The 133,238-nt window shown below is 42.0% G+C and overlaps 2 protein-coding genes across 4 annotated transcripts; one reads left to right on the forward strand and one right to left on the reverse strand.

Moving 5' to 3' along the window:
* Positions 1-1,719: 1,719 nt before the first annotated feature.
* DRAM1 (DNA damage regulated autophagy modulator 1) lies at positions 1,720-21,916 on the forward strand (the record flags this gene model as incomplete). Its single annotated transcript, XM_084292761.1, has 7 exons — positions 1,720-1,880; positions 11,639-11,706; positions 12,943-13,085; positions 16,445-16,622; positions 17,693-17,751; positions 19,612-19,704; positions 21,872-21,916. 7 exons carry the CDS (start codon positions 1,720-1,722, stop codon positions 21,914-21,916), a joined length of 747 nt encoding a protein of 248 aa, XP_084148887.1.
* Positions 11,566-68,212, reverse strand: WASHC3 (WASH complex subunit 3). Of its 3 annotated transcripts, none has more exons than XM_084292736.1 (7): positions 68,083-68,212; positions 66,923-67,021; positions 64,575-64,640; positions 63,054-63,179; positions 61,318-61,428; positions 56,798-56,862; positions 11,566-11,934 (listed from the first exon to the last, which is right to left on the reverse strand). In XM_084292736.1, the coding sequence occupies exons 1-7, from the start codon at positions 68,131-68,133 to the stop codon at positions 11,898-11,900; spliced, it is 555 nt and encodes a 184-aa protein (XP_084148862.1). In that variant the 5' UTR covers positions 68,134-68,212; the 3' UTR covers positions 11,566-11,897. The 3 variants fall into 3 exon arrangements, with proteins under 3 accessions (XP_084148862.1, XP_084148861.1, XP_084148860.1); XM_084292735.1 differs by lacking the exon at positions 11,566-11,934 and adding an exon at positions 51,738-53,461 and having other exon boundaries at positions 61,318-61,425; XM_084292734.1 differs by lacking the exon at positions 11,566-11,934 and adding an exon at positions 51,738-53,461.
* Positions 68,213-133,238: the final 65,026 nt, after the last annotated feature.

Genomic DNA, 133,238 nt, shown 5'->3' on the forward strand with positions numbered 1-133,238 from the left:
AATAAATCAGAATACAATCCCTGAAATACCACACTGATTTTCTTTAACCCAGTAAATAAAATGACACCCCCATGTTTGTGAGTAACCTGTATCAATTACTCCTTGCAGCTCCTAATCTTCTGAAGAACAGTGTAAAAATACTGCTTGCAAAATAAATAAATAAATAAATAAAGATCATAATTCACAGGTTATGTGCTGATACTTCCTACAATAAATGTATAAAGAAACATCACATGAGCTGTAATAAATGTTTACATAGCAGCAAAGTGCCTTTGCTAGTGATCGTCATACAGCAAACTACCACCTGCTTGAGCCAAAGACGTGTCTTTTTCTTTCAGTCCAAATAATGTCCAGGTACTGCAAAAAGTCATGTGAAAAATTTAAATACTCAACTCTCACTCAAGAGTGAGTTATTTACTACTTACAAAACTATAGTTAGTATAACACGATTTTGCAAAACGTGATATTTTTCCAGTGCTAGCACCTAAATGTTGTTGAGGTAAAACAAAATGAATCTTATCCTTCTTCTACAAGGAAACAAAATGGAATAGTATGCTATTGATGAAAAAAAAAATCTTTCTATATGTACAGTGAACATTTCTGCAGTCCGTTTATTTACTGAAGAGGCTGGATACAGAGCCTGAATGGAATATTTTGTTCCAAGGAACAAAACAAAGATACCTGTCATTCTGTCGTTGAGGGTTTATTTCTTTTTTTTTTTTAATTTATTTTTCTAAGTCCTTGCTTTAAAGAGACGGGCTTTTTTTTTTTTTTTTTTTGAAAGTGCTCCAATGTAATCATGAAGTATCAGTAAATTATTAGACTCGAGTTACACATTAAGAATGTGAGCAACATGCTGCTGCCAAAAGGCGTTGGATATAGCACACCTCCACTATCAGCCTTAGAACAGTTTGTGATTACTTTCCTGTCTTTACACACCATCCTAAGTGCCTTTACTATATTTCTGGCGGTTCCTAGCATCTTCAAAGGCTTGGAGAGTACTCGGCTTCTAACTCGCGATGTTTTCAGCACAGGGAATGTCTGCTGAAGGCAGAACTCACAGGAAATTTTCAAGAAGAAACAGATTATGTGCACTTTGTTTTGGGACAGTGACCGTGCGTTCGGATGTTAGTCTGAAATGCAGACACATACGAAACGTCAAAGCAAACAGAAAGAAACTTGACAGGCTAAACCAAAGCGAAAGTGCAGAGCGGTGTGAGTTTGACTTAAAACTATTTCCCCAATGCGTGTGAAGACACAACCCCCAGGAACTTCGCAAGCCGAGGGGTGCTCGAAAGCCCAGGGCGGGCGGGTTTTGTACAGGGGGTCGGGGGAGCCCCCAACCGAGGCCGTTAAAACCCGGCACCCCCCGGCACCCCGCCGCCACCGCCGTTGGCCACCGCTGGCCGCCGTTGGTCGCCATTATCCGCCGTTAGCCGCCGTCAGGGCGGAGCTCCCGGCGCCCCCAAGGGCGCTGCCTCAGCGGGGCCGCGCTGAGGAGAAGCGAAAGCGAAGGGAAGGCGGCGGGAAACGGGGCGGGGGATCCCCGGCGCCGCTGGGGAAAGGCGGCAGCGCCGCGCCGCTGCCCGGCGGGGGAAAAACACGCGTGGGGCAGGACGCTGGGAAGCGGGCGGAGGTGTGTGAGGGTGCCCCGTGAGCCCTGGGGGTGCCCCCGTGTGTGTGTGCGTGTGTGTGAGGCTCCGCGGTGCTCTCGCCCCGATGCCCCCCCGGGCAGGGCAGCCGCGGGCGATGCTGTGCTTCATGCCCGGCGTGGCTTTCGTCCCCGCTTTGCTCGTCACCTGGTCCTCGGCCGCCTTCATCATCTCCTACGTGATCGCCGTGCTGGAGGGGCACGTCGAGCCCCTCGTCCCCTACATCAGGTGAGGAGGGACGGGGACAGCGGACCAGGAAGGGGCGGTGGGCTGTGGGCAGGTGCCGGGGGGCTCCCTCGGTGTTGGGGAGCAGCCAAGGGAAGGTGGGGAGGAAGAGCCGGGTGCCTCCGTGTGCTGCTGCCCACCAGCCCCCAGCACGCCTCAACACCCCCAGAGAACCCAGGGTCTCAACACATCTGGCACACGGGGCCTGAAGTTCGTGGCTGGAGCCAAGGTATGCTATGGGCGCACGGACATAAGCTGACCGCTCAGTTTTAAGGAGTGTACATGTAGGGTTTTGTTTGCGTAACTCCAGAATTGGGCCAAAGTGCAGCAGATGGTGGTGGGACTTGAAGAGCTCCAACAGGCTTTGTAGGAGACGCGCAGGCATGCATTTTTACAATTTCGGCATAGCAACAATGGGTGTAAAAGGCTACCCAAGAGATGACTGGCATGCTTTTTTCTAACATCAATTTTCCTGATACCGAGTCATACTAGATATTAGGAAAACTCTATTTTCCATGAGTGTGGTCAAACACTGGAGCAGGCTTCCTAGCAAGGTGGTTGATGCCCCAAGCCTGCCAGTGTCCAAGAGGCATTTGGAGAATGCCCTTGGTAATACGCTTTGACTTTTTGTTAGCCCTAAAGTCAGTTGGACTTTATGATCTTTGTAGGATGCTTCCAACAGGACTAAAGTGTTCTGTTCTGTTCTATTTTATCCTATAACTTTAGTCATTTAAGCACAGATTTGAATAAATCATTGTTTATATAGCTTTAGTTAACATTTAAATCTGAATAGTGAAATTGCTAGCATTTAGCTCTTAACAGATCAAAGTTGAGATAAAAATCCAAGAATGGTTTCAGATATATAAAGGATCTAAAGAAGCTTTTCAAATACATGTTTCAGATAATTCTAGACCTAATTCCTTGACAGAACCTATGAACATGCATAAACGTTTAAGACTGCTAACCTGAATTGTACGTACTGTTAAATTTGTTTGAAAGTTCAGGTCTGTGATCATAAGCAAGTAAGATGGTGCAAATAACATTGCAACCCACAAGATAGTTGAGCTTCATTCAAACTGAGCCAAAGAAAGCTGTACTTCATGCTTATGTCAGCAAAACTTGTTAAGATTATCTGCCCGTATCTGGACTGTGCTCTTAGAAAGCCTTGTTCTTGTATGTGCAAAAATATTCTACTGCCTTAGCAATAGTGGTTACAGTTCTGCTCTTCCATGATTACATACAGTTCTACTGACACAAAAGTGTTTGTAACCAGTGCAATTTATCCCCTGTTATCCAAGAAAAATAAACTGTTTGATGCAACTGTTCACGTTCAGTACATGGTTTGTGCTCTGAAGGACTTTGAGGTTTTGTAGTAAGAATTTTGATAAATGGTGTTTCTTATTGTTGCAGCTTATGCCAACTTGAATAAAACATGAATGAATATGACTTACTTTATGAATTACTGTACTTACAGTCAAGTTTTTGACAGCACACATATGTTACTTGTAAGGGTGACTTGAAAGTTGTAGACCAAACAGAGAAGTCACAGATGTAAAGCTCTGATGAAGGTGTCACCATTGCCATAGTTAAATCAATAAGAAGCTCCATGCAGGTAATATCTAATTGGAAAAAAAAAAAAAAAAAAAAAAAAAGGATGAAACTGTGTCAGCAATAAAATAACAAACAAAACAAACAACAACAAAAAACCGCATTTGCTAGTAAATTTTTTTTTTTTTTTTTAGAAGAAGAAGAAATCTTGTTTATTTTAAATTCTTTTACTAGTACATTTTTACTAGGGATATACATTGACTGCTGGTGAACAATTATTAATAGCCCTAAAGACATATGATCTAGGCATATGTTCTTCACAGAAGGTGCACTTGTACATAATATGATGATTTCTCTGGTGTACTCAGGCCAATATTCATAGTTTGTATTCTTATGTGGTAGTTTATTGCTTTAGCATAAGAAGATGAATCATGGGATTAAGAATGTGATTTAGTGAAACTTAGAGTGATAAAAAGAAAGAGGAAGAATGTTGCAAGATTTCAGTTGTGCAATGTCTTAAATGAAATGAAATAGAATTTGTGTGGGGAAATTCCTGTTGGAGAAAGAAGAACAATATAGACAAATTTTAGTTCAGCATTTGTCTAATTCTTATTCAGATTATTCAAGTGACCTATGTATGCCTTGAGGCAACTTGTTAATTATATTCGTTTACCATGTGACAGTTTTTACAGTGAGAGAAAGACCACATCAACATTTGCCATTGAAACTGGGCTGATGTCAGAATATAATCTTCCTACCTTCAGTTTGGTGTTAAATAGTTTATGATGTCTATGCAGAAAATTTGATGATGATGATGATGAGTCTTTTGGCCCCAAATATTTGTTCCCCATCTGCTTTACTTTCTCCTCTTTCAACTCTTCAGAAGACTATTGGACCTAGAAGAATTCTGCCACATGATAGTGACACAAATGATGTAATTTTCATACTGGGTTCCTCATCTTGTCCATGATGTGCTCACCTATGCATCATTGCAGATAAATGAGCATAAGTATTTGTTTCATATCGTAGAATCATAGAATTAAAGAAAGCACGCACTGTTTGCTCATGTCAAACTTTTCATCCATCAGAACCCCCAGGTCCTTCCCTGCTGGGCTGCTCTCAGTGAGTTCTTCTCCCAGTCTGTACTCACATCTGGGATTGCCCTTACCCAGGTGCAGCACCTTGCACTTGGACTTGTTGAACCTCATTAGGTTCACATGGGCCCACTTCTCAAGCTTGTCCAGGTCCCTTTGGATGGCACCCCTTCCTTCTTGATTATGGACTGCACCACTCAACTTGGTGTCATCTGCAAACTTGCTGAGGGTGCACTTGATCCAACAGTCTATGTCATTGATAAAGATATTAAACAGCACTAGTCCCAAGATGAATGCCTGAGGAACACCACTTGTTACCAGCCTCCACCTAGGCACAGAGCCATTGACCACCGCTCTCTGAGTGCGGCCTTCAAGCCAATTCCTTATCCACTGAATGGTCCACCCTTCAAATCCGTATCTGTCCAATCTGGAGACCAGGATGTCATGTGGGACTATGTCAAAGGCCTTGCAGAAGTCCATGGGTTGGTCTTCCCTTGTCAACTGATGCAGTCACTCCATTGTAGAAGGCCACCAGATTGATCAGGCACAATTTGCCCTTTGTGAAGCCCTGCTGGCTGTTTCAGATCACCTTCGTGTCTTGCATGTGCCTTAACATTGCTTCCAGGAGGATCCATTCCAAGATCTTCCCAGGCACACATGTAAGGCTCACTGGTCTGTAGTTCACTGGGTCCTCCTTTCTACTCTTTTTAAAAATGGGAGTGATGTTTCCCTTTTTCCAGTCACCAGGGACTTCACCTGACTGCCAGGACTTTTCAAATAAGATAGAGAGAGGTTTGGCAACTCCATCAGCCAGTTGGAGCACTGTCGCTCTACCATCCCAGGTCTGCTGTGTCTTTGGTGTTGTGCAGTTAGTGACCCTGAACCAAAACAGGATACACGAAGACATCAATCATGCAAGAAAAATAATATTGGAAACATGAAAACAATTTCTGCCTGAACACACTTCTACTGAAAACCAGCAATTTAACAGAACATAAATCTTTTTATGAACACACCAATCCCATTGAAACAGTATATCAAAATGGCTTTCTACCATCCAAGGCTCCTGAAAACTCAGAAAACTATTTCCTGTACTATGAGCTGCCTGCCAGGTTTCAAGCTGAAGGATGGTAGAGTAAATATTTGCACTGTATACAGGGAGATGACACCAGTTTCACCCACAAGAGCAAGTTCAGGGTAATAGTTCAGTTCAGTTCACTAATAGTTCAGTTCATAGCACTGTGTTTTTCTCATACTAGTTTTTTTCTCATACCACTTTTCAAACCAGGATGCTTTCTTATGCTAAACAGTTATCAGGTGTGCTAGTTAGGCAAGAACTACCAAGCTATCCCTAGCAAATAGAATGTAGATTCACTCAAAGAACAGCTTACACATCCAAAAGCTTGTCTACTTTTTACAGTAATACTAGATATTAAGATAAATTAGCTCTACCTAAAGTCTTACATTGTCAAGTCCTGAAGGCGCATGCTGAATATAAATTAAAACAAACCAAAAAAAAAAAAAAAAAAAAAACACAAAAAACAACAACAACAAAAAACCACCAACAACAAAAAACCAACAACAATCTTGTAAACAATAGTTGCAGCCCAATACTGGGGACCAGTAACAGTAGGCAGAGTGTCAGTGGGAACAGAAATAACATCCTTTGGCTGATGGGTCAGGCCAAGAGGGTTCTGGTAAGCAGGGTTACTTCAGGATGGCAACCTGTCCCTAGTGGGGTTCCCCAGGGCTCCATTTTAGAACCAGTTTTCTTCAATGTTTGCATAAATGCTTTGGATGAAGGACTTGAAGGTTTTCTGAGCAAGTTTGCAGACAATACCAAATTGGATGGAGCTGTTGACTTCGTTGAGGGTGAGGAGGCCTTGCAGAGAGGTCTAGACAAATAAGAGAGCTGGGCAATCACCAACAATATGAAGTGTAATAAGAGCAAGTGCTGGATTCTGCACATAGGAAGAAATCCTAGCTATACATACAGGCTGGAGGGGGGGGGGGGCAAGATGCTGGAGATCTGCCACACAGAAAGGGATCTGAGGGCTTTGGTTGATAGCAAGCTGTACATGAGCCATCAGGGTGCCATGGTGACCAGGAGCACCAACCATACTGTGGGGTGCATCAAGCACAGCACCGCTAGCTTGTTGAGGGGAGGGATTGTCCTGCTCTGCTCTGCGCTGGTGCAGCCTCACCTCAAGTACTGTGTGCAGTTCTGGGCACCACTGTATAAGAAACATGTAAAACTGTTATTGTCCAAAGGAGGGCAACAAATGTGGTAAAGGGTCTAGAGGGGAAGACATATGAGGAGCAGCTGAAGTCACTTGTATTGTTCAGACTGGAGAAGAGGAGACTGAGGGGAGGCCTCATGGCGGCCTGCAGCTCCCTGACAAGGGGAGCAGAGAGGCAGGCGCTGAGCGCTGCTCTCTGGGGACAGCGACAGGACCTGAGGGAACTGTTTGAAGCTGCTGCAACAGGGGTGCTTCAGGCTGGATATCAGGAAAAGGTTCTTCACCAGAAGGGTGGTCAGGCACTGGGACAGGCTCCCCAGGGCAGTGGTCACGGCACCGAGCCTGCCGGAGTTCAAGAAGTGTTTGGACAATGCTCTCCGACACATGATCTGATCTATTTATTTATTTATTTTATTTTTTGGGTGGTCCTTTGGGGACCCAGGAGTTGGACTTGATGATCCTTGTGGGTGCCTTCCAACTTGGGATATTCTATATTTCCATGATTCCCTCGGGACCCTGGGATGCATGGCATAAGGCCCCGCAGACTTGTAACTGTTCAGTTTCATCAGGTGGTCTCAAACCTGCTCTTCACTTATGGTGGGAGAGACTTTGCTCCCCCAGCCCCTGCACAGAGGTTCAGGGACAGCAGAGACCTGGGAAGACTGAATGTCTGTGAAGACTGAAGCAAAGAACTTGTTGAGTACCTCAGCCTTCTCCATGTCTGTCATTACCAGTTCTCCCTTCTCATTTATCAGAGGGGGCACACACTTCTTGGCCTTTCTTTTCTGGCCAATGTACTTGTAGAATCCCTGTCTGTTATTCTTTGCATCCCTTGCCAAGCTCAGTTCCATCTGTGCCTTGGCTTTCCTGATTGCATCCCTGCATATCTGGATGCCATCCCTGTACTCTTCCCAGGCCACATGTCCCTGCTTCCACTGCCAGCGCATTTCTTTCTTGCACCTCAGTTTGACCATCAGACCCTTGCTCAGCCTTCCTGGTTTTCTGCCCTCCTTGCTCGCTTTCTTACGCAGGGAGATGAAGAGTTCTTGTGTTCTAACACAAGATGACACCAAGTTAGGTGCGTGTGTTGATCTGCTCGAGGGTAGGAAAGCTCTGCAGGAGGATCTGGATAGGCTGCACCGATGGGCTGAGGTCAACTGCATGAAGTTCAACAAAGCCAAGTGCTGGGTCCTGCACCTGGGGCGCAATAACCCCAAGCAGAGCTACAGACTGGGAGAGGAATGGTTGGAGAGCTGCCAGGCAGAGAAGGACCTGGGAGTGATGGTGGATAGTCAGCTGAATATGAGCCAGCAGTGTGCTCAGGTGGCCAAGAAGGCCAACGGCATCCTGGCTTGTATCAGGAACAGCGTGACCAGCAGGGCGAGGGAGGTGATCGTGCCCCTGTACTCAGCTCTGGTGAGGCCGCACCTCGAGTACTGTGTTCAGTTTTGGGCCCCTCGCTACAAGAAGGACATGGAGGTGCTTGAGCGGGTGCAGAGAAGGGCGACGAAGCTGGTGAGGGGCCTGGAGAACAAGTCCTACGAGGAGCGGCTGAGGGAGCTGGGCTTGTTCAGCCTGGAGAAGAGGAGGCTCAGGGGTGACCTTATCGCTCTTTATAGGTACCTCAAGGGAGGCTGTAGCGAGGTGGGGGTTGGCCTGTTCTCCCACGTGCCTGGTGACAGGACGAGGGGGAATGGGCTTAAGTTGAGCCAGGGGAGTTTTAGGTTAGATGTTAGGAAGAATTTCTTCACTGAAAGGGTTGTTAGACATTGGAACAGGCTGCCCAGGGAAGTGGTGGAGTCACCATCCCTGGAAGTCTTCAAAAGACGTTTAGATGTAGAGCTTAGGGATATGGTTTAGTGGAGGGCTGTTAGCGTTAGGTTGGAGGTTGGACTCGATGACCTTGAGGTCTCTTCCAACCTAGAAATTCTGTGATTCTGTGATTCTGTAACAAAAACGACTTTAAAGAGTTGCCAGTTCTGTCAGCAACTTTGTGCCTAAGGACAGTATTTCAGGGGATCTTGTCTACTAGGTCTTTGAACAGCTGGAAGTTCACTCTTCAGAAGTCCAAGGCCCTGACTTTGCCCTTTGCCTGGCCCATGTTCCTTGAGATCACAAACTGAACCAGAGCATGGCCACTGCAGCCTAAAGATTGCCTCCAGTTTTAATCTCTATAATGAGTTTGTCTGCACTAGGGAGCACCAGGTCCAGTATGCGCCTTTTTTTCATTAAAAAACAGTAATTGCTACATGATACCTTCCTTCCTTCCTTCCTTCCTTCCTTCCTTCCTTCCTTCCTTCCTTCCTTCCTTCCTTCCTTCCTTCCTTCCTTCCTTCCTTCCTTCCTTCCTTCCTTCCTTCCTTCCTTCCTTCCTTTTCTTCTTTTTTCTCCAAAGCAGTACGCCAGAAGTGAACTAAAAATGTATCTAAGTTTTCCTTTATCCTTAGGGATATTTTTAGTAGAAAATATGGCATTAGAAAGATTGTGTCCTTCAAAATCCTGTACAGTACTTTGTAAATACATCACAGATATGACATAATATTCTTGGTATGAAATTACTTGGAAGTAAATGTCAAAGGTTATTGAGTTTAAAAATCAACAATAGCAAAATTCACCTGTAAAACTTTAGCTTGAGAAAAGCTTTAATTAAAAAAATGACTGGAGTTCAGTGCAATTTCAGGCTATTTGGATTGCTCTTATGATGTGAAGTGTTCCAAGAACTTCAAATGGCTGCTTTCTTTGCATGTGCTGATTCCATTCTCTTCTCACCTAAAGCCCTTCAAAAGCTTTGAAGTGATCACAATCCTGTACTTAGCATAGAGTAGTCTCTTGATTTGCAAAAGTCCTTCAAGATTGTCACAAGTAGCCCACTGTTTAAATGAAGCCCTTACTGGTATTTGTGAAAACACTCCAGAAAGATGAGGAAAAGATGTGAAGTTCAAGGTTAAAAAATCAGCTAAATTAAGTGAGGATTAAGACGATTTTCAGAAATGTCAAACAAAAAAAAAAAAAAAAAGAGAGTCACTCTATTGTTTTCATCAGTTCTACTATCAAAGAAAAATGACTAACACTAAGTACAAGCTATAACAAGACTTCAGAAAGCATTACAACAGGAAAATAGATGTCAGTAGGGATTCTTAATGTTTGAGAAGTTGTAAAAACTTGTACAAAAGCCTAGGCATCCCAAGTCTTTGTTGTCTGAGGATTTGGAACCAGTCACATCAAAAGGAAATACAAGATTTCATTTTTTTCATTTTACTTCGGTTTGTCATAGAAAATGATTCTCCTTGCACTCTAAGCTTCCTCCCATTCTTGATAAATCACCTTAGCAACTGATTACACAAATGTTTCTGTGACAGATTAGGGGATTGAGAGAGAACATGAGTTTGTAAAAAAATAATAATAAAAAAATGATATGGTTGTAGTTTTCTGGCTTGAAGTTAACAAAATTGTCATAATCTTTAAAAACATTTGTTTATGTAGAGAGAACTTTCTCTTTCGGGTACTAAAGCTCCAGCATTCAGGATGAGTACCTGTCGTGTTGACTGCACACTGTCATGTTGACTGCACACAGTGGTATGTTCAGTTTGGCACTAAAATCTAATCCAGCCTCACTGTTGGGATGAAGAGGATTTATCTTCTTGAATCATGTGAAAAATCTCTGGCTAGTACCTACTTGTCTCATCATATAGCTAAGATAAAGTTTCATTCTCAGAGTCTTTGTTCAGTTTCCACTGAACTTTGGCAAGGGCTAAAATCCTTACCTGTTTGCGTTTCTGACAGTAAAGTTCCTTGGGTGCCTCTGTTTACATGGACAACCATCTTAGTTCTGGTGAGTGTGTTACCCCACAGCCTCTTAGTACTGGTGAGTAACTAAAAACTCAGCTCACAGCCAAGTTGTATAAGACTTTGAGCTACATGCTTTCCATCGGCTTGACAAACAGCCTGATGTTCTCAGATATTCTCATCTGGCTGTGCCGTAGAAAAGAAAAGGTAACACAAAGATGTGATGGTATTGCAGCGTTCTTTCCACAGTTCTCTCTCTTGGCATAAAGGGATCCTGCTTGAGGAGACTTGAACTCACATCCTCTCAGGAGTACACCCTTCCTGCTAGGCAAGGGCATTCTCTGCTATGGCTGTTTGTGCAGGTGTTTGCAAATAGGTAGGGAAAAAAGAGGGAAAAGGATTCTGTGATGAAGGTATTCCATTTTGTAAATAACATACATCTTTTATATGTGACATTTTTCACCTATATGTATTTATGTAAGCTCCATTTGTCTAGCCCAGTGAACTCCTAATTATCCCCTATGAGGGCAATTTGCTTCAGCGAAAGACGACACCTTGGGCTGAAAGTCCTCTTATGCTGGAAATTAGAAAATTAGAAAATTAAACACTGCCTGGGTATGTTCCCAGGCATTGGAACACAATTGTTCTCCTGGCGTAAAGTCTTTTCAGTGAAATCAGGAAAGTAAGTGTAAATTCTCTAACATTTTAGGATACTGAATGCCATTAGATATATATTTCACAGTGTTAGTTTAGTGGATAAAACAAATGTCATTTCTAAAATACCATTTATATAATCATTTATGTAATTCACAACCACAGTATTGTAATCTATCACATCTTTGCATACTGCATAGAGAAAATGAAGGAATACAATTCAAATACTGTGCTCTAAAATTGTGTTTACTTTCTAAAACAAAGATTCGGTACTACAAATAGAGCTTAAGCACACAGCGGGTGACATTCCAATTTATACATTTAAATGTAACAGCAGTTCACACAAGTTACATTACTCTTGAGGTTTCATGTATATGTCTCATTTATGTTTCACAGATCACAATTAACTTTTAATTTCTTCTTTCCCATCTTGTTTTAGTGACACTGGAACTAAACCTCCTGAGAGTGGTATCTTTGGTTTTATGATTAATATTTCAGCACTTTTAGGTAGGTATACATTACTTGGCCTAACACAGAAAAGAAATGTAAACTAACAATTATTGTCTTCTCTATTGGAGTCCACACAATGCTCTGCAGAAAAAGTACTCCACACTTAAGTGGTAATACAAGCTAGATGGAATTCATATCCAGAGGACCAGGTGCTTGGGGAAGCATAATCTTAGAGGCTCTTCTGTCTCTCAAGAGCATCTCATCAGTGCAAAGTAGTCAACGTAACTGGAAATAAAAAGAGGAAGAAAGATGGCATAATTAGTGTGCTCCAACTTTATCTTTGATATAGAGAGACATTTGGTTAAATAATGCTGCAGCAAGGTAAAACAGTATTGAAGCAAAACTTGGCTTCCTCTGTGAAGATGCCTACTCCACTAAATTTTTGCTGACCTTGAATGAGAAGGTTTGGGACTTCCTGTTCGCTTCTAGGGGATGGAAGATGAAAAACTGTGTAATGGTATACATGTATATAGAGGCTGTGAAGGCCTTCATGCAATTTAAAATTCCATATTTTTTTCAAAGAATCTATTTAATTCACACTGTGTGGTTGCATTGCATGTAACATCTCAGTACCTGAACAAAGTTACATGATTTATTTTTCCAGCTGTAGATAGAATGAAACCATGTTTTTTGTTATCAGTCTGAATTACAGTATTGTTTTTTTTTTTCATGGAATCCAGTTTACTACTTGTTCTATCCCAATGAACTATGATCTTCTAATTCACTAGAGGTTTTTGTCAGGAGTGAGCTGCATATTGGGGTCATGTGGGCTGCAATGAAATCTATGAGTAGTGGTTTGGGGCCTCTGTTATACTAAAGAATAGCCAGAATGCCAAAAGCTTTCTGAATATTTTCTGAATACACAGCTAGTTACATTTTTTTCTGTTTACACACTGCAGAAATATATTAATTCTTCAGGATGTCCATTATTAAAGAGATGTAGTTCTGGTACAAGAGTGTATATCAGAGCAGATTGAATTCTCCCACTTCTGCCTGTAACAGCTGTTCCTGATGTGGAATGCCAGTGCCTGGTATTTAATATGGTATTTAAATTAGTTTTTTCTTGAACTGATTTGCAGCAATGTGGAGTTTAAGATGTGAAGATCCAAAATTAAGGTAGTATTATTTATTGCATGATGCTTATAATTTCATTCTGTATGTAAATGTGTTATAATGCAAGGTATTGAAATGTAAGTGATATGTGAACATTGAAAAAATACTTTTTTTTTTCAGGTGTAATTACAATGTATATCAGATATTTAATAATAAAGAAGCAAAATGAGTCATCGCACTTCATTAGGTCTTCGTGCAACATGTTCTCATTATGCATTGGATTGATGGGTTGTACTGGAATGGGCATAGTTGCAACTTTCCAGGTATGATTATAAATCTCATATCATAAATAAAACTAAAATTGTTTTATCAGTTAAAAAATCAAATAGATCAGAATGGTTAACGTTATCTCAGTGTGAATACTTGGTAAATGTGTTTCTTAGTTCTTACATTTTCAATAGCTTTAAAATGACAGATTTGATTTATCCCTGTAAATTAGATTGTTAATTAATTTTTATTTTTTTTTTGCTTGTATAGCTATGTCAGTAAGGGATTTTGCTTATTTTGTAACATGTCTGTACTAGAAAACAGCTTAATATCATAAATTCTTCATCTGAGAATCAAATGGTAGCAGGTAGTTTGAGATACTATCTTGAAATCTGCGGAAAGAGATGAATTATTTCTTTTGAAGAATAGCCTACTTTGGGGAACATTTTGGTAAAGACTGTTCTGTCATATAGTGACTTGACAATATACAGAGAAATTGAAAATAAAGATTGTCAGGGCTTCAGCAGTCAATACAATTTTGAAGGTCATTTGCATAGTATTTTCAGAAAAAAAACTCTCTATCTTAGACTGGTATCTTGCTGTTTCTAGTTTTACCTCCAAGCACTGTGTGTGTATAGCAAACTCTACAGGCATTGCATACTATTCTACTTTTAAATATCTGTACTCTTACTGGTTAGATTTATATGTGGCACAAAAGAATTCAGATGACAATGGACAGTGTTGCTTGACTAAAATACACTCAGCTTCAATTAGTAAAAGACAAATACAGCACACAAAATAATTTGAGAGGGTCAAGAAAGTAGAGATCTCAATGCTAAAGTTTCAAATGAGGTTCACTGAGAGTAATAGCATTACTTATCTAATCTTTATTGTCTCTCATTGCCTGTTTGTAGGTTCCTTCCTCTCTTAAATTCTCCTTCTCTTGCTTTGACCTTACTTTGAGTGTTAGGTATAGTTTGTAGGATAGGTTCAGAACACAGTAAGGATCCTATCTAGCTAAGGATTTCATCTAGCAAATATCTGAGCATGATTAATTGCCCATGAAGATAGAAATGGTGGCTTGCAAGTCTTAGGTCTTCTAACTGTATAGTGAACAGTACACTCAACCCACTTACCAGCACAAGAACTGAGACATGAATAGGCTGTGAGACTTGCTCAAGGTCAGACGGTTGATTCAGGTCAAGAGATAAAAGAAAAGTTGGAATTTGAAGTTTTCTTTACCATTCAGCCTAGTCTCTCTAGCAGTGCATCATGCAGGAAATTCATATCCCTGTTTACAATTTGGTGGTTTCTTAATGCTTATTTTTCCCCAGCAGGTGAACTAGCTTCATACCTGAGTGTTTTAGTAAAGCTGACTGACTGACTGGGCATCACTTTATTTTCTCTCTCACCTAGCAAAATATCTAGGTTGTTGAAAAGACTCCAGTGTGAAATATTACTGGAAATATTTAAGGTTTGCATTTACTAACACTAATATAACGCTACTTGTGATTAATCTTTTAAGTAACATAATTAATTGTAAGGGAAATTTTTTCAAGCTTTTGCTTCAACGTGTAGTATGATAGGCAGTATGGGGTTTTGGTGGTATTGCTCTCTGAACGCTTTACAAAAATGAGAATATGGGTAGTAGAAAACTCTAGGAGTGGGTTCTTTAAAAGCAAAAGAGTTTCTAAGAAATTAAATAATGATCATGAATGAGGTGTTTGTTCTCTGGTTTCAATAATACAATGCCTGAAATGTAGGAATAAAAGACAGTGGAGGGACAGCTTTGAGAAGATAATTGGATATAGAAGGAAAAGCCCCGTGGGCCTTCATGAATAAGGCAAAGCATAAACCCAGGTCTCAGCAGGTTTGCTTTTGCCAGTTAGACATTACACATGATTAAGGAGATTTCCCCATCTTTGACTAGGAAGCTTTGGAGGCTTACCACACCAGAGGTAGCAAGATTTCCCATGGTTCTGTAGGTGTTACATGTAATTTTTTTTTTTATATATTTTTTTTTTATTTTTTGTTTTGTTTTGTTTTGTTTTGTTTTGTTTTGGCTTTGGCAGTTTGATAGGAGCAAGAGTGAGAGCTCTCTTAGAAAAATTCTCTATATTGTATACAGGGCTGAATGCAAAAGCCAGCAGCTAAGCTTACTTAATGCTTTCTGTACCAAATGCTGTCAGTTCTGCATAAAAGGCAAAAAATGGAACAGAAGAAAAGAAAATGCAAGTGTAGATGAGAGGCCACTGAAATACCTTTGTGAGAAACATGCTTTAAAATCTGTCAGAACTTAATACATCACAGAGAGATAGAGGGGAATAATGAGAAAGAAAAGCATAGGAAAAAATAAAATAGAGCATGTGAATATAATCACCATTAAAAGAAAAAGAAATCAGTGGCTTCCTGACAGAAAAAAAAAAATATTAAAATACATAATGAGAGAATATAGACATGTTTTCATGAATCATTAAAATAGAACTGCAGTAGGTCAGATCATAGCACGTATTTTGCTATGTTCTGGTGACAGAGTAGAGCTTAAAAGCTAATTTATCTGTCTGGTACTGGATTCCAAGGTGTCATAACTTAGAATTCATATTTTTTTGAAACATTTAGAATACAATTTCTTGGGAATCTTAATCTATTCTTTTGCCAGATATTTTAGCTGTGTGTGTTTTAAAGGAGAGAATCTTCCGTAGTTAGGGTTTTAAAAAAATATAGGCCACATGTAGTGATACTGGAATTTTAAACACTCTTTCACATGTTGTGGAAGTTAAATAAAAGTGACTGGTGATGTGGGAAAGAGTTGGAGGGCTGAATAATTCAAGTGACTGACAGTGGAAGACCTTCATATCAAGAATTTATTTTAGGTAACACTTTTTTTCCCCCTTAAATATATAACTAATTTTCTGCTGACTCATTTCCTTGAGTCTTGTGGCTGACCAGTGGAGGGTGGGGACAGAGCTGCAGTGGTCACACTTTACATCAGCTGCTATGAAAAGTCACCACTAGTTACTTATTGTATGGCCACACAAATGCAGATTCAACTTTCAACACAGAAGGATTAAAATCTTTGGCAGAGCAAAGGGAGAAAGGAAGTATAGGAACCTCTTAAGAAAAACACAAGCCTGGTCCTGCTTGTGAAAACAGTAGTTGATAATGACTGACTGTTGAAGAGCATTAAAATTGATCTATGCTTTCCTGTGTTTTAGTTTTTACCTGGTGGCTTTGGCCAAGGTTAATTTACCTCTCTGACCTACTCTTTCTCCTTTTTCTTTCATCTTCCCTGTGTAGACTGTTAGAAGGGACAGTTTCCTGCTGCTTCTACATGCTGAGCATCTTCTCAGGGCTCACTGACTCCTACCACTGTACGAATAGTAACAGCTAACCATTGTGTTGAATCTCTTTCCAGGAGCTGTCTGTTCCCAGCGTCCACGACATAGGAGCTTTGGTGGCATTTGGCTCTGGTGTTGTATACATAACACTTCAATCTATAATCTCTTACAAGTCCTGTCCACAATGGAACACTTACTTTGTGTGTCACATAAGGATGGCCATATCTGTAATATCATGCATTGCTTTCATTCCCAGTATCCTTTACAGTGCATCTCACGGTTTTCCCTTTATGGCTTCTTGATCTTCCTTTTAAGTTAAACCATTGTTAATAAAGGATGAAATGAGGTTTCAGTCTTTGCTTAGGACCCTCTAATATTTTTGCCATTATAATGCACATAGCATGTCAAAACAGTATTAATAGCATAAAGATGAGCTTTAGAGTCATTCTAAAAAGCTGTAGCTCTTCTTTCAGCAGTATATTTAAATCTGATGCCCTGGTGTTCTTTGTATTATTATATGATAATTCAGAAAGGAAGGAACATCAGAAAGTCAGCCAGACCAACTTCCCAACTTCCTTCATTTTAGGGAGGGTATGGAGAAGGCCTGCAAAAAGGGGGCACCACTTCTGAAGTGAACCTAATTCACAGAAATACAAAATACAGTTGACATATACAAGATTTCCTTTTAAGCCTAAGTAGACACTTTGGATCATGTTTGTTGGTGCTTGGCTTGATTAGATGCCTCCCCTTGATGAACACTCAATGCACTGGCTTTTGCCACATCTTGCTGAAATTAGGGTCATCCCACTGATTTTATTGGACTCCAGGTGATCAGCCAGTGTCAAAAAATGGTTGCAACAGATCATCATATAAGCCATTCAGCTACAGTCTGCTTTTGATTTCAGCAGCTGTGAAGAGGCTTTTAAAGAGGACTGCAGTTCTGAGAGAAAATTATACAAATATATCAAAGGACCTATTGTGGACAAATGGAAACCAATCTCATTCCCCTTCCAACAATGCAGGGCTCTGCTGCCATAGTCCTCGGTCATGAAAGTGATCTGATCTTTGGAATGTCTACCCTTACCCTCTGTACTTGGAAGAGCCCCCAGAAACCTTTATTCAGAAATATGTTTGGATTGCTATCACTTCCCTTTAAGTAATATATTTCATTTACTTGTCTTCTTAATACTTTGATGTGATATTCTGGTTGTTCTGGATCTTTTGTGTTAGAGAAGGGGGAAACTGAGACGTCTTTTAAAAGCAGACATTTTCATTATTACTCATTAAACTTTTGTAGTTTCCTTTACACTGTTTTTTTTCACCAGTGATTGTATTTGCTTCAAAAATTTCAATGACAAAAATTGATTGGACTCCAGGTGAAAAGGTAAAATCCCATTAGGTAGCCAACTTACCCGGTATTGTATTGTTTGGGGTTTGCTGTTATGCTTATCTAAATTGTATAGCATTACTAACACATCAGAGACTTTAAATAGTACATTATTGAGAACAGAAGGTCACTGATTTGCAGAAAACTAGTTTACAGTTATTTCTTCATTAGAAAACTGTCTGTGGCTTGTTAAATTCATGGATGGGTACATCTTAAGAGAGTTAGACTTTCATTTTAACGAGGCACGTGAAACTTACCAGTAGAACAAAGTGTAAAAAAAACAAACTTTCTGGAAATGAGTTGTTCTACTTCCTTTTGTGGTCACAATTCTTGAAGATGAACTTCACGCATGGAACAAAGGTGGAACAATTTAATTCTGAAGTTTCTGAGTTATTTTTGCTACACTGTTTTTCTCAGCTTTTTCCACTGTTCCTTATTAATTAATTTTTACTACTGCAGTAAACACTGGGGGTTTGCGCTAAAGCATACTAACGGGAGCATCAAATATTTTAATTAATTTCATTCTTCTCAGAATGATGGTTTTTAAAAGGCAAATTTTATTTTGGTACAAACTTTGCCACATGGAGGTTTCCAAAAATCAAGTTAAGTAACACAGAGCATTTAGTCTGCTTGAAGAATTTAATAAAAGCAAACTGGTAAATGAACTTCAATCAAAGAGTGGTAAGGCATCTGTGAGATAACTCTTCTCTCTCAAGTTAGATGATATTAGTAATATATACCTTGTGATTTTTTTTTTTTTCCTTGAGACACAAGGATTAAAAATTATTTTTACTGAAAAATTTGTCATATTTGTTGATGGCACATAAAGAAACACTTGTCATTCTGTTTTTGTCATGTTACATAGGTCTTTCTATGACGGTCTACTTAAAAACAAAAGTCTTGTCAGGAACTGTCATATCAGGTGGCCATCCATTTAAAAACATTGTGAGAATTTATTGTAAGGGATAGTATTACTGAACTCAGTGACTCTGAGTAAAAGTTTAAGAATATCGGCACTTTGATATCCTTCACATAAGAACGTAATATTTTTCAGATGAAGATTATATTCAAGTTATGCTTTGATCTAGTGCTAATTGTAGTTTCCTTGTAATGTTTTTCATAGTGGTGCACAAGACATTGCTTCATGGGATGTATACAGACTTGATAAATATATTTACCGTTCTGTTAAAACTGAATCTGTATTAACTTTAATACAACATGGTATTGTGATGATGAGTCATAAGTCTCAGTATGTTTGCTGAATTTATAGAAGGAAACTGTTCTCTGTTTACTCATTCCAAAAATAAATTAAAATAAATCCTTATAAAGACTTGACCTAACTACGAGTGATTTTACCTAAGAAATCATATTTAATTTCCCTTTGAAATACAACAGCATAGCATTTTGTGACAATGTTAGTTATTCATTTTGTAAAACAAATGCAATGAATTCTCTCAGGAAAAAACATACTTAATTTTACTGAGTATATGTTGCTTATAAGATTGTTAGCTTTGTTACTGCTTTTATTTTTTCCTTGACGTTCTAGTAATATAGGCTGTATATATTTTAATGTCTTTACATGTTTGAATTTTACTGTTAAATTATTGTAGAATTGGAACTTCTAAACAAGAGACCAGAATCCTATTATATAAGCTTGGCACACGTCTCCCCAAAACATTCATGATCTGAAGCATATGGATTCCTTTCTCAAATCATATGTTGTCTTTTAAGGATCAACTTTTTAAGAGCCTCAGAGCTCTTATGCCTATTCTTGTAGCATTACACAGTTATTTTGTTTAGCTGTTTTGTTTGTTTGTTTGTTTTCCTGAAAATTTATTTTATGTCTCATTCCATCAGGATTATACTTATCATTTCATGAGCGCAATCTGTGAATGGACAGTGGCCTTTGGTTTTATCTTCTTTTTTTTAACGTTCATTAGAGATTTTCAGGTTGGTATCTGCATATTTTAGCAGACTGAAAACTATGAATTCTGTAACAATAAATGCAGTATAAAATTATTATTCTTTATCTGAGCTAAAAATGCCAAAGGTATAAAAAAAAAAAAAAAATCAGTCAAAGAACTGACTTCTGTCTACCTAATGAATATTTTTTCCTCTAAGTTTTAAAACGTAAAAATCTGTGTTACAAATCAGTTTAATAGATGTTTGGTCTGGAAAATGATTCAATAAATGAGTATCTTTTATTTATTTAACACCATTTCTCTAGAAAGAGGCCCTTTAAGAATGTTATAATAACAAAATAAATGCTGCAGCTAAAACTGCGTTTCTTTCTACCCAAGAGATTTTATATGGTAATGCACTGTATTTCAACTACAGCTGTATCCTTTCTTTCAAAAAATTAACACATTTCGGTATGTGTTCCCTCACAATGTGAAGAATATCAAATTCTTTTTGAAAAGTATTAACATGAAAACCTTCTGGTTTGGGTAGCTGGAACAGTGTTACAAATAGTTTGATTTCTGGTGATGCATCAAATCTGACTTTAAGGAAGAGAAAATGTTAGATTAGTTAAAAAGAAAATACTTCTATACGACTTAAACTTAGTTCCTTAAGCTTTCCCTCTTCACATTTTTGTTTACCTACTACGTTCTAGCTGCAGATTTTCATGTTTTTTGGGGGTCAGTTCAGGGATACAAAATGCTAAAAATATAAATGTGTGAGACTTAACTTTGGCAAAAGAACTTGTAAAAATAATAAAAAAAAAAAAAGTTGCTCATAAGTGGCTTATGAGGATTTGAGGACAAAACCTCCTGGGTGTGTTAGGAAGATAAAGGCCTCTATACCCTTCTCAGACTTACGGATATTTGTTTTCTCCAAAACCTTGTTGCATCTTTGCAAGACTCAAGGAGAAGGCTTAAGGTAGCAAAGACTGAGAAATGCTGCTGAGTACCATAACTACAAAGATGAATTAACTCATTTGTAATCAGAGTGGGTATCATACCAATATGTAGGTCTTTCACAAATACCATTGCCTCACACAAGTCGCTGAAAGACAAAAACTATTGATCCAAGAATTTGCATAACTGTAGAACTAATTTGGATCACATATGTGAGCCAACTGGTGCTGTGATAAATTGCAGGAAACCGTAGCCAGAATTGATGGAGGTTGGGAGAGCCCCTTAAGTCCTCTGTCATAAAACTGAAACTTGACATGAGATCACATAAAACTTTGTAATTAGCATACTTGCTTCTTCTCAGAAGCAAGCACTCATATGCTTGCCCAGCACGGGAGTAGTTAATACATGTATGACCTGTATATAACTTTCATGAGCATATACAGGAATCAGTTTTCAACTCAGGACTTAGAGTTCACATATTTTGGTAGCTGATATCTAACATCTTTGCATGCATTTACTTTTGACTAATAATACTGAGTACACAGACCATGACTGAAGGTGTGACCAATATTAAAATGAAAGGTAGATTTTGCAGGAAAAAATAAAAAATGAATTCAAAATAGTACAGTGAATTACCTTAAAAGCCTATAATTGCCTTCCAAAACTAACACAAATATTCAACTACCCTTCAGACTTCCATGCATCATTGAATTTACTATTTGTCTTTTGATGTATTTATTGCCAGTCCTTCACACTTTGATGACTACATATCTGATGGTATCTGTTTTATCACAAAACTCTTACCTTGGAGATACATATTGGCAGACAATACTATAGTACTTAGAATAACTAAATTAGTTCATAGGTTTGCACACAACTCAAACTGTTCAACATTAAAAGTCAAGCTGTATATAAATACTATTAATGTAATAAATAAGAGAAAACAATAGAACTAAACTAAATAGGAAATGCATACATTTTAATTTACGTGATATGAAATAGCATGAAATCTTATCTCAGTTTTTCACTATGACAAAGATTTTTTAGATTCTATCATCTTTTTCATTTAATCAGTGCTAACAGAAAACCAAACACCTAATTTTAAAAGAAAAATAATCCTTTCTCATTTTTCAAAGTTTCTCACAGTATATATTTCACTTAGTTTTTTTTTTTGTTGTTGTTGTTTCATCTCTTTGTACTCCTTGTATATCTAAGAACTTAATTTATCTTAAGCTGATCTTGTTTTATTTTTGTTCTAGAGAGTTTCGTTAAGGATATCAACAGAAATACATGAAGACTCCTGATAGAGAAGAAAATTATATTTTATATTGAAGAATGTTCTAGGTTTCTTTTTACTTATGGAAAATGTTGCAGAGGGACAGAGATTTTAAATTTTATAAAGAAACCATGCCATTAATTCTGCAACACCTGTAACAGCATCTACCAAAATGTTTTAAGTACTAGCAGCAATATTCCTGCTCTTTTTTTTTTTTTTTTTCAAAATTTTGTAATTTTTATACTGTTCCATATATTAAAAATACTGCAATAGAGGTAATCTATAGCAGCACTTCAAGGTCATTAAAAAATGTGGACCTTCTCAGCTCTTCCCTTTTGGACATAGCCATATATAGATGTATATATTCATCTGTTATAGTCTGCTAAGTAACATTAGTTTTAAACTTGAGAAAGTATAATCTGCAAATAGTTTGGAATGTCTAAAGCATTAGACAACACTAAAACTGAATTTCGGTTCTTAAGTTGCAAGAACTGTGGAGGAAGATGTGAGCAGAAGCAAGCATCTTTGTTTCAAGACTTGAGATCTGCAGTTAGTGGGTTGGAATACTATGCTACAGGTTTGTGATTGTGGACACTATATAAATACAAATCCTAGAAGATTAAACTACTGCTTGAAAAACGTTTTCAAATCATCACTGCAATATATGTTGTAAAAGTCTACTCCCTTTTTTCCCTTTTATGCATTGCTGACCATGGGAAGCTTAATACTGTTGTGGAATAGAAAGGAAATTCATATTTATGCAGGATCTACTAAAGAGAAGTCTTATTGCCATCTGGTTAATACAGAGCAGAAGTTTTCAAGTCTGTGTTTTAACCCACAATGATGGAATGAAGAGGTCTCCGAAAAGTCACTGAGAGTGAATGGAAAACAAGAAGAGACACCAGTAGTTTTCAGGTATTCAGTTATACATGTATGAGTATTGTATATAGAAAAAAAAATAATAAAAATAATCCTGGACAGCTTCTGTGGTTAAGGTATAACATAGTTCTGTAATGAAACTGTAACTGAGAAGTCATATGTTACAAGTACCTGGAGGCAAAATGGTCTTTAATGGACTGATTCACTACCTCCATTTAATGCATTAATGACTTGCCTATCAATCAAGTTCTGTGAAAATCAAATTTGCCATGGTGTATTACAGTTTATACAGAAACGTTCATGATTGTGAGTTGCTAATTTTCCATGACATAAAATAAATGTTTCTTTTGGAAAGTGATGTCTTAAGACTAGTCTGCTGTTGGTATTTCATTTAATGTGTATTTTAAACTGTACTAAATTCAGCTGTTGCACAACTTATAAAGTCCATGTTTTCTTTATGTGTTCTCCAAATAAAAATAGTAAAAATGTTTTCTACTGGCAGATTTGCTTTCTGCATTATTCACATAATCCTGCTGAAGTTTATGGTTATGATCATGTTGAAAATAAAATCTATTGTAGACTAGATGTAAGACTTATGTCTTGCTGATTGTGTTCTGCAAGGAACACACATTCCTTACAGACTTGCTCACAAGAAAATGTATACCAGCCATAAAAACTGAGATTGTGTTATTTTTGAAGACCACATTAAGAAATACTTTAGTTTGAGAAAGCTAGGAATAAAGAGATGAAGAACAATACAATACAATACAATAAAAATGAAGTATAAGAAGATTGAAGTTGTTATTTCAAATTATATCAGTTTTCAGCTCATCAACTTAGAAAACTCTTTACATGCTAAATGAAATCATGTTAACCTGAAGTTCAGCCTTAACTAATATTTAGTGTGTTTTTACAGTGAATTGATGTACACTCACACAAGAAAACAATTATTTGTACTGTTCTGATTCAAGCAAGAATCACTACAATGTTTCACAAGTTTTTTACGGCACTGAGGGAGCAAACGCTGAAGAAAATATTAAATCATTCCCAAATCATGGCTTCTGAAATGAGTTCACACTTAATCTCTTAGTACCCTGTCCTCCTCAAAATAGTCTTACCCAGCCTGTCAGCTTCACAGTGCTTGCAGTATCCTAAAGATAAAACAAACAAACAAACCATTTTTTTCAGAGTAAGTGGATAAATAAAAATAATCTTGTTTGCTAAAATCAATCTGTTAATTAATAATCTGTTAATAAAGAACTAATGTAGCTTAAAGAAATCTTTCCCATTTTCCTGAGCTTTGTCATGCTACATCATTATGTGAGTTATAGTCATGACCAAAAGAATGCATCACCAAGAATTTGCTCATTTAATTCATTAGGCCAAAAAACATCAACATACATCAACATGCAGTTGCAGACTATGGACAGTCACCTTTTCATTTGTGCAGTGAACAGCTATTGAACATTCTTTGATTATCCTCCGGCTCCAGGCACCTTTTCATTCGAGATCTTAATATTTTTTCAGTTCTGGTGTAAGCAGACAGGTTGCAAGCAATTCAAAAAATTTTCTTCTACCAAGTTGTATCATTTTAGCTGTAGATGACTCTTGTTAAATAATGCTATTTAAATTGTTACAATCAAATGCTAATCATAGAAAGGTTTGGGTTGAAAGAGACCTTAAAGACCACCTAGTTTCACCCCCCCTTCCACAGGCAGGGACACCTCCCACCAGACCAGGTTGCCCAAAGCCCCATCCATTTTGGCCTTGAACACCTCCAGGGATGGGGCATCCACAGCTTCTCTGGGCATCCTGTTGCAGTGCCTCACCATCCTCTGAGTGAAGAATTTCTTCCTAATGTCTAATCTAAATCTTTAACCTCAGTTCTTTTCCAGAACTCTTCCCTGCTTAACACTCTGAATTAAAAGTGAGTCTTTTTCTCTTTCCACTTTTACCTTGCAGCTCTGAAAAGATATTTTTCACACAGTTCATATTATTTCCAGCTGGACAGCTGCCAAGGCTCTTCAAGGAGATTTGTGATCTCCTGTAAAAAAGTTTTCAGAGACTTTTGCTAAGGCTTCCACCAGCTTCCCTCAGATGGAACTGGTTTGTCACAGCAGTTCCCAGACATACACCTCACACAATGTATTGAACCTCTGCAACAAAATAAGCTGGTTCTCCTGTACGCCAAGTATGTGTTAATAAAAATTGCTCCATGCAAGCCCTTTCCTACCCTGGGTTACAATGAGAAAAAAAAAATGGAAGTAATACCATCTTGCACCAGGCAGAGTCTCAAGCATGAAATTTCAAGTGTGCATATTAGTACAGTTCAGAACAATTAGAAGAGAAGAGAAGAGAAGAGAAGAGAAGAGAAGAGAAGAGAAGAGAAGAGAAGAGAAGAGAAGAGAAGAGAAGAGAAGAGAAGAGAAGAGAAGAGAAGAGAAGAGAAGAGAAGAGAAGAGAAAGAAAAAGAAAGGAAAAGAAAAGAAAAGAAAAGAAAAGAAAAGAAAAGAAAAGAAAAGAAAAGAAAAGAAAAGAAAAGAAAAGAAAAGAAAAGAAAAGAAAAGAAAAGAAAAGAAAAGAAAAGAAAAGAAAAGAAAAGAAAAGAAAGGAAAAGAAAGGAAAAGAAAGGAAAAGGAGAAAACTTTTTTTTTTTTTTAAACTCCTCCTAAGTCTCTTCTAGCCAAATTATAGAGTAAAAGAAGTTTAATCAACAGCAGCATTGTTCCACATTGCCTGTAAAAATGTGGTTGCTTCTTCCATGTGTGCTTTACATGTGGCATATTAATAAAATAGGGAAAATTCCTTAAGAATTGTGACCACCTAAAAGAGATAAACCAGAGAAATAGAGGATAGTCTGTTTTGCATAGCACTCACATTCAACTTGTGTCTTATGTTCTCCACTGCTACATCACAGCCTGGCACAACAATCTTTGCCTTGGCCAGATCCAGCTGCTCAGCCTGTTTTCCCGAAGGAAGAGGACCTTTCCTTCCCAGGGAAAGCTGAACAGCCTGAGGCATGTCCCCCCACCGGGCAGATGAGCAACCCTTCCTCCACTCTCCTGTGCCCCCACAGCCCAGCAGTGGCTGTGGATCAGGAGGAGGTTGGCTCATACACCCTTTTCCTCAGGTCGAAGAGGTCTGCTTTTGCACTTAGAGAGAAGCAGAGGTGTCTGCCTTAATCTATCTCTTAACCTTAATCCATTGAATACTCTGGTCAGAGTTGTGGTGAAGAAATCTGCACATTAAAACAAAAAATACCTCATTTAGAGGAGAGTCTCAGCTGTATGAGAAGACCTCTTTTGATTCACAGGCAGGAAGAAAGGAGCCAAAGAATGCAGGAATGACAGGACCAAAGAAAAGCAACTGGACTCCAAGGCAGCTTTTGGGGAGCTGCTCTCAGTTGAAAACTGTAAGAAACGATCCAGCACCCAAGATCTTAGCAGGAAATAATATGATATTCACTTGGAAGACTGATCCCTGTGCGGGAAACAGGCCAACAGGGAATCTGTGAGGCAAGCTCCAGAGTCCTGTGGCAGGCACGAAGAGGGATTTTGGATGTGAGAAGACATATGGAGCGAGAAGAACTAACATTAAACTAGCCTGAAAGTGCTGAAGAGGAAAAAATATGCCAATATGTGAAAATTTTGATTGCAGCATGGATTACCTGAGCTCTCCAGAAAACACAGAAAATTAGAGAGTGAACAGAGTGAGAGTCTCACACTCATAGCTCAGATAGTGAAACTTCAGCAGCAGGGGCAGATAAAAAGGCTGGTGGAAAGAAAAAAAGCTTTGCTTTTTGTGCAATATGTTCAGAAAGATTAAGCCTTCACTCTCTGGAGTGCTTTATATTATACAGGGGTTACCTAGGTGCAATATAAGTCTAAATCCGTAAGAAAGGCAAATATGCAAGCAGCAGAAGGGAGGGCTGGATGAGCTTGGCGATGAGCTGAATGCAATCTAGCTAAGAAGTTTAGCTCTCCAAAATATATGTATGTGAGATCTTGGTCTGAGCATTGGAAAAGGAAGCTGGGAACTTTCCCTGAGTAATGTTTTCTCACCTGGCTCAGGGAAGCAAATTACAGTGCTCAATATCACTTTGTGTCGTTGGGATCTACTAACCTCTTGCCTTGTAGACATACCATGTTGGCAAGTGATAGGACATGAGGAAACGGTCTCAAGTTGCACCAGAGGAGGTTTAGAGTGGACTTTAGGAAGAAGTTACTTGTGGAGAGCGTGGTTAGGAATTGAAATGGGCTGCCCATGGGAGTGGTGGGGTCCCCACCCCTGAAGGTGTATAAGAGGTGTGTGGACGTGGCACTCAGGAACATGGTTTAGTGGTGGGACTCAGTAGGTGAAGCTGATGGTTGGACTTGGTGATTCTGACGGTCTTTTCCAACGTAGACGATTCTGTGATTCTACAATCATGCTGAAGAGAAGAAACACTCAGCAGGGCAGGGTTGCTTCTGGGACACAACATAAGCCAGCTGTAGTGTGTTTTCGTTTATAAGGTTTCCACAGTTTTGGCTACAACTATCACAGCCGGGTCTGCCTTTCACTGCATTTGTGTGTGTGTGTGTGCACGCACCCATGTGGTCCGCATACACACATGCACAGCCAGCATTAGCACAATGAAGCCTGACAGTGCTGAGAGTGCTGCATGTTGCTGCAAAGTACATAAATGACAACCATTTCTGTACTTTATAAAAAGAGAAAAAGCAGTTGAGGATATTTTAAATGAGATTTGGCTGTGTTTTCTGATTGGAAAGGTGATGAAGAAAGGGCTTGTCTTGCATTAAAAAAAGGAAAATAGGCAACTTCCACCTCTGGTATGTGCATATTTCCATGTACACAATAGATGGCAGTAGAAGACCACATGATCAGGGTTTGTTTTTTCCACGTTCACTGAGAAATTATCACTGTTGCTAGCAAGTACAATAGTTTTATAGGTAGCTCTAGTTGGTTTTAATAGTCATTGGAGAGCCAGTTAAATGATTTTTTATTACTCCTCTGTGGAAACAAAGTCAGATGCAAGTTCTCTTGTCATCCCTTTCTGCCTCAAAGTAAATGTATTTTTCACTGCAACATTTAGTTTCATAGCAACTTCAATATTCAGATTAATTTAGCTAAGCCAAAGGAGCCGCTTGATGTAGTTAACAGTGGCACGAGTTGCAATTTGGCTTTTGTTATGAAGCCACTTGCTTTGGGAAGTTTCTCTTATCCCATTACAAAAAGGTACATTTTACTCAACAGTTTTAACAGGTACCTATCATTTCTACTAGAGCATCAGAAAAAGAGATAGATTTTATTTTCATGACACAACAATATAGAAAGGACAAACTTTCAACATTTCAAAATTACAGCTATTCTGCACCTAGAAACAGTGACATACCAGCTTGGTTGTAAAACAAATAAACAAACAAACAAAAACAAAAAACAAAACACCAACAACACCAACAATAAAATAAAATAAAAATAAATACAGATAATAAAATAAAATAAAATTAAAATAATAAAATAAAATAAATTGAAGGCAGCTGCTGTGTTTTTCCAAAATCCACTTTTGTTTACACATAAAGTCTGTTTTCAGTTATTTCATTGAGTGAGTAAACAGTTGGGTAGCATTTTTTGCATGTCTTCTGTGAAGTGTAGCAATAATCCAGGCCTCTGAACATCTATCAATTTACTTGGAATTATACAAGTTCAGCATTCTTGGTCTTAAATAAGCTATATTGAGTGTAGGTATTCCTCTAAAAACCCTCATCAACAGTGTTGCATGGATTTTTAAAAATAAATATTAAAAGTACTTTAACAGAATGTACTTTATTATCGCTACATGTTTTTAACAAATGGAATCTTTTATTCAACAACATGATTCCTCTCCCCATACATGCTCATAAAATTAATTATTATGTGGAAGTTGTATTTGAAAGAAGGCTTCTCTGATGAACATCTGGACTTTCATCATGAGCTCTAATCTGGGGAACAATATCTCTGTAGTTCTACATTTATTAGAAAGATTAGCAGCTGACAGCTCCATGCAAAAAGGTCTCTTTCCTTCACTCGTACACTGCATTAAATAGTTGAAAAAAATTAGGTGATTTTCATGGACTTTTTTTTTTTTTCCTTTCAGTTTGAATTATTCAATAGTGTTTTGTCATGGCTATAGGGAGGGGGAGACAGCAGCATGGATTGACTTCAGCTGGTGAGAGGGTCAGAGCAGGTTGCTCAAATGTTCAATGTCACATACATGGGCATCTCTCTGCAACAGGGGGTTGTTTTGTGTCGTTTCATTTGGCAAAGGCAGAAACCACACAAAAGTCAATAGAAACAAGCTAATTTCAAAGATCTTGTATAAGGCTAAGGAAATTCTAACCAGGAAAAAAGGAAATCACACTGGTAATGAGATACGTGTCTTAGCTTCTGTCTTTGTGCATAAAGGTTCTGTTAGATATCTCTTCATGTTAGCTAGAATATGGAACTATTTATTTCCTATCTGTCTGTGGGTGACTGTGTGATACAATTCTAGAGCAGTACTACAATTCAGAGGAATTATTTTTGTTCAGTTCAACCAGATTTCCCCCCAAACATCCAATGTATAGATATTTCAAAAACCTTGACTACACTCCAATCATATGATCATAGAATCACAGAGTCTTTTGGGTTGGAAGGGACCTTACAGATCTCCTAGTTCCAGCCCCCCTGCCATGGGCAGGGACACCTCCCACTAGGTCAGGTTGCTCAAAGCCCCATCCAACCTGATTTTAAACACTTCCAGCGATGGGGCATCAAAACAAGGGTTTATGCTGCTAGGCATTGTCGTCCCAGCATTTCCAGGCTGGTTGTGTTTCTTTCTAGTAATCTGTGCTAGGTTTAATTTATATAGGTTACCTGGAAAAGTCAAAAATTGTTACTTCGGGAATACCATAAATATTGCTTTGTACAATTGCTTTTCTCTTCCCCAGGATAGTCCTTCATATTACAATAATTTCTTTTCTTTTTTCCTTAAAAAGTTGTAAGTTGAATTTAATATAGATTTGAAGTTGGACTACGTTTATGTGTAAAATCTTTACTGCTTAGAACTGATTTTCACCATTGCTCTTGATTGCAATGTGGAAATGTAATGTTCAGAAACTCCTCCTGATGAAATATCACTCTGGTCTTGTAGAGAGCTAGGTAATCTTTGAAGATTAAAATTCAGTAGGAGATATGAACCTTTGCCTAAAGGAAAAGCAATTTTCTTGCTTCTAATCAACCAAAATCACATTACAAGCCTTTTACTGGCTTTAATGGTTGGTATTTCTACTGCTCTGCAAGTGCATACATTTTGCAAGTGCAAAACACCCCCATGGGGCCTGGGGATGTTTTCTGGATAGCTTCTGGAGTCAGTAGGATAATCTCGGCATGGGTCTGGAAAAGAAATTATTTCTCTGTTAGGAGTTTGAAGGAGATGTCAAGTGCTAAAACTATTTGCTTGTTCCACTCTAGATTCTTAAGCCCAACACATTTTCATGTTGAAAAACTGGAAATGGACTGTTCAAAATGAAGTGTTCAAACCTGAGGTATACCAATACCACAGATTGCAAAAGGATGTTGTTTTGACTAAGTCTCTAATAAAATTTAATTCAAAATTCAGTGCAAAAGCTATTGTGTGTAGAGCTCATCACAGTGTGGCAAGATGTGAGAAGTCCCCAAGTAGCTGTAACAGCCTTTGAAGCAACTGAGGAAATGGGAGCCAGGGTTCAGAAAGCACTCATTTTCTCAGGAGTGTGGAAGCTTTCCATTGGCACGAGTTTGTGTTGGTTTTGGGGGCACAGAGATGGCGCCATTTCTTATTTCTCCCTTTGTCCTCTGTCATTCTGTGTTACATAATACTCAATTCACACAAATTGTATTGGCAAACAGCTCTCCGAGTATGTTAGTATTAGGATGTGGTTTCTATGATTCTGTTCCAGAAATCATCCTTCTTCATGACAGTCAACAAATTAGCCTTACTTTCCTCCATTTTGTGGTCTCCATGCAATGCCTGGGGAATTTAAACCTATGCAGGTAGTAAGTCATGGGGGCTCTCTGACCTGACTGCCTACCAAAATCAACTCTGAACCAAGATCCTGCCTACAGCTGGCATGGCTGCTTAGTTTAAAAGTGTTTACACCAAATATTCGGGGCAATAATAGTATTATAGCAGAGTTTAGAGGGTGATTGCCAGTGCTGTCAAAGGGCGAAACTGACATTTTTTCAGTACCTTTCCTTGCCAAACAGCTTTAAAATTTGAACGTTTTTATTGTATTAGTGTAGCTTCTTAGTCGTGAACTGAATTTTAAACATGCTTACTGTTTAGGGTAGACAATACAAAATCCCTATTGCTACTTTCCTGGAATTTCAACCAAAAGGAATGGTATAACATTATATAATCAGATTTTTTTTTAAATCAACTTGCAGTTTTACATGGCATCTTATGTCTGCTCATGGCAGCCAGAACTGAGCATTGCCATTGAAAACAGAGAGTCATGGCAGTATATTCACTCCAAAAATACCTTCTGGTTGCAAAAATATTTAACAATGTTAGGCCAAAAGAGGAGTGAAAGGAAACTAAACAAAGACAGGCTTGGAAACTCTTCGTTGCAATGTCAGATAAAATTCAACATGGACAAATGCACAAACAGATAAATAAAAGAATATATAAGAATGTGGAATAAAAATGCAGCCCTGCAGACTGCTGAGTCTTGCTGGATATGGGGATGGGATGAAAAGGCAATGACTCTCAAACCACCTGGTTAAATTCAGCAAACAGAAAGCGCTGTGCAGGCAGCAAGCATTCAGCTCAGGTCTGGTGATGGACTCATCCCTCCCGCCTTTCTAGAAAGAATAGACAGGCTGCCTCTGTGCGTATGTCTGGGTTCTGGAAAAACAGAGATCTCAGAAACCAAAATCCTAGCAGTACCATGGATGGGTTATTGAAAGCACCCCATAAATCATGGGAGCAGTTAAGTGGTGCGGCAAGATGAGAATTAGTGATCTTATTTTCTTGAAAGTCAGCTGGAGATGAATGATTTTCTCTTACAATAAGTTATGTAACTTTAAGAATCGGCAGTTCTGCATTTTTGTCACTTGCTCTAAGAACAGGAAAATTCAGACACAGAATTAATGTTCAGAAGCTGAGAGAACAGGTAAGAAAGAGGAGAGTCCCCACATAAGGAAATGGGGGAAGAAAAAGGTAGGACTAAGACAGTTTGACTCAAAGCTGATGGAAATGAACACCTCACTTCCCCTGGCCTCAGTAGAAAAAAATAAAGAACTCTGTATTATCACATAATGAATACACTATCAGGGATACTAAATGACAGCAAATTACTTAAAGGAAGCAGAAAGCACTTGTTCTCCAGTTATGTTTCCTGATACTAAAGATCAAGAGCTTGGTAGGTTTCACAGGAATGAAGTTATCCTGTAACTGCAGTCGAAGGACCTGGAGAGGAGATACCTGCTGTTGACATGCAGCAGATAGGTCAGAGCCAGGAAGATTTTGCCCATCTGTGGGTTTTCAGTAAAGATTTTGGGATATCAGATCATGCTTGCATGTAAAGGTCCCCATGTAGCTTCTGGAGGGGTGACACCAACTTGTTTGGCAGTTTCAAAAGTGTTTTTTTTTTTTTTTTTTTTTTTTTTTTTTTTTTTCTTCCAACAAAATGGAGGAACTGGAAGAGAAAGAGAGCTCTGAAATGAAACACTGAGGAGTCAGTTACACACAGTAAGATGTCTGGGGAGCTCTGCTCCTGTCCCCAGTGTCACATGGAAGCATCTGAAAAGGGTGTCACTGCAGGTGCAAGGAGGGTTTCTGGCCTGTGAGGTCTCCTCCACGCCCAGCAGCTAAGTGGTAGCTGAAATACATCTCAAGGAGTGCACAGGAGCCCCTCGCATGACAAGGTGGGAAAACAGAAACCTCAGTGGGATCATAACAACAACAACAACAACAATAAATTAAATGGGGATGGTGTGGAGGGATGGGTTAAACTGGACTTAAAGCAGATGCAAAGTTACAAACCTCAGCTGAGGACCAGTACTGATCTGGGGAGGAAAGGGGTAAGGACTATGCTGATGCAACTGGAAGAGCCACAAGGTAAATGACCACTGATCATAGCGTGTGTAATTAAGTCTTAAAACATCTGTCAACAGTCAGAAGGAGGATGGCAGCTCCAGCAGAAAAGGCAGGAGATGGCTCTTCTTATCTCAGTTTATCCTGGGCTGCATTAAGATCCAGCAAATGTGCTGTTGTACTTCATCCAACCAAACCTATGGAATTAATTCTCATCTCCTGGATATGCTGCACAGGCAGTAGCTCTGTCAGTCTGCAGCTAAACCACTGTTCGACGTAAAATACTGCTAATCTGAGCTCACCCCTTAGCATGTATTTGTTGGTGTCCCAACCGTTTATTTTTGGGTTATTGTGAATTGTCAGTGTTGTTTTCTTTATACAAGGGAACACATTATTCATAAGGTGCCAGACAACATCTTTATAATTATCATGAAGTCTCCTATAGAGAGTTTCCTGTTAACTTTCATACTGTTTTGAAGAAAATTCTTTTGAAGGCTTTTGTAGGCTCTTGTCCAACATATCTGGGGAGTCTGTATTTCAACATCTAGTTTTACTCTCCTTTAGAGTTTATTTATGGCCACTTTAGTGCCTTTAACTTCCTAGGATTTTAAAATATTTTTTTTAACCAGTTTACTCATTTGAGATTTGCACAAATTTGAACAGAGACTAGCTGAATCGCTGGTAATTAAAGCATAATCACAAAACCTGTTCTTAAAACAACCTTATTTGCAGCTTGTGTTCCTTCCAGTGCTGTGTATAACACACGCACAGAGCTTGCTTTGTTTCAGTTGCATACGGCTACACCAGAACTGTGCAGAATGTAAACAGGAAGCTATAGAGGCTGAAGTTTACAGCAGATTCTCTAAACAGGACATGAATTCCAGTGAAAGTTCCTTTCAGGAAACCTAGCCATTTTTGTCACTTTTTTTTTTCCTTTACTTTTTTATTTTTATTTTATGTTTTTATTTTTTATTTTTTTAAGGATACAGATTGGTGTCATCTTTCCCCCACCAACTTTCCTTCCACTCCTTATCAGAACTGCAATTTTAAAACAAACTGAAATGAATTAAGCTTATGCTATTTCCTGGCTGCTTATAAAGGTCAGAAGAGCTGACTACTTCTTGCATCTAAAGTTACAGTGAGAGAGCAAATGTTTCTGTAATGAATCCTCTTTAACATGAAATACAGATCCAGTCATGTTCTGAAATATCCATTCCCTTGCTATCATTTAGTGTTCAATGCTTTTTTGGATTTTCCTTATTGTTCACGGTAACTCTTGGGCAGATGCAGTGCAAACTGCAGTTTTCCTCTGCCACTCAACTCTCTGCATAACAAGCTGCTTAGCATACAGCTCATTATTTCCTAACATTTAAATAGGGATAGTGCTGTTTCAAGTAAGGCAGAAATGACTAATCCCATCATACTACTGCCCAGGTAGCCGTAAGACAGCTTGTCTTTCTGCGGATCATGCTGCAGCTGACATCTGGCATCCCACACAGAAAGAGGATTCTTTGCCTAATGGTTGAAATGTTCTCAATCAATAAATACTTAAACATAGCTGGAAATTGGCAGAATATGAGGGGTCTCCTGTTAAGTAGGACATCTGCCTGCATAATATTCCAAAATAAGGCCCTAGGAAGGAAAATTATGAAGTGAGAAATTGTTTGTGTTAAGGCTAAAATGTTCAAAAAACAACTATTGTTATTAGATCTGAATTAGCTCCTCTGATGTTACATCAAACCTTATTAGCCCTCTTTTAGCAAAGAGCTGAGGCTGTTGCTTAACTTTCTGGAACAAGCCTTGAATTCCATTGTTTTTCAGAGGCTGTGGTTTGGTTCCCAGAACCAAAATGAATCTGATTCTTGAGCTGGCATATACCCGTAAAGCATTCCTAGATCAGGGCTCTGAAAAGGGAGACTTTGGTTTCAAAACCTATTCCACATTAATGGGTTCCTTATGGGTGATAATGGTGCAATTAGGAGTGATGGAGAATTAGTCTGAGCTTAGCAGCCACCCTTTTCAGATTCGTTAGAGAGAAGGAGCAGAGACTGGGAGTCCTTCCTTTTGGCATCAGGAGGACATCGAGATCCAACCATGCTAACTGGTAATGACTGTGTTAAGAACGATGTTTACTCGAGGGCTTATTCAAAAACATCGACATCCTGTGGAATCTTTCCACTCCACTTGGATTTAAATCACATTCTGTTCCTGCCATGCTTATCTGCTCAGTGTTTACTACCTTGAAAAGGCCTTCGAGAGCCATTTGCAGGGGGAAAAAAAAATAAAAAATATATTTTTGGTTGACAGTTACTTATGAGGCAAGTAAACAGCAGTGTTTACAGACACCCTTTTTTAGGGTGCTACTTACTAGGTAAATTCGCCATGAATGCACATTGCTGATGGGGCTGGTCTGCATGATTGTTTTTTTATGTTTGTCAACACCTGTCCAGCAGTTGAATGCATTAACTAAATTTTCTCCTGTCCTGCAAATACATCCGTGTTTATAGTTGTGCCTAGGTTTGTAGGCCTGGCCATGAGTTCTATGCACTGATGTAAAATAATAAATAAACATGAGCTTCTTCTGGAAAGAATGAACTAGCTGTACCATACGATGGCATAACTTTCAGGCTGTCACAGAGATCAAGCTGGATGGCACCAAGAGACTTGGGCTATCTACCTTGTCACACGGAGTTCATTAGCTGATTACAGCTGGCATGTGATTTATCATTTTAAATCTCTTATCCAGAAATAGTGTTTCATGTGAAGCAAAACTGACAAAAACATATTAATTTGCAAGAGAACCCAGAGCCAAAGCTAGTTTTGTGCTCAATTGCAGTCTGCCAAGAACTTCACGGTTCACAAAAGAGCTTGCTGATACCTTTATGACAACAGTGTCAAAATGACTTGTTGGGAAAATTTTTTAGCATTTATAAAGCTGAAAATGTAGAAGTCTTAGACAGCTGTCTTCATCAGGCCAGTCAGCATAAGTGATCTCATCTTTGTCCTAGCTATTGGAATAACTTCAAAACTATGTCTTACCTCATTAGGTAGCAACCAGAACTATGCAAATATCACCTGGATCATGTATCCAGATTTATCAACAATGACTGGCGAGTGAAAAGTTTTGAAAGTATCCTTTGCATAACATCCTTTTGAATGACTTATGTTTCTGCATCTCATGTAAAATCAATTGATATTTGTCTTGGTTTTCTAAAAGGTTACTTTCTCCTTTCTTCTTTTTTTTTTTTTTTTTTTTTTTCTGTTTGTATCAGTCTAGTATTTTAAATTATTCTATGCTACATAGGAACAGAAAATTAGAGAGTAGATGGCCCAAAATCAAGCAAAATGGCAAAAACAAACTCCCCAGATTATGCTGTGATTGTATTAGATTAGGAAAAGTCTTTTGAGAGCATGGACCAAAGCATCTAAATCCCATCTTCTGGAGCTCTTAAGGACAGCAAGGTTTCAATATTCATGTAGATGAAGCCCTTGGAGGCTATTAAGAACATGGGCTTCAAAGCACTTTCATTTTTTTAGGAGATCATCCCAAAGAGTACAGTTTCCCTTCTCCATTACCCAGTCAATAAGCTTTCATAGGATCATAGAATCATTTAGGTTGGAAAAGACCCAGAACATCATCAAGTCCAACCGTAACCTAGAACTACCAAATCCACTGCTAAACCATGTCCATGTCATCCACACATCTCTTAAATACTTCCACAGACGGCAACTCCACGACTTCCCTGGGCAGCCTGTTCCAGTGCCTAACCACCCTTTACATGAAGAATTTTTTCCTGATATCTAATCTAAACTTTCACTGGCACAACCTGAGGCCATTTCCTCATGCCTGTCACTTTTCACCTGAGAAAAGAGACCGACACCTCCTTGCTGCAGCCTCCTTTCAGGTAGTTGGAGAGAGTGATGGGGCCTCCCCTCAGGCTCCTCTTCTCCAGACTAAACAGCCCTCGCTCCCCCAGGCACTCCTCATAACTCATTTTCTAGTCCCTTCACCAGCTAGTCCCTTCACCAGCTTCGTTGCTCTTCTTTGCACATTCTTGAGCAACCCAATACCCTTCTTGTGGTGAGGGGCCCAAAGCTGAAGACAATACCTGAGGTGCAATCCCTCCATGCCAAGCACAGAGGGACAGTCACCTCCCTCGTCCTGCTGGCCATGCTACAGCTGATGCAGGCCAGGACACCACTGGCCTTCCCGGCCACCTGAGCACACTGCTGGCTCGTGTTCAGCTGGCTGTTGACCAACACCTCCAGGTCCTTGTCTGCTGTGCAGCTTTATAACAACCCTTTTATGTACAACCTGAAGCTTGGGCTTGTTACAGGGGCAGCACCTGGCACTTGGTCTTGTTGAAGGCACAGCTGGATGTGGCCCATTGACCTCTCCCATCCAGACCTCTCCTACCCTCAGGTAGATCCATGTGTCCACCCACCTCAGTGTCATCTCCAAATTACTGAGGGTGCACTGCCTCCCCTCATCAAGACATTGATAAAAACATTAAACAAAATTGTCCCCAAGACTGAGCCTTGGGGAGTGCCACTTGTGACCAGCCACCGACTGGATCTGAGTCCTCTCACAAGGCCCCTTTGGGTCCAGCCCCCAGCTGTTTTTTACCCAGCCAACAGTACATCCACCAAGCCACCAGCAGCCACTTTCTCTGGGAGAAGTCTGAGGGGAATAGCATCAAACACTTTGCTGAAGTCCAAGTGAACAACACTCCCAGCCTTTTCCTCATCCACTAGGCATATCATCTTATCATAGAAGGAGCTCAGGTTAGTCAAGCAGGATCTGCCTTTCATAAACCTGTGCTGACTGGGTCTCACCACCTGGTTGTTCTCTGCATGCTTTGTGTTGGCACTCATGCTCCTGAGCTCTTAGAACAAAGTACATTTGCTGCTTATGTTCATGAGGTTTAAGTTGTCACCTGTGAAAGAAGTAACACCACCACACAGAAAACAGATCTTCTGGTCTTAGTATGGATGCATAATGGTGAAAGTAGCAATGAAGAAACTCCCTCCGGCTATGTTATATGCAACATGATACTGTTCAGTACTAAACCTTTGGTTCCTGCAGCAGTTCATAAGAAGGACAGGTGACAAGCTTTCCTCATGAAAATCTGCACCTTTGGTCAGCAGAATTCAACTAGAGTACACTAGAAAATCACTATACTAGACAAGGTTATTAAAGCAAAGGAAAGTCTTCTCAGGGAGTAAGGGAGTTTGGGGTGATCCCACTATCCTTAACTATCTGTACACCAGGCTACACCTCATCAGATGAAATAAAGCTGGTCTTTATAGGAATTACTCTTTTTTTTTTTTTTTTTCCAAACAAATGGCAACAGTCTGGGCAGCAAAGCCCATTCATTCTGAAAGAATACACCTAAACGCAAGAACTTAAAAGGATGTACTTAGTTCTTTTCTGGAGACAGGCCAAACAAATGAAGAAAATTAAACTGTAAACTCCATGAACCTTGTATGATGCTGAGATTTGTTTATAATAAAATGTTGAAAAAAGAGGCAGGAGCACCTATCTTCTAAGATGAACTTTAAAGTGTAAAATAAATACATAGCTAAGAAGCAGTCAGGCCCAGGAATCCAAAACAAAGTTTGTTCAAAACGTGAGCAGAAGCACAGCTGTCACAACGCTGACTTTGCATTCTTCAGGTTTCAAAGGAAAGTCAAGTCCAGTATTTCCCTATCCAAGTAAATCGATAACCAGCTGTAGCTGCAGACACTGCACTCATTCACAGCCGTTCATCAGGGAGACAACAAGAATGTCAGCTGTCCCTGTACAAAAAAATAACCCATGAAGAGTTGCAGTGATATTGCATTTCTGCCTTTCATATAGATGGCAAATTGGGGTTATAAATTGTCATAATTTCAGTTACAGTTTGGAAAAGTGATTCCCAAGAAGAGTTTGTGGGCAACCCTCAGAACCTCCAATACTCCAGGCTCCTGGCAGGCAAGGACAAAATTGTGAAGTTGACGGTAGTTCATTGCTTTAACTTTTAAAATTATCACTGATTCGGAATATTTTTTCTCTCAATTATTTTTCAGAAAAGCGAGTTATTTTTGTAGTGTTTTAGGTATTGCATTCAGTTTGGTTTACAGAATGTAGTTCAGGAAATGTATTTTTTGTCCTTACTATGTAATCAGCTACTGCAAATTGCCTGCAGAAAATGTGGAAATAATACGTTTTTCCAGGGGCACTAACACTTTACCTGGAGAATACAGGCTCTATTTCACACTGTCTGTATTTTAATTTAATTTATTTAAAATAATGGGCAAAACTTTACGTAGTGTATTTCCAAAACGTCAATATGCTGACAGATCAATAATTAAAAAAAAAAAAAAAAAAAAAAAAAAAGAATTTGAGTAATTCTCTCCATTTGACTGGAAAGCAAATTTGCTCTCTGAATATTTGCTTTTATAATGTAGAGGCTGGTGGTGTTATTTTTCAAAGTTTTGCAGGCACATGAAAGAGGACAGGTTTGCCCAGTGCAACAGTAGCAGGAAGGATGGAACCACGCTACATTTACTTTATCTGAATTCACTGAAACAGAGTTCCAGTTGCGGTTTTAAAGAAACTGCAGGCCTGGGCTCCAGCAATGGCTGGTGGGCACCAGAGGACAGGGCAGCTTGCTGCGAGGCAGTGGGAGGGCTGCATGGGTCTGTCCCCAGAGCAATCCTGGCAAGTGGTGCTTGGGGCAGGCACCTGCAGGCTCCAGTCTGGTATAAAGATTTGTGCCATTAGTCAGAGCCAAGCACAGCAGGATCAAAAGCCGAGTAGATGTCATTGTGGTACACTTTGGAGAGAAGCCAGTCTTCGCTGCTGTCCTCATCCTAACTTCCATTCTTCATTACTATAGATGTGGCGTGCAAGAGACCATTTCTCTTGTAAGCTCCTGTTCTTGTTCCTGCTTGCTTAGTTTTTGGTATATTGCTGATAACAGTTAGAGTGGCTAAGCAACATGACTCCTTTTCAAGTCTTGGGCATAGACCTGTTCTGGCACATGAGACCAAATTTCAGCTCAAGCTCTGGTGACCCTGAAGCCCTCACTCCATGAGGACTTGTACTTGTCCTGCCTCTGGTGTACCTAAATCAATGGGAGGCAATTGTTGCAAAATATAAAATTTAGTTTTGGAATTTTGTACTTTTAGCAGAAATTGAAGTCTGAGAACCATAAATTGTCTGGAAAGGTCTGAAATGTGGAAAACCAGAAATTCTGTAAGAGCTTGTCTTCAGTCCTCATTTATTAACATAAAGCAGCAAAATTTGGTTCTCCTCCTATCAGTAAAGCTTTTTTACTGACTAGTCTGACACATTGCTTGGTACCTTTAACCATAGGAGTCCTTGACCCAAGCTCTGTGTCTGTGATTGAAACAAAGGAATACAAAAATTTTAAACACTGAATTTGTTCTATTTGAATGTGATTTTTTAACACTTTTGTGCTGGTTGCCTTTAAAATAAGCAGTAAAGAAGCAAAAAGGAAAAAAAAATAATTGAAATTTAGACTTTTGCACTAAGGCAATTAACTCTCCTCTGTCCCACCCCCAGTCACCCTGTGCTTTTACTCTAGTGTTTATATTACCACTTGAGAATAAGTTCCTTATGATTTTGCTTTGAGGAAAACTATGTGCCAGCTTTTAAGCTTCTACCGTAAGATTTTATTCATGAGTCATTTGTACCAAAACCAGGCACTTTTGGAACTGAACATTGCCAAGTCAGGACATCTAACAAAAACACAACTGAAAATTTAACATTAAATCTTTTTAGAGCTCCTTACAGTGATTTGACAGCAGAAAAGCTCCTGTCTCTTGAGATATTCAGAATTTCGTATTTTGTCATATGTTTGCCGAACTGTACTGAAGCAGTCAGATGTGTTCATCTGTGTTTACGTAGCATGTCTGCACTTTTGCAACAATTTAAGTGTTATTATGCTTGTTATTTTAAAACAGGTGATGCCAAGAAAATTATTGGAGGAGTCACCATCTAGCCACATGTACATGTGCTGATGTGGGACAAAGTTTTTCCTCAGTGGGAGCTCACACTTTCTGCTGTACCCACACTTTCATGGGATCTTATAATGTTAATCATGCTGGCCTAAGCTGCCCTCTCTCTGCCTTGCCATGATGAGTGTATGATCAGAGCAAGTGATGTCAAAAAAGCAAAGCATTCATACCTGCAAGACACTGTTACGTAATCACACTTTTTCCTTGAACCTTTCTCATATACATAGAAATCATCTTCTATGTAGATGAGAAAAGGGAAGAACAGGATGATCTGTAGAACTTGGCAAATCTGTAATGTCTTCTCTGGTGCAATCTAATCCATCCTTTTGTAAGTACTGGTCCTTTTACTGCAAGGATGGTAGGAAAGATACTAAACAGATGGTACAAATATTATGTTGATGATCCTAATAAAAACTAGGAAGACTTTTTTTTTTTTAATAGGCAAAATCATGTAACATAATATTTTCTATTTCCGTGTTTTAAATATGAGATAAAATACAGATTCTCTTCACCATTGAGTCCTCTTTGGTAATAAACTGCTTCTGGATTAAGTATAAATTTATATAAAAAGCTACATATGTAAAATGAATACAAGTCTCTTGACTCCTATTTTCAATTTAAGACATTTGGGGTTAAAAAGAAAGCCAAAACATCTCACGGTGTAATATAAAAAGAGCAAAATACATCTTCATTAAAGCAATCTTAGCAGCTTTATGCTACTATTTCTGACTGACCATAAAAAAATCATAATATTTCAAAGGAAATGTGAAAAAATTACTCTTTTAAAGTTTCACGCAAATCAATTATACCTCCTTCCAAGTACTTTTAAGTCTTTCAAAACCAGAAAACTGGTTAAAAAAAAATGTTCTTTCTGGATCTTTCCATTAAATCTTTCAAACATTCATTTTGTCAGATAAATGGAACTCACTCACTGAACACAAAATATCTATACAAAGGCTAATATTTTTGCATTTGTGGAACTCAAGCCAGTGCCCCCATAAAGCTGAAATGAATGACACAAAGCCCTTCTGGCTGTCATTTGATTAGATTGCTTGTTTGTTTGTATGTTGTGATTTTAGGAAAAAAAACTTTTAGTATCTCTGTGTTTCCACCTAAATAATTACAGAAAATGTGCTACTGTATGAGACAAACATCACCACTCTGACTTTTATTACTTGCTAATATCTTATTTTCTTATTAAGAATTCAAGTCACTAACCATGCTAGATGGAAAAATACAAGTTTACTAAAGGCTGCAACTGAGTTTTGACGATGAGGAAATGCAGTTCTAACTCATTTCCTCAAGTGCCTGCCTATATATTTGGGGATGGCCAAGATACACAATTTATACCATTCACACATTCTCCAAACTTTCAAAGTGGGATACAATTTTCTTTAATCCTAGATTTTTATTTCTTTCCTTTTTTTTTTTCCACTTTGTCTGCCAAAAAATGTGTTTAGAGGATGCATTGTAGGTGCCTGTGGCAACTAGGTATGTTTATCAGGGCATCTGTTGTTGCACCTTTTTACTGCTCTGTCAGAAAACCATTTCCTTTTGTTACAATTGGAGTTTTCAGTTTTCTTTCAAGAAACCCCTCCAATACTCAGACAGCCTTTCGGTGTGTGCTATTAGTGCCAAAAAATAAAGCTTTACCAACCCTCTTCCCAACATCTAATTTATATGCACTGCTGCCCATTTTTTATTAGGTGTTATTCGGTATCTTTTCCACACTATCCTTCCCCACACAAGAAGAATGAGTCAATCCTTTTCTCTTAGTCTCTGCTGCTTATACGTATTAAAATTTCAAGCCAAAACTGGGCTTTGCAACCATCATGCGTTTTTTCCCATAAACGTCAAGCTGCAATTTGCCAGTTTTAAAGCTACCTGTGTGACAGTACAGCCTGAACCTCCTCTGCAAATAGACTGTGATTTGGGCCTTAAGTGTATGATTAAGCCCTATATGCCCATAGGGAACCTCACGGTTCATTCTCCTTTCTGGGCAATGGCATGGGGCACCCATTGCTTTTATGGCTTTTGTACACAGCACTCTGATGCTTTTAAGCTGAGGGGAACTGATCCTGACTTGCAGGCTCAGCTTGGCCTCAGACCTGTCTCATCTCTATAGGCTTGCCTGGTGTTTTGGACCCTTGGTCAATCTTGGCTGCTACCACCAGGCCCTCCCTGCTCTCCTCGCTGGGAGCTGTGGAACTGACCAGCCCTTGCTGGTGAGCTCCATGGCCTGCTCCTGCCTTGCCACCAGCCTCTGCTCCTGCTTGTCCTCCCTCAGGGGAAGTAGACCTGCTCCTACCGGTCCCCGACAAAGGCCTCCTCTCTGATCTAAACATGAGGACTCCATCTTGTCAAAAACATATATTTTTTAAAAATACAGATGAAAACAACTGACTTTTCCTCCTTAACTTAAGAAGTCGTTTTGAATGAAACTTGACAGAAACAAACTAACCCAAGAACATTTAACCCCAGGAGTTGAAGCATGGCAGCTCTAAAATTCTGCTTTAAGTGGCTCTGAAATTTTAATGAATCCTTTTGTGCCAATTTTCAAAAAATGGAACCAAGAATGAGGGGAAAAATGGAAAGGAGTGACCAGGAAAGGCAGTGAGGTTTTGTGAAAGATTCTGAGGAAACAAAAGGAGTCAGTTGGTCACTCTTTCCTTCCCTGGGAGACCCAGTCATACCTATCAAAGAAACGTGAGCTGAAAATTGACTCAGGTTGCATGTGTAAGTATGTCATCTTGGTAAGTAAAATGGCGCCAAGGGTGCATAAAGTGGCAGTAGCTCTCCCCTCCCCATCTACCAGAGGTCAAAAAGATGGAGCCCTCCCTCCTGGAAAATTAAATACATTCAGAAATATTTATTGCCTGCATTCTGTTCAGCAATTATTGTTCTTTTTTCCTTTCTTCCTTCATTTGCACAAAGCACAGAACATTTACAAAGGGAATTACAGGTGGCTTCCATGATCCAGGAGAAGAGGAAAGGGACAGCAGCCTTAGGATGTTTTCTATTTACAAATCCTAACCAAGTTTTCTGTTTCCTCTCATGCAACTTTACAAAACAGTCTTGAAAACAACCACCAAGCCACAAAATTATTCAGCTACTACTTTTCCAACATGACTATGTAATAATTCAGATATTGCATGCCCCACTGTTTTGGTTTGGGAAATATTTATTTATATACCTATTTACTTATTTGTTTATTTATTTATTTTCACATTTGTTTTGTTAAGGGATGATTTTTGCAAGGCTGAGCTAATATATTTGTGATTTCCCTCCAGGACCTTTGAATTGAAGTGCTACGATGGAGAAAAACTTTTATGTGGTTTACCCCTTCCCTGTTTCTTCTTTTCTGATCTAGACCCATCTGATCTTGGCTTGTGACTAAAGACAACTAGAGCAGAGCTGTAACTGTGGTGTAATGGTTTCAGTGATTTTACAGAAGGTTTCATCACAATGTTCCCCCGTTCTTCCCAAACTTGAGAAATAAAAAACCATAAACCAAAAAAAAACCAACACATTTCAGAGCAAGGTGAGGAGAAGCCAGGAAATGGTTTGTGATGGCAGGAATTAGGGGAAATTACTTGAAATTAGGAGTGGTAATGTGTATTGCTATCACCTCATGACTTAATGAACTTCAAAAACAAGCTTGGTTATTTTTAAAGGCCCTCAAGACAGCAGAAAAGAGAATTTCTGATCTCTGAAAACACCAAACAAATTTTACTGTTTTTTTTTTCTTCTTCTTTTTCCTCATCAAATTACCAGCTGCTATGGCTAAAAACAATCCCTGCCATCATCTATTTTGCTAATTCTTTGTTTTTGGAGAAGAAGAGTGTAACTTGTAGACCAAAACCTTATGTAGGTCACTAAGGTTGCATAAAACACTGTGTAAATGCTGTCATAAAACCAAACAAAGCAAAATTGCCGTAAATAACATGTGGTTACCATTTGTTTACAATTTAGTCCAGCTATCAAAACAAGTTAAACATTTTGATAAATGGTTCACAGTCATTTTGTTAAGAACACAGTTTAGGGGAGGTATATCCCACATCTGCTCTTTCAGCGTCAGCAGTTGTGTCAGCTCCCTCTGCTTGGGCAGTACGCAAGTCACCAGAGCTCTTTGGGGTGAGCCTGAGCAGGCCAATTGTACGTGTTGCTCACTGAGGCACTTTTCACTGAGGAGCTGATTCTGCTGCAGCCATCCTCATGTGTTAAAAGAAAAGGAAGTAATGCAATGAATTCTCTCTTCGTTTCACTTATTTTTCTCTGAAAGGATTTATAAAGAGTAGTGGGATTTGGGGTTGACAACACATCATTTTCTTAGTACACAAATGACTTAAGATCAGCAATTATAATTTGTCTGGAGGATAAACATGAAAATATTCTGCGCTAAATAGCTGTTGGAAGTGATGTGCAGAGGGGGAATGTCTGGTTGCCTGTGGAGGCTGAAGGGAGGATTGCTTCAAAGCCAAGTTTCAAATATCATCTGTTTTCACTATAACAGTATGTAACAAAACAAGCCTCAGTAAAATTTTCATTTAAGTGGGAGAGAATTTAATTGTTTTGCTTTTTTTTTTTTTTTTTTTTTTTTTTACTGTCATCTCTCCACTAATTCAGAAAGATGTTTGAAGGAATTTTGTTTGCTTGTGTCTTGGACATAAATAAAGAATGAGCACTGCTCAGGAACCGACAGAGTGTTGCAAACTGGAACTAAAAATGTAAACATGTTGGAAAGGCAGGAGTGTATATGTGAGATTGTGTATGTCTAGATGCATTTTTGTGAAGTGAAAGAGTTTACCTAATAAAAATTTTCAATCTATGGAAAAAGACTTTGTTCATAATCTTGTTAATGATCAATGAGTGTTTTTTTTTTCTCCCCATTTCACTGTTTTCATTTGTAGGCTACAAAAAATGAGATCAAGCCAAACTATTAAATGAAGGCTGGTACTAAAATGAATTTGTTATTCAAACTTAAAATCAGGAATCCTGTCTATTCCCTAGCTGTATGAAGTGCACGTACTATTGGAGAAAGGACATAAACTGGATGGGTGGACAACTGCATGCAACTGACAGCTGTGGAACCTGAAAGGGAAGAGCAAAATGACTGCTGATTGTAAATCTATTATGGCAGCATGATATTCTTGGCAGGTGACCCCTGTGTAATAAAGAGACTCATTCAATGAGGATGCATGCTGGAAAACAGCCAAAGTATGGCATTCAATGTTGTACATTTGATTGTGTGATACCAATAGTGGCTATAGCTTGATGCGTGCTCAGTATGTGAATAAAATGGTAGTTAAGATGCCCAACAGAGACATACTAAAATATAATAGCCAAAAATGTGTCAGAATATATTTTTTAAAAGGAAAAAGGAAGCCTCTCTGGGGAGAAGGTGTGGTTCATGGATCCTGGAGTTAGGTTATTGGGTCAGCAGAACCCCATTGTATATAATCTGACAAATCCCCCCAGACTGACAGTGCATCCATTACTTATCACACTGCCCTCACAAAGGCATCTGATGAAAGAATCCAGAGTCAAATACTTGGGCAAGATTGAGCAATTCAGTCCCTGGGAGAGGTGAGATTAGAAACACAGTGTGCAGTAGCCAGCTGGGGCCTGACTATGGGTAGCTGTACTTTGTGCTATTGGTGGCTGAGGCTCATTGTAATGCCTGGAAATCCTGTGGAGGGCAACAGCACGTCATGGAGCAAAGAGATGGATACCCAGGAGAGGCAGGTCCCGGAAAAAAACAGCTAGAGCAGTGTGTTGTTGTATGCATGACGATACAGAAACAATATAGAAATGGAAAAAAAAAAATCCAGAACAGGAGAAAGACAAGTTGTGTTTTGCAACCCGCTCTGTTTAAATGGCAAAATAAAAGTTTTCATTCCTGCTTGATTTTCTGAGGACTGCCTTACAAAACACTAGCACGGAGTGGTCCACTTGTGAGCACAGTATAAATAATTCCTGAAGAGAGCTGTCCTATTGTTTCTGTCCTCTCTGCCAAAGCTTCAGTCTCCACCAAAACATGTCATTTCTCTCCAGCCAAACTGATCAAATTTTGAAAAGTTTTCTGGTAACTATGCACTTGCTGAAAGACATTCAGGGAAATTAACACAAACAGATTTCCTATTGAGCTCTAACATGGGCCTGACTGGCTTTGAACTCTAAGGTGCAAACAAACTCTTCAGCGTTCATTTCCCATAGCAGGGCTACAGGCCATGGCCTCGTGCTCACAAAGCCTGTTGGATACAATGGAAACCCTGCTTAAAAACCTCATATTCTAGCTGCTGGACAGACTGGCTGCCACCAGTAATAATTCCCCTGGTAATGGATCAGTAGGGTGCTGTTCTGCTAATCGACAGAAAGTCCATGCCAGAAAGTCCATGAGGCCACTCTAGAACTGAGTTAGGGCTGCAACTAGAGAGGCCTTAGAGACCTGCAGAGGTCTAAAGGTTTGTGGCGGATGAGAGGGTCTGGCCTTAGAGGAGGCACATACATGGTGCTTTACAACACCTCTTTCTGATATAGACAAGTTAAGGCCCAAGATGGCTTAAGGATCGAGCCAGGAAAGCAGCCTTTATTGCTATTATGTTCTCTCTCACCTACCCACCTACTTATTTTCATCAAACCTTTAGGGATCTCAATTTTGATGTTCCACCAGAATAGGTCAGCTCAGCAATGTTTGAAAAGCAAGGATGGCAGAAGGATGGAATAACAATTACAAAGCTTAACATTTACAGCAGAAGGGGAGGTAGACACAAAAGCACAGTCAGAGTAAAGAGAAGTCACAGTAAAAAAAAAGCTAATAATCACTCCCCACCCATGGTATTTTAACTGTACTCAGCTGCTTTGTAATGGTCTTCTTGATAAATCAGATGCTTTTGTGCAGGCAAGCTTTTGACATCAGTTCTCTAAAATCCACCAAACACATCATAAAGCATTATGAACCATTCTTCACCCAATCAATTATTAAAAAAAAATATTGGCTGCCGCCTATTTCACCGTTTGCCTTTGATGATGCCAGGCATCACGCTGGGTAAACAAGACAATGTTGTTCAAGGTTTCTTGGAAAAAAATCTCCATTGTTATTATTTGGCAGTCACTAAATTCACTGTACTGAGGAAATAGCAAATGATAAAACTGAGACAAACAGACACTCCTCATTTTCTCTGTTCATCCCCCTCTCTACTTCTACTCTACTTTAAAACTGGACGTAGAAGATCAAAGGATCATGTCAGCATGCAAAACTTTTCAAAGGGCTGTTGGAAATCAGTATGGAGAAATCAACAATGTAAGACATTAATTGTGAACAGTTTAACTATCACTGGGGAGAGATTGTCCATACCCCTGAAAAATGGTGTAAAATGTGCTACAAGAAATCGTATGTGGATTATGAACTCTGTTGGAAGTGTAAAGTCAATGCAACATTAGAGGTCATGTGTTTAAAAGCAAAAAGGATAATCACCATTCTTAGGAGAGTTATCATTTTTAACAGGCCTTGTAATTTTTTTCCACTGTTCAACTCTTAAGAGCAGGGTAATTCAAGTGTACTCAGATTCTCACCACTACAGGTAACATGGATGGTAACGTTTGTTAAACTGGTGACAGCAAGCATCTCACATAAAGTACTGTTCATATTAATGTAAAAAAATACTCCCAGACCTCTTTCTTCTGATCCGTCCTTTCAAGCATTCAGACGCATGCTCTTTCCAGTAAATATTCCTCCCAAGCATAGCGTCCACTTCACTACAACTTCTGACTCCACAGATTAGGACAGAAAATGGCAACGAAACACCAAAAGGTATTTCTACATATCAATATACAGGGAACAACATACCCTCAGAGTAGCCAACTTTCAAGTACAAGCTCATATACTGGATCATACAAGAGCTTGATTAGCAAAAACTCTATTTCCTAAATCAGAGAATACTATTATTTACCATTTCATTCCTTTACAGACAATGTACGAGTTAGTCTGATGCAAAAAAAAAAAAAATCATCCATCTGCAAAGTGAATGTTTGTTCAGCTTCCTTTCTACAGATTTACTTGGAAATGGGAAACACTGAAATGAGAAAATAATCTGTTTGAGGTCAAGATATTGACTTAAACAAATATCTAAAAACCAAACAAGGATGGATAAGAGTGTCATGCTATATCTGTCCTTACCCCATGACCTGTGTTTTAATTTATGAATTTATGGCCGTTTAAACTCAAGTTGCCTCAAAATGAGAGTATGTGGAGATACTTCCTATGCTAAGCTTGTTTCTGTCACTCATTTTCATTATGGCATGGGATATTTAAGTTTAATTTTCTGCTTCATTTTGTTCACTATGAAACTGCCCTTGGGATTCGTTTAAAACATTGTATTAGCAAAGTTAGACAGTCAAACACAAGACAGGAATTTCCACAGCTTCCAGAATTAATGCAAACAGTTTGGAAGCAATCTTGCAATTTAGCACTTAACATCAATCTCTACTCACAGTTGGAGTAAAATCTTTGTGGCAAGAACAGGGACTACCAGAGCACCGCAGTACTTCTCATATCTCCTGTTAAAGTGCTCAGTATTGATTTGTACTGCAAGACTAAGTGAGTCACAGGCCTGAGCTGTGTGGTGGTTCCTATCTCGCCTCTGAAGTGTCCAAATGGAGGCACCATCACAAGAAGAATCAAGAGTAAAATATCTAGGGTACAAGTGCGTGCATTTGACTTGGAGTTGTCTCAGGGAACAGGCTGCCAAATTTTTTGAGGAGCAACAAAATACACGTTTTGTTTTGCAGACAAGTCCATCGTAACACTGTGTCCTTGTATCAGCTATTCAGGCATAAAGCAGTATTCCCTAAAGTCTGTGATGAAGATCAGTTTGTTTCTAAATACCATTATGGAAAGCAAAATTGACCTGATCACATGCAACTCAAAGTGCTGATCCTAGTGATATCCTTTTTCCAAGTACAGCTCATAGCTTCTTATGGCCTTTTTTTTCACAGAACGTCAAACTATATACTTAATCACCGGTGTAAGCAACACGCACTGGAAAGAAAAACAAGAAAGATGAAGAGATGCAGCCTGAAAAAAGGACATCAATATTCTTTTCCAAATGTAGCAGCAGAGCTAAGAGGAAATAGAGTAATGATTAGAAGTGCTAAACTGGGACCTCAGTGTAAAGTGTTATCATGTCCAGATGTTGTTTTTGCCTTTGACAGTAGTTTGAGGTACAGCACAAATATATATCTAGTGATACACTCAGGCACCCAAATGCATTTCAAATACCTGTATTATCTTTAAGAAACTGACCTTTACATATTCTGCATTCCAGTTCACCTGCAAAATGACAAAGATGGTGATGGGGTAAAAATAGCTTGTTTAAAAATGGAGTACATGATTTACTGATAGTCCATAATTTGTACTAGCTGGTGCATTCAATAGTTATTCCCGCAATGCGCTGAAGTAGTTCTCATGCCTCTACAAATTGCAATATTGTCCTGGATGATGATTTCAAATCCATGTAAATTTGGGGTATACTAGGTGTGTAGGACTGGTCCATTTCATTGTACACAGCATTTTTAACAGTTCATTGCTGTTAGAAGGTTTCTAAAAATAAAAGTCATTTAAAAATGGACTTCTTCCCTTGAACAGACTAAGCATATCTGAACACTATGCAGCCAAGTTGAAATACTCTGTCCATCTTCTATTCCAAAACAGATTGCAAATAATGAGCAAATTGGAATATTCTCTGCTTATAGTATTTAGCTTGTGGTTAAGGTCTTTCTGAATTTCTGGGTTAGCACCAGCTCACTAGAAAACTGCTGTAGATCAAGGACCAGCACAGCTCACAAAATTCAGTCTCAAATCAACCTTCCCATACTTAACAGATTCTTGTGTCAGCATGTGTCCCAAGCTGAAACATCTCAGCCTGAACTTGGCTACAACCTACAACGCAGGGATGCATTTAGCAGATGAGGCTGGTGGAAACAGTGGAGCTTACTGTGTTCAGAGGGTCCAAAAGCAGTAGAGGAAATAGGTTAGCTGATGCACTCAAGGTAAAAGGGAAGACTTTTTTTTTCCTCCCTCATTCACCAGGTTTCAAACACTCAGATTTTTACTGTGTAGGGTGCCACCACTTAAGTGGAAGAGGAGACAAAGTGGCAAGATTTTTCTTTAGGTTTCTGCAAGCCTACCAATACTGCATGATTCCACATCAAACAGCTACCCTGCAAAAAACATCTTGGGCAACAAAACTGAGCATGCTTACTGTTCTTTGATGTGTACATGTATATATACAATAGTATATATAAATTGGTAATTACCAATTAATTATCCCTCATTATAACAAGGGACAGCAGGCTAGAGGCCTCCTTTTTCACCCCACATAAAACACATCTAATTTCTTCAGACTAAAATTACTACATTACTTTACACAAGAAGCTTATTTAAAATGATAAACAATGGGAGCCATATCTCCTTAAATGTGTTTTGGTAACCTTTTTTTTTTTTTTTTAAAGAAAAGAAAGAAAGTAACTACTGTGTCTCAGGTTAACTCTCATATTGCTTTCTTACGTAATTTAACATGTACAAACATACAATTTGCATTAACTTCAGTCTTCCTTAAATCTTCTCTTTGGAATAGCAGCTATGGGATGTTCAGTTCTCTTGACGAAGTACTAACATGGCTTAGGTTAAACTCCGAATTCCTATTCTTAAAACATCCCCCTTCAGCTAGCAGACTGATGCAACTTCAGCATAGCTGGTTACAGAGAAACATGAATTACAGAGAATCCAGAACAATTTTCATAATCTTGTTTAAAACACCATAATACAGTGAAATAGAACCACAACTTTGTTTTACAAAACATATCTTTTATTATACAGATTATTTCAATAAGTTTTCAAATATAGATTTCAAAAAGTTTTCTGAAATAACATGATAACACTTACTTTTGAAATCCTTATTGCTAATATGTTAAGATTTGTCAAGTGTTAGCTATTGAATACTTGTGTTTAAGTGTTCAATAATAATTAACTCATAATTTTCTAGTGCATATATGCTATCCTCCTAGGGATTCAAATAGTACTCTGATTTACAGGTTGTGAAGAGCTTGAATGTGTCTGCTAGACTCAAATGGGACCCATGCCTAAGTTACAGAAAAAAAAAAAGCAGCTATTGAGGTGACAAATAACTAAGAGAGGAGATGATGACTCAGCTATAAGAGCTAACAAATTCATACATTTAGAGATTCAGCTCTAGTCTTTTCTTAGTCTCAGGATTAAACTGAAATACCAGAAACTAAGTGACTGCCTGGCCCACAGCATTCTGGTATAATCACAATAAACTGGGGAATTCAAATAGATTGTGAAGTGTTTCATGTGCAACAAATTATATTAAACAGGATTCTTTAATGAAATGTCATTTTTGACTCATGCAGTAGATCATGTACTTTGGAGGGAAGTCGTTAGGGCAAGTCAGGCTCCAAGTCGTTTTCTTCATATTGTTCCCCAATGCATCCTCAAAAAGCAGCAAGGTAGTTTCATCATTACGTAAACTGAATTTTGACTTCTTTGCTGGAACCATCAGCAAGGGCACCGACTTGGAGATGATTTCTTATCCTATGGAAATAACCTGAGCCTGTGCAGTTTGCAACAAGCCAAATAGCTGTCATTTTTTTTTTTTTTTAAATTATTGACCCATGTCAATAGGTCAGAAGAAAGAATTTGGTATTCCATTAATAAACGCTCAAGTCACTTGCTTCTCTCACACTATACTTTCAAAAACAATCTTGCAATAGTTGTAGCTTTCTACACCACTGTAACCTGAATTTGATAAATAACTACTACAGAGCAGAAATTTAACAATTTTGTTCAGATTCTGATGTGAAATCAAAGAGCAGTATATACTCTGAAAATAGATTAAGACAGTTCTTTATTTTTTACGCATATCAGTATCACTGATTTGCAATCACCATAAGGTAGCCGACTTCTGTCATTCTTATTATGCCACTTCAAAATATACTATATTAGAAAAAAAAAATACAGTTTATAAGTTTGCTATTATATTTTGATAAGTTACTCTACCTGATTGCTATGGGACAGAAGGGAGGCAACTTAGGTTAAAAGTCTTACTCAGAAAATCCAAGAATGACCAGAATGCACTCTTAGAGACCTGAAGATTTAGAGGCATGGATTTTTTTTTTTTTTTTTTTTTTTAAAGAGTTTTATAACGTAACTCCAGAAGAATCAGAAAGAATCTGAAACAACACAGGATAGAAATCACGAGGATATTGTGATCAATTTTCACAATGGAAACGTTCAGGTTGAACATGCCGCCTGTTCAAACTTTTGGGGAGAGAACATGAGAGATCTCAATGCTAAGAAAAGCTGCCAGATAAATCATGTCACGCATGTGACCCACACAAAATCATTATCTGCAAAAGCTCCAAAGACATTAGCACTTAAAAGAGGTTTCCAAAGGCTGAAATCAGTCTTTTTAGTCACTAAAGGAAGATTCACTATCAGAACTGTCTTCTGCATTCCCATCATCTCCCCAAGCAGGCACAGGGGCATCTGGAGTCCTGCAGGCAACAAAAAGGTTGTATGTTGTAAATCCTAGAAGGTTGCTGAGAACACAAGTAACTCAGTAGGATGTGCCTTTTACTACATCTGTATGCACTTTATATCCACAACATTTAACACATAAACTGTTGTGCTTTACAAACACACACCTCATTGGTATTGCTTCACCTAGAACTGAAAGATAAACACTAGAAACTGTAACTCACTGGACATCAAAACTCTGCAGACATCAGTATGAATGCACACCTTTAAGGTTATTGGAAATTATGATAGATCACTAAGAAGTAGCAAACACTTGAAGAGAAAGTTGAAAGCAGGCAATACTGATTAATTTTTTTTTTTAAATCTTCAGAGGTTCTAGGGCTGAAGGGAACATGCTGTACACCATTAAGCAGTGTAAATAGTACATGAAAAAAATAAGACAGGAAATGAACAATATTGTATCCAACTAAAACTGCAGGGATAATTTAGAGAAGCAAAAAAGAATTACTCAGAGTGGAATTTGGCGAGAACACTGGGTTAAATTTGACATGCAAGAGCAGCCATGGGATTTTTATTGACTATAAATGATCAGACCTCTGGTATTTAGTTTTGATGAGAATATTTAAGATGGATCTTAATACTGTGTCAAAACATTTGCTCAGGGAATCTAGTGGGAATGAAGGACAGAGAAGCAAACCATCTAAAGAATATTTAACACTACTGATTCTAGATGCTGGCTTTCCTTGGCGTCTCCCTTCTATGTAATGAATTTGACAATACAAGCAAGATTGAGACTAGTAAATTCTGAAACCAGGGTATAGAGTATACATACAATTATACTTCGGGAATGGAAAGAACAATCTTCACAGATGCCTCTTGTATAATAGTTAACTGCTCCTTTTGATTAAACATAAAATTTAAACTCATCTGATAATTATATTGTTTGTCCTGTTATTTATCTTTTGGTTACCTCTCTGTGTCATGCCAGAGAATTTCTTATCCAAGTTTAGTTGTTTATTTTAATTTCTCTGCTGGAAATCCCAAAGGCACATTTAAAGTGTTTATAAGCATTCTGGTACAAAAGTGAGAAGGGCATTAAAGAACTGTAAGAGAGCCTTCTCCCTGCCCCCTGCACACCTCCAAAATAAATTAAGAAAGGGTTTGCTCTCTCATGCAAATACCACTTCACAATATTATTCCTTGTTGCCATGGTAATGACAAAACAGAAGAGTTGTGCAAAGACATGTGATCTGGAGAGAGCAGCAAAAAAAACTCTCCTCTAGTAAGGAGACGAAGATGGCAGTGAATTCCTTTACTTCGGGTGGGCAGGACAAAATCTCCTGGAATTGTGGACCAGCAAGAGAGAGAGGATAAGAAAGAAAAGTTAAACATACATACACAGATGAACTGGGAGCTTAACAGAATAGGCTATTTTCAAAAAAATAAAAAAAAGAAAAAGCGTTTGTAAAAAGTCAGGAAAGGAGTGATAACAGAATTAGAGGTAAAACAGTCAAAGGGAGAGATTAAAAACAAATCTATTAGTAGTTAGCTTTTCTGCAGCCACAGAAAAACCACACTCAGTCACCAACAAGTAGCTGGGAGAGGCTGTAGTAACCGACTGAGCATATAGCAATATGTTAATTTTCCTAATTTTCATTGGGACTGAGCGAACAGGCCTAAACAGCCTGAAGACCCCAGAAATGTGGTGTGAATGGTAGAACATTAAAAAAAAACAAAACAAAACAAAACAAAAAAAAACAAACACTATGATATCAAGAGAAGAAAGCAAGAAGATGAAAAGAAAGGTTCCCTATGATTTCTTAAGATGTACTAAAATGAAATAATGTGAACAATGCTGGTTCTTCAAAGAGGCACCTTGCCAAAATAATTAGCTTTCTTTAATAAGGTAGATTGGCTGTGATGTTTTCAAATCAGTAACAACTTAAAGACATCCTGCGTGAACTTTTAGCGTTTCACAGAATCCTTGAAGATGGACTGAGACCAAACCCCAAACCTATTTCATGAGCCTCAATTCACAATAACGTTTCTGTCTCAGCTCTGTCTTAACCCAAACCAGACAATTTGAAAGCACTTTTTTTTTTAAGCAAACACTTGAAATTTTAGCTGATTATTATTACTATTTAATCTATCAAAATCCACCCAAACATGAAAAACATAGCAGCATTTACATAAAGCATTTACATAAGGACCACGAATGCAGAATGAGAAAATAAATTTAACACACGTAGTAAACCCGTTTGATAATTCTGTCTCAGACTTGCGCAGATGCTTATTTAAGTTCTTTGTCTAATTTCTCATTTGATCAGGTATGTTATCAAATGAGGAGTAACTACTTTAGGCTTACTAAGACACTGGGAAGCAGCTAGGAGATAAAGTGACTCAACGTATGACAGTACTTCTGGTTTACTATATTTTCATTATTTTATTATACAAATTGCTAGTTTCAGAAGAAGCCTTTCCAAAAGTTAAGAAGGCTTCACTGGAAAGGAGAAGAGAACTTTCTAATACAATGACAATTTCTGCAGAGGATACAAGTGTTTCAAACAGTATACTGACTTCAACGTAAGAATTAAATTTAATATTTAATGTAATCAATTAATATTTAATTGTAATCAATTAACAAATTTTGTGAAACAGTGCAGTAAAGCAAAACTACATCTCAAATGCAAGATAATATTAAAATCCATGCTTTAGACAAAGTAGCATTGAAAATGAGTATCTAATCTTAGTAGCCTTCACATCAGGTTTAATCTACAGTCACAACGGTGAACTGCTGACTTCAACTTACCCGGTCCACACTGAAGTCAAACTGTACATTTTATCTAGAGAAAGGGAATCTGGAAACAAGTGTGTTGTCCCTCACACATAAATAAAATAAAGCTTGTTCTTATTACACTACAATAATGACATTTGGTTACCAAAGTGGTGGAAGAAAATTTATAGGAAAAAACTCATACTCAATGTAGCACAGTCAAAATGGCTACTGACATGTTATTTGATTCCCCGTTGGTAGATGCATATTGTCAAATACTGCCTTGTCATTGCTATATTTGGTTCCTTGAACCTGTGCTAGGCTTGGAAGAAGTCCTGCATACTTCAATACTTCAAGTTGGACTGGTAAAGTCCTGCAACTTTCTGTCTGGAAGGGTGCAATATCTGACATTCCAAGCTCTGCATGTCCTGGGCCTTACCTTGGATTAGACAATACTGAAAAGACAGCTCACACTTGAGATTGCACCCCTCCTTCTGATGGCCCTCCTCAGACCCTCTTATTCTACAAATAGTTGATTTTCCCCCCCTACTCGAAGTTACAAATTTGAAATATTACTTACTCAAGAAGATCTGGATTTAGCCCCTCAGAAATCATTTTGTTTCGTATTGCCATTACAGGAACACCCTGTGTAGGAAGAATAATATAGAAGTACTGGACACAAATAGGTGAACTAAATTCCACAGATTCTTTCAGACACACTTTCATGTCACTCATTGAACAAGAGCATGGAATGATAATACCATTTGCCATCAGTAAGAACCTAGAAGTGAGTAATAACAGAGATAAAACACTTCTAATTCTTATATTCATGGTAAAATGCCTCAACAAAGTCGGGGGGGGGGGGGGTAGCAATAGACAGATATATTTGCAATTTATGCAGACAAAAATAGTGAGATGAAGCTAAGTCTATGGATGAGAATGTGAAAAAAGCACAAAGCAGCACAAAGACAGCAAAGAATAGCTGTGCTGGAAAGATGAAGAGGACTCAAGACACACAGAACGTATAGATGAAGTGGAGAAAAAGGCAGGAAAAATACATCTGCTATAGCTCTGGAAGGATACCCTACAGCAATGCTAAAAATTGGGAAAGTCTTTATAAAGCATGCAGGAAAAAGACAAACAGGACATTGGAACAACGGCACAATTTAAAAGGGACTCCTCTGAATACAAGTAATTGTACAGTCCGTGTTGAATCTTCTATGACTTGTGGACAGATTTTAGCCAGCTATGAACGTGTTAAAAAAAATAAATAAATCATTCACTGCAAGCCCTTCCACAGCTTCTGCACTTTATTTTAGTCAGCAACACCTAAACATCTCCTCATCTTGGATCGGATACTGAAGAACATGTCGATCCACGTCATCTTACAAGATACATTCCAGTAAAACTGCTCCTATGTTTCCACTGGAGTTGCTCAAAGACAACTTGTTGCTTCGCCATCCCCTGTAGCAGATGATCTGAAACACCAGCTGGCACATGGTGTGCAAAGAGGGCGGGAGGGGGGGGGGGTTAGAAGATTAAATTTCTGAGCTCCAATGGACAAAGCTCCTGGTTGTCTAGGAAAGACAGGAGATGCCTCAAAACCTAAATGAATGGTACTGCAGGATTCTTTTGGTAGAGGACAAACAATTTCTGTCCAAAATAAATAAAAAGTGATAAAATAATGAGCAGCCATGACTAATGTTCCAGAGAACTTTGGTACTAGTGACAGTTGCAGTAGCTAACCTGGCAAAGTGAGAGCTAAGCTAGTTGGTTCAGTGTGTCTTCTGTGTGCAGTTTTACATTAAGAATCCCAACATTTTTGTGTGAAGATTTTGGAATAGTGCACAGACAGATATAGTTAGCAATCTATTGGGAATATAGGCAAAAATCTGACTCAAACAGTTGTGAGGTATTATCTTATAATATGGAATTTCTCAGTAAGTTGCAACTAATGCACATTACAATAGTGAAATCAGTTGCATATTTCATGACTGCTTAAAATGTTCATTTACCCTAGCAGAGATTTGGACCCCACACAATCCTGTATTATCAAATGTTTTTCCCCAGGTTAGGATGAGTTCTTTACCCCTGCCAAGCATATTAAGCAAGCTGAGCTCAGATGCCACTGATGAAGTGTTTATGCATCAGTTCAAACCAAGTGAAAACAAGATACTCATATTTGCTGTCAGGGAAGGGGAGCTTAGTATATGAACTTCTAACAATGGACTGAAAACCGTTACGTGATTATATTCTCATTTGGACAAAAGTTTTATTCCAAAATTGTAGGCATCAAAATATGTAAGAATCACTTTAACACAGGGTCTATTATCTGCAATACTTTAAAATATATATATATGGCAATACGCAAAACACTAGATTTATAAATTAATGAGCTTGTTTCATAGCTACTGTGAAAGGCCTTCAAGATCACATCTATTTGAGAAAGCTCTTCAATATTTGCAGACTCAAAACTTAAAGAATTTGTAGAACACAGATTCTCTGAAGCTTTAATGGAAATAGATCTTTTATTAATTATAAAATAGAGGACTTTTGTGCAATACTAGCCTAACCTTACTGTTGTAGATTCTTAAGTATTGTGATCATCCATATACAAGTACATGCTAACTCATTAATATTAAAAGACAATTCTTGTGGGAATACACAGCCATCTTAACTTCCTAAACATCTTTTAAATCTTTTAAATCTTTTTTTTTTTTTTTAATCTTTTAATCTTTTTTTTTCTTGTGTTTATAAACAGGAATTCTGTGTTCCTCAAAACAATTATAAAATCTACATTACTACAGAGAATTAATACAAACATGGCTGTAGGACTAATGGGTAGCTCAGATGGCTAGGCTTCTCCTAACCTAAGTCATTGCTCTTCATAGCAATGACTTAAAACTTCTGGTTTCTGCCCTCCGAAAAGTATGATGAAAAATATATAATAAACTGATACTTTAGATAGCTGTAGGCAGATGTACAAAAGATAACAACAGAACCAAAAATCTTGCATGCTTCTTAAAAAGCGATGCATGCTGGTAGCCAGAAGAGCTATATTGCCAATAACTAAATTATGACTAGCCTGAAAAGAACTGCAGTTTTCGTAACTACACGTATCTGGAGCTCAATGGCACAGGTGTACTTTTCTAACATCAGAGCCAAACCTAAAGTCCCATCCCCTTCATCCAATTAACATTTGATGTAATCCAAAACACTACACATTCAACATATTGTACCCCAGCCCTACCAAGCTGGTCCTGCGGCTCAGCAAGTATGCAGGTCCTGGAGAAGACACAGTGCAAGTAGCAGTCCTGTTGCAAAACAAGTTTTGGCTATCCAAACTGTGCAGAAAGAGGTTAGGTATCATTAATGTTGGCAATTACTTGAGATCAGTGATGCAACCAACTTTGGTTTTATTTCAGTTCTTTAAAGCAGGGATCAATCTATATTAGGCCAATATTTGCCTCTATGTAGTCATGTTTAGAATCCAGTAAAATGTTTGTACTTTAATACACAACTTATCTGACATCCTAGACTGCTCCTCTCACTCTGTCAAAACAAAAGTTGTGAATATTTATTGCAGCAAATATGATAGAGCTTTTGTAAGGTTTGCTCAAATACTATTGCTGTACATCTTTAAAAAAAAAAAAAAAAAGAATTTATTATGGTAAACTGCACTCCATCAAAATGAGTTTGTTACTGTCCCCCAGAACAGCTATCCTCAGCACAAAAGAAATCCCCCTTTGCGGTGTTAATTCAATACTAAAAATATAGTGGGACATAAATAAACGATTAGATCAAACAAATTTTCAGCTAGAAACTTAATTCCGGCAAATAAATGACATTAACTGAACTGGGTGAGAAGACCAAGTTGGCAAATAAAAAAAACACACATTAATTTGTAGTATGGTAGTTTGACTTTCCTACCACACTGTTTACAACTGGCAGAGGAGTCACCAGGAACTGCCAGCATAAAGGATAAATGTGGAAAGTGAGATCTCACTCCTCGAGCAGCCACCAAAAAAAAAAAAAAAAAAAAAAAAGAGTCAAAGTAATTAGACCATCCAGCACTTTTGCATCCACTTTGAGATCTGGAATTAAATCAATACACTAACAAAGTGTTCAGCCCTCTGCCACTACCGCACTAGTAGGTTTTCCAAATGGTTTGTAATAAGCTACCCATAAACCGCGAACTTGTGATTCAAATGAAAAATAAGGTCTGGAACATCATTCAAAGTACTAAGTACAGCAACCATAATAATTACTCTGAAGAGAGAATGAAATCATGCAGTTAGTTCTAACATAAGCAACACTTTACTAATACTACAAGTTAGTAACATTTTCCAGAATTATCATATATTTTAGGGGAAATTTTCCAGTGATTGCTGGAAAACACAGATTTTTTTTTCTTTGTTTCCACTCTCATGTTTTTTCAGCTCTTTTTTTCACGCCCACAAAAACTAAGGAATGTCACCAAGAGTCTCTCACCAATCTTTACTCCCCTTCATTCATTTTCACGCAGGTAAATATTGAGATTTTACTCATTTATTTCCTAATGATCCACAGAAAAGACCACAGGTAAAGAGGGAAACAAAATGTGTATTGTGAAAAACAGGGAGCTGAAGTGGAACCAAGTAGTTAACCAATTTTTATCATTCTATTTTGAGCCCTATGGGAACATCCAACACTCTGGAGTATACAAGCAAAACTTTGTTTTGTACCCTACAGCAAAAATAAGCTGTAAGCACGTCTGCGTGTATGTAATGACACCAATTCTGTCAGAGTAACTACACTTTCAGTCAAATGTTCTATAACTCCAGCTAGCTTCACTCTGCATTTACACACCTTCACACCTTCAGTTCAGAATTACTCTGGCAGAATTTTGTAGGAAGATCTTGCCTGAGGCTGTCTGCAGGAATACACTACATTAAGTCATTCTTTAGAGAGGATGTGCTAGAAATGTGTCAATATTATCCTAGCTTAAAGATTATTAATGTAATATAGATCTTCTGGTAGTTAATGTTCACTTAGAGCTGTGTGTGAAGTTTCACCTAAAAATAACTGCGTACCCAAAGAATGATTAGAGAATTAACTTACCACTTGTACCATTTTGAGATATCTGGCGTATCTTGGGTCCTTGGCCACAGTTTTGACATTTTCTGTTACTACCTCTGTTTTCTGTAATGATTCTTCATGTACATTGTTCTGCTGTATACAAAGAAGATAACACTTTAGTGGTTAGGTATGCAGACCATAAGTAAGGAGAGATTTCAATCCATAAGGTTTGTAACTTAAGGGTAAAAAGCAACTTTTCTTACCTCATGAATATTCTGACCTATACTCACAGTACTATAGATTTCTGAGATGTATGAATAGACAAAACCCAGCTCTTTTGTTATTGACTGTTACAAGTGTGACTATTTAAATACTTTCAGCAACAATTTAAAGTTATTGCCCAATACATGAGAAAAAAAAAATCGGTACTAAATTCAAAGGCAGTATTGTCAAAAGAGTTATAGCAGATACAGGTCCATGAATTATGAAGTTGGAGTAGTCAAACAAAAATGAGGAGTGGAAAATAATACAGACTAGGGTTACTTTCCTCATTGGACTTGATTTACAACAAGTTGATCAAGACAAGCAATAAAATGTGCAGTGATTAGCCAATGCTACAAGACATCTTCGTAGCCTAAAAAAGCTGTTAAGTTCATTGCATTCAATAAATAAAATAGAACTAATTTAAATGCTTACTTTATAGGATATATATATATATATTAATTTTAAAAGATTATGTATAATCTCCAACAGGCCCAACGTATTTCCTCTGCAAACTATTCAACTTCATACAGAACAAGTAACTTTTAAATTGTAATTTTTAGTATAAACCATTAATGCATGACATAATGAAATGAAAGAATCTTTGAAAGCAATTAATTAAAAAAAATAAAAATGACAAGGAGCTGCAGTACTATGTAAATGACAACAGAAAAACGCGTATTTGCTATTAACCTAATGACTTGAAAACAGAATTGGAAACCTTTTCAGGAGTATTTGTCCCTACCCTAATATCTGAGAAACTTTGAAGAGAACAAAATAAATGCAAGTTATTTCCTAATAGGAGTGAAACCTGTAATGCCTGCTGTCCATTCTGACTTCTATGTTGCTAGAAGCAATTAGTCTAGAGATACAATGTTTAACAAGCAACGAAAGGCAAGAAGAGTACTCCCAGCTACTGTTGCTTCACAGTTGCACCAAATAAGACAGAGTGGAGACTAGAATTGAAGATTCCCAAATACTATAGCAGGTGAAAGCACAAAACATCTTAATATCGATCACTTATAATAAGCTGACATTTTCTGTACGTAAATGATTACACATATAAAACATTCACTGTAATAACCTCTTTAAAATAAAGTCTGCTAAAAACTTCAATTTGAGCTGAAAGCTCATTCTAAAAGCAGAAAATAACTGGAATTATGTGATTTGAACTGCTGTTTTTCATTCATGACCTTCACAATAGCCTGATGTAATTTATGTTCATATTTTAGTGTGATTGAACAAAGAGGAAGACAGCATTTATTATTAGATTTCAGTTAGTTCTGACGATTTAAGCCAATTTTTTAAGAAAGTGTATATCCCTTTTTTGTTTTAAAAGCCATTCACTTAAAGTTTCATTAATGAAAATGTATTTTTAGATCTTTACAGTTGGCTTGACTGTCTTCTTTAAGTAGACTTGCTTCTTCCATCTATTTTGGATGAGATTAGAAACTTGATATGGAAAAGTATATTAAGAAGTATATTCCTTCAGTACATAATTTATATTCATTACTTACACCACACTGAGGTGAGACAGCTGCCTGTTGATCTGTAGTAGATGCCACAGGACCATTTGTAACACTATTCACATTTGCACTGGACACTTCAAATTTGACATCTTCTAGGCCAGGAATAGAGGATAACTGAGTATACAAAACACGATCAAATAAGCAACGAGCATATTCTAAGTCTACACATACAAGAAAGTCTGCAGTATGCTGCTTACAACACATTCCCACAGGTAAGTTTCAAATTGGTGAAACTGTAACTTTTTATCACTAGCTTTTGTATTTCGATTAAAAAAAATTAAAAAAAAATAAAAATAATTCCTATTCAGGTGGCTTCTACAATAAAAAACCCAAAACACTTCATTGAAGCTTCTTATTAACTCAGGGCTGCAGTGCAGGAAAGGCTTCAACAGCTTCCCAGGATTTTGCTACTGCATGTATCAACCATGCAAAAAACTGGGCCATCTTCTCTGCTACTTGTTCCACAGTGAAAGAAATCATGAGCAGAATGACTGTTACCTAACAACAGATGGAGTGACTGGTTACAGATTTTGTAATTTTTGGTGTGTCTTTTTTTAAGAAATGCTGAGATCAGATATTATATACAAGCCAGATATCTATCTGAAGGAAATTCAATTTAACACGATTATGAAGAATTCTGCAACACGATCAATACTGGTCATTCCTCAGTATTTTGGAACAAATAAAAGTTAATAGTTGCTGTTTGTATTACTGCAGTGTTTTTTTTCCCACAAAGATCTCAATAAGGGTTTCAAAATGTTCTGTACCTGCTCCCAGGAGCAATTTCTGTTGTCTTTTCTATCATTAATGAGAGGACTGATTAAAATTTTACATTTTTTTTCTTTTAACAGATTAAATAATAATACATGACTGTAGGTTACCTCCCTTCATTCCTTTAGCTAAAGAAAATACATCAGACACATTTGTTTAAAGTTTAAAGCTTTCTGAGGTCACATTTCAATATCAAAAGCTTTACAAGAGATCTATCTGGTTACTCCTTCCAGTTGAAATGTTTACAATCCAGCACCACTTACAAAGATGTTTTTGCTTTAAAAAGGGGTCAAGAACTTATTATTGATTGTATGGCAAATGCATTTTCATACTGTAGCTTTTGCAATATAAGTTGCTTATTTTAATATAGGAAAAATTCCCTCCACTTTCTTAAAACCAAATTTTGCAATAAAGTCAACACAAGGAAGCTGCCATTTAGTTCAGCTGCCCTTTCACGATCCAAATGTTCCTTTCCAGTTCTGCACACATAACAGGGACAAAAACAACATTTCCACTATATGCTGTCTACTCCTTTCTTCCACATCCACTACACGTTCAAGCATTACACAATATCAATGGAAGGCACGCAAAAAGGAAATTTGCCTGGTAAGCATTTTCTATTAGCTGCCTCAAATCATCATAAAAAACTTATTTGCTCAATTCAAACTATGAAAAGGAAGCTAGTTTATATAATCTGGGAATCTGTCATTGTTAAAAGTCAAATGTATGCATACAAACCTTGGCATCCAGTATATTGAGGGTTGTTTCTATTTGCTGGATACGGAGAGAGAGTGCTGACAATTTCTAGGACAGAAAACAAGTGGGATGTGAAAACACTCTCCTAGGCCACTTGTATATACGCAACTGTTCACATTCAGCTAAACAAAATCATTTTTGGTTTCAACCTGCTCCAGACAGAGTAGAGTATAAATGAGATAACACTGCTGTGAACTAAACAAAGCAACACCATCTCTTTTAGTACAGCAGCTACTGTGGTTCAAATTTCAAATAATTTTATTAAACAGTATTCCCAGTTAACGACAGACAGAAAGGAAGACAAACTACGTACAAAAGAAAGCCAGTATATACAGGGTATTACTTTGGGCAACTGGAGAATAATGGGAAACATACTGTACTCTCACAGTTAACCAAAGTAACTTTCTTCAAAGCTTTTTCCAAATGTTAAAGAAGAAAAGATGCAATGCGTGCGTACGTAACTGAGCACATACAAAGTAGAAAAATCTTACAAAGAATACATCAGGTGAATTAAAGGCCTATATAATCAAAAAGTATAGTGAACCAGAAGTAACCAAAAGGTTTATATTGCTGCAGGTGTACTTTAATCAAATTTTGACACTTTTTTTTTCTTTTAAATGCAACGTAAGTTTTTCGAAATTACTCTATGAGAACTGTCACTCTTTTAGCTAATCATTACCATACTCCAACAGACCTGTCCAAGTGAATCTGGCTAGCATGCAGGCTGGCAGATATGTACCATTTTGACAGCTTTCTGGCACATTGGCAAGATTCTGCCTGGCTCTTAGGCAGAACTTTAACACCCTAAGAAAATGGCAGTTCTGCCAATATGCTAGAAAAAGTAAAAAGAGACTGACAAGAGCTAGTCTTTTTGGATAGTGCACTGCATTGTTTACAGATGGCTCTTTGTTCATGAAGAGGAGTATAATCCTTTTGACAGGAACTATACGGTCTGCAACTAGTGGGGAATGGGGAGGAAACATGCACAAAAGTCAGTTATATAACTTTACAGGTCAGTTTGACTAAACAAGAACCAAGAAGCTTAGAGGTGAGGATGGTGTCAGCCTTAAATTTCCTGACTTCTGTTGCTTTGCACTGGGACCTTTCACGTGAAATAACTTCTGTACTTCAAAAATACAAAAAAAAAAAAGTTTTTCAAGGAGTTTATAAAGTAACTATTTAGTCTCTTGCTTAACAACATATTTAGGTTAACGGGTAACTGTTTTATTAACTAGACATCACAGCCTTGCTCTCTGCTGAAAGCGGCTTTATATACACCTGTGCTTTGATTTCTATAGTGTCTGTGTAACAGGTAACACTGAGATCACACAATGGTTTACTTTTAGATGACTGACAGCATCACAAGGCAGTTACACTGTTCCACATATAAAGATAAAATAGGCTAAAAAAATCCAGATTTTTTTTTTCCCTCTGAGGCTCCATATGTTGACGTGGTAGCCCAATTTTATATTTTTTACAGGTCCGGATCTAAACTTTACTAACAAATAACGGAATTTCTCAGATTACTTGGCTTATTCTAATTAGGTTTGACAACTGGTGCTGGCTAGGGCTGTATAGTAGCCTTCTTGAGTAAACTAGTGAACAGTTACAAAAAATGCTAATGACAAAAATGTTAAGCTTCAAGTCACATTAGAAAACTCCCTTTATACATGCGAAGGAGCACTCTTCTATTCTGTGGTGGATTCTAGTCCTGTCAGTCTGATATATTTCCATTGACATTAAATTCAGCATAAAAGCTTACTAAAAATTTCTAATAACTATTTTTTTCTCTATTCCCCCCAAAACACTAAAATCAACTGCATCATGTTCCATACTAATTACTTGACAAAAATGTCTCTTTTCACATAAAATTATTTACTTTCAGAGTTTAGCATTCCATTCTTTTAGAGTAAAGGTGGAAAAACTCTGAAAGCAAGTTCTGATGCAATATTCTAAAACACAGTTGAGAGAGATACTGACTGTCACATGGTTTCAGCGCCATAGGAATACAGCATCCTCTTTCCAGAACAAGAACAACATATTCACAGACTGAACAACTCCAAAAAAAAGTCTTCATATATCAAAGTTCAAAGACTATGCCAAATGCAAAAGTTCAAGGACACTGGGTTAAGTGTGATATAGCAGGTCATGTGGATACGCTGGTGCAAAAATCTGTCCTAACAACTTAGTCAGGATGAACCTTGAACAGAAAGCAGACTAAATTCTAAAGCTACAATCTTTAATGCAGCAAAAATACCAAAGTGAATGGTTCTTACTGCTAGGATTTATTTTCACCATATAAGTTAAAGGATGGAAAATAACAAACATACCTCTTCACAAACAGTAGAAAAGCGGTTCAGAAATTGCACCGTGTGAACCACAAACTGGTTTAGAAATGCTACAGTTCTTTTCTGCTGAATAGCAGGAACCTGCATTAAACAATATAAGAAAACGAGTTTACGTGTAAGTTCTCACATTTGGACAAAAAACACCTGTTAGAAATGCAAATATTCTAGGAAAAAAAATAATTTATAAATCAGCCTTAAGTGTGCTTGATATGAATGCATAAATACATAAATATATGTTTTTTGCTTGTATATGTATATACATAAAGAGAAATCCTTTTCCACTAATAATCTACGAAGCGTACACTTGAAACGCTGAGGGATACCTAGAAAAGAGAACAACATCTACTAAATAAAGGAATGTAATCTTATTTAAGAAAATACTTCTAGATGAAATTATGAACTATCCTGAAAATTAGCATTAAAATCAATAAATAATAAAAATAAAAAAGAGGGCAAAAGTCATTCCTTCTGAAGCTTAAGGAAATTAAAACTTGGGCCATCCACTCAAGTTACAGCTGAGAGCATCAAACCCCAAAATCACTAGTAGTAGAATCTCTGGTTCAGTGTTTAGGAACTATATATAGGGAATATATATATATATGTATATATATATATATATATATATACACACATTAGGGACTGTATATTTTGTTTTCAAGCAGGGATAACCCTAACATTAAACTTCAGTCACTCCTCCAAACTCGGATCTGACGCAGGCGTACTTTCCAAGCTAAAAAGCAGAACGTCGCGTTTGTGAAGAAGGGCAGTGGGTGCTTGTTACGGTGGCCAGCTCGCACCTGTACTTAACCCACTACAGGAGGCTGGGGTAGGGCACCCGCACAGAAGGGGCCCCAGAGCAGAGCGCGGTGCCGCACCGAGGTCTCTCTCTGGCAGCCGGCCGGGTTTTGACCCAGCGCAGGCCCGCCGGGTTTTGACCTCTTCCTCGGCCTCACCCCCACCTCAGCCCTCACCCCGTGCCCCTGCACAGCAGCCTCCGCTGCGCTTCGGCCAGAGCCCGGTCGGAGCCTGAGGGGACGGCTCCGAACCGGGGCCACCGCGGGGCAGGAGAGGGGAGAGGAGGGGAGGGGAGACGGGACGGGGCCCGCCCAGCAGCCGAGCCCCGGGCGAGGCGCAGCCCGTACCTTGGTGAGGTCGATGCCGGAGCCCACGATGGGCAGCCCGTCCGCGTCCATCCCCGAGGGGCGGCGAGCACCGGGCAGCCCCCGGCCGCCGCACCTCACCGGCAGCGGCCTCGGCACGGGCACAAAATGTCCCCTCCCCGCCGTAAGGCAGCGCATGAGCGCTCCCCGCATAGCGCCTCATGGGAAGTGTAGTTCGTGGTCCCTCTGCCGGGGAGGTGTCTGCTCTGGGGGTGGAAATGATGAGCTCTGGAAGACCCAAGGGTGTTCTGAAAGAGCTTGAAGAGCTGTAACCGTGTCGTGAAAGATCCCTGTATTGGATCTGAATAACTCTCTGAGTTGGGAGGTAATAAAATTTATTGCCTGTTAGTAAAAGGCTAGAGAAGTAAGAAACAAAGCAAAGAAACCAAAACCACTTTTTCTCCCATCCACCCTCTTCCACCTCTGCCCTCTCGGGTGGCACAGGGGAATGGGGGCTGCGGTCAGTCCCTAACTCTTCGTCTCTGCCACTCCTTCACGGTCACTCTCTGCCCCTGCTCCACGTGGGGTCCCTCTCATGAGATGCTGTCCTTCCCCAACTGATCCTGCGGGGGTTTCCCACAGGCAGAAGCTCTTCAAGATCTGCTGCAACATGGCTCTGTACCACAGGGTCCATCCATCAGGAGCAAACTGCTCCAACACACGTTCCCCACAGGTGGCAGCTCCCCCCAGACTCCCTGCTCCTGCGTGGGCTCCTCTCCACAGGCCACAGGGGAACTTCTGCTCTGGTGCCTGGAGTACCTCCTGCCCTCCTTCTTCACAGACCTTGGTATCTGCAAGGCTGTTTCTCACCACTTTCTCTCTCCCAGCTGCTGTTCAGCAGCATTTTTCCCCCCTTTCTTAAATATGTTCTTGCAGAGGTGTAAGCAATATCACTTATTGGTCTGGCTCTGGCCAGCAGCAGGGCCCTTATCTAACATGGGGCAGCTTCTGGATTCTTCTCACAGAAGCCACTCCTGTGGCACCCTGCTACCAAAACCTCATCACATGAGCTCACTACAGCTGTTCAAATTGCCGTCTTGGCAGAGGAGGGATGGCTTTCTGTGTGGTTACTGAGTTCGATCAAATCAGCCAAGGTGTATGATGAACACCAAAATCTGTGTATATGGAAGAGGGGCGTTACAGACTGAGACCTTATCTTGCTGGCTTTAGTAACAAAAATATAAAGAACTCTGCTACCCCATGCAAGTTCACCTGTGATACTTCAGGAGAACAGCAACATAAACAAATTTGTTAGGTTTAATATAGTTTATATGAATTGTGTAAATTATTTTTGTGGAAAGAAACTGTTAAATGAACCAAATGAACTATGTTACCACCTTAATTACCTCAAAAAATCCCTACATTACATGTAAGAAGCTTTAATCTCATTTACCATAAAATGTCCACACACGCAAGAAGCATTAATCTCATTTACCATAAAATGTCTGTAATGTAAGTTTTCCAGGCAATACTACAGCAATTTAATAATGTAAATGCTTAGTTAAATCTTATCTGAATCTATTGGTCTGTAAAGTTGGACAAAAATCTCACAAGAATATGATCTTCTGTGAACTTTATGGTACTTCCTGCTTTTAATTTGGCAAAAGAAAAACACTGCGTAGAAAACTGCAACACAGCACTTTTTTTCCCAGCTGGAATTAGGAAATGCAGGGTATGAAAAGTGAAAAACAGAGAGTACAGGAAAATGATCCTTTTTGTTTGTTTGTTTTAAACTTCTTGAAAATGTTTTAATTGAACTGGTTTGTTAAACTGGAGCTTACAATAGTTGAACCCCGAGTGGAAGAATTTATTTAAAACATAAAATATAAATTGATAATATCCAAATTTACACTGTGTATGATTTAGAAGTGTATTTTGTATCAGCATGCATATTGGATGATGAATGTCAAATGAAGGAATAAATACTTCACAGTACTTAACTGATAGTAATTGATGCCCTACAGATGTGTATGTACATATGCAGGTGTTTAAAGACAAAGTCATGAAGGGAAGATTAAAGACTAACAGTTATGAAAATGCATTCCAACTGACATGAGCATTGCGAAGATGTTAATCTCAGAGATGCTGAGGCTAACTTGGAGTGCAAGTTGGAGTGCAAGTTAGCTGAGGATAACTTGGAGTGTAAGCAAAAGCTGTGTGTACAGCTCAAAATTTTGTCTTCATCATTAGCAAAGAAACATTTTGTCTTGTGATTAGCATGCACTAAGAAGTAAGGACAACAGCACGGGTTTCAAAGCACTGAAACTGATCTGCTACATATATTTTTACATGCACAAAGTCAGAGCAGCTAGTCAATTGCAAAACAGAACTGCACAAGCTGAAAAAACTGGCGATTGCTACTGTAACTTACAATGTTCATATGCATTTTATATGCTTATATACTGTTACAGGTCCCCAGACATAAAATTCTGTTAGAATCAGCATAGAACTCTAATAGCTATACAATTGAGAGGTAAGTTAAACAGAAATAAAAAGCTGATCCAAAAAAATTTCCAGACATAGTGTCACCTGATCCTCCATAGGGGCAACAGTTGTTTTTGCTAAGGTGGTCCAATGAACAGCTGAAAAGGTCAAAGTGTGGATTAGCATTTTTTTGATTTCCCATGGAGTCTTCTAACTCCATGCTTATGAAGGGAATTCTGGCAAAGCTTTCCATACAGAACTCATATTGCCTTAGTGATTTTCCCCCAACTGAATCAAAAAGAAAAGCATCTATCTCAGTAATTTAGGTATGTCAGAATATGTACAAAGCTAGCCAGCAGAGGGTTCAGAGAATTATTACCCTTGACTGTTAAGCATACTGAGAAATGCAAATCTCAGCTGTTACATACGTTCATTTTAAAAAATAAAATGAAAATTAAACGGTAAATGACTTGCAGTTCTCTGAAAACGGCTCTTTCATTTTCAGTTTTCCAGCTTCCATGCTAAGGCAACATCAGAGGATTAACTAATTCATTTGCTCTGTAGGGAAGAAGTTGGGAAGCATGATAAAAAAACATCAGGTCTTCATTTTTATTTTTATTTTTAAATACCCATTTTACACATGAAATAATTGATAGGAAAAGCCTTGAACTTGGCAACATCATCCCAGTTCTTGGTAAATTGTTTTATGTAGTCCTTAAAAACAGACTATTAAAAACCAAGCATCTTGCTTTCTGAGTTATGTACACAATAAAAGAATTTCTGCCTATTGCCCCCCTGCAGTTTGAGCAGCTCCAAATACAGAATAATAATAAAAAAGGACAGAATATCAGTCAAAGTGTACCTGCACATGCCTACTGCAAATTGCCTTCGTCAATTTGTACTGAGTATGATATTTGGCATACCAAAGTGGTTTTGCACTGAAGGGCAGAAGAAAAGCTGTTTCAGTTTCGCCATAGTACATATGCAGGAGTATAGCAGTGCCCCAGTCCAATACTTTCTTTCAGACCCACAAAGATTTTCAGCTGTGTTTGTGAGCCAGTTATATCTCCTGTTAAACCTATTATTCCCTGGTCAAAATCCATGGATAAGAAGTGAATGAAGTGTTATATGAAGGACCTGGGAGTGATGGTGGATAGTCGGCTGAATATGAGCCAGCAGTGTGCTCAGGTGGCCAAGAAGGCCAACGGCATCCTGGCTTGTATCAGGAACAGTGTGACCAGCAGGGCTAGGGAGGTGATCGTCCCCCTGTACTCAGCTCTGGTGAGGCCGCACCTCGGGTAATGTGTTCAGTTTTGGGCCCCTCGCTACAAGAAGGACATTGAGGTGCTCAAAAGAGTCCAGAGAAGGGCGACGAAGCTGGTGAGGGGCCTGGAGAACAAGTCCTACAAGGAGCGGCTGAGGGAGCTGGGCTTGTTCAGCCTGGAGAAGAGGAGGCTCAGGGGTGACCTTATTGCTCTCTACAGATACCTTAAAGGAGGCTGTAGAGAGGTGGGGGTTGGTCTGTTCTCCCACGTGCCTGGTGACAGGACAAGGGGGAATGGGCTAAAGTTGCGCCAGGGGAGTTTTAGGTTGGATGTTAGGAAGAACTTCTTTACAGAAAGGGTTGTTAGACATTGGAATGGGCTGCCCAGGGAAGTGGTGGAGTCACCATCCCTGGAAGTCTTTAAAAGACGTTTGGATGTAGAGCTTAGGGATATGGTTTAGTGGAGGACTTGTTAGTGTTAGGTCAGAGGTTGGACTCGATGATCTTGAGGTCTCTTCCAACCTAGAAATTCTGTGATTCTGTGATTCTGTGATTCTGTGATCCCCACTCATCTTGCAGGTTAAGTGCACACTAGTCAAGACTGGACAGTCTTCCAAAGCTATCTTAATGTTAACACATTGTGTAAGTTCTAGCTCAGCATTTTCTAGTTTCCTACGCACAGGGTTTTCCTTTTGGTTATATACATTCAGCCAGTTGCTTTTAACTCTCTACAGCCCAAGACAAAAAAGGGAAAACTTATTTGTTTATTTTTATGGCTTTTAGGCAGCTGAGTCCAAATGGAAAACAATTAGTGTGTCTCTGGCAAGCAGAACACAAAAGAGTCCTGCATAATATGGACTTGAGGGACTTGAGTCCTATGGTAACACCTGGAACAGGTCCACTGGATCCTCTGGATGGTGACAGGGAGGAGATGAGTCAGACTGCTGCTCACTGCAGGAAGCATATTGGATGCAGTAAGTCCACTTGCTGCATTACAAAGGAGGATGGTGAAGGTCCTCACAGCTTGGCTGCTTATCTGCACTTTGAAAAAATCACCTGTATTCTGGCACATCGTTTAAGTAGGTTCTGCTTCCCATTTCTGGAGGGAAATAATTTAAAGCAAAAATAATACATTTAATTTAGAAACAAACAAACAAACAAAAAACAGATTTAATGCATTCACCTGTAATTAGTATATAGATTTCCACAGAACTTAGGCTATATTCAAGCAGTACTGAGCAGCTGGAGGTCTCCTATGAAAGGAGTCTTCTGTCCAACAAGCTACTGCACGGCACCTAGAGGAAGGCTGGAGCTGGTTAATTCATAACTGGTAACTGAAAGCTGAATATAATGGAAATTCCAGCAGCATCACAGGAAGAAGCTGTTTTTGCCAGGCTGAAATTTTCAGCAGATATCAGGCCATGACCTATCTTAAAGTAAGTTAAAAATATTGAAATGGGATTACTACTGCTTCCACTTTAAAACTAAATATTTTGAGATGGTTTTTGGATGTAATCTTTGCGTCAGGATACACATCGTGTCCAACAAAATGATGAGAAACTTCTGAGAAAAAACAGTAAACAAAACTGAATATTTTTCTATAAGTATTCACACGCAGCTTTGTTGTGGTTTAACCCAGCAGGCAGCTGCTTTTTTTTTTTTTTTTTTTTTTTAATTAAAAAAAGTAAAAACTCGTGGGTAGAGATAAAGACAGTTTATTAAGACAGAAAAGGAAGGGAAATAATACTAATGATAAGAGAATGTACAAAGCAAGTGGTGCATAATGCAGTTGCTCACCACTTGCTGAATGATGCTCAGCCCCCATACTGAGCAATGACCTCCCCATCCCCTGGAATTTTATTGCTCAGCATGACACCACACACATGTTGTGGGACATCCCTTGGGCCAGTCTGGGTCACTTGTCCAGACTCTGTCACCTCCCATCTCCTGGAGCACCCCCAGCCTCCTTGCTGGCAGGGCAGCATCAGAAGCTGACAAGTCCTTGGCTCTGTGTAAGCACTGCTCTGCAACAACTGAAACGCCCGTGTGTTATCAGCATTCTTTTTCTTCTAAATCCAAAATATGTGCATACCAGCCCCTATGAAGAAAAAGAACCCTATCCTGGCTGAAACCAGGACATCACTTTACTTGATTTTCCCCAAGTCTCACAGCAGAAGATCCAAAGCAATGGTATTTGGCACGTTAAAGGAATGGGGTTCTACAATTTAAAAGACTTCTCAAATGTGCAGCCATTATAATATTCTTAGAAGAGGAAAGGCTCAAGATGACTCTTTTCATAGCTTCTGAACTCTGTTCTCTGTTTTTTCGGGTTTGGACTCTCCAAAGCCATTGGTTTCTCAGCTCCTTCGTAAAAGTTAGCTCAGAAATCGAATCCACGGTTGTTCCTGCCTGCCAATTTAGTGTGAACTTTGCAAGCATTCACCCGAAGGTGAATTGGGGACCTTATTAATGTTACACATATCTTAAGTGTGGGAGGCAGAGGGATTTGGCCAACCTCTTTTTGGTGGCTTGTGGGGACAGGACAAGGGGCAATGGCCACAACATGGATGACAGGAAGTTCCGCAGCAGCGTGCGAAAGAACTTCTTCACAGTGAGGGTGACAGAGCACTGGAACAGGCTGCCCAGGGAGGTTGTGGGGTCTCCTTCTCTGGAGATATTCAAGGCCCCTCTGGATGCCTACCTGGGCAACCTGCTCTCAGGAACCTGCTTTGGGAGGGGGGTTGGACCCGATGATCTCTTGAGGTCCCTTCCAACCCCTACAATTCTGTGACTCCGTGACATTCCCTGTCTGAGTCTTCCATAATTAAAATGCTGTTATTTAATTCCTCTCTCCTATCTTTCCGTTAGAAGTCATCATTAGGAAGAGCATCCTCAGTGCATGTGGCTTGCAGACATTTTCCAGTCTTTTACTCTCTACGGCTAAGAAGCTAGAGAGCTGGTCTGTTCTGGAAAACGATCCAATTGGTGTTAGAACAGTTGCTTCTACTTCCTTTTGAGAGACAAAATGCACATTCAATCTGAGATTTCCCCATTTCAGAATTAGACAAAAAAGACAACTGGAACAGCAAAAGTTTTATTGTTCAAACAGATTAACACCAGAGCAATCAATCTATGACCTAACCAAGTGGAACAGGGAAAGTTTTATTATTCTAACAGATTAACTCCAGCACTATCAACCTATGAACTAAAAGACTATGAACATGTAAGTGGGTGTTGCTATCTGTGCTATGTCTAGCGGGTGCCATGCCTGGGTGCCATTGTGTCACCTGCAGCTGCCCTGTCTTGTTCACAGGTGCAGGTCGGGCAGTGTGGGGCTGCCAGGCACTGCCAGCTGTATGGCTGCAAAATGGCTGCAGCCGAGGCTACTGCCAGCAAGGCCAGTGGAAAGAGCAGGTGACGGAAGGGAGGCAGGGCAGAAGAGGAAGCCTTTGGAGCTCCTGCGTTTGGGCACAGGGGTATGTGGGAAGGGAGGATGTGGTGTGGGGAGGGCGCAGGATCGGCAGCTGAAGTCTGGCTGCTGCCTGCTAGCAGCAGGGAGGGGTCCAGACGCCGCTGCTTGGCCCTGCCTGCTGCTGCAGCAGGAGCTGGCAGGGTGGGAGAAGCTCCCTGCGAGGCTGTCGGGGCAGCGCTGGCTTGAGGGGTGGCTTTTGCCCAGTGCCTGGGGACTGGGGACCCTGCGCGTGCCGCTGGCTGTGTTTCTGCTGGAGCTGCTGCCATGGGGTCCTCCTCATGCATATCGACGTCTCTGCACCCAGGCTGGGCGTATAGGCTGCTGCTGGGGCAGCTCTCATCCAGCCCCGCCTGCAGGGCTTTCCTCTTCGGGGCAACTTGTCGCTTGCAGTTCTTGAGCAGGTGGGGAGCACCTCTCTTGAAGTTGGGGTTATAGTAGTAGAGTAGCTACAAAATGCAAAGGAGAAGAATTAGTTGCTCCGTGTTTGGGACTGAGAAACAGCAAGAGAGAAGAGCTGAGGATTTTAATTGGTAAAGGCAATCCTGGGTTAGCAAGATCTATTGGTCAGTTGAAGCCTAAAAGTTAGGCTGACACGAAATTAATGATGCAGTCCTGATGATACAGTCCTGGTCCGTTGCAAATGGCTGAAAATAAATAGACTCATCATAGCCTGATTGATTTATCTTTGTGTTCCATGGGTTCAAACTCATTGGGTACCACCCAAATGTATGTTATCTGCATTTCTACCCCTCAGCAATGCTAGCTCTAAAACACCTGGAATTAGCCTGAAAAAGCAATTAAGATCAGAACATCTGCTCTTATCCTCATCTCCTCCATTGCCAAGGCTTATTGTATTGGCACACCCATCTCTCCCACCAGAATATTGTGTTCACGCGTGGAGCAATGGAGGTACCTTCCTACGAGCAGAAAATGCATCCTCTTCTTTAGGAAGATCAGGAAGCGAGGCAGATCTTTGCAGGTCCTCTTGCAGTTTTCTGAATCCATAGAGATTCAGCTGACGGATGAAACTTTGCATTCTCTCAGTCTCAAAAACTCTCGGAGGTCTTGTCCTTCCCAGCACTTCCGCTTCAAACATTTCCTTGTCGATCACGATATAGTTTCCAGAGTGACCCCACCAGATGGCCTTAAATTGGTCACTTTCCGCCAGTTGCCAGAGTTTCCTTGGGAAGCTGAGCGATGAGAAGATGTTGTCCTGGCCAGCGTTCTCCTCAGAAGAGTGACGTGGAAGGTGTTTGGTCTCGTGGTCATCAGGGAGAGCTTGGGGATCTTTTTCTCCCCTTGTTGATGCTACAGGAGCATCACAAGCTGCTCCTTTATCTTGTCGCAGAGGCTCAGGAGAAGGGGAGTCCGAAGACTCAAACAGCTCATCTGGAGCAAAACCGTACGACATCTCTTCGGGAAGTGGCTCCTGATAAATTTCATTTATCTCGTTGTCACTCGAGTTTCCATCTGCAGCCATTTGTGCGAGAGGCTACTGCTGGTGCTGCCAGTCAGCAAGTGAGGCTCAACGGACTGCCTGGGGGTTCTGGTGGGGGAACTCAAACGTCACCGTGACGACCCAGTGTCACCACGATGATATCACAGTGTGGCTCTGGCTGGAGCAGCCGGAGCAGGCATAATGCTGGTCCTGCAACGTAGCTATGGGTGTTTTGACTCAAGAGCCAAGAAGCAAATAAAGCTATTTAAAAGGGATCAGCCCTCACCTGGCCGTTGCTTGCCCTTCCCTGTGTGTTCCCCTGAATAGCCCCCTTCTGGCCTCCTTGATGTCCCTCCGGGTTCTCCATCTGGGGAGGGAAATCAGTCTCCCAGGCAGGCAAGGTTGACACAAGCAAACAGCAATCTCTTCCCACTTTGTCACTGTTACGTGCAAATGCTTAGTGACTTCAATAGCGCTTCTTCAGCAAGGTGATGCTCTGCAATGGCAGTGGTCTGCCAGAGGCTGCTCTGTAGGTCCAACTAGAACGAGACACTACGTACATTTGGAGAATGCCATAATCGGAAGATGCGCAACCCCTCCTTTCTTGATTCAGTTCCTATGCTTCGATATGTTAGCAATTGAGAAAGCAAGCCAACACACTCAGTGTGTTCTCTTAGCCTTTTAAATCACACCCCCCCCCTCTCTGCAGAATTCTCTTCATGTACCCTCGCAATGCCAACAAAGTCTACGAAAAAGGGTTTTCTGCTTGAAAGATAAAAGCAGTAAGCTATTTCTGTAAAGATTTAGTAGAAAGTACAGGTCTTTTCTGAGCCACAGTGTCAGCAAAGAGTTCAATGTCATACTAATTTCAGAGGCTGATGTATTCCATCAGTTTACCCTGATAAACTAGCCACGACTTTTGTCTTCTATGAAGAAGTTAGTCAAGCCACGGAAGTCTTTAGATGCGTGCACAGGTATGTTCTTATCCACTTGCTACAGGCCTGAGCAATAAGCTTCAACAAAAGAAGCCTTCAGTGCCATCCTTTCTGCGTATCACTGAAAGACGCAACACAGATGCCACTTCAAAATCTCCAAGGTTCATTGCGAACAGCACACCATGTCTGGAAGAATTTCTAGGGCCTCCTTGCCAACTTTTTTGTATCTTTCCCTCACCTGTGCAGCAAACAACAAATATTTCACCTGGCTGTGCATTCGTATTGCTTCTACCTCCTTGGAAAAGGGCCATACAACAAAAACAAATGGAAAAGCTTACAAGGGAAGCAAACAATCACAAGCAACAAAAACATACAGTGCTCTTCTCCACACACCTCTGACTAAAAATTCATTTGGAAGCAAGCAGACTAGTCGCAGTTCTATGACCAATGGCAGTGTGAACTAAATCTCCAGAACGGCAGTAACAATAGAGCTTGCCCCTGAGACTGATAATCCCAGCCTCAGAAGGGCTTAGGCTACTTCCTGAAGGACTTGATCAAGAACGAGGACGAAGCTAGTTCCATCTCCAACTTCTTGCTCTTCCGTGTGGGAAACCTTCACAAGCATTTCTGCAGCAGGGTGCTGGACCTTTAAAAGAAGTCACACATCTTGGTCACTAACATCTCACCTGGACTGCAGCTCCTGGTTTGTCCTGTGCGTCCAGTATAAGCTCCCGAATTTGAAGCTATATCTAAAGATACACTGAATGCATGAAGTAGGAAAAGAAAGCAATACGGTTTAACTTACCTGGGTAAGTTCACTAAAAGCCAAAAGCACAACCAGCTATGAAAAAAAAAATCACAACGACCCGAACGTCTCCCCTGCAACATCCATTAGACATCCTTGTTATTGGTTCTGTGCTATTTTGACAGTGTGCAGAGGTTTCACTGTCCCTTCTGCAACATGAGAGAAGCCTGAATTTAGACCTTTAAGCTGAATTCACATATGTGTGTCTTACGAACAAGATCTCTACATTACAGTTTAATTCTAGTGGTTTATCCACCTTGGGAATTCACTGTTTCCCCCCCTCTCGCACCAATTTTATTTATTATTACCCAAAGCGTAATAACAACACTACGTTCTTGAAAATAACTGGAGCAACTGTCACCTTATGCCAGAGAGTAAGGTGCATGACTTCCTTAGATTAAGCAACTAGTCTTCCGATTTTTATTGTTTTTTAAAATCAGAATGGAGACTTCCGTACTAGCCCTACTTAGACTGCATACATTAAGTACGGAATTACTGCTGCTTTCAAGATGCTGTCCTATAGCTGGCCAGCTTTCTTGATGATTATCCTAGAAAATAATTTCTCTAGAAATGTGTCTAGAACTTCTGTCTAGTGTAGAACTCAGTAAAGTCTTATTTGCATAGTAATATAGATACACTTTGGCTAGTATGAGAAAAAAGCTACAAGTCAGTCTTTCCACAATGTTGACTTTACTTTATTCAGAAGAGGATGCTGTTATATCCCCAGCGTCGTATCTCTGATTCCCATATTGTAGGCAGACAAAACATGGCAACCACCACCATCAGGAGATTAATACACCAGATATTTCAGTCAGTTTTCCAAACACTGCATTGTCTAGGCGTACTCTTCTAAATCTGCAGTGGTTTGGGAGAACAAAGTACCCAATGACTAAGCGTCTTCTGCAACTGCTTGATCGCCATGCTGGATATAGCTCATTTACTTTCCTCCGATCCAGTGAAGAATGTAACAAAATGGCATACCCAAGTCATCTGGCAGGTGACACACTTCCAGTTAGCATCCAGAACCATCTGGACCCATGCTAAGAGAAACAGTAGTTTACAGCCTTGACATCTTCTGAAGCAAGAATGCTAGAATGCATGGAAATGGTGAAAAGCTGCAACGGTTAAGTTCAGACTGCACATTAGGAAAAAATTCTTTACTGTGGGGCGATCAAACCCTGGAACAGGCATCCTTGAGAGGTGGTTGACACCCCAGGACTTCCAGTGTTCCAGAGGCATTTGGGCAATGCCCTCATGGATATGCTTTAGCTTTTGATTATCCTCAAAGAGGTCAGACAGTTGGACTCGATCTTGGAAGGTCCCTTCCAACTGAACTATCTTATTCTAGGAAAACTCGCTTCCAGCTCTCTCAAGATAGTAGCAGCATCATTTCTAACTAAAAGCTTGGCCAGATGATTGTACCCATTTTGTTCCTTGCTAAAGGGGAAAAGAAATATCCTTTAGACTTGTTTGTAACTTAATAATCTTTTCTTTTCTTTTTTTTTTTCCTGAAATAACACTCAGGAGTGTGTTACATCAAGGGGAACTCATTCATTTCTGAAGAAGCAGTTTTTTTTTCAGAAATATTGGTACAGAATTTAACTAATCAAGACTGAAGATTGTGGTTTTGGTGTATGTGTCAGAACACAGTCTGGTTACATGCAAGATGATATCTACCAAGTTCCCATCTTTTATTTTCTGTAGGTCTCCCATAGAGGAGTAAGACAGCAAAGAGGACACAGTGACCTTACCAGTTAGGACTCCAGTGATTCATCAAGACTTAACATTTTGTCATTTTTTTTACCATATATTTCACATTCTTCATGCCATCATCTGGTTGTAGCTACTTCACTAGTGCAGGCCTTATAGGAGCACTTCTTTTTTTCCAGGTAGGAAGCAGAATGGTTCAATGATGAAATGCTTCCTGAAAAGTTTGCAGTTGTCAGCCAGAAAGTCTGTGGCTCTTTTCCTGTAGGGTTGTCTCACTTGCCAGCACTACATCATGCTAGGTGGAATGCCAGATTGGACTTCAATTACGATACCCCAAACAGTACCCGTTTGTATCAAAAACATTTCTGACGCAGTGTATATACAGTGGTGTTACTCTCCTGTTGTGGTTTAACCTGGCAGGCCGCTAAGCAGCACGCAGCCATTCGCTCATTCCCCCACCCTCCCCGTGGGACGGGGGAGAAAATTGGGAAAACAACAAAGTTAGAACTTGTGGGTTGAGATAAAGACAGTTGAATGGTTCACCAAAGGGAGGAAAACCAATAACAACTACAATTATAATCTATCTACAAAAGGAATGATGCACAATGCAATTGCTTACCATCCACCAATTGATACCCTGCCAGGCCCCAAACAGCACCTCTCCATCCATGGGCAACCCCCAAAGTTTTGTTGTTCTGCATGATGCCATATGGAATGGGACATCCCTTGGGCCAGTTTGGGTCTCCTGTTCTGGCTGTGTCCCTTCCCGACTTGTTTTGGAGCATCTGCAGCCTCTTCGCTGGCAAGGCAGCACGAGAAGTTGACGAGTCCTTGTCTCTGGGTAAGCACTGTTCTGTCACAACTGAAACACCTCTGTGTTATCAGCAGCATTCTCATCCTAAATCCAAAACACGGCACCACACCAGCTACCTACGAAACGAACTCTCTCCGAGCCAAAACCGGGATAAGCTTTGTCATGATAATCAAAGGAGGCCTACTTTTGTTTGTCATTCCACCATCCAGAAATAACACATTATTTCTTTGACTTCAGAGGCACTTTCAGTTCTGAGGGTGTCTCCCCGGAGTCTTGGAAAAGACATACCCAGGTAAGAAAAGAGCTCAGAGAAAGTGCAGCGTGGCATTTTGGCTCAGAGTTAAGGACTAGGTAGAGATAGAAGGAAAAGCAGAAGATAAGGAGAGAGATGAGCTGGAGAGATGCTTTGGTTATGTTGGAACATGGTCAAAAGTGAATGGAGAAGGTCACAGCAGAGGCACGATGACATTACTTGGGAAGAGGCAGCTCCTAGCTCTAGCTGCATTACCACAGCTTGTCTTTCATGCCCTCTTACAATCGAAAGCCAACAGGCACTGGACAGCGCCAACATTAAGACAAGTGATGAGATGCTTGGTGAAATGGAATAACCAAAGGTAAAGCCTCCAGCAGCCTGATCCTGTATGCCGAAACACAATGCACTTCAGCAAAGACACCTAGAACACTGCCGTACAATTCGTGATTGCATGCAAAGCAGTCATGCACTTTTGAGACTTATTTGCACAACTTCTCTGTGCTATTTTGCATGGTTTGAGCTTTTGGTGCTTTCCTATAACCAGCTTTTTTGTAACCAAAACGTTTTTATAAGGTTATCTGAATACTTACTTTTATTACCAAATCTGTTTTTGTTGCATTGTATGTGGGTGGGTGAATGACTGCGGGAAGAAAAAAGAAAAAATAAAAGGGGGTGGGGGTCAAAAAGTTGCATGCAACTGATTATTATTGGATGTTACGGTAGTACCAAAATATTTACCCACATTTCAATCTGTTAGATACCCTTACACCAAATCTCTTTACTCTTTGTGGCACCTGGCTTTTGGATTACATAATATTCTTGCTTTCCATAGAAGGATCTCTAATATTGGATTAAGAATGACTTCTTTCATAGAAAGCCTAGCAAAGTAAGCTGTCTGTCAGATTTCACGACTTTGGACTCCTCACATTTCTATCTATAGAAGTTGTTTATATTTGGGATTTGGAGTTACTTTCCTGCAAAATGCGCATACCAGCCCCTATGAAGAAAAAGAACCCTATCCTGGCTGAAACCAGGACAGCTCTTTACCTGATTTTCCCCAAGTCTCACAGCAGAAGATCCAAAGCAATGGTATTTGGCACGTTAAAGGAATGGGGTTCTACAATTTAAAAGACTTCTCAAATGTGCAGCCATTATAATATTCTTAGAAGAGGAAAGGCTCAAGATGACTCTTTTCATAGCTTCTGAACTCTGTTCTCTGTTTTTTCGGGTTTGGGCTTTCCAAAGCCATTGGTTTCTCAGCTCCTTCGTAAAAGTCAGCTCAGAAATCGAATCCAGGGTTGTTCCTGCCTGCCAATTTAGTGTGAACTTTGCAAGCATTCACCCGAAGGTGAATTGGGGACCTTATTAATGTTACACATATCTTAAGTGTGGGAGGCAGAGGGATTTGGCCAACCTCTTTTTGGTGGTTTCTGGGGACAGGACAAGGGGCAATGGCCACAACATGGATGACAGGAAGTTCCGCAGCAGCGTGCGAAAGAACTTCTTCACAGTGAGGGTGACAGAGCACTGGAACAGGCTGCCCAGGGAGGTTGTGGGGTCTCCTTCTCTGGAGATATTCAAGGCCCCTCTGGATGCCTACCTGGGCAACCTGCTCTCAGGAACCTGCTTTGGGAGGGGGGTTGGACCCGATGATCTCTTGAGGTCCCTTCCATCCCCTACAATTCTGTGATTCCGTGACATTCCCTGTCTGAGTCTTCCATAATTAAAATGCTGTTATTTAATTCCTCTCTCCTATCTTTCCGTTAGAAGTCATCATTAGGAAGAGCATCCTCAGTGCATGTGGCTTGCAGACATTTTCCAGTCTTTTACTCTCTACGGCTAAGAAGCTAGAGAGCTGGTCTGTTCTGGAAAACGATCCAATTGATGTTAGAACAGTTGCTTCTACTTCCTTTTGAGAGACAAAATGCACATTCAATCTGAGATTTCCCCATTTCAGAATTAGACAAAAAAGACAACTGGAACGGCAAAAGTTTTATTGTTCAAACAGATTAACACCAGAGCAATCAATCTATGACCTAACCAAGTGGAACAGGGAAAGTTTTATTATTCTAACAGATTAACTCCAGCACTATCAACCTATGAACTAAGAGACTATGAAGGTGCAAGGGGGTGCTGCTATCTGTGCTATGTCTAGCGGGTGCCATGCCTGGGTGCCATTGTGTCGCCTGCAGCTGCCCTGTCTTGTTTGCAGGTGCAGGTCGGGCAGTGTGGGGCTGCCAGGCACTGCCAGCTGTATGGCTGCAAAATGGCTGCAGCCGAGGCTACTGCCAGCAAGGCCAGTGGAAAGAGCAGGTGACGGAAGGGAGGCAGGGCAGAAGAGGAAGCCTTTGGAGCTCCTGCGTTTGGGCACAGGGGTATGTGGGAAGGGAGGATGTGGTGTGGGGAGGGCGCAGGATCGGCAGCTGAAGTCTGGCTGCTGCCTGCTAGCAGCAGGGAGGGGTCCAGACGCCGCTGCTTGGCCCTGCCTGCTGCTGCAGCAGGAGCTGGCAGGGTGGGAGAAGCTCCCTGCGAGGCTGTCGGGGCAGCGCTGGCTTGAGGGGTGGCTTTTGCCCAGTGCCTGGGGACTGGGGACCCTGCGCGTGCCGCTGGCTGTGTTTCTGCTGGAGCTGCTGCCATGGGGTCCTCCTCATGCATATCGACGTCTCTGCACCCAGGCTGGGCGTATAGGCTGCTGCTGGGGCAGCTCTCATCCAGCCCCGCCTGCAGGGCTTTCCTCTTCGGGGCAACTTGTCGCTTGCAGTTCTTGAGCAGGTGGGGAGCACCTCTCTTGAAGTTGGGGTTATAGTAGTAGAGTAGCTACAAAATGCAAAGGAGAAGAATTAGTTGCTCCGTGTTTGGGACTGAGAAACAGCAAGAGAGAAGAGCTGAGGATTTTAATTGGTAAAGGCAATCCTGGGTTAGCAAGATCTATTGGTCAGTTGAAGCCTAAAAGTTAGGCTGACATGAAGTTAATGATGCAGTCCTGATGATACAGTCCTGGTCCGTTGCAAATGGCTGAAAATAAATAGACTCATCATAGCCTGATTGATTTATCTTTGTGTTCCATGGGTTCAAACTCATTGGGTACCACCCAAATGTATGTTATCTGCATTTCTACCCCTCAGCAATGCTAGCTCTAAAACACCTGGAATTAGCCTGAAAAAGCAATTAAGATCAGAACATCTGCTCTTATCCTCATCTCCTCCATTGCCAAGGCTTATTGTATTGGCACACCCATCTCTCCCACCAGAATATTGTGTTCACGCGTGGAGCAATGGAGGTACCTTCCTACGAGCAGAAAATGCATCCTCTTCTTTAGGAAGATCAGGAAGCGAGGCAGATCTTTGCAGGTCCTCTTGCAGTTTTCTGAATCCATAGAGATTCAGCTGACGGATGAAACTTTGCATTCTCTCAGTCTCAAAAACTCTCGGAGGTCTTGTCCTTCCCAGCACTTCCGCTTCAAACATTTCCTTGTCGATCACGATACAGTTTCCAGAGTGACCCCACCAGATGGCCTTAAATTGGTCACTTTCCGCCAGTTGCCAGAGTTTCCTTGGGAAGCTGAGCGATGAGAAGATGTTGTCCTGGCCAGCGTTCTCCTCAGAAGAGTGACGTGGAAGGTGTTTGGTCTCGTGGTCATCAGGGAGAGCTTGGGGATCTTTTTCGCCCCTTGTTGATGCTACAGGAGCATCACAAGCTGCTCCTTTATCTTGTCGCAGAGGCTCAGGAGAAGGGGAGTCCGAAGACTCAAACAGCTCATCTGGAGCAAAACCGTACGACATCTCTTCGGGAAGTGGCTCCTGATAAATTTCATTTATCTCGTTGTCACTCGAGTTTCCATCTGCAGCCATTTGTGCGAGAGGCTACTGCTGGTGCTGCCAGTCAGCAAGTGAGGCTCAACGGACTGCCTGGGGGTTCTGGTGGGGGAACTCAAACGTCACCGTGACGACCCAGTGTCACCACGATGATATCACAGTGTGGCTCTGGCTGGAGCAGCCGGAGCAGGCATAATGCTGGTCCTGCAACGTAGCTATGGGTGTTTTGACTCAAGAGCCAAGATGCAAATAAAGCTATTTAAAAGGGATCAGCCCTCACCTGGCCGTTGCTTGCCCTTCCCTGTGTGGTCCCCTGAATAGCCCCCTTCCGGCCTCCTTGATATCCCTCTGGGTTCTCCAGCTGGGGAGGGAAATCAGTCTCCCAGGCAGGCAAGGTTGACACAAGCAAACAGCAATCTCTTCCCACTTTGTCACTGTTACGTGCAAATGCTTAGTGACTTCAATAGCGCTTCTTCAGCAAGGTGATGCTCTGCAATGGCAGTGGTCTGCCAGAGGCTGCTCTGTAGGTCCAACTAGAACGAGACACTACGTACATTTGGAGAATGCCATAATCGGAAGATGCGCAACCCCTCCTTTCTTGATTCAGTTCCTATGCTTCGATTGGATATGTTAGCAATTGAGAAAGCAAGCCGACACACTCAGGGTGTTCTCTTAGCCTTTTAAATCACACCCCCCCTCTCTGCAGAATTCTCTTCATGTACCCTCGCAATGCCAACAAAGCCTATGAAAAAGGGTTTTCTGCTTGAAAGATAAAAGCAGTAAGCTATTTCTGTAAAGATTTAGTAGAAAGTACAGGTCTTTTCTGAGCCACAGTGTCAGCAAAGAGTTCAATGTCATACTAATTTCAGAGGCTGATGTATTCCATCAGTTTACCCTGATAAACTAGCCACGACTTTTGTCTTCTATGAAGAAGTTAGTCAAGCCACGGAAGTCTTTAGATGCGTGCACAGGTATGTTCTTATCCACTTGCTACAGGCCTGAGCAATAAGCTTCAACAAAAGAAGCCTTCAGTGCCATCCTTTCTGCGTATCAGTGAAAGATGCAACACAGATGCCACTTCAAAATCTCCAAGGTTCATTGCGAACAGCACACCATGTCTGGAAGAATTTCTAGGGCCTCCTTGCCAACTTTTTTGTATCTTTCCCTCACCTGTGCAGCAAACAACAAATATTTCACCTGGCTGTGCATTCGTATTGCTTCTACCTCCTTGGAAAAGGGCCATACAACAAAAACAAATGGAAAAGCTTACAAGGGAAGCAAACAATCACAAGCAACAAAAACATACAGTGCTCTTCTCCATACACCTCTGACTAAAAATTCATTTGGAAGCAAGCAGACTAGTCGCAGTTCTATGACCAATGGCAGTGTGAACTAAATCTCCAGAACGGCAGTAGCAATAGAGCTTGCCTCTGAGACTGATAATCCCAGCCTCAGAAGGGCTTAGGCTACTTCCTGAAGGACTTGATCAAGAACAAGGACGAAGCTAGTTCCATCTCCAACTTCTTGCTCTTGCATGTGGTTCATAAGCAAGTGCTTCACAAGCATTTCTGCAGCAGGGTGCTGGACCTTTAAAAGAAGTCACACATCTTGGTCACTAACATCTCACCTGGACTGCAGCTCATGGTTTGTCCTGTGCGTCCAGTATAAGCTCCCGAATTTGAAGCTATATCTAAAGATACACTGAATGCATGAAGTAGGAAAAGAAAGCAATACGGTTTAACTTACCTGGGTAAGTTCACTAAAAGCCAAAAGCACAACCAGCTATGAAAAAAAAAATCACAACGACCCGAACGTCTCCCCTGCAACATCCATTAGACATCCTTGTTATTGGTTCTGTGCTATTTTGACAGTGTGCAGAGGTTTCACTGTCCCTTCTGCAACATGAGAGAAGCCTGAATTTAGACCTTTAAGCTGAATTCACATATGTGTGTCTTACGAACAAGATCTCTACATTACAGTTTAATTCTAGTGGTTTATCCACCTTGGGAATTCACTGTTTCCCCCCCTCTCGCACCAATTTTATTTATTATTACCCAAAGCGTAATAACAACACTACGTTCTTGAAAATAACTGGAGCAACTGTCACCTTATGCCAGAGAGTAAGGTGCATGACTTCCTTAGATTAAGCAACTAGTCTTCCGATTTTTATTGTTTTTTAAAATCAGAATGGAGACTTCCGTACTAGCCCTACTTAGACTGCATACATTAAGTACGGAATTACTACTGCTTTCAAGATGCTGTCCTATAGCTGGCCAGCTTTCTTGATGATTATCCTAGAAAATAATTTCTCTAGAAATGTGTCTAGAACTTCTGTCTAGTGTAGAACTCAGTAAAGTCTTATTTGCATAGTAATATAGATACACTTTGGCTAGTATGAGAAAAAAGCTACAAGTCAGTCTTTCCACAATGTTGACTTTACTTTATTCAGAAGAGGATGCTGTTATATCCCCAGCGTCGTATCTCTGATTCCCATATTGTAGGCAGACAAAACATGGCAACCACCACCATCAGGAGATTAATACACCAGATATTTCAGTCAGTTTTCCAAACACTGCATTGTCTAGGCGTACTCTTCTAAATCTGCAGTGGTTTGGGAGAACAAAGTACCCAATGACTAAGCGTCTTCTGCAACTGCTTGATCGCCATGCTGGATATAGCTCATTTACTTTCCTCCGATCCAGTGAAGAATGTAACAAAATGGCATACCCAAGTCATCTGGCAGGTGACACACTTCCAGTTAGCATCCAGAACCATCTGGACCCATGCTAAGAGAAACAGTAGTTTACAGCCTTGACATCTTCTGAAGCAAGAATGCTAGAATGCATGGAAATGGTGAAAAGCTGCAACGGTTAAGTTCAGACTGCACATTAGGAAAAAATTCTTTACTGTGGGGCGATCAAACCCTGGAACAGGCATCCTTGAGAGGTGGTTGACACCCCAGGACTTCCAGTGTTCCAGAGGCATTTGGGCAATGCCCTCATGGATATGCTTTAGCTTTTGATTATCCTCAAAGAGGTCAGACAGTTGGACTCGATCTTGGAAGGTCCCTTCCAACTGAACTATCTTATTCTAGGAAAACTCGCTTCCAGCTCTCTCAAGATAGTAGCAGCATCATTTCTAACTAAAAGCTTGGCCAGATGATTGTACCCATTTTGTTCCTTGCTAAAGAGGAAAAGAAATATCCTTTAGACTTGTTTGTAACTTAATAATCTTTTCTTTTCTTTTTTTTTTTTTCCTGAAATAACACTCAGGAGTGTGTTACATCAAGGGGAACTCATTCATTTCTGAAGAAGCAGTTTTTTTTTCAGAAATATTGGTACAGAATTTAACTAATCAAGACTGAAGATTGTGGTTTTGGTGTATGTGTCAGAACACAGTCTGGTTACATGCAAGATGATATCTACCAAGTTCCCATCTTTTATTTTCTGTAGGTCTCCCATAGAGGAGTAAGACAGCAAAGAGGACACAGTGACCTTACCAGTTAGGACTCCAGTGATTCATCAAGACTTAACATTTTGTCATTTTTTTTACCATATATTTCACATTCTTCATGCCATCATCTGGTTGTAGCTACTTCACTAGTGCAGGCCTTATAGGAGCACTTCTTTTTTTCCAGGTAGGAAGCAGAATGGTTCAATGATGAAATGCTTCCTGAAAAGTTTGCAGTTGTCAGCCAGAAAGTCTGTGGCTCTTTTCCTGTAGGGTCGTCTCACTTGCCAGCACTACATCATGCTAGGTGGAATGCCAGATTGGACTTCAATTACGATACCCCAAACAGTACCCGTTTGTATCAAAAACATTTCTGACGCAGTGTATATACAGTGGTGTTACTCTCCTGTTGTGGTTTAACCTGGCAGGCCGCTAAGCAGCACGCAGCCATTCGCTCATTCCCCCACCCTCCCCGTGGGACGGGGGAGAAAATTGGGAAAACAACAAAGTTAGAACTTGTGGGTTGAGATAAAGACAGTTGAATGGTTCACTAAAGGGAGGAAAACCAATAACAACTACAATTATAATCTATCTACAAAAGGAATGATGCACAATGCAATTGCTTACCATCCACCAATTGATACCCTGCCAGGCCCCAAACAGCACCTCTCCATCCATGGGCAACCCCCAAAGTTTTGTTGTTCTGCATGATGCCATATGGAATGGGACATCCCTTGGGCCAGTTTGGGTCTCCTGTTCTGGCTGTGTCCCTTCCCGACTTGTTTTGGAGCATCTGCAGCCTCTTCGCTGGCAAGGCAGCACGAGAAGTTGACGAGTCCTTGTCTCTGGGTAAGCACTGTTCTGTCACAACTGAAACACCTCTGTGTTATCAGCAGCATTCTCATCCTAAATCCAAAACACGGCACCACACCAGCTACCTACGAAACGAACTCTCTCCGAGCCAAAACCGGGATAAGCTTTGTCATGATAATCAAAGGAGGCCTACTTTTGTTTGTCATTCCACCATCCAGAAATAACACATTATTTCTTTGACTTCAGAGGCACTTTCAGTTCTGAGGGTGTCTCCCCGGAGTCTTGGAAAAGACATACCCAGGTAAGAAAAGAGCTCAGAGAAAGTGCAGCGTGGCATTTTGGCTCAGAGTTAAGGACTAGGTAGAGATAGAAGGAAAAGCAGAAGATAAGGAGAGAGATGAGCTGGAGAGATGCTTTGGTTATGTTGGAACATGGTCAAAAGTGAATGGAGAAGGTCACAGCAGAGGCACGATGACATTACTTGGGAAGAGGCAGCTCCTAGCTCTAGCTGCATTACCACAGCTTGTCTTTCATGCCCTCTTACAATCGAAAGCCAACAGGCACTGGACAGCGCCAACATTAAGACAAGTGATGAGATGCTTGGTGAAATGGAATAACCAAAGGTAAAGCCTCCAGCAGCCTGATCCTGTATGCCGAAACACAATGCACTTCAGCAAAGACACCTAGAACACTGCTGTACAATTCGTGGTTGCATGCAAAGCAGTCATGCACTTTTGAGACTTATTTGCACAACTTCTCTGTGCTATTTTGCATGGTTTGAGCTTTTGGTGCTTTCCTATAACCAGCTTTTTTGTAACCAAAACGTTTTTATAAGGTTATCTGAATACTTACTTTTATTACCAAATCTGTTTTTGTTGCATTGTATGTGGGTGGGTGAATGACTGGGGGAAGAAAAAAGAAAAAATAAAAGGGGGTGGGGGTCAAAAAGTTGCATGCAACTGATTATTATTGGATGTTACGGTAGTACCAAAATATTTACCCACATTTCAATCTGTTAGATACCCTTACACCAAATCTCTTTACTCTTTGTGGCACCTGGCTTTTGGATTACATAATATTCTTGCTTTCCATAGAAGGATCTCTAATATTGGATTAAGAATGACTTCTTTCATAGAAAGCCTAGCAAAGTAAGCTGTCTTTCAGATTTCACGACTTTGGACTCCTCACATTTCTATCTATAGAAGTAGTTTATATTTGGGATTTGGAGTTACTTTCCTGCAAAATGCGCATACCAGCCCCTATGAAGAAAAAGAACCCTATCCTGGCTGAAACCAGGACAGCTCTTTACCTGATTTTCCCCAAGTCTCACAGCAGAAGATCCAAAGCAATGGTATTTGGCACGTTAAAGGAATGGGGTTCTACAATTTAAAAGACTTCTCAAATGTGCAGCCATTATAATATTCTTAGAAGAGGAAAGGCTCAAGATGACTCTTTTCATAGCTTCTGAACTCTGTTCTCTGTTTTTTCGGGTTTGGACTCTCCAAAGCCATTGGTTTCTCAGCTCCTTCGTAAAAGTTAGCTCAGAAATCGAATCCACGGTTGTTCCTGCCTTCAATTTAATGTGAACTTTGCAAGCATTCACCCGAAGGTGAATTGGGGACCTTATTAATGTTACACATATCTTAAGTGTGGGAGGCAGAGGGATTTGGCCAACCTCTTTTTGGTGGCTTGTGGGGACAGGACAAGGGGCAATGGCCACAACATGGATGACAGGAAGTTCCGCAGCAGCGTGCGAAAGAACTTCTTCACAGTGAGGGTGACAGAGCACTGGAACAGGCTGCCCAGGGAGGTTGTGGGGTCTCCTTCTCTGGAGATATTCAAGGCCCCTCTGGATGCCTACCTGGGCAACCTGCTCTCAGGAACCTGCTTTGGGAGGGGGGTTGGACCCGATGATCTCTTGAGGTCCCTTCCAACCCCTACAATTCTGTGACTCCGTGACATTCCCTGTCTGAGTCTTCCATAATTAAAATGCTGTTATTTAATTCCTCTCTCCTATCTTTCTGTTAGAAGCTATCATTAGGAAGAGCATCCTCGGTGCATGTGGCTTGCAGACATTTTCCAGTCTTTTACTCTATGGCTAAGAAGCTAGAGAGCTGGTCTGTTCTGGAAAACGATCCAATTGATGTTAGAACAGTTGCTTCTACTTCCTTTTGAGAGACAAAATACACATTCAATCTGAGATTTCCCCCTTTAAGAATAATACAAAAAAGACAACTGGAACGGCAAAAGTTTTATTGTTCAAACAGATTAACACCAGAGCAATCAATCTATGACCTAACCAAGTGGAACAGGGAAAGTTTTATTATTCTAACAGATTAACTCCAGCACTATCAACCTATGAACTAAAAGACTATGAACGTGTAAGTGGGTGTTGCTATCTGTGCTATGTCTAGCGGGTGCCATGCCTGGGTGCCATTGTGTCACCTGCAGCTGCCCTGTCTTGTTCACAGGTGCAGGTCGGGCAGTGTGGGGCTGCCAGGCACTGCCAGCTGTATGGCTGCAAAATGGCTGCAGCCGAGGCTACTGCCAGCAAGGCCAGTGGAAAGAGCAGGTGACGGAAGGGAGGCAGGGCAGAAGAGGAAGCCTTTGGAGCTCCTGCGTTTGGGCACAGGGGTATGTGGGAAGGGAGGATGTGGTGTGGGGAGGGCGCAGGATCGGCAGCTGAAGTCTGGCTGCTGCCTGCTAGCAGCAGGGAGGGGTCCAGACGCCGCTGCTTGGCCCTGCCTGCTGCTGCAGCAGGAGCTGGCAGGGTGGGAGAAGCTCCCTGCGAGGCTGTCGGGGCAGCGCTGGCTTGAGGGGTGGCTTTTGCCCAGTGCCTGGGGACTGGGGACCCTGCGCGTGCCGCTGGCTGTGTTTCTGCTGGAGCTGCTGCCATGGGGTCCTCCTCATGCATATCGACGTCTCTGCACCCAGGCTGGGCGTATAGGCTGCTGCTGGGGCAGCTCTCATCCAGCCCCGCCTGCAGGGCTTTCCTCTTCGGGGCAACTTGTCGCTTGCAGTTCTTGAGCAGGTGGGGAGCACCTCTCTTGAAGTTGGGGTTATAGTAGTAGAGTAGCTACAAAATGCAAAGGAGAAGAATTAGTTGCTCCGTGTTTGGGACTGAGAAACAGCAAGAGAGAAGAGCTGAGGATTTTAATTGGTAAAGGCAATCCTGGGTTAGCAAGATCTATTGGTCAGTTGAAGCCTAAAAGTTAGGCTGACACGAAATTAATGATGCAGTCCTGATGATACAGTCCTGGTCCGTTGCAAATGGCTGAAAATAAATAGACTCATCATAGCCTGATTGATTTATCTTTGTGTTCCATGGGTTCAAACTCATTGGGTACCACCCAAATGTATGTTATCTGCATTTCTACCCCTCAGCAATGCTAGCTCTAAAACACCTGGAAGTAGCTTGAAAAAGCAATTAAGAGCAGAACATCTGCTCTTATCCTCATCTCCTCCATTGCCAAGGCTTATTGTATTGGCACACCCATCTCTCCCACCAGAATATTGTGAGAATTGGTTCACGCGTGGAGCAATGGAGGTACCTTCCTACGAGCAGAAAATGCATCCTCTTCTTTAGGAAGATCAGGAAGCGAGGCAGATCTTTGCAGGTCCTCTTGCAGTTTTCTGAATCCATAGAGATTCAGCTGACGGATGAAACTTTGCATTCTCTCAGTCTCAAAAACTCTCGGAGGTCTTGTCCTTCCCAGCACTTCCGCTTCAAACATTTCCTTGTCGATCACGATACAGTTTCCAGAGTGACCCCACCAGATGGCCTTAAATTGGTCACTTTCCGCCAGTTGCCAGAGTTTCCTTGGGAAGCTGAGGGCTGAGAAGATGTTGTCCTGGCCAGCGTTCTCCTCAGAAGAATGATGAGGAAGGTGTTTGGTCTCATGGCCATCAGGGAGAGCTTGGGGATCTTTTTCTCCCCTTGTTGATGCTACAGGAGCATCACAAGCTGCTCCTTTATCTTGTCGCAGAGGCTCAGGAGAAGGGGAGTCCGAAGACTCAAACAGCTCATCTGGAGCAAAACCGTACGACATCTCTTCGGGAAGTGGCTCCTGATAAATTTCATTTATCTCGTTGTCACTCGAGTTTCCATCTGCAGCCATTTGTGCGAGAGGCTACTGCTGGTGCTGCCAGTCAGCAAGTGAGGCTCAACGGACTGCCTGGGGGTTCTGGTGGGGGAACTCAAACGTCACCGTGACGACCCAGTGTCACCACGATGATATCACAGTGTGGCTCTGGCTGGAGCAGCCGGAGCAGGCATAATGCTGGTCCTGCAACGTAGCTATGGGTGTTTTGACTCAAGAGCCAAGAAGCAAATAAAGCTATTTAAAAGGGATCAGCCCTCACCTGGCCGTTGCTTGCCCTTCCCTGTGTGTTCCCCTGAATAGCCCCCTTCTGGCCTCCTTGATGTCCCTCCGGGTTCTCCATCTGGGGAGGGAAATCAGTCTCCCAGGCAGGCAAGGTTGACACAAGCAAACAGCAATCTCTTCCCACTTTGTCACTGTTACGTGCAAATGCTTAGTGACTTCAATAGCGCTTCTTCAGCAAGGTGATGCTCTGCAATGGCAGTGGTCTGCCAGAGGCTGCTCTGTAGGTCCAACTAGAACGAGACACTACGTACATTTGGAGAATGCCATAAACGGATGATGCGCAACCCCTCCTTTCTTGATTCATTTCCTATGCTTCGATATGTTAGCAATTGAGAAAGCAAGCCAACACACTCAGGGTGTTCTCTTAGCCTTTTAAATCACACCCCCCCTCTCTGCAGAATTCTCTTCATGTACCCTCGCAATGCCAACAAAGTCTACGAAAAAGGGTTTTCTGCTTGAAAGATAAAAGCAGTAAGCTATTTCTGTAAAGATTTAGTAGAAAGTACAGGTCTTTTCTGAGCCACAGTGTCAGCAAAGAGTTTAATGTCATACTAGTTTCAGAGGCTGATGTATTCCATCAGTTTGCCCTGATAAACTAGCCACGACTTTCGTCTTCTATGAAGAAGTTAGTCAAGCCACGGAAGTCTTTAGATGCGTGCACAGGTATGTTCTTATCCACTTGCTACAGGCCTGAGCAATAAGCTTCAACAAAAGAAGCCTTCAGTGCCATCCTTTCTGCGTACCACTGAAAGACACAACACAGATGCCACTTCAAAATCCCCAAGGTTCATTGCGAACAGCACACCATGTCTGGAAGAATTTCTAGGGCCTCCTTGCCAACTTTTTTGTATCTTTCCCTCACCTGTGCAGCAAACAACAAATATTTCACCTGGCTGTGCATTCGTATTGCTTCTACCTCCTTGGAAAAGGGCCATACAACAAAAACAAATGGAAAAGCTTACAAGGGAAGCAAACAATCACAAGCAACAAAAACATACAGTGCTCTTCTCCATACACCTCTGACTAAAAATTCATTTGGAAGCAAGCAAACTAGTCGCAGTTCTATGTCCAATGGCAGTGTGAACTAAATCTCCAGAACGGCAGTAACAATAGAGCTTGCCTCTGAGACTGATAATCCCAGCCTCAGAAGGGCTTAGGCTACTTCCTGAAGGACTTGATCAAGAACAAGGACGAAGCTAGTTCCATCTCCAACTTCTTGCTCTTGTGTGTGGGAAGCCTTCACAAGCATTTCTGCAGTAGGGTGTGTCGTGGTTCCGCTCGAGTGGGCAGCCGAGCTCCACCACAGCCGCTCTCTCACTCCCCCTCCTCAAAGAGGAATGGGGAGAAAATATGTGAAAAGGGCTCAAGGGTTGAGATAAGGACGAGAAAATCACGCAATAATTATTGTAACGGGCAAAACAGACTCGGCATAAGGAGATAGTAAGATTTATTGCCTATTACTAACAAGCGAGAGAAGTGAGAAAACAAAGGAAAAAGCAAACCAAAAGCACCTTCCCCCCCATCCACCCTCTTCCACCTCCTCCCCCCGAGCGGCGCAGGGGAACGGGGGAATGGGGTTATGGTCAGTCTACAGCACTTCTTCTCTGCCGCTTTTTCTCGGTCACTCTTGTTCCCTGTGCTGTGGGGTCCCACCCACGGGATGCAGTCTTTGATGAACTGATCCGGCGTGGGCTTCCCACAGGCAGCAGCTCTTTCAGAACTGCTCCAGATATGGGTCCGTACCACGGGGTCCATCCCTCAGGAGAAAACTGCTCCAACCTGGCTCCCCTACGGGCAGCAGCTCCTGCCGGGTCACCTGCTCCTGCATGGTCTCCTCTCCACGGGCTACAGGTCCGGCCCGGAATCTGCTCCGGCAGGGGTCTTCCACAGGCGGCAGCCTCCGTCGGTGCAGGGCCACCTGCTCCACCGTGGTCTCCTCCACGGGCTGCAGCGTGGAACCCTGCTCCACCGTGGTACTCCATGGGCTGCAGGGGGACATCCTGCTTCACCATGGTCCTCACCACAGGCCGCAGGGGACTTCTGCTCCGGCGCCTGGAGCACCTCTCCCCCTCCCTCTACACTGACCTTGGCACCTGCAAGGCTGTTCTCTCACCCCGGCTGCTGTCTGGCGCAGCGTTTTTTTCCCTGTCTTAAATATGCTCTCACAGAGGCGCAAAACAACATCGCTTATTGGCTCAGATCTGGAAAACAATGGGGCCCTTCCCAAACATGGGAGAGCTTCTAGATCTTTCTCACAGAAACCACCCCTATGGCTCCCTGCTACCAAAACCTTGCCACGTAAACCCACTACAGGGTGCTGGACCTTTAAAAGAAGTCACACATCTTGGTCACTAACATCTCACCTGGACTGCAGCTCCTGGTTTTTCCTGTGCGTCCAGTATAAGCTCCCGAAGTTCAAGCTATATCTAAAGATACACTGAATGCATGAAGTAGGAAAAGAAAGCAATACGGTTTAACTTACCTGGGTAAGTTCACTAAAAGCCAAAAGCACAACCAGCTATGAAAAAAAAAATCACAACGACCCGAACGTCTCCCCTGCAACATCCATTAGACATCCTTGTTATTGGTTCTGTGCTATTTTGACAGTGTGCAGAGGTTTCACTGTCCCTTCTGCAACATGAGAGAAGCCTGAATTTAGACCTTTAAGCTGAATTCACATATGTGTGTCTTACGAACAAGATCTCTACATTACAGTTTAATTCTAGTGGTTTATCCACCTTGGGAATTCACTGTTTCCCCCCCTCTCGCACCAATTTTATTTATTATTACCCAAAGCGTAATAACAACACTACGTTCTTGAAAATAACTGGAGCAACTGTCACCTTATGCCAGAGAGTAAGGTGCATGACTTCCTTAGATTAAGCAACTAGTCTTCCGATTTTTATTGTTTTTTAAAATCAGAATGGAGACTTCCGTACTAGCCCTACTTAGACTGCATACATTAAGTACGGAATTACTACTGCTTTCAAGATGCTGTCCTATAGCTGGCCAGCTTTCTTGATGATTACCCTAGAAAATAATTTCTCTCTAGAAATGTGTCTAGAACTTCTGTCTAGTGTAGAACTCAGTAAAGTCTTATTTGCATAGTAATATAGATACACTTTGGCTAGTATGAGAAAAAAGCTACAAGTCAGTCTTTCCACAAAGTTGACTTTACTTTATTCAGAAGAGGATGCTGTTATATCCCCAGCTTCATATCTCTGATTCCCATATTGTAGGCAGACAAAACATGGCAACCACCACCATCAGGAGATTAATACACCAGATATTTCAGTCAGTTTTCCAAACACTGCATTGTCTAGGCGTACTCTCTTCTAAATCTGCAGTGGTTTGGGAGAACAAAGTACCCAATGACTAAGTGTCTTCTGCAACTGCTTGATCGCCATGCTGGATATAGCTCATTTACTTTCCTCCAATCCAGTGAAGAATGTAACAAAATGGCATACCCAAGTCATCTGGCAGGGTGACACACTTCCAGTTAGCATCCAGAACCATCTGGACCCATGCTAAGAGAAACAGTAGTTTACAGCCTTGACATCTTCTGAAGCAAGAATGCTAGAATGCATGGAAATGGTGAAAAGCTGCAACGGTTAAGTTCAGACTGCACATTAGGAAAAAATTCTTTACTGTGGGGCGATCAAACCCTGGAACAGGCATCCTTGAGAGGTGGTTGACACCCCAGGACTTCCAGTGTTCCAGAGGCATTTGGGCAATGCCCTCATGGATATGCTTTAGCTTTTGATTATCCTCAAAGAGGTCAGACAGTTGGACTCGATCTTGGAAGGTCCCTTCCAACTGAACTATCTTATTCTAGGAAAACTCGCTTCCAGCTCTCTCAAGATAGTAGCAGCATCATTTCTAACTAAAAGCTTGGCCAGATGATTGTACCCATTTTGTTCCTTGCTAAAGGGGAAAAGAAATATCCTTTAGACTTGTTTGTAACTTAATAATCTTTTCTTTTTTTTTTTTCCTGAAATAACACTCAGGAGTGTGTTACATCAAGGGGAACTCATTCATTTCTGAAGAAGCAGTTTTCTCTTCAGAAATATTGGTACAGAATTTAACTAATCAAGACTGCAGATTGTGGTTTTGGTGTATGTGTCAGAACACAGTCTGGTTACATGCAAGATGACTATCTACCAAGTTCCCATCTTTTATTTTCTGTAGGTCTCCCATATAGGAGTAAGACAGCAAAGAGGACACAGTGACCTTACCAGTTAGGACTCCAGTGATTCATCAAGACTTAACATTTTGTCATTTTTTTTACCATGTATTTCACATTCTTCTTGCCATCATCTGGTTGTAGCTACTTCACTAGTGCAGGCCTTATAGGAGCACTTCTTTTTTTCCAGGTAGGAAGCAGAATGGTTCAATGATGAAATGCTTCCTGAAAAGTTTGCAGTTGTCAGCCAGAAAGTCTGTGGCTCTTTTCCTGTAGGGTCGTCTCACTTGCCAGCACTACATCATGCTAGGTGGAATGCCAGACTGGACTTCAATTACGATACCCCAAACAGTACCCGTTTGTATCAAAAACATTTCTGACGCAGTGTATATACAGTGGTGTTACTCTCCTGTTGTGGTTTAACGTGGCAGGCCGCTAAGCAGCACGCAGCCATTCGCTCATTCCCCCACCCTCCCCGTGGGACGGGGGAGAAAATTGGGAAAACAACAAAGTTAGAACTTGTGGGTTGAGATAAAGACAGTTGAATGGTTCACTAAAGGGAATAAATCCAATAACAACTACAATTATAATCTATCTACAGAAGGAATGATGCACAATGCAATTGCTTACCATCCACCAATTGATACCCTGCCAGGCCCCAAACAGCACCTCTCCATCCATGGGCAACCCCCAAAGTTTTGTTGTTCTGCATGATGCCATATGGAATGGGACATCCCTTGGGCCAGTTTGGGTCTCCTGTTCTGGCTGTGTCCCTTCCCGACTTGTTTTGGAGCATCTGCAGCCTCTTCGCTGGCAAGGCAGCACGAGAAGTTGACGAGTCCTTGTCTCTGGGTAAGCACTGCTCTGTCACAACTGAAACACCTCTGTGTTATCAGCAGCATTCTCATCCTAAATCCAAAACACGGCACCACACCAGTGTCGTGGTTTAACCCGACCGGCAGCTAAACACCACGCAGCCGTTCGCTCACCCTCCCCCCTCCCTCTCTGGGACGGGGGAGAGAAATGGAAAGTGAAGCCCGTGAGTTGAGATAAAGACAGTTTAATAAGACAGGAAAAAAAAATAACAAAAATAATAATAACAATAATAATAATGATGATACAATGGGGATAATACGAAAGTAATAATAGTATGTACAAACAAGTGATGCACAATGCAATTGCTCACCACCCGCTGACTGATGCCCAGCCTAACCCCGAGCAGTCCGGCCCCCTCCCCCCGGCTAGCCACCCCTATATATTGTTTAGCATGACGTCAGATGGTATGGAATACCCCTTTGGCTAGTTTGGGTCACCTGTCCTGGGTCTGTCCCCTCCCAGCTCTTACTGCACCCCCCAGCCTGCCCGTTGGCAGGACAGAGCAAAGGCTGAGATGTCCTTGGCTTAGTATAAGCACTGCTCTGCAACAATTAAAGCATCGGGGTGTTATCAGCACTCTTCTCATTTTAAGCCAAAACACAGCATTCCACCAGCTACTAGGAAGAAAATTAATTCTGTGCTAACTGAAACCAGGACATCTATCCACCCCTTATTCCATACCATTTATGTCATGCTCAGGTTACACTCTTTTCCATACATTCTAATTAGTCACCTATAGTAATCATGGTAGTGATAACATACAGTATAATATACTATTTAACATGGTGCAATTCAGTTCATGGGCTATTCTCACCCAGTATTAAATCTCCTTGAGGTACACACCGGACCTCTCCGTTCTTTTGCATCACCCACCAAGTATATCCAGGTCCCTGAGCGAAAACAATTCCACGAATAGGTTTGCCTTTTCCTGAGGCAGGAGTAGCCCAGACTGTTTTACCCAGCATATTTTTTACATGCACTACAGGAACTTTATCCCCATCTACAGTACGTAACAGGTTTGATTGGGCAGGTCCAGCTCGGTTGGTAGATCCCCTAGTATTGACTAACCAGGTGGCCTTTGCCAAATGCGTATCCCAGTTTTTGAACGTCCCAGCGCCCATTGCTTTCAAGGTAGTCTTTAACAGGCCATTGTATCGTTCAACTTTTCTGGAGGCTGGTGCATGATAGGGGATGTGATACACCCATTCAATACCATGTTCTTTGGCCCAAGTGTCTATAAGGTTGTTTCGGAAGTGAGTCCCATTGTCTGATTCTATTCTTTCTGGGGTGCCATGTCGCCATAGGACTTGCTTTTCAAGGCCCAGGATGGTGTTCCGGGCGGTAGCATGAGGCACAGGATATGTTTCCAGCCATCCGGTGGTTGCTTCCACCATTGTAAGTACGTGGCGCTTGCCATTGCGAGTTTGAGGGAGTGTGATGTAATCAATCTGCCAGGCCTCTCCATATTTATATTTCAGCCATCGTCCTCCATACCAAAGAGGCTTTGACCGTTTGGCTTGCTTGATTGCAGCACATGTTTCACAGTCATGAATAACCTGTGCTATAGCGTCCATGGTCAAGTCCACCCCTCGATCACGAGCCCATCTGTATGTTGCATCTCTACCTTGATGGCCTGAGGTGTCATGGGCCCATCGGGCTATAAATAATTCACCTTTATGCTGCCAATCCAGGTCCACCTGAGCTACTTCAATCTTAGCAGCCTGATCCACCTGCTGGTTGTTTTGATGTTCTTCAGTAGCCCGATTCTTGGGCACATGAGCATCTACGTGGCGTACTTTCACAGCCAGGTTCTCTACCCGAGCAGCAATATCTTGCCACAATGCAGCAGCCCAGATAGGTTTGCCCCTACGCTGCCAGTTGTTTTGCTTCCATTGCTGTAACCATCCCCACAGGGCATTTGCTACCATCCATGAATCGGTGTAGAGATAGAGAACTGGCCATTTTTCTCGTTCAGCAATGTCTAAAGCCAGCTGAATGGCTTTCACTTCTGCAAACTGACTCGATTCACCTTCTCCCTCAGCAGCTTCTGCAACTCGTCGCGTAGGACTCCATACAGCAGCCTTCCATCTCCGATGCTTCCCCACAATACGGCAGGACCCATCAGTGAACAGGGCATATTTCTTTTCATTCTCTGGCAACTGGTTGTACAGTGGGGCTTCTTCAGCACGACCCACCTCCTCCTCTGATGATATCCCAAAGTATTTGCCTTCTGGCCAGTCCATGATCACTTCCAATATTCCTGGGCGACTGGGGTTTCCTATTCGAGCCCGCTGAGTAATCAGTGCAACCCACTTGCTCCATGTAGCATCAGTTGCATGATGCGTAGAGGGGACCCTTCCCTTGAACATCCAGCCTAGTACCGGTAATCGGGGTGCTAGGAGGAGCTGCGCTTCAGTACCGACCACCTCCGAAGCAGATCGAACTCCTTCATATGCTGCCAATATCTCCTTTTCAGTTGGAGTATAGCGGGCCTCAGATCCTCTGTATCCTCGACTCCAAAACCCCAGAGGCCGACCTCGAGTTTCTCCAGGTTCTTTCTGCCAGAGGCTCCAGGTGGGGCCGTTCTCCCCGGCTGCAGTGTAGAGCACATTCTTTACATCTGGTCCTGTTCGAACTGGCCCAAGGGCTACTGCATGGACTATTTCCTGCTTGATTTGTTCAAAGGCTTGTCGTTGTTCAGGGCCCCATTCAAACTCATTCTTCTTGCGAGTTACTTGGTAGAGTGGGTTTACAATCAGACTGTAATTTGGGATGTGCATTCTCCAAAACCCCACAACACCTAGGAAAGTCTGTGTTTCTTTTTTGTTAGTTGGTGGAGACATAGCTGTTATTTTGTTGATCACATCCATTGGGATTTGACGACGTCCATCTTGCCATTTTATTCCTAAAAACTGGATCTCCCGTGCAGGTCCTTTGACTTTATTTTGTTTTATGGCAAAACCGGCTTTCAGAAGGATTTGGACTATTTTCTTCCCTTTCTCGAAAACTTCCTCTGCTGTGTCACCCCACACAATAATGTCATCGATGTACTGCAGGTGTTCAGGAGCTTCCCCCTGCTCTAGTGCAGACTGGATCAGCCCATGGCAAATGGTAGGGCTGTGTTTCCACCCCTGGGGCAGCCTATTCCAAGTATATTGGACTCCCCTCCAAGTGAAGGCAAATTGTGGCCTGCACTCTGCTGCTAGAGGGATGGAGAAAAATGCATTAGCGATATCAATTGTGGCGTACCACTTGGCTGCCTTCGATTCAAGTTCATACTGAAGTTCCAGCATGTCCGGCACTGCAGCACTCAGTGGTGGCGTGACTTCGTTCAGGCCGCGATAGTCCACTGTTAGTCTCCACTCGCCATTAGACTTTCGCACTGGCCATATGGGACTATTGAAAGGTGAATGAGTCTTGCTGATCACTCCTTGGCTCTCCAATTGACGAATTAGCTTATGGATGGGAATCAGGGAGTCTCGGTTGGTGCGATATTGCCGCCGGTGCACAGTTGTGGTAGCAATTGGCACTTGCTGTTCTTCGACCCTCAGCAACCCCACAACAGAGGGGTCCTCTGAGAGACCAGGCAAGGTAGATAATTGTTTAATGCCCTCTGTCTCTAAGGCAGCAATACCAAAAGCCCACCGGAACCCTTTTGGGTCCTTGCAGTATCCTCTTCTAAGATAGTCTATGCCAAGGATACATGGAGCATCCGGACCAGTCACAATGCGGTGCTTTTCCCACTCATTCCCAGTCAGACTCACTTCAGCCTCCAATACAGTCAACTGCTGAGATCCCCCTGTCACTCCACAAATATAGATGGGCTCTGGTCCTTTATAGCTCGATGGCATTATAGTACATTGTGCACCGGTGTCTACTAAAGCCTTATACTTCTGTGCGCGTGATGTGCCAGGCCATCGAATCCACACAGTCCAATAAACTCGATTGTCCCTTTCCTCCCCCTGGCTGGAGGCAGGGCCCCCCTAATCCTGGTCAGAATCTTCCTCGTTTCTGTGTTTGAAGGACTGTCTGCTGGAAGTTGGAGCAGCAAACTTTTCGGAGAATCCCTTTTTCCTGATTGTTTTCTTTTGCAACTCACGTACCCGTGCCTCTAGGGTCGCGGTAGATTTTCCATCCCACTTTCTCATGTCCTCTCCATGGTCTCGTAAGTAAAACCACAGGGTGGCACGGGGTGAGTACCCACCATATCGTCTTCCTTGTGTGGGTGAACGCCTACCCCTGACAGCTGAGACACTGCTTTGTACAGGTGCGAAGGAGAATAATCTCTCTTCAAGTTGGTGAACCTTTTCAGAAAGTTTCTCCCAAGTGTTCTCCTTTGGTCGGTGGGCACTGGTTGGTTCAGGTGGGGAGGACAATAGATTCTCTTCAAGTTGGTGAACCTTTTCAGAAAGTTTCTCCACAGCTGAGACGCAGGCCTGTAAGGAAGAGGAGAGACTTTCTTCGTACTGCCGGAGTTGTTTAGCCGCTTCACCCACTGTGGGTTCCTCATCCTCTTTCCAGGCCATTATTGCCAATGAGCTGGCATATGATGATGGTGCACTCCGTACAAACTTCCGCCACATGGGTCGTGTACACTTGACTTCATCTGGATCTGTGGATGTTTGTTTGAGGTCTGGATCCTCATAAATCACTTCCCGTACGGCTAATTCCCTCAGGTACTGGATTCCCTTCTCCATAGTGGTCCACTTGCCTGGTAGACATAAAATATCTTCCTTGAAGGGATACCTTTCCCTCACAGCTGAGAGGAGACGCCTCCAGAGGCTGGTGGGTCGTGCTCCATCTGCAATTGCTTTGTCAATGCCGGCGTCTCGAGCAAGGGATCCCAGCCGCTTGGCTTCCCTGCCGTCTAATTCCACACAATTGGCTCCAGAGTCCCAGCACCGGAGCAGCCAGGTGACAAGCTGCTCACCTATACAGCGACCAAAATCTTTTCGCACATCTCGTAGCTCGCGCTCGTTTAGGCTTCGGGTAGTTACTGTTGCTCTTTCGGCATCCTCATCTTCCTCCTCCTGAATCCTTGACGGCCCAGCGTCGTCATCATCTTCGTCATCTCTATACTTAGTTTTGGCAGAAGCCTTACCTGGATTGGCAGAAGACTCTCTGCGTTCTAAACGACTTGAATTTCTGTACCATATTTTCACCTTCTCTACAGGGGCAGCTTGCACTGCTACTGCTCGTTTCTCTGACTTTGTTACAGGGTCTGCCACAGGGGTTGGAATGCCCTCTGCAGGGTCAACTTGCACTGCTACAGCTCGTTTCTCTGACACGGCCACAGGAGCTGGAGCGGCTACAGGAGCTGGAGCAGTTGCAGGAACCGGAGCTGTAGCGGCTACAGGAGCTGGAGCTGGAGCTGGAGCAGTTGCAGGAGCTGGGACTGGAGCAGCAGTAGGAGCTGGAGCTGGAGCGGCTTCAGGAGCTGGAGCTGGAGCGGCTTCAGAAGCTGGGACTGGAGCAGTTGCAGGAACTGGGACTGGAGTAGCGGCCGGAGCTGGAACTGGAGCGACTGCAGGAACTGGGACTGGAGCAGCTGCAGGAACTGGAGCTGGAGCGGCTTCAGGAGCTGGAGCTGGAGCAGTTGCAGGAACTGGGACTGGAGTAGCGGCCGGAGCTGGAACTGGAGCGACTGCAGGAACTGGGACTGGAGCAGCTGCAGGAGCTGGGACTGGAGCGGCTGCAGGAGCTGGGACTGGAGTGGCTGCAGGAGCTGGGACTGGAGCGGCTGCAGAATCCACCGTAGGGGTCACAGTGGCCGTTGGATCTGTCACAGGGTTTGGAGTGGCCACAGGGTCTGTCACTAAGTTGACAGCAGTATCAATGGCAGCTCGATAGGCATGAGCCAGGCCCCAGCACGTTACAATGATTTGTGTTACTTTGGAACTGCCAGAATCATTACACCTTTTTTTCAAGCATTCTGCCAGTTTTTGAGGATTTTGCCATTGTTCAGGGGTGAATTTCCAACACACTGGGGGTGCCAACTGCTCTAGATGCCTGCCCATATCCACCCATACTCCCTGCCACCCACAACTATACTGCCTCCGGGCAGATCTCCGGATGAGCTTCATAAGTAGTTGTTTAACTTTAAGCAGAATCTGAAGTGCATTCATGAGGCAGAACAACAAGACTATGGTATTCTGAGTATTCCAGAAATATTCAATATCTTGGAGAGCTATTGTGACAAGCTCAGGGGATAAGAGGGTGGTGAAGGAGGAAGGCAGAGTGACCCAGGAGGATACAGGGGTGGTGAAGGAGAAAGGGAGAGTAAGCAAGTAAGGAAAAATATCCTCCCCTTTCCCCTCCACAGATTGACTCTCTAATGGAGAAAAACAATAGGTATAATTGCTAATAGTTCCCAAGATGCTGTTTCCAAAGTACAGAGTCCACGATGTTACTGAGTATAAATACCAAGTTAGAGTCATGACCAGATATCTTATCGTCTCATAAGCCATTGCTATAACACTTAGTACCATAATGGTCTGAAACCAGGGCCCGGAGAGGAGAAACAACACTACAGAGAGCAAATACGGAAAATAATGTACTATAATACTCAATTTGGAAAACAGGCGCAGCAGAGTTGTGATTAAAGCAATCAGCATCATGACAAGTGACTATTAAGCAGGTCTAATCCTTACACCAATTTTAGTTTAACACACTCTGATCAGATCTGCCGTTATCTCAACCTTTCGGGCCCCACGTTGGGCGCCAAAAAGACTGTCGTGGTTTAACCCGACCGGCAGCTAAACACCACGCAGCCGTTCGCTCACCCTCCCCCCTCCCTCTCTGGGACGGGGGAGAGAAATGGAAAGTGAAGCCCGTGAGTTGAGATAAAGACAGTTTAATAAGACAGGAAAAAAAAATAACAAAAATAATAATAACAATAATAATAATGATGATACAATGGGGATAATACGAAAGTAATAATAGTATGTACAAACAAGTGATGCACAATGCAATTGCTCACCACCCGCTGACTGATGCCCAGCCTAACCCCGAGCAGTCCGGCCCCCTCCCCCCGGCTAGCCACCCCTATATATTGTTTAGCATGACGTCAGATGGTATGGAATACCCCTTTGGCTAGTTTGGGTCACCTGTCCTGGGTCTGTCCCCTCCCAGCTCTTACTGCACCCCCCAGCCTGCCCGTTGGCAGGACAGAGCAAAGGCTGAGATGTCCTTGGCTTACTATAAGCACTGCTCTGCAACAATTAAAGCATCGGGGTGTTATCAGCACTCTTCTCATTTTAAGCCAAAACACAGCATTCCACCAGCTACTAGGAAGAAAATTAATTCTGTGCTAACTGAAACCAGGACAACCAGCTACCTACGAAACGAACTCTCTCCGAGCCAAAACCGGGATAACCTTTGTCATGATAATCAAAGGAGGCCTACTTTTGTTTGTCATTCCACCATCCAGAAATAACACATTATTTCTTTGACTTCAGAGGCACTTTCAGTTCTGAGGGTGTCTCCCCGGAGTCTTGGAAAAGACATACCCAGGTAAGAAAAGAGCTCAGAGAAAGTGCAGCGTGGCATTTTGGCTCAGAGTTAAGGACTAGGTAGAGATAGAAGGAAAAGCAGAAGATAAGGAGAGAGATGAGCTGGAGAGATGCTTTGGTTATGTTGGAACATGGTCAAAAGTGAATGGAGAAGGTCACAGCAGAGGCACGATGACATTACTTGGGAAGAGGCAGCTCCTAGCTCTAGCTGCATTACCACAGCTTGTCTTTCATGCCCTTTTACAATCGAAAGCCAACAGGCACTGGACAACGCCAACATTAAGACAAGTGATGAGATGCTTGGTGAAATGGAATAACCAAAGGCAAAGCCTCCAGCAGCCTGATCCTGTATGCCGAAACACAATGCACTTCAGCAAAGACACCTAGAACACTGCCGTACAATTCGTGGTTGCATGCAAAGCAGCCATGCACTTTTGAGACTTATTTGCACAACTTCTCTGTGCTATTTTGCATGTTTTGAACTTTTGGTGCTTTCCTATAACCAGCTTTTTTGTAACCAAAACGTTTTTATAAGGTTATCTGAATACTTACTTTTATTACCAAATCTGTTTTTGTTGCATTGTATGTGGGTGGGTGAATGACTGGGGGAAGAAAAAAGAAAAAGTAAAAGGGGGTGGGGGTCAAAAAGTTGCATGCAACTGATTATTATTGGATGTTACGGTAGTACCAAAATATTTACCCACATTTCAATCTGTTAGATACCCTTACACCAAATCTCTTTACTCTTTGTGGCACCTGGCTTTTGGATTACATAATATTCTTGCTTTCCATAGAAGGATCTCTAATATTGGATTAAGAATGACTTCTTTCATAGAAAGCCTAGCAAAGTAAGCTGTCTTTCAGATTTCACGACTTTGGACTCCTCACATTTCTATCTATAGAAGTTGTTTATATTTGGGATTTGGAGTTACTTTCCTGCAAAATGCGCATACCAGCCCCTATGAAGAAAAAGAACCCTATCCTGGCTGAAACCAGGACAGCTCTTTACCTGATTTTCCCCAAGTCTCACAGCAGAAGATCCAAAGCAATGGTATTTGGCACGTTAAAGGAATGGGGTTCTACAATTTAAAAGACTTCTCAAATGTGCAGCCATTATGATATTCTTAGAAGAGGAAAGGCTCAAGATGACTCTTTTCATAGCTTCTGAACTCTGTTCTCTGTTTTTTCGGGTTTGGACTCTCCAAAGCCATTGGTTTCTCAGCTCCTTCGTAAAAGTTAGCTCAGAAATCGAATCCACGGTTGTTCCTGCCTTCAATTTAATGTGAACTTTGCAAGCATTCACCCGAAGGTGAATTGGGGACCTTATTAATGTTACACATATCTTAAGTGTGGGAGGCAGAGGGATTTGGCCAACCTCTTTTTGGTGGTTTGTGGGGACAGGACAAGGGGCAATGGCCATAACATGGATGGCAGGAAGTTCCGCAGCAGCGTGCGAAAGAACTTCTTCACAGTGAGGGTGACAGAGCACTGGAACAGGCTGCCCAGGGAGGTTGTGGGGTCTCCTTCTCTGGAGATATTCAAGGCCCCTCTGGATGCCTACTTGGGCAACCTGCTCTCAGGAACCTGCTTTGGGAGGGGGGTTGGACCCGATGATCTCTTGAGGTCCCTTCCAACCCCTACAATTCTGTGATTCTGTGACATTCCCTGTCTGAGTCTTCCATAATTAAAATGCTGTTATTTAATTCCTCTCTCCTATCTTTCCGTTAGAAGTCATCATTAGGAAGAGCATCCTCAGTGCATGTGGCTTGCAGACATTTTCCAGTCTTTTACTCTCTACGGCTAAGAACCTAGAGAGCTGGTCTGTTCTGGAAAACGATCCAATTGGTGTTAGAACAGTTGCTTCTACTTCCTTTTGAGAGACAAAATGCACATTCAATCTGAGATTTCCCCATTTCAGAATTAGACAAAAAAGACAACTGGAACGGCAAAAGTTTTATTGTTCAAACAGATTAACACCAGAGCAATCAATCTATGACCTAACCAAGTGGAACAGGGAGTTTTATTATTCTAACAGATTAACTCCAGCACTATCAACCTATGAACTAAAAGACTATGAACGTGTAAGTGGGTGTTGCTATCTGTGCTATGTCTAGCGGGTGCCATGCCTGGGTGCCATTGTGTCACCTGCAGCTGCCCTGTCTTGTTCACAGGTGCAGGTCGGGCAGTGTGGGGCTGCCAGGCACTGCCAGCTGTATGGCTGCAAAATGGCTGCAGCCGAGGCTACTGCCAGCAAGGCCAGTGGAAAGAGCAGGTGACGGAAGGGAGGCAGGGCAGAAGAGGAAGCCTTTGGAGCTCCTGCGTTTGGGCACAGGGGTATGTGGGAAGGGAGGATGTGGTGTGGGGAGGGCGCAGGATCGGCAGCTGAAGTCTGGCTGCTGCCTGCTAGCAGCAGGGAGGGGTCCAGACGCCGCTGCTTGGCCCTGCCTGCTGCTGCAGCAGGAGCTGGCAGGGTGGGAGAAGCTCCCTGCGAGGCTGTCGGGGCAGCGCTGGCTTGAGGGGTGGCTTTTGCCCAGTGCCTGGGGACTGGGGACCCTGCGCGTGCCGCTGGCTGTGTTTCTGCTGGAGCTGCTGCCATGGGGTCCTCCTCATGCATATCGACGTCTCTGCACCCAGGCTGGGCGTATAGGCTGCTGCTGGGGCAGCTCTCATCCAGCCCCGCCTGCAGGGCTTTCCTCTTCGGGGCAACTTGTCGCTTGCAGTTCTTGAGCAGGTGGGGAGCACCTCTCTTGAAGTTGGGGTTATAGTAGTAGAGTAGCTACAAAATGCAAAGGAGAAGAATTAGTTGCTCCGTGTTTGGGACTGAGAAACAGCAAGAGAGAAGAGCTGAGGATTTTAATTGGTAAAGGCAATCCTGGGTTAGCAAGATCTATTGGTCAGTTGAAGCCTAAAACTTAGGCTGACACGAAATTAATGATGCAGTCCTGATGATACAGTCCTGGTCCGTTGCAAATGGCTGAAAATAAATAGACTCATCATAGCCTGATTGATTTATCTTTGTGTTCCATGGGTTCAAACTCATTGGGTACCACCCAAATGTATGTTATCTGCATTTCTACCCCTCAGCAATGCTAGCTCTAAAACACCTGGAAGTAGCTTGAAAAAGCAATTAAGAGCAGAACATCTGCTCTTATCCTCATCTCCTCCATTGCCAAGGCTTATTGTATTGGCACACCCATCTCTCCCACCAGAATATTGTGAGAATTGGTTCACGCGTGGAGCAATGGAGGTACCTTCCTACGAGCAGAAAATGCATCCTCTTCTTTAGGAAGATCAGGAAGCGGGGCAGATCTTTGCAGGTCCTCTTGCAGTTTTCTGAATCCATAGAGATTCAGCTGACGGATGAAACTTTGCATTCTCTCAGTCTCAAAAACTCTCGGAGGTCTTGTCCTTCCCAGCACTTCCGCTTCAAACATTTCCTTGTCGATCACGATACAGTTTCCAGAGTGACCCCACCAGATGGCCTTAAATTGGTCACTTTCCGCCAGTTGCCAGAGTTTCCTAGGGAAGCTGAGGGCTGAGAAGATGTTGTCCTGGCCAGCGTTCTCCTCAGAAGAATGATGAGGAAGGTGTTTGGTCTCATGGCCATCAGGGAGAGCTTGGGGATCTTTTTCTCCCCTTGTTGATGCTACAGGAGCATCACAAGCTGCTCCTTTATCTTGTCGCAGAGGCTCAGGAGAAGGGGAGTCCGAAGACTCAAACAGCTCATCTGGAGCAAAACCGTACGACATCTCTTCGGGAAGTGGCTCCTGATAAATTTCATTTATCTCGTTGTCACTCGAGTTTCCATCTGCAGCCATTTGTGCGAGAGGCTACTGCTGGTGCTGCCAGTCAGCAAGTGAGGCTCAACGGACTGCCTGGGGGTTCTGGTGGGGGAACTCAAACGTCACCGTGACGACCCAGTGTCACCACGATGATATCACAGTGTGGCTCTGGCTGGAGCAGCCGGAGCAGGCATAATGCTGGTCCTGCAACGTAGCTATGGGTGTTTTGACTCAAGAGCCAAGAAGCAAATAAAGCTATTTAAAAGGGATCAGCCCTCACCTGGCCGTTGCTTGCCCTTCCCTGTGTGTTCCCCTGAATAGCCCCCTTCTGGCCTCCTTGATGTCCCTCCGGGTTCTCCAGCTGGGGAGGGAAATCAGTCTCCCAGGCAGGCAAGGTTGACACAAGCAAACAGCAATCTCTTCCCACTTTGTCACTGTTACGTGCAAATGCTTAGTGACTTCAATAGCGCTTCTTCAGCAAGGTGATGCTCTGCAATGGCAGTGGTCTGCCAGAGGCTGCTCTGTAGGTCCAACTAGAACGAGACACTACGTACATTTGGAGAATGCCATAAACGGATGATGCGCAACCCCTCCTTTCTTGATTCATTTCCTATGCTTCGATATGTTAGCAATTGAGAAAGCAAGCCAACACACTCAGGGTGTTCTCTTAGCCTTTTAAATCACACCTCCCCTCTCTGCAGAATTCTCTTCATGTACCCTCGCAATGCCAACAAAGTCTACGAAAAAGGGTTTTCTGCTTGAAAGATAAAAGCAGTAAGCTATTTCTGTAAAGATTTAGTAGAAAGTACAGGTCTTTTCTGAGCCACAGTGTCAGCAAAGAGTTTAATGTCATACTAGTTTCAGAGGCTGATGTATTCCATCAGTTTGCCCTGATAAACTAGCCACGACTTTCGTCTTCTATGAAGAAGTTAGTCAAGCCACGGAAGTCTTTAGATGCGTGCACAGGTATGTTCTTATCCACTTGCTACAGGCCTGAGCAATAAGCTTCAACAAAAGAAGCCTTCAGTGCCATCCTTTCTGCGTACCACTGAAAGACACAACACAGATGCCACTTCAAAATCCCCAAGGTTCATTGCGAACAGCACACCATGTCTGGAAGAATTTCTAGGGCCTCCTTGCCAACTTTTTTGTATCTTTCCCTCACCTGTGCAGCAAACAACAAATATTTCACCTGGCTGTGCATTCGTATTGCTTCTACCTCCTTGGAAAAGGGCCATACAACAAAAACAAATGGAAAAGCTTACAAGGGAAGCAAACAATCACAAGCAACAAAAACATACAGTGCTCTTCTCCATACACCTCTGACTAAAAATTCATTTGGAAGCAAGCAAACTAGTCGCAGTTCTATGTCCAATGGCAGTGTGAACTAAATCTCCAGAACGGCAGTAACAATAGAGCTTGCCTCTGAGACTGATAATCCCAGCCTCAGAAGGGCTTAGGCTACTTCCTGAAGGACTTGATCAAGAACAAGGACGAAGCTAGTTCCATCTCCAACTTCTTGCTCTTGTGTGTGGGAAGCCTTCACAAGCATTTCTGCAGTAGGGTGTGTCGTGGTTCCGCTCGAGTGGGCAGCCGAGCTCCACCACAGCCGCTCTCTCACTTCCCCTCCTCAAAGAGGAATGGGGAGAAAATATGTGAAAAGGGCTCAAGGGTTGAGATAAGGACGAGAAAATCACGCAATAATTATTGTAACGGGCAAAACAGACTCGGCATAAGGAGATAGTAAGATTTATTGCCTATTACTAACAAGCGAGAGAAGTGAGAAAACAAAGGAAAAAGCAAACCAAAAGCACCTTCCCCCCCATCCACCCTCTTCCACCTCCTCCCCCCGAGCGGCGCAGGGGAACGGGGGAATGGGGTTATGGTCAGTCTACAGCACTTCTTCTCTGCCGCTTTTTCTCGGTCACTCTTGTTCCCTGTGCTGTGGGGTCCCACCCACGGGATGCAGTCTTTGATGAACTGATCCGGCGTGGGCTTCCCACAGGCAGCAGCTCTTTCAGAACTGCTCCAGATATGGGTCCGTACCACGGGGTCCATCCCTCAGGAGAAAACTGCTCCAACCTGGCTCCCCTACGGGCAGCAGCTCCTGCCGGGTCACCTGCTCCTGCATGGTCTCCTCTCCACGGGCTACAGGTCCGGCCCGGAATCTGCTCCGGCAGGGGTCTTCCACAGGCGGCAGCCTCCGTCGGTGCAGGGCCACCTGCTCCACCGTGGTCTCCTCCACGGGCTGCAGCGTGGAACCCTGCTCCACCGTGGTACTCCATGGGCTGCAGGGGGACATCCTGCTTCACCATGGTCCTCACCACAGGCCGCAGGGGACTTCTGCTCCGGCGCCTGGAGCACCTCTCCCCCTCCCTCTACACTGACCTTGGCACCTGCAAGGCTGTTCTCTCACCCCGGCTGCTGTCTGGCGCAGCGTTTTTTTCCCTGTCTTAAATATGCTCTCACAGAGGCGCAAAACAACATCGCTTATTGGCTCAGATCTGGAAAACAATGGGGCCCTTCCCAAACATGGGAGAGCTTCTAGATCTTTCTCACAGAAACCACCCCTATGGCTCCCTGCTACCAAAACCTTGCCACGTAAACCCACTACAGGGTGCTGGACCTTTAAAAGAAGTCACACATCTTGGTCACTAACATCTCACCTGGACTGCAGCTCCTGGTTTTTCCTGTGCGTCCAGTATAAGCTCCCGAAGTTCAAGCTATATCTAAAGATACACTGAATGCATGAAGTAGGAAAAGAAAGCAATACGGTTTAACTTACCTGGGTAAGTTCACTAAAAGCCAAAAGTACAACCACCTATGAAAAATAAAATCACAACGACCCGAACGTCTCCCCTGCAACATCCATTAGACATCCTTGTTATTGGTTCTGTGCTATTTTGACAGTGTGCAGAGGTTTCACTGTCCCTTCTGCAACATGAGAGAAGCCTGAATTTAGACCTTTAAGCTGAATTCACATATGTGTGTCTTACGAACAAGATCTCTACATTACAGTTTAATTCTAGTGGTTTATCCACCTTGGGAATTCACTGTTTCCCCCCCTCTCGCACCAATTTTATTTATTATTACCCAAAGCGTAATAACAACACTACGTTCTTGAAAATAACTGGAGCAACTGTCACCTTATGCCAGAGAGTAAGGTGCATGACTTCCTTAGACTAAGCAACTAGTCTTCCGATTTTTATTGTTTTTTAAAATCAGAATGGAGACTTCCGTACTAGCCCTACTTAGACTGCATACATTAAGTACGGAATTACTACTGCTTTCAAGATGCTGTCCTATAGCTGGCCAGCTTTCTTGATGATTATCCTAGAAAATAATTTCTCTAGAAATGTGTCTAGAACTTCTGTCTGGTGTAGAACTCAGTAAAGTCTTATTTGCATAGTAATATAGATACACTTTGGCTAGTATGAGAAAAAAGCTACAAGTCAGTCTTTCCACAAAGTTGACTTTACTTTATTCAGAAGAGGATGCTGTTATATCCCCAGCTTCATATCTCTGATTCCCATATTGTAGGCAGACAAAACATGGCAACCACCACCATCAGGAGATTAATACACCAGATATTTCAGTCAGTTTTCCAAACACTGCATTGTCTAGGCGTACTCTCTTCTAAATCTGCAGTGGTTTGGGAGAACAAAGTACCCAATGACTAAGTGTCTTCTGCAACTGCTTGATCGCCATGCTGGATATAGCTCATTTACTTTCCTCCAATCCAGTGAAGAATGTAACAAAATGGCATACCCAAGTCATCTGGCAGGGTGACACACTTCCAGTTAGCATCCAGAACCATCTGGACCCATGCTAAGAGAAACAGTAGTTTACAGCCTTGACATCTTCTGAAGCAAGAATGCTAGAATGCATGGAAATGGTGAAAAGCTGCAACGGTTAAGTTCAGACTGCACATTAGGAAAAAATTCTTTACTGTGGGGCGATCAAACCCTGGAACAGGCATCCTTGAGAGGTGGTTGACACCCCAGGACTTCCAGTGTTCCAGAGGCATTTGGGCAATGCCCTCATGGATATGCTTTAGCTTTTGATTATCCTCAAAGAGGTCAGACAGTTGGACTCGATCTTGGAAGGTCCCTTCCAACTGAACTATCTTATTCTAGGAAAACTCGCTTCCAGCTCTCTCAAGATAGTAGCAGCATCATTTCTAACTAAAAGCTTGGCCAGATGATTGTACCCATTTTGTTCCTTGCTAAAGGGGAAAAGAAATATCCTTTAGACTTGTTTGTAACTTAATAATCTATTTTTTTTTTTTTCTGAAACAACACTCAGGAGTGTGTTACATCAAGGGGAACTCATTCATTTCTGAAGAAGCAGTTTTCTCTTCAGAAATATTGGTACAGAATTTAACTAATCAAGACTGCAGATTGTGGTTTTGGTGTATGTGTCAGAACACAGTCTGGTTACATGCAAGATGACTATCTACCAAGTTCCCATCTTTTATTTTCTGTAGGTCTCCCATATAGGAGTAAGACAGCAAAGAGGACACAGTGACCTTACCAGTTAGGACTCCAGTGATTCATCAAGACTTAACATTTTGTCATTTTTTTTTACCGTGTATTTCACATTCTCCATGCCATCATCTGGTTGTAGCTACTTCACTAGTGCAGGCCTCACAGGAGCACTTCTTTTTTTCCAGGTAGGAAGCAGAATGGTTCAATGATGAAATGCTTCCTGAAAAGTTTGCAGTTGTCAGCCAGAAAGTCTGTGGCTCTTTTCCTGTAGGGTCGTCTCACTTGCCAGCACTACATCATGCTAGGTGGAATGCCAGACTGGACTTCAATTACGATACCCCAAACAGTACCCGTTTGTATCAAAAACATTTCTGAGGCAGTGTATATACAGTGGTGTTACTCTCCTGTTGTGGTTTAACCTGGCAGGCCGCTAAGCAGCACGCAGCCATTCGCTCATTCCCCCACCCTCCCCGTGGGACGGGGGAGAAAATTGGGAAAACAACAAAGTTAGAACTTGTGGGTTGAGATAAAGACAGTTGAATGGTTCACCAAAGGGAGGAAAACCAATAACAACTACAATTATAATCTATCTACAGAAGGAATGATGCACAATGCAATTGCTTACCATCCACCAATTGATACCCTGCCAGGCCCCAAGCAGCACCTCTCCATCCATGGGTAGCCCCCAAAGTTTTGTTGTTCTGCATGATGCCATATGGAATGGGACATCCCTTGGGCCAGTTTGGGTCTCCTGTTCTGGCTGTGTCCCTTCCCGACTTGTTTTGGAGCATCTGCAGCCTCTTCGCTGGCAAGGCAGCACGAGAAGTTGACGAGTCCTTGTCTCTGGGTAAGCACTGTTCTGTCACAACTGAAACACCTCTGTGTTATCAGCAGCATTCTCATCCTAAATCCAAAACACGGCACCACACCAGCTACCTACGAAACGAACTCTCTCCGAGCCAAAACCGGGATAAGCTTTGTCATGATAATCAAAGGAGGCCTACTTTTGTTTGTCATTCCACCATCCAGAAATAACACATTATTTCTTTGACTTCAGAGGCACTTTCAGTTCTGAGGGTGTCTCCCCGGAGTCTTGGAAAAGACATACCCAGGTAAGAAAAGAGCTCAGAGAAAGTGCAGCGTGGCATTTTGGCTCAGAGTTAAGGACTAGGTAGAGATAGAAGGAAAAGCAGAAGATAAGGAGAGAGATGAGCTGGAGAGATGCTTTGGTTATGTTGGAACATGGTCAAAAGTGAATGGAGAAGGTCACAGCAGAGGCACGATGACATTACTTGGGAAGAGGCAGCTCCTAGCTCTAGCTGCATTACCACAGCTTGTCTTTCATGCCCTTTTACAAGCGAAAGCCAACAGGCACTGGACAACGCCAACATTAAGACAAGTGATGAGATGCTTGGTGAAATGGAATAACCAAAGGCAAAGCCTCCAGCAGCCTGATCCTGTATGCCGAAACACAATGCACTTCAGCAAAGACACCTAGAACACTGCCGTACAATTCGTGGTTGCATGCAAAGCAGTCATGCACTTTTGAGACTTATTTGCACAACTTCTCTGTGCTATTTTGCATGTTTTGAACTTTTGGTGCTTTCCTATAACCAGCTTTTTTGTAACCAAAACGTTTTTATAAGGTTATCTGAATACTTACTTTTATTACCAAATCTGTTTTTGTTGCATTGTATGTGGGTGGGTGAATGACTGGGGGAAGAAAAAAGAAAAAGTAAAAGGGGGTGGGGGTCAAAAAGTTGCATGCAACTGATTATTATTGGATGTTACGGTAGTACCAAAATATTTACCCACATTTCAATCTGTTAGATACCCTTACACCAAATCTCTTTACTCTTTGTGGCACCTGGCTTTTGGATTACATAATATTTTTGCTTTCCATAGAAGGATCTCTAATATTGGATTAAGAATGACTTCTTTCATAGAAAGCCTAGCAAAGTAAGCTGTCTTTCAGATTTCACGACTTTGGACTCCTCACATTTCTATCTATAGAAGTTGTTTATATTTGGGATTTGGAGTTACTTTCCTGCAAAATGCGCATACCAGCCCCTATGAAGAAAAAGAACCCTATCCTGGCTGAAACCAGGACAGCTCTTTACCTGATTTTCCCCAAGTCTCACAGCAGAAGATCCAAAGCAATGGTATTTGGCACGTTAAAGGAATGGGGTTCTACAATTTAAAAGACTTCTCAAATGTGCAGCCATTATGATATTCTTAGAAGAGGAAAGGCTCAAGATGACTCTTTTCATAGCTTCTGAACTCTGTTCTCTGTTTTTTCGGGTTTGGACTCTCCAAAGCCATTGGTTTCTCAGCTCCTTCGTAAAAGTTAGCTCAGAAATCGAATCCACGGTTGTTCCTGCCTTCAATTTAATGTGAACTTTGCAAGCATTCACCCGAAGGTGAATTGGGGACCTTATCAATGTGACACATATCTTAAGTGTGGGAGGCAGAGGGATTTGGCCAACCTCTTTTTGGTGGCTTGTGGGGACAGGACAAGGGGCAATGGCCACAACATGGATGACAGGAAGTTCCGCAGCAGCGTGCGAAAGAACTTCTTCACAGTGAGGGTGACAGAGCACTGGAACAGGCTGCCCAGGGAGGTTGTGGGGTCTCCTTCTCTGGAGATATTCAAGGCCCCTCTGGATGCCTACTTGGGCAACCTGCTCTCAGGAACCTGCTTTGGGAGGGGGGTTGGACCCGATGATCTCTTGAGGTCCCTTCCAACCCCTACAATTCTGTGATTCTGTGACATTCCCTGTCTGAGTCTTCCATAATTAAAATGCTGTTATTTAATTCCTCTCTCCTATCTTTCCGTTAGAAGTCATCATTAGGAAGAGCATCCTCAGTGCATGTGGCTTGCAGACATTTTCCAGTCTTTTACTCTCTACGGCTAAGAAGCTAGAGAGCTGGTCTGTTCTGGAAAACGATCCAATTGATGTTAGAACAGTTGCTTCTACTTCCTTTTGAGAGACAAAATACACATTCAATCTGAGATTTCCCCATTTCAGAATTAGACAAAAAAGACAACTGGAACGGCAAAAGTTTTATTGTTCAAACAGATTAACACCAGAGCAATCAATCTATGACCTAACCAAGTGGAACAGGGAGTTTTATTATTCTAACAGATTAACTCCAGCACTATCAACCTATGAACTAAAAGACTATGAACATGTAAGTGGGTGTTGCTATCTGTGCTATGTCTAGCGGGTGCCATGCCTGGGTGCCATTGTGTCACCTGCAGCTGCCCTGTCTTGTTCACAGGTGCAGGTCGGGCAGTGTGGGGCTGCCAGGCACTGCCAGCTGTATGGCTGCAAAATGGCTGCAGCCGAGGCTACTGCCAGCAAGGCCAGTGGAAAGAGCAGGTGACGGAAGGGAGGCAGGGCAGAAGAGGAAGCCTTTGGAGCTCCTGCGTTTGGGCACAGGGGTATGTGGGAAGGGAGGATGTGGTGTGGGGAGGGCGCAGGATCGGCAGCTGAAGTCTGGCTGCTGCCTGCTAGCAGCAGGGAGGGGTCCAGACGCCGCTGCTTGGCCCTGCCTGCTGCTGCAGCAGGAGCTGGCAGGGTGGGAGAAGCTCCCTGCGAGGCTGTCGGGGCAGCGCTGGCTTGAGGGGTGGCTTTTGCCCAGTGCCTGGGGACTGGGGACCCTGCGCGTGCCGCTGGCTGTGTTTCTGCTGGAGCTGCTGCCATGGGGTCCTCCTCATGCATATCGACGTCTCTGCACCCAGGCTGGGCGTATAGGCTGCTGCTGGGGCAGCTCTCATCCAGCCCCGCCTGCAGGGCTTTCCTCTTCAGGGCAACTTGTCGCTTGCAGTTCTTGAGCAGGTGGGGAGCACCTCTCTTGAAGTTGGGGTTATAGTAGTAGAGTAGCTACAAAATGCAAAGGAGAAGAATTAGTTGCTCCGTGTTTGGGACTGAGAAACAGCAAGAGAGAAGAGCTGAGGATTTTAATTGGTAAAGGCAATCCTGGGTTAGCAAGATCTATTGGTCAGTTGAAGCCTAAAACTTAGGCTGACACGAAATTAATGATGCAGTCCTGATGATACAGTCCTGGTCCGTTGCAAATGGCTGAAAATAAATAGACTCATCATAGCCTGATTGATTTATCTTTGTGTTCCATGGGTTCAAACTCATTGGGTACCACCCAAATGTATGTTATCTGCATTTCTACCCCTCAGCAATGCTAGCTCTAAAACACCTGGAAGTAGCTTGAAAAAGCAATTAAGAGCAGAACATCTGCTCTTATCCTCATCTCCTCCATTGCCAAGGCTTATTGTATTGGCACACCCATCTCTCCCACCAGAATATTGTGAGAATTGGTTCACGCGTGGAGCAATGGAGGTACCTTCCTACGAGCAGAAAATGCATCCTCTTCTTTAGGAAGATCAGGAAGCGAGGCAGATCTTTGCAGGTCCTCTTGCAGTTTTCTGAATCCATAGAGATTCAGCTGACGGATGAAACTTTGCATTCTCTCAGTCTCAAAAACTCTCGGAGGTCTTGTCCTTCCCAGCACTTCCGCTTCAAACATTTCCTTGTCGATCACGATACAGTTTCCAGAGTGACCCCACCAGATGGCCTTAAATTGGTCACTTTCCGCCAGTTGCCAGAGTTTCCTAGGGAAGCTGAGGGCTGAGAAGATGTTGTCCTGGCCAGCGTTCTCCTCAGAAGAATGATGAGGAAGGTGTTTGGTCTCATGGCCATCAGGGAGAGCTTGGGGATCTTTTTCTCCCCTTGTTGATGCTACAGGAGCATCACAAGCTGCTCCTTTATCTTGTCGCAGAGGCTCAGGAGAAGGGGAGTCCGAAGACTCAAACAGCTCATCTGGAGCAAAACCGTACGACATCTCTTCGGGAAGTGGCTCCTGATAAATTTCATTTATCTCGTTGTCACTCGAGTTTCCATCTGCAGCCATTTGTGCGAGAGGCTACTGCTGGTGCTGCCAGTCAGCAAGTGAGGCTCAACGGACTGCCTGGGGGTTCTGGTGGGGGAACTCAAACGTCACCGTGACGACCCAGTGTCACCACGATGATATCACAGTGTGGCTCTGGCTGGAGCAGCCGGAGCAGGCATAATGCTGGTCCTGCAACGTAGCTATGGGTGTTTTGACTCAAGAGCCAAGAAGCAAATAAAGCTATTTAAAAGGGATCAGCCCTCACCTGGCCGTTGCTTGCCCTTCCCTGTGTGTTCCCCTGAATAGCCCCCTTCTGGCCTCCTTGATGTCCCTCCGGGTTCTCCAGCTGGGGAGGGAAATCAGTCTCCCAGGCAGGCAAGGTTGACACAAGCAAACAGCAATCTCTTCCCACTTTGTCACTGTTACGTGCAAATGCTTAGTGACTTCAATAGCGCTTCTTCAGCAAGGTGATGCTCTGCAATGGCAGTGGTCTGCCAGAGGCTGCTCTGTAGGTCCAACTAGAACGAGACACTACGTACATTTGGAGAATGCCATAAACGGATGACGCGCAACCCCTCCTTTCTTGATTCAGTTCCTATGCTTCGATATGTTAGCAATTGAGAAAGCAAGCCGACACACTCAGGGTGTTCTCTTAGCCTTTTAAATCACACCCCCCCTCTCTGCAGAATTCTCTTCATGTACCCTCGCAATGCCAACAAAGTCTACGAAAAAGGGTTTTCTGCTTGAAAGATAAAAGTAGTAAGCTATTTCTGTAAAGATTTAGTAGAAAGTACAGGTCTTTTCTGAGCCACCGTGTCAGCAAAGAGTTCAATGTCATACTAATTTCAGAGGCTGATGTATTCCATCAGTTTACCCTGATAAACTAGCCACGACTTTTGTCTTCTATGAAGAAGTTAGTCAAGCCACGGAAGTCTTTAGATGCGTGCACAGGTATGTTCTTATCCACCTGCTACAGGCCTGAGCAATAAGCTTCAACAAAAGAAGCCTTCAGTGCCATCCTTTCTGCGTATCACTGAAAGACGCAACACAGATGCCACTTCAAAATCTCCAAGGTTCATTGCGAACAGCACACCATGTCTGGAAGAATTTCTAGGGCCTCCTTGCCAACTTTTTTGTATCTTTCCCTCACCTGTGCAGCAAACAACAAATATTTCACCTGGCTGTGCATTCGTATTGCTTCTACCTCCTTGGAAAAGGGCCATACAACAAAAACAAATGGAAAAGCTTACAAGGGAAGCAAACAATCACAAGCAACAAAAACATACAGTGCTCTTCTCCATACACCTCTGACTAAAAATTCATTTGGAAGCAAGCAGACTAGTCGCAGTTCTATGACCAATGGCAGTGTGAACTAAATCTCCAGAACGGCAGTAACAATAGAGCTTGCCCCTGAGACTGATAATCCCAGCCTCAGAAGGGCTTAGGCTACTTCCTGAAGGACTTGATCAAGAACGAGGACGAAGCTAGTTCCATCTCCAACTTCTTGCTCTTCCGTATGGGAAACCTTCACAAGCATTTCTGCAGCAGGGTGCTGGACCTTTAAAAGAAGTCACACATCTTGGCCACTAACATCTCACCTGGACTGCAGCTCCTGGTTTTTCCTGTGCGTCCTGTATAAGCTCCCGAATTTGAAGCTATATCTAAAGATACACTGAATGCATGAAGTAGGAAAAGAAAGCAATACGGTTTAACTTACCTGGGTAAGTTCACTAAAAGCCAAAAGCACAACCACCTATGAAAAAAAAATCACAACGACCCGAACGTCTCCCCTGCAACATCCATTAGACATCCTTGTTATTGGTTCTGTGCTATTTTGACAGTGTGCAGAGGTTTCACTGTCCCTTCTGCAACATGAGAGAAGCCTGAATTTAGACCTTTAAGCTGAATTCACATATGTGTGTCTTACGAACAAGATCTCTACATTACAGTTTAATTCTAGTGGTTTATCCACCTTGGGAATTCACTGTTTCCCCCCCTCTCGCACCAATTTTATTTATTATTACCCAAAGCGTAATAACAACACTACGTTCTTGAAAATAACTGGAGCAACTGTCACCTTATGCCAGAGAGTAAGGTGCATGACTTCCTTAGATTAAGCAACTAGTCTTCCGATTTTTATTGTTTTTTAAAATCAGAATGGAGACTTCCGTACTAGCCCTACTTAGACTGCATACATTAAGTACGGAATTACTACTGCTTTCAAGATGCTGTCCTATAGCTGGCCAGCTTTCTTGATGATTACCCTAGAAAATAATTTCTCTCTAGAAATGTGTCTAGAACTTCTGTCTAGTGTAGAACTCAGTAAAGTCTTATTTGCATAGTAATATAGATACACTTTGGCTAGTATGAGAAAAAAGCTACAAGTCAGTCTTTCCACAAAGTTGACTTTACTTTATTCAGAAGAGGATGCTGTTATATCCCCAGCTTCATATCTCTGATTCCCATATTGTAGGCAGACAAAACATGGCAACCACCACCATCAGGAGATTAATACACCAGATATTTCAGTCAGTTTTCCAAACACTGCATTGTCTAGGCGTACTCTCTTCTAAATCTGCAGTGGTTTGGGAGAACAAAGTACCCAATGACTAAGTGTCTTCTGCAACTGCTTGATCGCCATGCTGGATATAGCTCATTTACTTTCCTCCAATCCAGTGAAGAATGTAACAAAATGGCATACCCAAGTCATCTGGCAGGGTGACACACTTCCAGTTAGCATCCAGAACCATCTGGACCCATGCTAAGAGAAACAGTAGTTTACAGCCTTGACATCTTCTGAAGCAAGAATGCTAGAATGCATGGAAATGGTGAAAAGCTGCAACGGTTAAGTTCAGACTGCACATTAGGAAAAAATTCTTTACTGTGGGGCGATCAAACCCTGGAACAGGCATCCTTGAGAGGTGGTTGACACCCCAGGACTTCCAGTGTTCCAGAGGCATTTGGGCAATGCCCTCATGGATATGCTTTAGCTTTTGATTATCCTCAAAGAGGTCAGACAGTTGGACTCGATCTTGGAAGGTCCCTTCCAACTGAACTATCTTATTCTAGGAAAACTCGCTTCCAGCTCTCTCAAGATAGTAGCAGCATCATTTCTAACTAAAAGCTTGGCCAGATGATTGTACCCATTTTGTTCCTTGCTAAAGGGGAAAAGAAATATCCTTTAGACTTGTTTGTAACTTAATAATCTATTTTTTTTTTTTCTGAAACAACACTCAGGAGTGTGTTACATCAAGGGGAACTCATTCATTTCTGAAGAAGCAGTTTTCTCTTCAGAAATATTGGTACAGAATTTAACTAATCAAGACTGCAGATTGTGGTTTTGGTGTATGTGTCAGAACACAGTCTGGTTACATGCAAGATGACTATCTACCAAGTTCCCATCTTTTATTTTCTGTAGGTCTCCCATATAGGAGTAAGACAGCAAAGAGGACACAGTGACCTTACCAGTTAGGACTCCAGTGATTCATCAAGACTTAACATTTTGTCATTTTTTTTTACCGTGTATTTCACATTCTCCATGCCATCATCTGGTTGTAGCTACTTCACTAGTGCAGGCCTCACAGGAGCACTTCTTTTTTTCCAGGTAGGAAGCAGAATGGTTCAATGATGAAATGCTTCCTGAAAAGTTTGCAGTTGTCAGCCAGAAAGTCTGTGGCTCTTTTCCTGTAGGGTCGTCTCACTTGCCAGCACTACATCATGCTAGGTGGAATGCCAGACTGGACTTCAATTACGATACCCCAAACAGTACCCGTTTGTATCAAAAACATTTCTGAGGCAGTGTATATACAGTGGTGTTACTCTCCTGTTGTGGTTTAACCTGGCAGGCCGCTAAGCAGCACGCAGCCATTCGCTCATTCCCCCACCCTCCCCGTGGGACGGGGGAGAAAATTGGGAAAACAACAAAGTTAGAACTTGTGGGTTGAGATAAAGACAGTTGAATGGTTCACCAAAGGGAGGAAAACCAATAACAACTACAATTATAATCTATCTACAGAAGGAATGATGCACAATGCAATTGCTTACCATCCACCAATTGATACCCTGCCAGGCCCCAAGCAGCACCTCTCCATCCATGGGTAGCCCCCAAAGTTTTGTTGTTCTGCATGATGCCATATGGAATGGGACATCCCTTGGGCCAGTTTGGGTCTCCTGTTCTGGCTGTGTCCCTTCCCGACTTGTTTTGGAGCATCTGCAGCCTCTTCGCTGGCAAGGCAGCACGAGAAGTTGACGAGTCCTTGTCTCTGGGTAAGCACTGTTCTGTCACAACTGAAACACCTCTGTGTTATCAGCAGCATTCTCATCCTAAATCCAAAACACGGCACCACACCAGCTACCTACGAAACGAACTCTCTCCGAGCCAAAACCGGGATAAGCTTTGTCATGATAATCAAAGGAGGCCTACTTTTGTTTGTCATTCCACCATCCAGAAATAACACATTATTTCTTTGACTTCAGAGGCACTTTCAGTTCTGAGGGTGTCTCCCCGGAGTCTTGGAAAAGACATACCCAGGTAAGAAAAGAGCTCAGAGAAAGTGCAGCGTGGCATTTTGGCTCAGAGTTAAGGACTAGGTAGAGATAGAAGGAAAAGCAGAAGATAAGGAGAGAGATGAGCTGGAGAGATGCTTTGGTTATGTTGGAACATGGTCAAAAGTGAATGGAGAAGGTCACAGCAGAGGCACGATGACATTACTTGGGAAGAGGCAGCTCCTAGCTCTAGCTGCATTACCACAGCTTGTCTTTCATGCCCTTTTACAAGCGAAAGCCAACAGGCACTGGACAACGCCAACATTAAGACAAGTGATGAGATGCTTGGTGAAATGGAATAACCAAAGGCAAAGCCTCCAGCAGCCTGATCCTGTATGCCGAAACACAATGCACTTCAGCAAAGACACCTAGAACACTGCCGTACAATTCGTGGTTGCATGCAAAGCAGTCATGCACTTTTGAGACTTATTTGCACAACTTCTCTGTGCTATTTTGCATGTTTTGAACTTTTGGTGCTTTCCTATAACCAGCTTTTTTGTAACCAAAACGTTTTTATAAGGTTATCTGAATACTTACTTTTATTACCAAATCTGTTTTTGTTGCATTGTATGTGGGTGGGTGAATGACTGGGGGAAGAAAAAAGAAAAAGTAAAAGGGGGTGGGGGTCAAAAAGTTGCATGCAACTGATTATTATTGGATGTTACGGTAGTACCAAAATATTTACCCACATTTCAATCTGTTAGATACCCTTACACCAAATCTCTTTACTCTTTGTGGCACCTGGCTTTTGGATTACATAATATTCTTGCTTTCCATAGAAGGATCTCTAATATTGGATTAAGAATGACTTCTTTCATAGAAAGCCTAGCAAAGTAAGCTGTCTTTCAGATTTCACGACTTTGGACTCCTCACATTTCTATCTATAGAAGTTGTTTATATTTGGGATTTGGAGTTACTTTCCTGCAAAATGCGCATACCAGCCCCTATGAAGAAAAAGAACCCTATCCTGGCTGAAACCAGGACAGCTCTTTACCTGATTTTCCCCAAGTCTCACAGCAGAAGATCCAAAGCAATGGTATTTGGCACGTTAAAGGAATAATGGGGTTCTACAATTTAAAAGACTTCTCAAATGTGCAGCCATTATGATATTCTTAGAAGAGGAAAGGCTCAAGATGACTCTTTTCATAGCTTCTGAACTCTGTTCTCTGTTTTTTCGGTTTGGACTCTCCAAAGCCATTGGTTTCTCAGCTCCTTCGTAAAAGTTAGCTCAGAAATCGAATCCACGGTTGTTCCTGCCTTCAATTTAATGTGAACTTTGCAAGCATTCACCCGAAGGTGAATTGGGGACCTTATCAATGTGACACATATCTTAAGTGTGGGAGGCAGAGGGATTTGGCCAACCTCTTTTTGGTGGCTTGTGGGGACAGGACAAGGGCAATGGCCACAACATGGATGTCAGGAAGTTCCGCAGCAGCGTGCGAAAGAACTTCTTCACAGTGAGGGTGACAGAGCACTGGAACAGGCTGCCCAGGGAGGTTGTGGGGTCTCCTTCTCTGGAGATATTCAAGGCCCCTCTGGATGCCTACTTGGGCAACCTGCTCTCAGGAACCTGCTTTGGGAGGGGGGTTGACCCGATGATCTCTTGAGGTCCCTTCCAACCCCTACAATTCTGTGATTCTGTGACATTCCCTGTCTGAGTCTTCCATAATTAAAATGCTGTTATTTAATTCCTCTCTCCTATCTTTCCGTTAGAAGTCATCATTAGGAAGAGCATCCTCAGTGCATGTGGCTTGCAGACATTTTCCAGTCTTTTACTCTCTACGGCTAAGAAGCTAGAGAGCTGGTCTGTTCTGGAAAACGATCCAATTGATGTTAGAACAGTTGCTTCTACTTCCTTTTGAGAGACAAAATACACATTCAATCTGAGATTTCCCCATTTCAGAATTAGACAAAAAAGACAACTGGAACGGCAAAAGTTTTATTGTTCAAACAGATTAACACCAGAGCAATCAATCTATGACCTAACCAAGTGGAACAGGGAGTTTTATTATTCTAACAGATTAACTCCAGCACTATCAACCTATGAACTAAAAGACTATGAACATGTAAGTGGGTGTTGCTATCTGTGCTATGTCTAGCGGGTGCCATGCCTGGGTGCCATTGTGTCACCTGCAGCTGCCCTGTCTTGTTCACAGGTGCAGGTCGGGCAGTGTGGGGCTGCCAGGCACTGCCAGCTGTATGGCTGCAAAATGGCTGCAGCCGAGGCTACTGCCAGCAAGGCCAGTGGAAAGAGCAGGTGACGGAAGGGAGGCAGGGCAGAAGAGGAAGCCTTTGGAGCTCCTGCGTTTGGGCACAGGGGTATGTGGGAAGGGAGGATGTGGTGTGGGGAGGGCGCAGGATCGGCAGCTGAAGTCTGGCTGCTGCCTGCTAGCAGCAGGGAGGGGTCCAGACGCCGCTGCTTGGCCCTGCCTGCTGCTGCAGCAGGAGCTGGCAGGGTGGGAGAAGCTCCCTGCGAGGCTGTCGGGGCAGCGCTGGCTTGAGGGGTGGCTTTTGCCCAGTGCCTGGGGACTGGGGACCCTGCGCGTGCCGCTGGCTGTGTTTCTGCTGGAGCTGCTGCCATGGGTCCTCCTCATGCATATCGACGTCTCTGCACCCAGGCTGGGCGTATAGGCTGCTGCTGGGGCAGCTCTCATCCAGCCCCGCCTGCAGGGCTTTCCTCTTCAGGGCAACTTGTCGCTTGCAGTTCTTGAGCAGGTGGGGAGCACCTCTCTTGAAGTTGGGGTTATAGTAGTAGAGTAGCTACAAAATGCAAAGGAGAAGAATTAGTTGCTCCGTGTTTGGGACTGAGAAACAGCAAGAGAGAAGAGCTGAGGATTTTTAATTGGTAAAGGCAATCCTGGTTAGCAAGATCTATTGGTCAGTTGAAGCCTAAAACTTAGGCTGACACGAAATTAATGATGCAGTCCTGATGATACAGTCCTGGTCCGTTGCAAATGGCTGAAAATAAATAGACTCATCATAGCCTGATTGATTTATCTTTGTGTTCCATGGGTTCAAACTCATTGGGTACCACCCAAATGTATGTTATCTGCATTTCTACCCCTCAGCAATGCTAGCTCTAAAACACCTGGAAGTAGCTTGAAAAAGCAATTAAGAGCAGAACATCTGCTCTTATCCTCATCTCCTCCATTGCCAAGGCTTATTGTATTGGCACACCCATCTCTCCCACCAGAATATTGTGAGAATTGGTTCACGCGTGGAGCAATGGAGGTACCTTCCTACGAGCAGAAAATGCATCCTCTTCTTTAGGAAGATCAGGAAGCGAGGCAGATCTTTGCAGGTCCTCTTGCAGTTTTCTGAATCCATAGAGATTCAGCTGACGGATGAAACTTTGCATTCTCTCAGTCTCAAAAACTCTCGGAGGTCTTGTCCTTCCCAGCACTTCCGCTTCAAACATTTCCTTGTCGATCACGATACAGTTTCCAGAGTGACCCCACCAGATGGCCTTAAATTGGTCACTTTCCGCCAGTTGCCAGAGTTTCCTAGGGAAGCTGAGGGCTGAGAAGATGTTGTCCTGGCCAGCGTTCTCCTCAGAAGAATGATGAGGAAGGTGTTTGGTCTCATGGCCATCAGGGAGAGCTTGGGGATCTTTTTCTCCCCTTGTTGATGCTACAGGAGCATCACAAGCTGCTCCTTTATCTTGTCGCAGAGGCTCAGGAGAAGGGGAGTCCGAAGACTCAAACAGCTCATCTGGAGCAAAACCGTACGACATCTCTTCGGGAAGTGGCTCCTGATAAATTTCATTTATCTCGTTGTCACTCGAGTTTCCATCTGCAGCCATTTGTGCGAGAGGCTACTGCTGGTGCTGCCAGTCAGCAAGTGAGGCTCAACGGACTGCCTGGGGGGTTCTGGTGGGGGAACTCAAACGTCACCGTGACGACCCAGTGTCACCACGATGATATCACAGTGTGGCTCTGGCTGGAGCAGCCGGAGCAGGCATAATGCTGGTCCTGCAACGTAGCTATGGGTGTTTTGACTCAAGAGCCAAGAAGCAAATAAAGCTATTTAAAAGGGATCAGCCCTCACCTGGCCGTTGCTTGCCCTTCCCTGTGTGTTCCCCTGAATAGCCCCCTTCTGGCCTCCTTGATGTCCCTCCGGGTTCTCCAGCTGGGGAGGGAAATCAGTCTCCCAGGCAGGCAAGGTTGACACAAGCAAACAGCAATCTCTTCCCACTTTGTCACTGTTACGTGCAAATGCTTAGTGACTTCAATAGCGCTTCTTCAGCAAGGTGATGCTCTGCAATGGCAGTGGTCTGCCAGAGGCTGCTCTGTAGGTCCAACTAGAACGAGACACTACGTACATTTGGAGAATGCCATAAACGGATGACGCGCAACCCTCCTTTCTTGATTCAGTTCCTATGCTTCGATATGTTAGCAATTGAGAAAGCAAGCCGACACACTCAGGGTGTTCTCTTAGCCTTTTAAATCACACCCCCCCTCTCTGCAGAATTCTCTTCATGTACCCTCGCAATGCCAACAAAGTCTACGAAAAAGGGTTTTCTGCTTGAAAGATAAAAGTAGTAAGCTATTTCTGTAAAGATTTAGTAGAAAGTACAGGTCTTTTCTGAGCCACCGTGTCAGCAAAGAGTTCAATGTCATACTAATTTCAGAGGCTGATGTATTCCATCAGTTTACCCTGATAAACTAGCCACGACTTTTGTCTTCTATGAAGAAGTTAGTCAAGCCACGGAAGTCTTTAGATGCGTGCACAGGTATGTTCTTATCCACCTGCTACAGGCCTGAGCAATAAGCTTCAACAAAAGAAGCCTTCAGTGCCATCCTTTCTGCGTATCACTGAAAGACGCAACACAGATGCCACTTCAAAATCTCCAAGGTTCATTGCAAACAGCACACCATGTCTGGAAGAATTTCTAGGGCCTCCTTGCCAACTTTTTTGTATCTTTCCCTCACCTGTGCAGCAAACAACAAATATTTCACCTGGCTGTGCATTCGTATTGCTTCTACCTCCTTGGAAAAGGGCCATACAACAAAAACAAATGGAAAAGCTTACAAGGGAAGCAAACAATCACAAGCAACAAAAACATACAGTGCTCTTCTCCATACACCTCTGACTAAAAATTCATTTGGAAGCAAGCAGACTAGTCGCAGTTCTATGACCAATGGCAGTGTGAACTAAATCTCCAGAACGGCAGTAACAATAGAGCTTGCCCCTGAGACTGATAATCCCAGCCTCAGAAGGGCTTAGGCTACTTCCTGAAGGACTTGATCAAGAACGAGGACGAAGCTAGTTCCATCTCCAACTTCTTGCTCTTCCGTATGGGAAACCTTCACAAGCATTTCTGCAGCAGGGTGCTGGACCTTTAAAAGAAGTCACACATCTTGGCCACTAACATCTCACCTGGACTGCAGCTCCTGGTTTTTCCTGTGCGTCCTGTATAAGCTCCCGAATTTGAAGCTATATCTAAAGATACACTGAATGCATGAAGTAGGAAAAGAAAGCAATACGGTTTAACTTACCTGGGTAAGTTCACTAAAAGCCAAAAGCACAACCACCTATGAAAAAAAAATCACAACGACCCGAACGTCTCCCCTGCAACATCCATTAGACATCCTTGTTATTGGTTCTGTGCTATTTTGACAGTGTGCAGAGGTTTCACTGTCCCTTCTGCAACATGAGAGAAGCCTGAATTTAGACCTTTAAGCTGAATTCACATATGTGTGTCTTACGAACAAGATCTCTACATTACAGTTTAATTCTAGTGGTTTATCCACCTTGGGAATTCACTGTTTCCCCCCCTCTCGCACCAATTTTATTTATTATTACCCAAAGCGTAATAACAACACTACGTTCTTGAAAATAACTGGAGCAACTGTCACCTTATGCCAGAGAGTAAGGTGCATGACTTCCTTAGATTAAGCAACTAGTCTTCCGATTTTTATTGTTTTTTAAAATCAGAATGGAGACTTCCGTACTAGCCCTACTTAGACTGCATACATTAAGTACGGAATTACTACTGCTTTCAAGATGCTGTCCTATAGCTGGCCAGCTTTCTTGATGATTACCCTAGAAAATAATTTCTCTCTAGAAATGTGTCTAGAACTTCTGTCTAGTGTAGAACTCAGTAAAGTCTTATTTGCATAGTAATATAGATACACTTTGGCTAGTATGAGAAAAAAGCTACAAGTCAGTCTTTCCACAAAGTTGACTTTACTTTATTCAGAAGAGGATGCTGTTATATCCCCAGCTTCATATCTCTGATTCCCATATTGTAGGCAGACAAAACATGGCAACCACCACCATCAGGAGATTAATACACCAGATATTTCAGTCAGTTTTCCAAACACTGCATTGTCTAGGCGTACTCTCTTCTAAATCTGCAGTGGTTTGGGAGAACAAAGTACCCAATGACTAAGTGTCTTCTGCAACTGCTTGATCGCCATGCTGGATATAGCTCATTTACTTTCCTCCAATCCAGTGAAGAATGTAACAAAATGGCATACCCAAGTCATCTGGCAGGGTGACACACTTCCAGTTAGCATCCAGAACCATCTGGACCCATGCTAAGAGAAACAGTAGTTTACAGCCTTGACATCTTCTGAAGCAAGAATGCTAGAATGCATGGAAATGGTGAAAAGCTGCAACGGTTAAGTTCAGACTGCACATTAGGAAAAAATTCTTTACTGTGGGGCGATCAAACCCTGGAACAGGCATCCTTGAGAGGTGGTTGACACCCCAGGACTTCCAGTGTTCCAGAGGCATTTGGGCAATGCCCTCATGGATATGCTTTAGCTTTTGATTATCCTCAAAGAGGTCAGACAGTTGGACTCGATCTTGGAAGGTCCCTTCCAACTGAACTATCTTATTCTAGGAAAACTCGCTTCCAGCTCTCTCAAGATAGTAGCAGCATCATTTCTAACTAAAAGCTTGGCCAGATGATTGTACCCATTTTGTTCCTTGCTAAAGGGGAAAAGAAATATCCTTTAGACTTGTTTGTAACTTAATAATCTATTTTTTTTTTTTCTGAAACAACACTCAGGAGTGTGTTACATCAAGGGGAACTCATTCATTTCTGAAGAAGCAGTTTTCTCTTCAGAAATATTGGTACAGAATTTAACTAATCAAGACTGCAGATTGTGGTTTTGGTGTATGTGTCAGAACACAGTCTGGTTACATGCAAGATGACTATCTACCAAGTTCCCATCTTTTATTTTCTGTAGGTCTCCCATATAGGAGTAAGACAGCAAAGAGGACACAGTGACCTTACCAGTTAGGACTCCAGTGATTCATCAAGACTTAACATTTTGTCATTTTTTTTTACCGTGTATTTCACATTCTCCATGCCATCATCTGGTTGTAGCTACTTCACTAGTGCAGGCCTCACAGGAGCACTTCTTTTTTTCCAGGTAGGAAGCAGAATGGTTCAATGATGAAATGCTTCCTGAAAAGTTTGCAGTTGTCAGCCAGAAAGTCTGTGGCTCTTTTCCTGTAGGGTCGTCTCACTTGCCAGCACTACATCATGCTAGGTGGAATGCCAGACTGGACTTCAATTACGATACCCCAAACAGTACCCGTTTGTATCAAAAACATTTCTGAGGCAGTGTATATACAGTGGTGTTACTCTCCTGTTGTGGTTTAACCTGGCAGGCCGCTAAGCAGCACGCAGCCATTCGCTCATTCCCCCACCCTCCCCGTGGGACGGGGGAGAAAATTGGGAAAACAACAAAGTTAGAACTTGTGGGTTGAGATAAAGACAGTTGAATGGTTCACCAAAGGGAGGAAAACCAATAACAACTACAATTATAATCTATCTACAGAAGGAATGATGCACAATGCAATTGCTTACCATCCACCAATTGATACCCTGCCAGGCCCCAAGCAGCACCTCTCCATCCATGGGTAGCCCCCAAAGTTTTGTTGTTCTGCATGATGCCATATGGAATGGGACATCCCTTGGGCCAGTTTGGGTCTCCTGTTCTGGCTGTGTCCCTTCCCGACTTGTTTTGGAGCATCTGCAGCCTCTTCGCTGGCAAGGCAGCACGAGAAGTTGACGAGTCCTTGTCTCTGGGTAAGCACTGTTCTGTCACAACTGAAACACCTCTGTGTTATCAGCAGCATTCTCATCCTAAATCCAAAACACGGCACCACACCAGCTACCTACGAAACGAACTCTCTCCGAGCCAAAACCGGGATAAGCTTTGTCATGATAATCAAAGGAGGCCTACTTTTGTTTGTCATTCCACCATCCAGAAATAACACATTATTTCTTTGACTTCAGAGGCACTTTCAGTTCTGAGGGTGTCTCCCCGGAGTCTTGGAAAAGACATACCCAGGTAAGAAAAGAGCTCAGAGAAAGTGCAGCGTGGCATTTTGGCTCAGAGTTAAGGACTAGGTAGAGATAGAAGGAAAAGCAGAAGATAAGGAGAGAGATGAGCTGGAGAGATGCTTTGGTTATGTTGGAACATGGTCAAAAGTGAATGGAGAAGGTCACAGCAGAGGCACGATGACATTACTTGGGAAGAGGCAGCTCCTAGCTCTAGCTGCATTACCACAGCTTGTCTTTCATGCCCTTTTACAAGCGAAAGCCAACAGGCACTGGACAACGCCAACATTAAGACAAGTGATGAGATGCTTGGTGAAATGGAATAACCAAAGGCAAAGCCTCCAGCAGCCTGATCCTGTATGCCGAAACACAATGCACTTCAGCAAAGACACCTAGAACACTGCCGTACAATTCGTGGTTGCATGCAAAGCAGTCATGCACTTTTGAGACTTATTTGCACAACTTCTCTGTGCTATTTTGCATGTTTTGAACTTTTGGTGCTTTCCTATAACCAGCTTTTTTGTAACCAAAACGTTTTTATAAGGTTATCTGAATACTTACTTTTATTACCAAATCTGTTTTTGTTGCATTGTATGTGGGTGGGTGAATGACTGGGGGAAGAAAAAAGAAAAAGTAAAAGGGGGTGGGGGTCAAAAAGTTGCATGCAACTGATTATTATTGGATGTTACGGTAGTACCAAAATATTTACCCACATTTCAATCTGTTAGATACCCTTACACCAAATCTCTTTACTCTTTGTGGCACCTGGCTTTTGGATTACATAATATTCTTGCTTTCCATAGAAGGATCTCTAATATTGGATTAAGAATGACTTCTTTCATAGAAAGCCTAGCAAAGTAAGCTGTCTTTCAGATTTCACGACTTTGGACTCCTCACATTTCTATCTATAGAAGTTGTTTATATTTGGGATTTGGAGTTACTTTCCTGCAAAATGCGCATACCAGC

The sequence above is a fragment of the Netta rufina genome, assembly GCF_964035555.1.
Source record: "Netta rufina genome assembly, chromosome: 1".
NCBI lineage: Eukaryota > Metazoa > Chordata > Aves > Anseriformes > Anatidae > Netta > Netta rufina.

Excerpts from the sequence above, each read along its gene's own strand:
- WASHC3 (XM_084292734.1), bottom strand. The coding sequence starts at position 68,133 with ATGGACGCGGACGGGCTGCCCATCGTGGGCTCCGGCATCGACCTCACC. Across the intron at positions 64,641-66,922 it reads TTTCTACTGTTTGTGAAGAG|AAATTGTCAGCACTCTCTCT; the intron begins GTATGTTTGTTA and ends TTTCTGTCCTAG. Across the intron at positions 61,429-63,053 it reads CTGTCTCACCTCAGTGTGGT|CAGAACAATGTACATGAAGA; the intron begins GTAAGTAATGAA and ends CTTTGTATACAG.